This window comes from Trematomus bernacchii, unplaced genomic scaffold, assembly GCF_902827165.1.
Source record: "Trematomus bernacchii unplaced genomic scaffold, fTreBer1.1, whole genome shotgun sequence".
Taxonomy (NCBI): Eukaryota; Metazoa; Chordata; class Actinopteri; order Perciformes; family Nototheniidae; genus Trematomus; species Trematomus bernacchii.
The window spans coordinates 3,625,835-3,747,730 of NW_022987409.1; the positions used below are offsets into that span (position 1 = coordinate 3,625,835).

Genomic DNA, 121,896 nt, shown 5'->3' on the forward strand with positions numbered 1-121,896 from the left:
CCTGAGCCTCCTGGGAGGTCATCTGAAAGCAAAGCATCACCTGTTTCATTTGACCTGGAAGTGAAATGTCACCTCGTAGCGTTTATTTCTCAATCACCAGATACGTTTTTTAATATATGTATTATCTTAAAAATTCAAACTGCGTTGACGCCAAATGACTCTAGATGACTTTATCTTGCTTTTAAGTTAACATATGAGTATTTTGAGCCTAACTGATTTCAAAGTAATTACATATCACAGTGACCTCAACATCTTCTTCCGAAGTGATTTTCTATCATTGATATTGGTGTTTCTTATTTGTTGTTTTTCTGTCTCTGGATAGTTTTGCCAAAGAATATTCTTACAATAATTAGAAAATAATAATTGTCACTTTTGAGCTGAATGCAGAAATCTAATGAGCCTGATATTTGATGCGTTAAAATAACTATAGAAATAAGAAACATTGTAATAGTATTCATTTCAAAAAACATTAAGGGTAATGGCAATATTATGGCCAATTCAGAAAGTTATTCTGATTATACAGAAAATATGTGGGACAACCCGGTGATAATAAACTCGGCAAAAGCTCAATTATCAATGACTGACCCAAAAGGTTTCTGAAAGTCAATCTAAAGTTAAGAGCAGCCACAAATACTGAAATCGTAGGCTAAATGATAACGCATACAGACAGAAAACATGTAAATCACGTGTTGTCGTATGTGATGTGTGATGTGATACTTCTTAATTGTGTTGTTGACTTTAACATGACCCTGACCTGATGCTCTCTGAAGCTGTCGTCAATTTACGTGCTGGGGTTGATTTGAAAAAGTAAAAGGCCATACAGGTTATGAGTATATGATATATAATCACACAGCAGTATGAAGGATGACCTTAACATTTTATAAGGCGGCAGTCACGCTGCCCTCGCCATTTGCAGCTGTCAGACAGAGGTGTGAACGCAGGCAAGTGAGTGTTTGTGTGCATGAAAAGTGTTTTGGTGTCTTGGTTGAAATACAACAAGACAAAGGTTACCATCAACCGTTGATCCATCACAAGTTATGGGAAATAAAAGTAGTTAAATTAAAGATAACGTAGTTGATATTCGATGTTGATTATTTAAAAGCAAAGTTTCTATCAATCAATCTCTGAGTCACTTCTCCTGACAGTCTTGCAGGCAATAAGAGAGAAACAGTGCTATTTCCTTTCATTATTTATATTTCCTTTCATTATTTATATTTCCTTTCATTATTTATATTACTACAAGCCGCTCTCAGCCCTTTCAAAGGTTGTACCTATCTGCTGTTTAGTATATTCGGGTTTCTGTTCTCGTTTCTAGCATTATCAGTCCAGAAAAAAAAAACATTGTTCCTTTTTCCATTCAAGGTTTAAAACACTAAATATTTATCAAAATAAAGTTTGTTTTATCACAACAATAACCATCAGAATTCACATATAAATGTATGAACTTATTAATGCAGATTATTTGAGGGGCTGCTGCACCTGTTGCGTAACAATCCCTGATCCCATGAACAACATGTGGTAAAAGTGAATAACATGGACAGTAGAATGTGATTAACCATTGTCTAGTGTCTTTTTTCAAATTACAACATCTACTGATGACTATAATGGTAACTTTTCATGCACACAAAGCAAAGAAGCCAAGATAACCGACACCACTGCGTCTCCATTCCTGCAGCTTTATGAAATATCTGCTGTTTTTCAGAAAGTGAACTTGCACACATTTGACTGGATTGTATAAAGTCAGGTGAGAGGACAGACCGCAGGTCGTATAAGGACACACACGGACTGTACGAGAAAACAGGCTGCTCGGTGAAAGCTCTGATTTCACAGCGGTGAATCAAAACAATTATCAAACACATGGCTCGTTTTCTACTGACAGGATGAGTCCACCATGCTGCTGTTCTCTGAAGTGAAGTGACTCCTGCTGGAGACACCATTTCACACACAGCTTAAGACTGAAAAAAGAACAGAAGGGAGTGTTTTGGAAATGTACACAACAAGACATGAGTATTTTGAGCACCTTTTGGAGGTGTATCAGTTTTAATTATCTCAGGGAGGAATGAGCGAGACACAGTGAAGTGGTTTTCTAGTTTTATGGAAAACTAATTGTGCTGAGTGCGGCAGGAAGGGTTCAGGAGATGGTGAGTTGAATGCCGATTGGGCAAAGAACAGCGAGTACAACCAGATGGGTGCGCTGCTAAAAAGCTTCCCCAGTAGAGCTGCAGCAGTAGAGAAAGGGTTTGGTCACAGGTAAAAAAAAACAAGCAACACATAATATGTTGCTGTGTAGGGTAAGACATTAGCCTATAGCCGCCGCTGCAGACACCTAATAGCTTTAACTATCAATATCCAGCATGTCCTGGGCCTTCCCTGGAGACACCTCATTGTTGAAACACCAAAAAAAGGGAGGCATGGCACTTGACTGCTCATAATTAGAAAGCTCCAGTGACTTCCAAAATGTACCATCTCCATAGAGAATATCACCCTGGAAAGCCTCATCTTATCAAGGAGCCATAATGATGGTTTCTGGCTCTGCAGTGCTGATCTTCACTACTCTCAGATTGAAATATCAGAGGTCATGGTTGGATGAAACCAAAAGGAAAATATCATCTGCAAATGAGAGAGCTGCCTCTGAATATCACCAGACCTAAAACTGCTAGAGATGTTCATTTCAAATACAAATTATATAATCAGGGGGAAGACTCGAAGACCATCCGTTATACTCTGCTGTGTGGGGGGGGGGTTGGGAGAAAGAGTGGGGAAAAGAAGTGTGTAATTGTGAATAAGAAAGCCTCCAACAGTAAGGGAAAATATAATTTGAAAGGCAAAAGTTGCATAAACAATGGGTATTTTTTTGTTTGTCAGTGTAAATAAGACAATGCATGACTACATAACCCCTTTATGTCATTGTGTGGTAGAGGCAACACCTAAAGCCATATTATGGTAATCTAGTCAGGTCTGCATAACTTTAACACGATCACGAGACTGCACTATTTTCGCCATATTTAAAAACTGCTCCACATCTGTCAAGATGCATAAAGATTATGAATAACACTGGTCTAAAGAGCTCTGGTATCATTTCGGGCTTTACCTATCAAAGACAAACAACAGCACACTACAGGGGTTTAGATGCGGATATTATGTCTCGGAATCACATTCATAAATATATCCAAGTCAATGTGATCATTCAGGGTTGCCAATAAACCAACCCATCATGTGGTTAAATGTACTATATTTCAGGAGAATTGAGTTCTCTGCTGGTGGGTAAATACATACAAACAACACACTTCCTTTTCTGCTTACTGCCTCACTCTCCATAATAACATCCATCCACCAGACTGTGAAATATGGATCCAAATGTCCAATTAATAGACTCTAAATTGGAATTGTGTTTTCCAGCAGTACTCTCTGTAGTGTAGAAATAAACCAAATGTAATTAAAAGTGTGTGTGTGTGTGTGTGTGTGTGTGTGTGTGTGTGTGTGTGTGTGTGTGTGTGTGTGTGTGTGTGTGTGTGTGTGTGTGTGTGTGTGTGTGTGTGTGTGTGTGTGCGTGCGTGCGTGCGTGCGTGTGTGTGTGTGTGCGTGCCTGCGTGCGTGCCTGCGTGCGTGCGTGCGTGCGTAGGAGTGTATGGCGAGTGTAATAATAACTAATATCTTCATCTCCCATGGACGTCCTCATTTAGACTTTATCTTTCACCTGGATTGCCCGCGGCTTCTCGCTGATGCAGATGAGCTCTGTGAGTGAAAACACTCGCACACATACGCTCACAGTTACATGTGAATCTAACCAGACGTGATGCATGCAGTCCCACATGCAGAAACAACACTTTCTCATCTCCAGGGCAGCATAACTCCAGGATTGTCCCTCCGTCTTTCCTATTCTTTGTCTTCTCTTCATGTCTTCTTCTCTCTATTTAGATGATGCACACTCAGGCACAAACTAACCCTTCATCACCGTGATGAAAAAATACCGACTCTCGCCTATTTCTTTAATATGGTCCTGAGAGGAAATTCAAAGACACGCCTAGCCAAATCTCTTGTGTTTTGAATAAAAGCATGAAAGAGTAGAGGGATAAGGACTGCCAGTCTGAGTTCCTGAGATAAGTTTTGATGATAAAGCTGCAAGACACAATCAGAGGACGTAGAAAAGGCGCGAATTGCATGCAGAGCAACGGCAGCCATGACAGATGTAGATAAACAGTGCGGTGCTAAAGAGGTCAGTGTCTTTATATCTCAGCACCTACTTCACTCTGTCATCTATCCATCTGTCTAATCTGCAGCCCTGCACGCTACTCAGCTGATTGAACATGAGTGATTGATCTATGCAGCGATGTAAAGTTCATGTCTGAATCATTTGCATATGGAGATCCGAGAACAAATGACTCTTTGAAGCATTCACTTCCAGTCCATTAGACAGAGAGTTATTACCTAGATTACTTCATTTTAACAAGAATAAGGTTGCAGTTTATCAGCTCACAGAAAAACTAGGGATAACTGCGTGGACATTCAGCATTCTGTTGGGTTTCCTCTCACTGCTACAGTTACTCCCACAAGACGAGATAACTTTCCTTGTACAGCACATTTCATCACAGGGTTATTTAAAGTGCTTAATATAAAACACAGACTAAAAGAACAGAACAAGTGACTGGGGGTTAATTAAAAACATAGAATAAAACGGGATGTCATTACAAAACTAGATTTATAGCCCAGATTAATTAGTAGTTTAATAAAAGCACGTCTGAAAGATGACGGAAAAGCCTTGATATCTTTGATATGTCATTTTTGATTTATAAATGAGAAGCTGCATTATCATTTTTGATTGTCTCACAGAAGAGCAGCGATTTGAGGATTGGAGTAACATTTTTTAGTGATTTAAGCTGCAGTTTTTAAATCGATAGAGAAGTCCATTACAGTAGTTGAACCTACTGAGAACAAATTCACTAAATGTCAATAAAATGAGATTTCTTCTCAAATTATTCTGTAGCTCTTTTGCTTCAAATTATATTTTCTTAATGTATTCCATAATAAAGTTTGATCAAAACAAAACTGCTAAAATAGAATGATTGAAATGTATTTATATGTATATGTCCCTTATGAAAATGTTACTTGTATGTAGATGTTTATTCTGTGTCTAAAAATATAAGTTATTTACCTGAGTGTACTATATTGGTGTATATTTTATGTAATGAAGTACACCGGCACTACAGGCATGTTTTCAGCCACTCGGTTGGTGAGCAACAAATATGCCTTAACTAAAGAAATCAGATGGCACTGCCTGACGCTTGAGTGGGTGTGTGAAGTGTTTAGTGAACATCCTGCTCCAACTCATTTGTGATGCAGAAAGCCAAAGGAAGCCAAATCATTTAGTCCTTATCCAGAGTCACGGCCAGCAATGGCAAAACACAATAAATCAAAGTCGCCACAGAATCCGCCTGCCGGATGTTTACTGGTCAAAGAAACATATTGTATCTTTAGAGAAAAAGAGAGGTTTTAATACCACCAAGCAATATAGTCAGGAGATGAGAGGTTCCTATCACACCATGGGGGTTTGGCAGTGCACATTCATTGGTTTTAACATGACTCACTGCCTCCTCGCTAAGACTGAGCACCAACAGGAGATTGACTCTAAAAATAAAGACCAGGCACCATCAGCATTTCCTCACATAGACCTACTATACATCTTGCCCTGGTACTGACACAGCTGCCAATGGAACGTGCACAAAGAACCAGTCAAAGGCAGAGCTTTGTAAGAGCTCACCGAGGAGAAGCAGGATGATCTCATTGACATGTTCACAAAAAGGTTTTAGGTGCAAATTTGGCGATGCAAACAAGGATCTCCAGAGTGTGAGTCAGGATTTAATATGTTAAGAGGGAAGGCTTAAAGTAACATCTACTGGCACATGGATAGGTTAACATGACTGGAGAGATTCTGAAAGGTCAATACAGTAAAAAATAATCGAACATTTAAAACAGTGTTGTTTGGCTGAGTTTTATTCCGCAGCTCTTGGATCATTGGGAAGGAAGCCACAAGTAAAAAATGCTTAAACTCTCTGCCGCTATATCAGTGACCAGCTGCCCTCTGCGAGAAAGTAGGATTTAACATGAAGAAACGCAGTCAAAGATGATGAGGAGTTCTGCAGTCTTGTAACATTGCACCGACTATTGGATCGGTCTGCATAGCAATAAGTTTGAACTCTTAACACAGCCGTTTCCATAGGAACTAAGTAATGCGGCTATCAGCTCACAAGACAAATTTATGAGAGGCTTTACGGGCTGAAGCAAGAATATTTATGTTCAAAACAGAGCCACAAGGCACATAAAATGATTTGGGCATTAATTAAGAAGGATTATAACCAAGCTTTATGAAACATATTGAAATAACTTCAGGTTTTTCATCATCATGCAGGCTATTTCTACAGCACAAACATCAAACATCAATAAACACTGCCCTTAGGCAAGGCGCCTAATCTAGAATGGAAAGCCTTTGCCTTCAGAAAACTGAACTAGCGAAACAAAAAGAAGCTGAAACAAAAAGAAGCTGAAACAGCACGGCTGTTGTATTTGCTGTGGGGGGAATCCGCAACAAACGGATAATTTACTTGACTTTTGTACGAAGGTTTATTTAAGTCAAGTGATTCTAAAGGGAAACGTTATCCTTAAAGCTATCACTCTTGTTGTCCCAGAACTATTAACATATTGCCATTTTCTGTATTTGTATTAAATGTATTCATTTTGTCTTGAACTGTTAGGCACATGTCTATGCAACTGTATGTATGCATATACAGCTTAGATCCAAACATGTTTTGATGAAACGGGAAACCATAAAACAAAGACGAAAAAATGAAGGCTATGTGTACAAGAACAATGTAGTGTGAATTTCAATAAAACAGGGTGCATGTGTATTATACAATACATACTTAATATAGAAAGATATATCTATCTATCTATCTATCTATCTATCTATCTATCTATCTATCTATCTATCTGTTAATGACAATGCTAACAACCTTCTAGGTGACAGATGTGATCATTAGACTGATTATCCAATATTTTACAGTAGTTAAGCTAGTAGCATTTAGCAACAACAAACCAACTGAAAAACAATCAAATTTAACAAGCAATGCAAAGAATAACTTGCGATGTATACAGAGTATACAATAAATATAAGCTCTACTTACAGTTGGGGTCTTTTGAGTGCTAAAACTGAGAGGATAGCAGTAGATGGTCTTTCCCCTGTGTAGCCACGCTTACATGCAGCTCAACTCCCTGTTTAACAATCAGAGGCAGGTCTATTTTAGTGCAGTATTATAAGTAACAACTAAAGGGTAATTAAAGGCCAAATGACAAAAAATGAATTCAACAAAACAATCTAAGTGAAAAACTGTACACACATTCGCTGTACATGATGAGCACTAGCGTGTTAGCATGCAGACATAGCATTTAACTCAAAGTTGTTAGCCTCTAGCATGTCTGTGGACTGTTGGCTCTTTTCTCCCACTGGCTGGCCTCGGAGGTACTGACAAATGGTCAGATTAAATAAGTAATATGTTATTTAGAGAGCTAGTTATGTTTTAATCTAAGTGTGCTAAAGAATTCACATAGTAATGCAGCCCTCAGCTAACTAACAAACGTCCGATGCAGTAACACAAAATTGATCTGCTTTGGCATGTGGGAGATAAGTTCCCTGCGGCAGGAAAAGCTGCAAAGCGTGAGGTGAGGAAAGAAGGAATACATTACATTTGGATTCATAATTGCAGGCAGTGATGGGTGAGGGTAGGCAGAAGTAATGTTGGTCATTACAGCTGACAGAGGCATAACACGTATTTACAGACCTGTTTATTTTTGCTCCTTTTTTGTCATGTTGTGTTTTTTCTCCAATTTATTTAGGGGGGGGGGGGGGGTAATCAGAATTGGGCTTTCAGTTGCAAAAGGTTTATAACCTCTCTAAAGGCCCTTTCACCCCTTCCATGTTTGAGTTTTCCAGGTTGATCTGAACCAAAATGACAGATGTGCGATATCAATAACCTCCCTCCCTTCCAACGTATTGACCTATGAGGCAAATCTTGGTCTGAAAAAAATGTAGTCATAAGATAGTTTTAAAATTGCATTTAAGTTAGTTTACAAAGTGTTTTTTTTAAAGTTTTAGTTATATATTTGATGTGTTAAGTGTTAGTATAACAGTAGTTTCAGTTTCAGTTGGTCATGTATAATGTCTCAACTGTATACAGCTAGATGCAGGCTACATACAAAATACATAGTTGGAGAGCTGCGTTAGTTTCAGTTTTAGTTAATGGTAAAAACCCCGGAAGAGACCAAATGTTTAATTCAAGTTTTGTCCAAAAAGATCTTTTGGAAAAACACTAACAAGGTGGTAGGTGATGACAACAGGATGCAGGTATGCCATGCATATAGCTTGCATAGTTGCAATTTCATACCAAAACTAACCAAATAAAATCAATGTAACAAAATGGGAACCTTGGTTAGGACTATTAGGTGTGAAAAATATATAGTTTAAGTGACCAAATCCCTTTGTTTCGCAAGTATTTTGTTAGGTTCTTCCTTCCTTTGTCTAGTATTACAAACTGAACTGAATCTCCACATTCAACCTCTTAGCTATCATTGGTATAATAAATAAAATAAGAAAAATATACGCCTTCTACAAGGATCAGCAGCTGCTCTCTAGATAACTGCACTATTTCATAAAGAAATTCCACCTCTTCCTGTGCACCCATCCTGAAGACGTCCCATGTAAGGACATATGTCAGTAATTGAGCGAGCAACTGAGCAGCACCAAATAAAAGCAGACAGAATTAATTGCAGGCTGCCGTAGTGACCTTTTCTGTTTGATAAATCATAAAGCCTAAGAGACTGCCATTAGCCTCGTGGATGGGAAATATACAGCTTTGAGAAATGATCTCGGATCTCAGGGTCTAGAGCTGTATCGACCAGGCTAGTTTATGCTTTTAGTGCACATACAGCACACACACACACACACACACACACACACACACACACACACACACACACACACACACACACACACACACACACACACACACACACACACACACACACACACCACACACACACACACACACACACACACACACACACACACACCCACACACACACACACACACACACACACACACACACACACACACAGAAAAAAATGCAAGATTTGTATCATTCTTCCCCTATCTGCTGGAAATGGGACAGATACACCTGGAGCTTTATGGTCTGAGGAGGAATCAAACTCCTATTTTATCATTCAGTAAAGAGAGGCATTTCCTTGGTGCCTAATTAAGCTTCAACAGGAGGAACCACACTAGCGTCTCTGGACTGTTAATAATGTAGACAGTCATTATGTGCTTTTCTACTTCATTTTAAGAGGAAACCACATATCATTGGCTTCTGAATTACGCAAGTTCTCAATTCTTTATCTCGGCTTATGACTGAATAATTAAAATGTAGAAGAATCAGTAGACAACTTAACATTAAGTTAGGTAGTAATATATGGACAAGAGTAATTATGTCAAGGTGAAATACAAAGTAAGGGAGCCAAGTGTGGGGATTTCCATTTGATTTCATCATAATAAAGCAATGGGGCTTCATCATCAATAAAATACTGCAATATGGGGTCAGGAACTCTGCATGACTGTGTGAATCAGCTATGTCAAATATCTTCAAGGCTTCAAGGTTTTTTCTTAGTCCAACAACTCCAGGTATATCAAGTTAATTATTTTACATTGTATTTAAACATACATATTATTTTTTGGAGGTGAGTTGGAGATTAATTATTGCTGCAATCTGTTAAAGTAAACATAAGACCTGTTTAAAAATGGGATCATGAATAAAGAAAGACATATTCAGCACAGAAAGGCTTCAGCATGGTGAGATGAAACAGAAATGTATTTTCCATGAGGGTTCAGCAACATTAATTCAAATTGGGTTTTCCTTTTTGTCCCTCCTAAGGTTTACACTTGGTCCTTATCAGCACTGCAGAGAGCAAAAATCAAAAGCATGGTTTAAGGCATGAGTTTAGATCATCCTACACTTTACTTTTAAGGGGTTTCTGTGGCGGTGCACACTGAGGAATGAGAGAGGCGCTATAAAACAGAAAATTACACACACACATGATTATGACAATGCACAAAATGTTGAGTTGTTAAAATACCATGGTTAAAGCTTGTGTTGCCTGCATTAATTGGTAAGTTTCTAAATCTGTAATTAGTGGACTCGCCATGTCTGCAATGTGTGCAGTGGTGCATGGGAGTAAAATGCTATTATGGCTAAAAACTGTGAAAATAACACGAAGGCTGAAAACAGAAGAGGACAAAAGTCAAGGTAGACTTTTTCCTGAAACAAAAACAAAGGCATGCATACACACACTTTGTATATTCCAACATTGTACCACTTAGGCAGATTATGATCATATTTATCCATTTAACTAGTAACGCAGACTACAACATCAAACATCTACCGGAAAACGATATGTAGAAAATGTTTGATTAAAAAATACGTGTTTATACATAATATAATATAACATAACACATAATATAAAACCTGCTTTGAAGGCTTGCCAGAATGTATTTTCTTGCAGTGTTTTTTCTCCTTCATAACCTGAAGGTTAAACTGGCAAGGGGGAAGATGGGAAGTCATTTCTAATGAGTTCATCATCTTGTGTACGGCAGGGGGGGATTTCAAATTGCCATAAATACTCAATTTTGTGCCTCAAATGATATAAAACCAGGTGAATTACTGCAATCATTTAAATATGCCCATCCTATTTCTTGAATGTAAAAAAAATTGAGATAAACAAAGAGCAGAGCTCTGTCTGAGGTGTGAGCCCGAGACACGAAACACGCTGCATAATATCAACAATGTGCTCCATGAATTTTAAGAAGCAAGCCAAGGTGGAAAGATGGAGTTGAGTAAGAGAGCAGTGGAGGACACACCCGAGGTCACACTGTCAGAAAGGACACGGCGCTGATCAGAACATCAGAACATGTCAGCTTTAATTGGAGCACGTTAGCACATGTGCAGAAGATGAAGTGTGACCAGAGGAGAGCAGACGACGCGTTGCCCTAACCAGACATGACACACGAGACAAGCTATCGGTTCACTTCACAAAATAAGATTTAGTGGAAACAGAAAGGCAACGCTTATGTGCGGTTTGGAAACAAAGTTGCAAAAAGGGGAAACAAACTCAGCGGCAGCTACAAGATGCATGTTGAACTCAGAGCAGCAGCCATGAACTCCAATTAGTGTGGAGCGGCTGCAGAGGACTGCTGATGGGAGGTTATTGACCAGAGTGCCTTCTACAAACCAACATCTATCCTGAACAGATTAGATGTAGCTTTTTTTGTACTGTAAGTGATACACAATTATCTCAGGCTCCAATGGACCATTAAAGCATTGCAATGATAAGCAATAAAGAATGTTGTAAACAATGGATTTGAGCTTTAAAAACGGCATAAATGAGTTATCACTAACTAATTGTCACATGTTTAATCATTCATCGGCTGTGAGATGCTGCTGTCAGAAGGGGAAATTCAGCGTGCAAACAAAAATGTTCAGGCAGTGAATATTTACTCAAACCCACATGCTGACAAACACAGATAAAAAGGGGAAACAACCAAAGCCAGCATCTCCGGCGCAGAGTATGACAGGATTAAGAAATAACATCACCTTGCTGCTTCCTGATATGATAGTCATACAAAATGTTAAAAATGTTTGATTTATTTTACAGTGTGGACTTTTCCTCTTCCATCAGCAGGAACATATGAAACTAAACCATGTAGTGACACTTTGAGGCTGCACTAAAGAAAGAAAATGTACAGCCGGATATACCAAAGTATTGGACAATCTTTTAAAATGGATAACAAAAGGTAGTGAAAGCTGAAAAGTTATTATGATTCATCCTGAGGTTAACATGAATATCTCTAACAATCCATCCAATAGTTGTGGAGACATTTAACTTAAAACCACAAATATCAGTATGATTCATGTTCTGTGTCACGGGAGTCAACCAAATATTTTTTTAAATCTTTTATTCTGGACCAAAGTGGTGAACTGACCCATTGACCTACATTGCCTTCCTTAAAAAGGTACAGTCAGTGTTAAATTCAGCAAATACCTTCTCACGGTACACTAGCTGTCTTTTCTGGGTGCTTGCTGAAAATAAATGTGGTGTTCATACACAGCCCAGGCTCTGTATATGGGAAACAAAGTTGCTTGGACTAAGTAACACAAACCTATTACAGTGAGTCAGCAACATGGAGCGTTCGTACTTGTGCAGAGAACAGAGGAAAGACCATGGAGGTATAAAGAGAAAGGCAGTGCAAGCAAGAGGGAAGGTACATCTGTTTTGTTCTAGTCTTTTTGCCAAACACAAAGCTGACAAAAGAAGATGTCCATGAAGATTGAGAGAAAACACAGGCAGCACACGCATCTGCACTCAAAAATCCTTCACATACTTGTATGCTTTCTATTTCTGTGTCATGTAATTATACTATTTTTAACACACTTAGATTATTCCTTCTACTCTGCAAAAAATTGATCATCAAGCAACTGGTCTCTGCGCCTCTCCCACTCCCAGCCTACCATATTAAGGACGAGTCGCCACAAGGGGCCACGCTTTGAGCCGGCCCTCAGAGCCGCTCCGAGAGCAAGGCCCTGCAGTGCCGGGCAGTAAATAACCAGCATAAAAGTGTCATGGGAGACAACCCACAGACACCAACCCATTTAATGTTAATAGGAAAGCATCGGTTACCAGATTCTAAATAATAGCTTGCAGTCACAATGGCCAAGGATAGGTACCGCAGGCGCAGGAATTTATGGAGTTAGCAAATTGCTTTTCAATCCCCATTCTTCCCCCATTTGTCGTTTTGCCAGCTCTCAGCGCAGCGTGGATGATTGAGAGATGCAGGAAGATGATGGGCCTGTTGCAGCCCACTTGACTGAGCACACCTGTCCTGCGGCCACAGAGCTCGGGATGACGGTGCTCCGAGGTGTACAACAACTATCTTTCTATCTGGGTCTCAGGAGGGACAGCCACTTGACAGGGCAATGGGAGATGTTTTTATTTCTGCAGGGCCGGGGGTCTTTGGTTGTCACCAGTGGCCCTTTTGTACACAAGAAAGAAACAGTCTGCGGTTTTCCTATAAAAATAACATTCCCATATAATGACACTGCATTTTCAATTATTATGTTTTTATGTATCACAAAAAATATTCTAACTAGTCCAAGGAAGTATCCGTATTGGGAGATGTTGGGGTCATACAAACACACTCACTTACAATTGGGTGATTAGTATTACCTTTATGAAACCAAAAGTCAAAATTAAGTTACTTTAATTTACAACCATAACTTAAAAAAAGTATTTAAAAAACATTTTTTAAGCCAATTCATTATGATTTACTTGATATGTGTTGTTGTACCACAGGTTTCAAACTGTGACTGTTATCTGCCTGATTGAGTATGCAGTTTAGTTGCATGGGAACATAATTCTGAGACATGGTTGTTTTCATACTATCGGTTTACATTTCTTTAAATATGTATTCATGAATTTTAATAGAAAACTCTACAATGTCTAAGCTAGTTAAAACATAAAGGATAAGCCTGTCAAAATAGAAGTGTTGTTGATATCATTAAAACCCTTGAAAAGCCCAATTATGTGTTTTTATGTCTCTTGATCATACTATTTTCAGCCATGGCTTTCATAGATGTTGGGAAAACAGCACAGTACATGGAATGAAAGAATAAATGAGTGTCCATGTTCTTTGTAATGGACACTCATTTAATCATTTTGGACAACAATGGATATCAGGCGCCGTTTACACGAGGAGAAAACGGCTTGTATCTGCATAGTTTCGCGTGCGTATAGCCCTATTATTTACACGAGGCCGATAGAAACTGACCCCACAAACGATAACGGGTCCCAAGGTGGATAGATTTGCAAACGAAACGCTCTGGGGGGTCAACCGAGTCCGTGTAATCACCTCTATACGAATATTTCCTGAAAAAATAACGATAGCTCCACCTCTCCCCACCTCTCCTGCTCACTGCTGTAGCAACTATCAAAAATAGCTGTGTTAATTAAACGCACAAGGGGTTCTTGAATGAAATAATATTATAAAAGGCAAACCAGAATTGTTAACGCCCAATATACTCCTTAAACAAAATAAACAGAGTCAGATTTCATGCATTGATCCATTATATTGACAAAGGAGGATCTCACCCGGTGTTTGTAGAGAATATCTCTCTTTCTGCACTTTTCTGAGCGGGTCCTCTCCACGGAGACGTGCTTCTTGGTCGGTCGATGCAATATCCACAGATTCGGTTTCTTTCAGTTAACTTCCCCATTGCATTTATCCATATGCTGAGGAAATTACTATATCCCGCTGAATACCAGCAATCGCCACACACTTCCTCCTGTCAGTAGCTACTGCTAGTGCTACTGCTACTGACCATGCTACAGATATTAGTGCAAAATATACAGCTCCTCTACCACAACCATCAGCAACAAGTGGACATGGAGAATTACATGAACTACATGTTGCTAAATACACCGCGGGGCTTAAACAGAAGGGTAGCCATGGCAACATTGCGGCGGGGCTGCTGGGCTGCCCTTCTTCGCTGCTTTTGGTGTATTTTGGCAGAAGTTACAGCGCCACTTACAGTCCTGGCATATGTACTACAGCATTTCCAGCGGCCTCGTTTGAACAGACACGTTAAATGAAACGAATGCATGTGAACGGAAGACTTTTTTGAATACGCATACTGTGCATAAACGCAAACGTTCCCGTGTGAGCTGGGCCTCAGAGGCTCAGGGGACAAAGCTATATGAAGCTTTGGGTAAACAGACAACACCTATTAGTAGGATCATTCATTATTGGCTGAGGTCTTGTATTTGTTTTGTTAATCAATTATCCTTTAACTGAGAAAACATGGATGTGAGAATTGAGTTTGTAAAGGGAGGAGATTACCAATAACCCAAGCAATAGTCGGGCTCAACCACAAAAGATAGCAGCACTAATAAAGCATCAAAGACACGTCCTCTGCTCTCTGCATGCATGGTTAGAAATGAAAACATCAAACAAGGCAAGATGAAACGACACAACAGAGAAACTTTGACTCAACCCCATTATAGACTCATAGTGGATTATAAACCCTTTTTAGTTTAGAGAAAGTTGTTTCTGCTGTCGGAGAGTAAGTAGCAACAAATGGCTTTTTCTGAAGAGAGGGAAATGAGTCCTGATATTTCCAGCTATGCCGACTGCAAGCAGACATTAAAAGCAGTCTTGACTCAAGTCACAAACAGAAATCATCCTCCAAATACAGAGACATTTTTAGTTTTAAAAGCTGCATATATTTAGTCTAGCAATTCAAGGAAATATGGAAAAACAAATCGAGGTCTTCAAGCTGCCCCACATTAGAGCATGTTGACATAAGAAATTCAGTTTTTCACTCTGTTAGTATATATATAAATACACAGTACAAATACACACATACACAAATATGCATTTTTGATGGAGAGGTGTCAGAGGGAAGTTTTGCAGTGCCGGGAAGCATTTAGGGGATCGGTGCTTTGCTCAAGGACATAGCTAGAGGATACAATACTCTTTCTCTTGAGGTATTTCAGGTAGCTCACACATTGCTTTAAATAAAATATAAATACATTTAGAGCAGCAAATATAACAGTCCAGCTCAATGGAGGAGGTCAGCGGGTATGGGAGAAGCGAAAGATAAGGTCAAATCTAAGGTCATCTGTAATTAAATTCCTGTAACAGTGTGACCGGTTTCCCTTCACTGAGGTCACGACATGTAAACTCATTAGTGCATTTCTCTGTGTAGCAAGAACATATGACACCAGACTGATTATTCATGATCACGGTGCTTTCGAGAAAATAACAGCATCTGACCTACTATCACCTTTTTGTTGTAAATAAAGAAAACTCTTCTCAGCGAGAATACGTAATGTCACTGAAGCAGTTGGTAGGTTGCTAATTCTTAACGCTCTGATAGAGTTACTGAAGACCCGGGGCAGACTTTAACAGGGGATGACATTTTCAGATCACTCTCCTGAATTAAAAGGGGGAAAAGAAAAACATGCCCGAGACAATCTTTAACACAGATTGCTTCCCCACATAACGCCATAAATAATGCAATCTCAAAATACATGTTTAGGATTCATCAGAGGAGATGAAAACAAACCATGAGAGAAACCGGCTCCTCGCCTTGAAGTTTTGAGTATTAGGGATCAACCTTTCACACTAGCAAAACTATGATAGACCTAAGGCCAGAAAAACACAAATGCCATGAAGATGTTAAATATAAAATGTCTAGAATTGCCTTTTTTTTTATTGTGTAGTTATATTGTCCCAAATGACTCCACTGATTTTCAAACATAAAGACATCCATGTTTTAATGAAGGTAACATTTCCTCGGTTGCATGTAATGGGAATATATTGTAATTGTGCTTTTATAAATGTACTTTTATAAATCCAGATCTTTTCAATACACTTCAGATCTTATTTATTAGAGCTATGTATTTTTACTGGATGAAGGATTTCAGTCATTGTCTTGATTTTATCAGAGAAACAAGTTAGTGGCAGCTCAGAACGTCTGCCAAACTGTGTCAGAGAAACACTGAATTTTAACCTCTATCGGTTCTATTGGTTCAAATAACTTGGTTTGTTCTAGAGATAAAGAGACATCTGAGGATAATTTAACTTCCTTAACATTGAACAATAAAGTAATTCTAATGGGTAATCTGATTGAAATGATGGCAATGGTGGCAAAGACAACAACTCCCACAATCCTGCGCTTGTCCCAATGTCATCAAACTATCTTTTGTTTTGATGTAGAGACCCCTAAGAGGAGAATATGACATACTGTGCATACTTGTATTCCAGACGGATACTAGAAGTACTGGAGCTTAGCAAAGGAAGTAGAGAAGCCTCGTGTTATCTAAAAGCCATGGATAAACCCTTCAAATTGTCAGCAAAAGTGGCTATCTACAGTGCTGAAAGGATTGGATAAATGTTAGCTATGTTCGTAATAAACCGTTGAAAAGGTAATGTTGAATTAAAGAGCTAAAGTATAAAAAGTCTAACTAGTTACTTCAGTATAAATAGCTGAATAAGAAAGCTGAAGTTGAGGATGGGTCAAATGTCCATTATCTGCACAAATGCAAACTTGACCAAACCAGCCTAACCATTAAGAAAATAGTGTAACATTACTCTTTAATAAAATAAAAATACTAATAAATAGTTAAATTAGTTAAATGACACAAACAAAAACAAACAAATCAAACATGTAAAACACGGTTGTTGTGAATAAAGAGGTCATTTTAGTTCATCTGTAAGCTACATAAGATGATAAGGTTAAACAGCCTTTCCATTATCTGATACGAGAGACAGTGCCACTGTCCTCTTAAGGATAAATAAAAGGACATTAAAATTGGATGATGTTTTGAGATTTAATCTGTATTCTCCAAATCATAGCTGGAGGGAGATTGTGGAAAATGCATAACATAAAACATGACCAGGAGGCATGTAGATGGAGAGAGGCAGTGACAATAGAACATCCTTGTAATCCTTTTAGCCTCTTTCACAATTATAGCTCACTACAGTGTGAAGCCCCAAGAAACACAGCGTCCCTCGACCAAAACTAGTCACAAAGAGCAACACATGATATTAGCCATTCTTAAACCCTCTGTCTGGAAAAAATATGCCTATTTTCTCTACATTTTCAGATGTTTTGCAGCGGTCTTTGAGATCAAAAGACATGCAATCCTATCATCACATCAAATTGAATGCCTGAAGAAAATGTGGATATACTGTGCTAGGCTTTTGGATTCTGAGGGAAATTATCTTTCAGCGTAGGTACTGCAGGATAACAGTCCATGAAAATGACTTGGAGCTATTTTAAATAAATGCCGGATGATAACAGTGAAACGTCCTGCAAAATGACAACATGGAATTCGTTTCAGAGGAAAATCTCTGTGAGGCAGGATGTCGCTCCATGCCCATTTGGAAAGGAAAGATATTTCACCTTCTTCCCCTTTAAAAAACAAACAAAATAAACCATTCAAAGCTTCCGGAGACCTTCAAATCCATTCTGAAATGAGCCATGAACACCAAGATTTACAGCTTTTATGATCAAAGATGAAAGAAATACAAAACCAGGCTGGAGACAGAGAAATGCTTTTGATGTCCAATCCCAAGATTATTACCTTTTTTATGAAGGGCATTTCTGTGCATGTGATTGAGTGATTCTTCAAAATGAACATAAAGTCAACGTCGGACAAATGTACAACTCACAAGTACAACTTAAGAATATATTTGTATCCAATGTCAACATGAGGGACATCTACATATTTGTAGTATGATGACAATATGAGCACAATTGCTTTGAATATAGGCAGCCAAGTTTACAAACACTTAAACAAACTTTAATAGGTGTTAACACATGTCAATCACATTAACAGTGCTCACATCATGTGTTTTTTATACTAATGGTTTAAATTTGGATTTCAAATATATGCTACTATTTCTGTCACATCCAGATAAAAAGGATTACTCCGCCCTACAATAACATCCCAAAATTATCCCACACTGTGTTGCTTCGTCCCGGGGCTTTCGTAAAAACAGTCTCGGGGCTTAAGACGCACACCGTGTAATTGTAACCATAATTACTCGCGACATCCAGAGTTCAAATCCGGCTCAACACCTCAGTCTGCCATCACACGTCAGTCTCCACCCACACGAACTAATGAGGCAGAAAATACCTACAAATGTCGCTTTTTCTCCAAAATGTTTTGACTTTGTGGGGGAAACTTGCAGAGAATGATCGGTCAGGCTTTTCTCCCCTCATCTTGGCTCCATAAAACAAGCGCACACAGGGGCGCACACTTAGATAAATCAGTGTCGGTACTCGTACTTCATTTGGTCCGCACTTAGTGGATAGACAAACTGTGTGTCTTGATCACTCAGCCTGAGAGTGGCACGTTGTTCAGAATAAGGAGCAGACAGAAATAAGAAGAGGCTTTCCAACTGCAGCCAAGATGTTCATTTGCGCACCTTAAATTCTGAGCTCCACCAGCCAAAAGCACACACAGGCTGTAGTTATCCCGAAGCTCATCCGGCAAACACCATCCATCACACGGATGCTGCCACCAAACTGTGATCGGGACGATGCACACAGTATCCGAACTACAGCCAATGTGTGCCTCAACATGCACAGGAGTGAGCCAAAGGCGGTTAAAGAAGCACCTTGTTACACTCCATTCCCTGATGGTGAGGGTAACCGGCTCCTATCTAAACATATTTCATGCAGTAAAACACTCACATAAATGAACAATGTTACCTTTCTCTCCCCGGGGCGAGGATTTGGCTCGGGTCGGACTGGCTCAGCTCAGTTGGATGTGCTGGAGCAGAGGCTGAAATAAGCTACTCCCGTGGATGCAGGCACTGGAGAAAGTGAGGAGAGCAGCGGCAGCAGCGCGGTACCGGCGGCTGTCTGACATCAGCGGGCTGCTCACTCACACCAGCCAGCATCAGGGGGGATCATTTGAATCTCAATACATAATCTTCACCCCACAAAGAAAGGGTCGGGATGAAATACTAACCGGAAAACTTCCGAGGCTCCGGTGCGTTATGAGCGCTGCAGGAGGGAGGCTCTGAAGTCACTGCTCAGGGGAGGGAGGGCATCCAAAAAAGAAAATGTGGGGATGAGATTCAGCTCAGGGTTGAGAGCACATTTTGAAACTCATTTTTTTTGACACCTCTGGAAACTTCAAGCCTATAAGGATAAATTAACCTAGAGTGTATTCTTTGGGCATGTTCTTACTGTTGTTATGAAGCATACAAACATAAGAAATATTAACCCTTTCTAGTGTGGAGGATTTCTGTAAGATTATAAACAAGGACATCATTTAACCCTTTTTGAGATACTTTTTACAGGTTTCCTAAGTGAACAGCTGAAATCATGAATGAATGAGTGAGAAAACTCATCAATGTTGATCATGGGTTTATTCGGTTAAATCAAGTTAACCTGTTAAGCACCAAGCCTGTTTTTCATGTTTCAGGCTCGAAAATGACATGCCCAAAACAAATGACTACAACTTAACTTCTAAAAGGGTTATATGAATAATTTATTTTATCAAAGCAAGGTTACATCTGTGAGTTGGATGTAGAAGTGTCAGAATCAATATAAATGTTTTTTATTTTAAAGAAAATTCAGATTTTACATAGTAAAAAAACTGTAAATTATAGTGTCCGTCCAAAAATTATTTTTTACAGATAGTGAAAACTACCCTTGGATGATGGGTTAGTAGACTAAAAGCTTTCGGAATCCAAAGTACAACATATAATAAGTACCCTGTATCAAGATTGATGCAAAACAAGTGACATTTGACCTTTTTAAGAGAGGTTTAGGCAAAACCACCCCACCTCTGAGGTGATTTGGGTGAAAATGTTTTTTTTCCCATATCTCTGGCCCCCCTTGGTCGATTTGGATGGTTGACACCTCTTTCTGACCGTTAGAGCCAATAGAATCGAAGGGGGAGTCCCCCACACACACGTTGTGAAGAGAAAAGGTGGGGGCTGCGCGCATGTAAATGTGCAGCAGAGTGAAGCGATCTCTAGCTCTGACATCTAGAAACGGAAAAGCATGGATTATCCGTTTTATTGCTCATGGATTATCAGAAATAATTTCAAAGGGACACAGACACATTGGATTAACTTCAGCAGCATTTTTATCGTTTTAATGCCATTGAAGACCACTTTGGAGAGACTACAGAGCCAAGGTAAGAATGTTAGCATTTTTAGCTACCTAGCGTCATCTGTTTTGATGTCTGTTTTTGTTTATAACGTCGCGATTTCGTATAATTCAGTGATAATGAGGGTACACTTCGATTCTGTGTCACCTCACGATGTGAATCAATGTCATGCATGTGGAGAAAAGATAAATAAGGTTTTTGAGTGATTTTCGGTGCAGTAATCTGTTAGCATTTTTCGCTCGTTGCTAATTCAGAGGCTCAGTGTTAGCATTGTGGGTTTTCTTTAAAAAAAAAAAGAAAAAAAAATATCAGTTAGATGAATTTCTTCCCGTTACATGGATATAAAACATTCATAGTTTATTAAATGAACATGCCCTCAGACACTGTTTCCTGCAAGATGTTGCGGCAGTGCCCCAGTACCGGGGTCTCTCGGGCTTAGCAGGTTAATTAAAACAAAATGCTGTTTCCAGGTGGCAGCACGTCTGACCGAAGAATACATAAGAATACCTATGTTACACACAATCAAGCAACTGATGCCTTTCAAAAGAGCAACAATTTAGGTTTTACATGAGGACACAAGACCAAGACATTTGTAAACTGTGACATGCTGCAGTGTAATGTTAAGAGATTGTATTAGCTTCTAAAGTAAAAGTCTTACACTTATTTATTTTCAACAAGGTGCAAGAGAGTCAGGTTTAGCATACGACAAGCTGTACAAGAATACAATTTAAAAAAGCAAACAAAAAAAATGTATCCTTTGCTGGTTACAAAGAATGACTGTTTGTAACAAAAAGAAAATGGAAAAATAATAACTTAAATGTTGTGTTACTGTTTAGTATCTTGTCTGCATGTAGATGCATCAGTTGTCCAGTTACAGCAAGTGTGGATATGTACATTACCAATGATCCCCTTTCAGGTTATTTTCTTTGCAACAAACATACCATCTTCCCGGTTTAATGTGTATACACTGACTTCAAACATACTACTGACACTTCATCTGGCTAATGGCCGCCAGGGCTTTGTAGTCTATTATTGCCAACTGGACAGCATTGTCAGTAATAATACAAAACAAACACAGATACATATATGTACATCAAAACTTTGCCAGAAGTAGCTCGCTTGAAGAGAAGATTAAGTATTTACAAGTCTTACAAAAATATGGGTGAGTGGTTGTTCTTCCTCTCCTTTGAGTTGAGCATCTTCCTCTGCTATGTGGGCTGGCTGTCGCCCTGCTGCCTGTCGCCCTGCCCATCGCCCTGCTGCCCGTCGCCCTGCCCTGCCCTGATGTTGCTCTGAACAAAGAGTTTAAGGCCGTCATAACCCTGGCTGAACAAATACTGCAGGTACCAGCTCCATGGCTTCTGATGCTGAAACAGAGAAAGACACACAGTCACAACCGAGACAGCTGATTCTTTCTATGATCAAAGCAACCTCTGTTAACCTGTTAAGCCCTGAGCCTGTTTTTCAGGTTTCAGGCTCGAAAATGACATGCCCAGAACAAATGACTATAGCTTCACTTCTAAAAGGGGTAAATTAATAATCGTTTTTCTCAAAGCAATGATAAACCTGTGAGTTGGATGTAGAAGAGTCAGAATCAATATAGATGTTTTTATTTTAAAGTAAATTCAGATTGAAAATAGTAAAAAAATGTAAATGATAGTTTCCGTCCAAAAAAAAAACATTACTTAAAGTGAAAACCACCCTTGAATGATGGGATAGTAGACTAAAACATTTAGGAATCCAAACTATGACATATAATAAGTACCCTGTATCAAGATTGATGCAAAACAAGTGACATTTGACCTTTTTAGAGAGATCTAGAAAAAAAAAAACACTTCTGGGGTGATTTGGGTGCATTTGCCATATCTCTGGAACCCATCGGTCGATGTTGGTGATTGACACCTATTTTTAACCGTTAGAGCCAATAGAATCGAGGGGGGGTTCCTAAATCCATCCAAACATTACCATTGGTGAATGAGAGTGATGCGCAGCCAGCACGCCCAAAACCGGAAGCTGGGTTACAGCTCTCATACACTCTATATGAAAACTCAGTTTATTGACATACATATGATGATGGATTATCAGTAATCCTTTCAAAGTGACACAGAGACATTGGATTAACCTTCAGCAGCGTTTTTATCGTTTTAATGCCATTGAACACAACTTTTTATCAGAAAACAGCAAAGGTAAGACGTATTTGCCGTTTTGGCTCCGTAAAGTGAAGTTGTGAGTTGTCTTTGCTGGCTTTCGCTGCTGCAAGTTTTGGTCGCACAGTGATGATACTTATACCATTGGAATCTGTGGAATCTCAGCTTTCATATGATATCTAGTTTGTGCAGATCCGATGAAGTATAAAATATTTCTACCGTGAGTTATGTGCCAAGTGTGTTAGCACTCTTTCGCTTAGTGCTAATTCAGAGGCTCGGCGTTAGACTTGTGTTTTGTTTCGGTAAAAATGGTTCATATCGTCAGGTAGCTGAGTTTCTTCCCGTTAAGTGGGTATGACACAATCATAGTTTGTTAAATGTTAAGAAGCCCTCAGACGCTGTTTCTTGCAAGATGTTGCGCGGGGGCTCCCGGGCTTAACAGGTTAATGTCTAACATGAATGATGCAGAGATGAAGAGAAGACCACTCAAACCTTTATGGAATCGAGGTCCATGTCCTTTTTCCCGATCCAACACTGATAAAGAAAGAACATTATTATTCATTGTCAGCTCACCCGGTTAGATCTTAATATCACTGCTGGATGTTGCAACTGGACCAAAAAAAGGTACGTGTATTATTAAACATGATGAAAACCACGTCTCATGCAGATCCCATTAATAATAAAATGTCCTTCTGTATTAATGCATCTTCTATGAAAGATACATTAATACTGCTTTTGTCTCCTTGTCTTGCGTGCAAGTCCATTAACCAAACTGTACAGACGGGCTGCTCGCTGAGTTATCAACTGCCTCTTACCGTTTGAAAATAAGCAAGAGCTACATAGGACACATACAGTAGAAGACATTTAGTGGTGTGCAGCACACGGGATCTTGCTCAAATACATTTGAACCCCCGTCTAGACCAAAATCGATCAGGAGCCATTCACACTTAACATGTCTCACACAACAGGTCAGTGCTCATGCACCAGCTTCCAGACTATTTTTGGAAAATACACTAGTCAACCCGAGTGTTATCCCACTAGAACTTTACTATAGATTATAACATTTTATCATTTTTTTAATCCTTTCAAATGATGGTCTTATCATTTTTATCCTTATTTTCTTATGATGTGAATATTTTGTTTGATTTTGTCCTATATAATAACATGTTTTACCCTATCTTTCTATCTATCTATCTATCTATCTGTTCATTTTTTGATTCTGTAATGATAATCCTTATTTTATTCCTTACATACATTTTCTAAATGTTTTGAAAAGTGGTATACAAATGCAATTTTATTTAAAGTATTTTTTAACCTTTTGGTTCTGTGAGAAATGATGAATGACTTGTGGGTCAATGATGATGGAAATATAACTCAAGAGTTTTCACAAAAACTAAAGGAAAAATGAATAGAAAGTTTGGCTGCTTGTTCTCTCTTTAAAACTAAAAAAACAGGTTCGCGTGAACTCTGTCGTTATGCAAGTGCTATGCTGACGTGCACTTGCGATCTGGACTAGTGGAAAGACACAGGAACTCCCAAACGGCCCACACTCACCTTCTGGTGGAAGTCGACCGCGTAGCTCATGAAGGCGGGGTGGTGGATGAGGTCGAAGCTTGTCCAGTATTGCGGAACGTTGCTCTTGAGCAGCAACTCCTCTCCCAGCTGTACACCCGTGCCTGGTTGGAACATTTTGGAGTTCCACAGGCAGTTGACCATGTAGACTGTGTAGTAGTTGAACTCACGGAAAGTCTGACGGCTGATGTGAAAGGCTTGCTGAAAGAAACAAAAAGGAAACCAATCTCCATATCTGCAAGGTTTCACTTCTGATGTGTGTTGTGCTGATTCATTTGCATGCTATTTACCAAGTCCATTTTGTCCTAATAAAAAGTGCCTCTGACATTTCCACGGGGAGCATGCTGGCTGCCTGACATGTACTAGTAAATTCTCTGCCCGCAGTGGCAAATGTATTAAAATCAACAACTTCTTAAGTCCTCATCTGACAGGGTATTAAAGGTTAGCGGCTGAAGGTGGAGGCATGTGAATGTAGACTGAGGGATGGAAAAATCTATAAAAAGCAAATAGCATGTCACTTCTGAAAGGCACACCAGCTAAATGCCTAAAATGTAAATGCATTCTAGGGCTGCACGATTTGGGGAAATAATCTAATTGCGATTTTTCTGACAGATATTGCGATTCAATTTGCGATATATATATATATATAATCTAAAAGGACATCCACAGGAGTGTTTCCATAGATAAAATACACACACACACACAGAGACACACACACACACACACACTCACGCATCATAATGTTATGGTGGTGCGTTCACTGGTCGTAGGATATAGAAGCAGTTTTTTTTAACTGTAGGATTTAATAAACAGAACTCTGCAGGACGCCTCGCAGACAGTAAGTAATCGATTAGAAACTTAAAGAGCGTGACGAGCCTTTAGAAACTAACCAGGCGAGCAATAAATACAGCGTGTGGACCAGGACAAAGTGCAACAGAAACACATAAAAATACCTTTACATGCATTAAAACAGGTAGTGCGTTATGGAATTGGTTATCTCACGGTGCCTTCGTGAACCCTTTTCATACGGCGTAACAGCCGCAAACGACTAACGTTAGACTGGGCTACGGGACTTTCACTTAACACTTTGTTTCTGACCGTACACTCGTCATAGAGCTGCCTGTGGTGCTTTTTCAAGCGCTGATACAGGTTAGTGGGGCTTTCTCGGGATGTAGCGACTTTTCTACGACAGGTGGTGCTCAACACCTGCTTTTGTTGCACATCTGTCGTCCTAAACCCGAAATATTTCCATACAACCGAAGTGCTGCTTTTCTTCGGGACTAAATTGTCCAACGTTGCTTCTGGCTCGGCTGAAGCCATTTATCTACACCATGAATGTTGCTAGAAACGTCTTCACACATGGGCGTTTCACGTGCAGTGTTGTTGTTGAGCGTATGCGTAGTTACCTTGGGCCACTTCTGATTGGTTAACAATGGCTGGTACATGTGGAGCACAGCACTTCTGATTGGTGTGGATGACTGACCCACAAGAAAAAAATTGAATCCGACGCGCTGTATAATGTGTATCCCATCGATTTGCTAATTGCATCATCTCAAATCGCAATTTCGATATGAAATCGATTAATCGCGCAGCCCTAATGCATTCACAAGAAATGCATTCAAAATCAATAGGTTGAGATAGCAGTTTGAATTAAAACAATGCTAATAGAAAATCAGTTCCCTTCACACTGCTTGGTGCAATGGACCAAAACTTGCTGTACCACTGCAATGCAAACCACATCATGTTTCATTTTCAGACATGCATTGCAAGAAGATAGGAGGTTTTTCTTACCTCTGTGAGTTTTTCTTGACTCTTGGCTGATGTCAAGTTCACCTTGTACCTGAACAAAAAACGGAATCATGAAAAACCAGTGACCTCTGTGATTATTACTGCAACACAGTTTATACAATGCAATACAATTATACTCCAATTTGACTTTGCCATGGCATTTTTTCGCTCAGCTATGACAGAATTACTGAAGCCGCCCTGGGGTGTAGTCAATTAACCGACACTGTAAGGATTTGTGTTATTAAAGCCTGAAGTTACAAATGGTGCTTGAGTTCTACATAAAAAGGGAGAAGAGGGCTTAAGTGCATTGCTTCTTAGACTCTCATTATCATAAATCATGCATGAAGATATACGTACAATTTATCCATTTGATTCCAGCTCTGTTCCGTCATGAAATATGCATCAACATATGACATACTACATTAAGGGGGTTGCTAGTGTATGCATCGGGGCAAGTTGTAGCAGAAGTCTCTTTATCATATGGAGTCAATCCCTGAAATGTTCAGGAACATTTGCTGCGAGGGGTCATGGTTGAATGGGAGCGGGAATTGATGTTTAGGGAAATCTGTACAACCAATTTCCAATCTCAAGGCCAAATAACACTTCAGGGATAACACTGATACATCTGTGAGATTGCAGGGACCGTTTCAAAGAAGACCCTTTTACATGGAGCGAACCAATCAAAAGACTCATGCCCATGTATTAGAATCCACAGGGTATATGCAGGAATCCTGAAGTCAAATGTAATCCCTTTTAAGACCCTTTCCATACATTTTAAGACCTCATCGCCACTTCGAGTTTTAACCGGTTACATTGGCGACACACTTTACCTCACATTTACTATATACAGTATTGATTGTCCTTCCTCCTTATCTTCCAACCATTTGGACGCAAACTTGCATTTCCCCATAACGATGTTGTTTAACAACCGGCGTAAACGGACCTTCGCGCGCTATCAAGCAGTGAGCGCACGATGTCCTGTTCAGATGACGTCAAATCCAACGGGATGCCATAAATAAACTACTAAGAATCACACTACATACCTATGCAATGATTACATTCAGGCAGACTGTAGAATACAACCTCTTAAGACAATTTATATACTTATTGAAAACAAGCTACTAAATGTAATACCTTGGAAAATGCCGTTTAATACTTTTTAAGACCCCGCGGACACTCCGTTACAGTTACGCCAATCAATGCTATTGTGGGTGATTTCTTCCAACATGTTGGAACTGTTTTGTGGATTTTATGGCAGTTGGCCTCCATACGTGTTGCACTACCACCATATGCTGCACTGTCCATTACACAATCTATTCTAACCTTTTTATAGCATGTGTAACAAGACGAAAATGTTCCTCAAGGTTCAAGGTTCTTTATTGTCAATCTGACATAGCTACAGAGTAATTATGCAGTTGAAAATCTTATGTCACAGGCTTCTCCAACAATGCAACATAATAACATAACATAATAACAATAAGAGCATGAGCAATACAAAAATAATAATAGGTATAAAAATGAAATAAAGTTATGATGTGGAATAGTGCAGTATGAGTCTATATACAAGTTATTGGAATGATATATATATATTAGGTATTAGATACATACTACTGAGTAGCAGATGAATGTTTGATGTTGTTTCAACAGTTCAATTTTTTAACAGTCTCACTGCCCGCGGGAAGAAACTGTCTCCGAATCTTCTTGTCCTTGCCAGGATGCTGCGGTAACGTCTGCCAGACGGCAACAGAAAGAACAGTTTGTGGCTGGGGTGATGGGGGTCTTTGATAATCCGTAGTGATTTCTTCCTGAGCCGCTGGGAGTAAAGGTCCTCCATGGATGGCAGCTCCGTCCTGGTGATGTGCTGTGCAGTTTTCACCACCCTCTGTAAAGCCTTACGATCGAGGTCGGTGCAGCTGCCGTACCAGGCCGTCATGCTGCCAGTGAGGATACTCTCTATCGTGCACCTGTAGAAGTTGCAGAGTATCCTGGAATCCATTTTGAACCTCCTCAACCTGCGGAGGAAGAAGAGCCGCTGTCGAGCTTTCTTGGTGATGGTGGTGGTGTGAAGAGACCATGTCAGGTCCTCAGTGATGTGGACCCAAGGAACCTGAAGCTTTTGACTCTCTCCACCGTAGTCCCATTGATGGCGATGGGGGCGTGTCCCTCTCCCTGCTGCTTCCTGTAGTCCACAATCAGCTCCTTTGTTTTGCTGATGTTGAGATGGAGGTTGTTATCCTGGCACCAAGATGTCAGGTTTTCGACCTCCTCTCTGTACGCCGTCTCGTCATCGTCTGTGATCTGGCCGATGACGGTCGTGTCATCAGCAAACTTCACGATGGTGTTGGAGCTGTGTGTGGCCACGCAGTCGTGGGTGAACAGGGAGTAGAGGAGAGGGCTGAGCACGCAGCCTTGAGGGGCACCGGTGTTGAGAATCAGGGTGGAGGATGTGATATTTCCCACCCGCACTGCCTGGGGTCTGCCCGTCAGGAAGTTTAGGATCCAGTCACAGAGGGCGCTGTTGAGCCCGAGGTCTCTGAGCTTGATGGCCAGCTTGGAGGGCACAATGGTATTGAATGCTGAACTGTAGTCAATGAACAGCATTCTCACATATGTGTTCCTGTTCTTCGGGTCCAGGTGTGAGAGGGCAGTGTGGAGGGTGAGGGCTATGGCGTCGTCTGTGGACCTGTTTGCTCTGTAGGCAAACTGCAGGGGGTCCAGAGATTCAGGGAGGGAGGAGGTGATGAATAATTTGACTAACCGCTCAAAGCACTTCATTATGATGGAGGTGAGTGCTACTGGGCGGTAGTCGTTGGGGCAGGTGATGATTGTCTTTTTGGGGACAGGAATGATGGTGGAGTGTTTAAAACATGTGGGGACTACAGACTGCAGCAGGGACCTGTTGAAGATGTCTGTGAACACCTCTGCCAGCTGAACTGCACACACCCTGAGAACACGGCCAGGGATGCCATCAGGTCCAGGAGCCTTGTGTGGGTTAACCCTTTTAAAGGATTTACACACATCTGCCCTATTTAAAACAAAAGGGCAGTGTAGCTCCTGGTCCCTCTGTACCTCCACAGCCTGGCTGCTCTCAAAGCGTGCAAAAAAACTGTTTAGCTCATCTGGGAGAGATGCGCACGCAGACACTCCCGCAGCACCCCCCGCTGCTCCTTTGTAGTCAGTCATTGTCCTTAGTCCCGCCCACATATTCCTAGTGTTACAGCCTTTGAAGTCAGATTCCACCTTGTCTTTGTACTGTCTCTTTGCATTTTTAATTGCTCTCCGGAGATCATACCTAGACTTCCTGTACTCCTCCAAATCTCCCGCTGTGTGCGCGAGAGTGCGCGCTTTCAGTTTGCCGCGCACCTCACCGTTTACCCAGGGCTTTTGATTTGGGAATGTCCGTACAGAAACCTTCGGTACCACGTCATCGATGCATTTCCCAATGTAGCAGATGACAGTGTCCGTGTGTGTGTTGATGTTATTGTCCTCAAACACACTCCAATCCGTGGATGCAAAGCAATCCTGCAGTGCCTCATCTGACTCCACGCTCCATCGTTGTACTGTCCTTGTTACCGGTCTGTCCCTTTTAAGTTTCTGCTTGTACGCAGGCAACAACAGTAGTGAGATATGGTCTGATTTGCCGAAGGGAGGGCGAGGGAGAGCCTTATATCCATTCCGGAAAGGGGAATAAACATGGTCCAGTATGTTTCCCCCGCGCGTCGGGAAGTTGATGTGTTGGTAATATTTTTGGCAAAACCTTCTTCATGTTGGCGGTGTTGAAATCTCCGGCCACAACGAACGCCGCATCTGGCCGTGAAGTCTCGGTTTTATCAATAATCCCAAACAGCTGATCGAGTGCCGTGTTGTTGTCGGCGAGTGGCTGCGGCGGGATATACACTGCTGTTATCACAACAGATGTGAATTCCCTCGGCAGATGGAAGGCCCGACATGAGATCATGAGGTGCTCTAGCTGTGCGGAACAGTCCGATGAAATAATCTTCACATCTGAGCACCAGTTGTTTTTAGTCATTACACACACACCGCCTCCCTTACTTACTTTTCCCCGAGTTAGCAGTCCGGTCCTGACGAAAAATAGAGAATCCATCAGGGACAATAGCGGAGTCCGGGATAGCGGGGTTGAGCCAAGTCTCAGTGAGAATTAACACGTTACAGTTCTTAATGTCCCGTTGAAAAGCAATCCGGCTTCTGAGTTCATCTAGCTTATTTTCAATGGATTGAACATTAGCCAGAAGAATACTCGGAAGAGGGGGCCGATTCTCTCGTTTCCTCAATCTGACCAGCAACCCGGCCCGGGATCCCCGCTTTGTCCTCTTCTTGCGTCTCTCAGGTAGAACAGCAACAGGTAGCCATGGTGAATGTCCATTGTTTGTCGGAGGGTTATTATTGTCCACGAAGTTTCGCAATTGGAGAAGTTCCTCTCTGCTATATTGTATGGCAGAGTAGGTGCGGTCGGCTAGCATGTTGCGAACCATGTTAAAAGTAAAACGGCAAAAGTAAAAGAAATATGTACAAAATACGAAAATGGGCAAAGTTGGAGAGGAGCACATAGACGATGCGGCCATCTTCACCGGCGCATCATATGAATAGGGAGAATTATTAGAGGTGCGTAAGAAGTTATCGTAGTAATGAACCGGAAACTGTGTGTGAAAGAGGCTTATAGCTAAAGAGTCCCCACCTGTACATGATGAAGGCCAGTCTGTCCACGCTAACCGGGTCAGTAGCAAACAGCGCTGGGTAAAAAACTCCAGATGGGGGCATCACCACAAGGGGGAGCCCATACTTCAGAAACATGTCACACACCTGGGGGAGGAGAGAAATATAGATTAAAACACACTCTTGGCACCCTTTTTTCAAATGATTGCTATGTTGGTGTTGCACATAAAGCAGGAACTACAGTTTATTCCCCTGCAACATCTCTGCCCCTTAAAACAGATTAATGTGAAAACGGGCCTCTCGTGTCAAACTCTGCATATACATCTTTCTGGACAGTGAAACTCAAACATCCTAGTTTTAAAATGGTACCACTTAAGCCCAAACACCGGTTGCATTGTGGCTTTAAAAAAGGCACACAGCAGGTAAAAGCATCAGCATCTGTTCATGTACCATGGTATAGAAGTCGAGGATGAAGCTGAGGAGGAGAGAGTGGCATCCTTCTAGCTGCAGGCCAATAGAGGCAAGCCGACCCACAAAGTCAACTAGCTCCATCACTGAATCCTTGAACCCCGACAGAGTCATGTTGCTGTGACAGAGGGCAGAGCAGAGAGTCAGACACGCAATTTAAGCAGAATGAAGTGAAAGCTGTACTGGCAGTCAGCTGATTTACCCTTGGAACTCTACACTTACATCTAATCAGTGACTCAGGTCTCTGTGAGAACAGGAGAAAGCTCCCAAATCAAGTATTACAATACAAAGGACACACTGAATCAAGAGTGATGTTGGGAAAGTGTTCGGATATACACCATTAATTATTCCTACATCTAATCACTGAGTCGTACTCTGGCAAAATACCAGAGGTGAGTTTGGAAATGGCAGTGAATAAAGAATAGATCCCTACACTTATTGGATCATTTGTTGTGGGATTAGACATTTGAGGACTCGATACTGATGCCCAGGTATTTAAACAGAACTGACACCAACTCAGCGCCTTTGTTTGAAAGCTTGAAAATCATTAAACTGGTTATTAGTGCTGTTATTGTCTGAAAACACATTTAAATGAAAGGATTTGGTGGATAAATGAGCTCAAACCCAAAAAAAAAAACATGTTAATACTTCTTTCTGCATATTTTGCTTTTGTTGCTAGTGTATGAGATTGCTCAAATAAAGATAGAAACTGTAAACAGTGTAGAGTTTCAGTTAGGGCTGTGCAATTAATCGTATTTTAATCTCGATTACGATTTTGGCTTGCAACGATTACGAAAACAACGTAATCTAAATAAAACGATTTTTTTTTTTTTTTTTTTTGGGTTTTCAGTTGAATTATACTTAAAGTTCAGGGTAATCAACTGTTAAAAACATACTGTTCACATTTTTGGATGTTTTCAAAGTAAATGGATAATCGCTTTTAATAATCGTGATATCAATTATTGACCAAAGTAATCGTGATTATGATTTTTGCCATGATCGCACAGCCCTAGTTTCAGTCATGATTGTATCTGGTAGAGTAGAAAATGTGACATAATGCTTGCCTAGACAAAAATGGGTACATAGACCTGAACACCTACAAAAAGGAGTGTTTTGCTTTTATTACACTAAACCACAGTAAATAAAACTAAGGCAACACCTCAATAGTTGTATAGCATCTGTGAGGACGGATTAGGTGTGAGAATGCATTTCTTGGCTCTCCAGTAAAGGCTAAACAAGCTATAACCCTAATGCTCTGAAGTAAATACACAAAGTGTTTTATGTCTATTACTTGTTTATGCTTGGGGCATAAACAAGAAGCGGGAAGTAGATATGAGACTCACATGGAGGTGTGGCTGTTGAGGCTGATGTCCAAGTCGTCTTCCAGAGCGTACACCGAGTGCCAGGTCAGCCACTTCAACAGCATGTTGTTCAGACACTCGATCAGTCCACACTGCACACACATGGAGAGGAACAGCATTAAGCTTACAGTTGTTTTACCACAGGCTAATAAAGGACCCATAATGAAAAATACAAGACATCTTTTCCATTTAATTTACAGGTTTAGATATTTCTAGCACAGTAGCAGGAGTATACACTTGTTGTGCCTCAGGGAGGAAAACCCACCTTGAAAAACACAGATGATGTGAAGAAGAGCTGCATGAGGGGCTCGAACAGAAGCCGTCCAATTTCTGAAACAGGGAGACACAAGGTTACAGTTGTACCAGCTGCTATAACTCAATGCAATTCCTAAGAAATGGCACAAATATCATGGCCTTGCCAACGTAGAATATTTTTATTCAAGTGGAGGGCAATGCAGGATTGTGTGCGTACATTGATAGTCACAAAAATAGTTCACCAACACTTCATTTTCACATAGCTAGGTAAGTATGCTGGTCAAAAAGAAGATAAAAACACATTACATCCACTTTTCTCCCATCACTGCACTGAGGTTTCCATTATCCAACTTCCTTGCATTGAACACTAGTTCATGGACTCTGTATTCTAAACATAATTAGGGACAACAAAACAGTGTGGAAACCAGGCAATAATGTGAAGAAGATCACATGGAAAACTCACGAGAACTTGGAACAACCGGAATGTTGCTTAGTAGGCCGAGGATCTGTGGGCGGAGGAGGGAACCGTCCCAAACATTGAGAAATTTGTAGAGAAAAGCCTCGGAACTGGAAAACCCCTCCTGGTGGAAATGTGACGGTAAAACATTGTGAAATCATTGCTTGATGTTTTACAGTGCAGCGTCAGCTTCATGAGGGTGCAGGATAATGAATATTGAATGACAGGTGTGGGGTAACTATCAGGCCCTAAAATGTGAGGCTCACCTGGAGAAAGTGTTGTGTGGACAGCAACTTGTCCAAAAACTGCAGAGATTCTTCTGAATTCTGGGAGGCTCCTCCATCGCCACAGAACAACAATTCTAAACAAAGACAGCAAGATAAAGTGTTTTTAGTAGGGATGCTCCGATCGCCAATTTTGGGGCCGATCGCCGGAATCAGTATCGGCCGATACCAATCACCGATCCGATCGAGTGGGCGGGGCCTATGGCCGCTATTTTATTGTGATTTTCGGACACCTTAAAATACTGCCAGACTGGTGAAGCCATTTTGGCGAGCTTGTTTTGCCGCGCACAGAGAAAAGTGTCATGTATTTTACGTCGTGTGATCGGCTCTCACGATCGGCCTTTATATAGAGCACCGATCGATCGGCAGAGAGTGAATATCGGCCGATATCGATCGGCGGCCGATCGATCAGAGCATCCCTAATTTTTAGTATGGAAAAAGACAAGGGGATTGAAAGAAAACAGCAGAGGAATACATACTTGACGTGCATTCACTTAGTAAAGCACCCCAGTCTCCGTTTAAACTCTTTTAAACCCCTCTCTGACAGAATCCTTTTGTCATCTAGGTAATGCGTTTTGGTTCAACTCGAGGTTAGCTTGGCTTTGGACGAATCTTCCTGATAGAAGATGTCACAACAAGTCTGGTAGTTGCTCGCTAACCCCACCCCGCCCTCCCCGCTCCCCCTTACCTTCGTGGAGAGCGTAGCCGAGCCAGAAGTTGAGGCGTAGCAGAGCAGACTCATCCTGAACACAGTCCAGGTACTGCAGAGCCAGACTGGAGCCCAGCAGAGAGCCCATCTGAGCGGGCAGCTGGTGGGGGGGGAAGTGAAGAAGCAGGAAACATGCAATCAATTATAACTGAGAGTAGGCTGGATCATTTGGAAACATTTCTTACTCCATTTAGTTTTGATTGATTCTTTTTACATTATTCTCATTTTCAGTGAGGAATATCGTAATATGAACATGGTGGGATTTTGCAAAGAAATCTCTAAAGTACTGCAACACTTCATTCAGAATGGTGTTAATACAGATATTTCCCCTTACAAAATATTGCATCTCCTGTTTTGCATTGCATTTGTCCATTTTGCAAGTTCTATATGGGTGAAATGCATGTTTCAGTCCTTATTGAGAGGCTAGAATAATCAAAACATTAAAAACAAAAACAAAAGACATACAAAAAAGATATGAAAAACATAAATCATATTACCAAAACACAATAACTATAAAACCAGCCATTGTATGAAAACAGAAATACATAAAATCTTGCTCCCCGTTATCAGTTCTAATTAATATGTTTACCTTCTTTAAAAAACACTCATGTCCTTGATTTTATTGAGTGGGCCACCTATAAGCTACTGAGCTAATTCTTCAGTATCCAGTAATCCCCATAATGCCAGCACTAGGACGTGTCTGCCATCACACTGGATAGTTGATACAGTCTCTTATTGTGTATGAACAGCTGCCTCAAGATATGGGGGCCCTTATCTGTGTAGTAAATGAATATGAATGGGGAAAGGACAGACTGACGGGACACAGCTCAGCTCTCCAATAACTATGCAGCAACACTAACATTAAACTAAGAAAGCACCATTCTGCTTTTGATAACAAGAGTGCAGGCAGAGAGGAGAATAATCAATGATCCTTTGTCACTGTCTTTGCTCAATAGTTTTACGTGTGTGATTGACTGTGCTTATCTCTCTTTTCTAATGTACGGGGAAAAGTAGAGCTTTCTTAGCGATAAACAAAGTTGATGTTATCACTGTACAAAAGCCTTATTGCTTATTGTTGGCTTTGTGGTCTGTGAAAGCGGTGGATTTATGTAGCATGACGCATAAAAGTCAGCGAGCCATTTCAAATGACTTATATTAGTTTATCAGGTCACTGAATCTGCAGGGCAAATAGACATTTATAGAGGGCCATTTTTAAATGACCAATTGCTATGAAACTTTGTCCAATGCATTACTCAGATCAATCTCATCCCAGTTATGTTGCTTTCATTACTCATATAGGAGAGATAAACCGTCCTATCTGCAAAAAGAACAATGGCCTGTTTAAAAAAATAAATAAAAAAGATAAGCGCTTTGTCTTTTAGGCTATAATCTGATAAACAAATGACAGCCCTAGGCAGCCTCTGCTGTGGTTTCTCTAGGACAAAGATGCTGGTGGTATGCTAGAACAGTTATAACAGTAACACAGCACCACCCTCTGGCTGTGAGGATACATCACAATTTATAAATAGACTGGTTTCACATCCTAAGGACACACTGGCATACGTTGAATTCTGCTGCTTAACTTCTGAACTGTTCCCAGTCCAGAAGTTTTGGGACAGCGAAACCGTGTAAGCCGAGTTAGAAAGGAGCCGAAAGAGTGAAAGACTGAGAAGGAGCAAGACAATAAGGGGCAGAGGTGGAACCCAAAAGAAGCCAGAGATTCTTCGCAGCAGGAGTACCTCTATATGGTCCATATTTTCCAGGAGCTCAGCAACAGATTGGATCTGCACCAGAGGGACCAGCCTCCTGCTCGTCTCCGTTTGAGGTTCTTTATTTACTACAGAACTCAACACCGGCAATTCCAGGTGGTGGTGTTTCTAAAAGAGAAAGCACAGTGAGACAAGAACATAAATAAAGGCAAGCCTGGGATAAAATGATTGTCTTATTTACTCAAATGTATTAATAAAAAGCTTAAGTCAGGATAAGCAAATCAATAAAAAATGTATATCATACACTTTTTACTTTTCAAGTATTTCAATAAGGGGGATTTTTTACGCTTTTCCAAGCTGTGGTACATAACATATTTTGTATACAGTACATACACTCAGGGGCAAAGTTATTAGTTACAATCTAGTAAAATGTACTTTTGCTGATGTCTATAATCAGTTTTCAGTCAGAGGTGTTATTGATATGTTTTGCAATAGCATTAGGGTTGTAGTTAGTGCAATACATATATTCTCTCCCCCTTAAATAAAGACATCTCAATATAAGTAAGTCAAGTTAAACTCAGTAATAAACTGAATTTAAATGTAAAATTAAATGTAAATATTCCCAACAATTCCAACATATACTTAAGCAATAGCTCACGACAGGCCGTGGTATATGCTCATTATATCACAGCCAAGGGGCCGGGGAAACACTGACCACCGCCCCTTAGCTGTGAACCACACCCCTTAGCTGTGATATAATGAGCATATATCACGGCCTGAAGTGAGCTATTGCTTTTATAAAACGGTTACCAAGTGTGGCAATATGAAAGAAAAATACACACTCTAATTTAAATAGTTTTTATTAGTAAATAATGATGTTCAAAATAAAATAGTCCCTCAGTTGACTTCTGCACGAAACATAGTGCGAGGTGGTTGCTATGCAACAACACTAACAGCTAGCGAACATATTAGACAGAGAGCGTTGATAGATTATTTGGCTATTTATTTACATTAATTTGTATGTTGCCGTATATTGTGAACCCACTGAAAAACTGTCCAGCATCAGTAGAATGGCTTACGTGGTTACTTGTATAGGTTGAGGTTGTTCTAGGCTGTTGCTTGGCGTGGCGAGAATATTGCTCCACTTTCTCCGGTCACCGAGATTCGGCTTCCAGTAGCTCTGGAGAGAGCTTTCGCAACTGTGGCCACTAACGGTCATCATTTCTCTGCTTTGTTTCAAGACCCGCATCAGAAAGCTTTTGAATGGTGGTACTTTTCCAGTTGGTCTACTACCTGCTCTTCACGTAGCTCTGCATGTCTTCGTTTAGGTGCTTTTTTTTCTGGAGATAGGCACTGCTCAATCCACTCCTCCATAGTAAGACCACCCCGGAGGTCAAAGTTAACCTTAAATGTTTCCATCTTAAGCTTTGTTAGTTAGTTTCGTAACGGACGTAATGTAACAGCTGTAACGGTTGTAGCTTTTTCTCACACGCGGAGGGATACTGACTTGTGAAAAGTAACTACAATTCTACCCGTGATATACGCTCATTATATCACGGCTAAGAACCAATCAGATTGCTTGATTTGACTTGTCCGTTTTATAATGAACATTATAAACTTTGATGATGTAGAATGTATGGCATTGGGAAGCAGCAGCAGTAACTGTAGTGTAGCAGGAGTGATTGCATCTGACAATGTGAAAAGGCTCCCATACCCGTTTCCTGCGTTTGGTCCTATCTTTCGATGCGGAGGCCAGGCTGATGCTGGAGGCAACCTGGGAACCGTTCCTCTTCTGGACAGTAATCAAAGCTGATTTCCAGGGCATATTGTGGTTCTTAAACACACTCTGTAAGATAACAGAAAACATACAGTTTCATTGGGGCTTTAGAGATGATGGCCACACGTTATTATACGCACATAATGAGCATCACATGCTTGTTCCATGTACAAACCTTAGATCGTGATGGGATGGAGAGTGTCACCAGTTCAGGGCAAAACACCTTGTAAAGGGACAGTAGGTTCAGCAGGAACGGCTGCCTTCCCTGAGGAAACGATATCAACACACTCAATATGGCACATCTTTGTACTCGACATTTTTATATTTGATTGATGGTTCCTGATAATGTAGAATCTAACAATAACCAACTCTATTGAAAGGGTAACTGTTTGTACTGAGCAAAAGACAATTCCTGGGATTTCTTATTATTAACATAGTTTCCTACTTAGTTAGCTAATAAATATGTAGCTTTTTCATAAATAGCTTTAGAGGGCATTAGATCAGCAGGGTGTTTACCAGTTTAGACTGTAGCTCCAGTAGCTTCCTCACTCTGAAGACTCGCACTACAAGAGAAAAAAAACGTTATTTTTTACAATACAGTGATACAGAAAAGAGGAGTACTTTTGAAACAATAGCAGTAACAGACTTTTCAGGTGTGAATATGTGAGACTTACCAATTTGCTTTGTGGTCAAAAGGTACAGCAGATGGCAGATGAAAGGACACTGAAATAATGTGACAAAAGATAAACTTTACATCTTAGAAGTTCTTCAGTGGAAACAGTATCACATTACAGTGCTGCATTCATTTACTTACACTGGTAAGAAGACAGTAGTTCAGTTCTGAACAAACAGGACAATACATTCATCACAAATGATGATTGTAATGTCGGCCTTAGCCAGATAAACGCATTATTTGTCTAGTCAGGCAGAAATGAACCTTTATTTATCTCGCCAGGACTGTTTCCTGAACAAGGAACAGCATTCATAAACAGTGAAGTGCTTGTCATTTCAAATTTGTTTAAAAATCACCATGACAAATAAGATTAGTGAACCTAAATTTGGGGCTCAAAGATGTGTGTGCACGTGTACAATTTCCCTTTGGTGCCATCTGACTATAAAAAGCAAACATAATCATCAGACATACCAGATTTTCCTCTGAGACGAAGCTGAAGATGAAGCCATAGATAGCTCGAAGCTGGTCTTTTGCATCAATCATGTCAAAGACGGTCAACACCCACTTTATGAAAAGAACCTGAAAGTAGTAAATGCAACGTAAACATACAAATGGGTTAACTGGGGTGCAACTCAAGAACGATACATACATTATTAACATACATCAAATGTAACTCTCTTATCTCAAATTATCATTTTCTTTTTAGCAGAACCTCTTTTTTCAATTGACAAAATTGTTATATTGTTAGAAAGACACACGAGAGCAATAGTTTTGAATCACATCCTTTTGATTAAAGATAGTTCATGGCATAACCTTAGTAATTGTAAAATTGATGTTATTCTTTGAGGGTAAAAGTGTGTAATTTCGACCAACATACTTCTAAATTACTCATACAGCAAAATGGTGACAAGAATCTAGACAAATCCAATTGCACTTACTTGTGTGCTGACAGGTATTTTGTCAACTCCGAGCCAGGCCACAGCGCGAACAACAGCCTCCTGTGGCACCACGGTGACGGGTATAAGACACTTCAGCACCCGGGGACAAAGGCTATGTCCTACACAAATAAATTCACAGAAACAAGTCAGTTAAAAGAACCACATCTTAATACTGACAGTAACACTTGTACAATAATCTATTTTGCACAGGTGTACCTATACTTTTGGGAAGATCAAATTGTGTGCCATAACTTCAGGTTATGGTTAACAATTGGTGTTTACAATAAACCTTATCTGCTGCAAAGTGAATGTCTTACCCATGCGGAGGCTCATGGCAAACTCCAGCATAATAGAGATGGCCTCTGGTGAAAGTCCATTTCTGTAGGCCACCTTCTCCACCAGGACCAGGTTCCTCTCCACGTCATCGTTACCAATGACAGGAGTACCTGCTTCAACTACAGGATGGAGGAAAAACATCCCATCAGAGTGTGTGTAAGCATATTTAAAAAATAATCACAACAGTTTCAAACATACAAGAGGTAATGTCAACAAGTATTTACCCGAGAAAATCTGTTATTTTAATTGATTACTATAAAATGAAAACTGCTAGATATAACAGTTTAGCAAAGCATAAAATCCATCACATAATATTTTGGAATGTGATGGTTTCTTAATTGACTGTTGAGCATTACATAAAACTAGGGATGCTCCGATCGATCGGTCACCGATCGAGATCTGCCGATACTCACTCTCTACCGATCGATCGGTGCTCTCTAAACATGCCGATCGCGAGGGCCGATCGCATGACGTAATATACATGACACTTTTCTCTGTACGCGGCAAAACAAGCTCGCCAAAATGGCTTCACCGGTCTGGCATTATTTTAAGGTGTCCGAAAAAGACAGTAAAATAGCGGTATGCAACGTGTGTGTGAAGCAGAAATCCTGCAGCTCCACCCGCTGTGACGGACCGGTGAGCGGAGCAGAACACACACTAAGAGTTAGACCTAACACACTTAGCTATTTTATCTACCTCTGGAACAAGCTAAACTAGTTATAAATATGTTTATTCTTCACTGTCGGCCTCACACATTACTGGATCAGCGAGCTGCATGAGACGATACTGACGGGCTGTCAGGAGAGAGAGAGAGAGGGGGAGGGAGAGAGAGGAAAAGAGAGCGCTTGCTCATTTCTCCCGTGGTATTATCCAAAGTGAATGTAAACTTGAATAATATACATAATTTGAATGTAATAATTAAGTTGATTGTTGTTTGTGGAAGCTCCAGTGAATGAGCCCCATTAACTGAGTTTTAAACATCACTTTAAATGGAAGATTTAAAGTGATGTTTAAATCTTCCATTTAGGCCCCGCCCACTCGATCGGATCGGCGATCGGTATCGGCAGATACTGATTCCGGCGATCGGCGATCGGCCCCAAAATTGGCGATCGGAGCATCCCTACATAAAACAGTCTGCAGTGTTGATGTGAGCTAAGATTTTCAACGACATAATTACTCTGTAGCTATGTTAGTTTGACAATAAAGAACCTTGAACCTTGAACCTTGATGTCATCAAGAAACAAATCCTGGAACTATTTTAACATTAATAATCACAGTGATGTTTTTTAGTGAAAAGGCAGGAAATATTTATTCCAATTATTCCAAACAAATGGGGCAAACTATCTGAAGGCTGTCTTGCACGAACAAATTGTGTAAGCCACTCTGGTATAATGTTACAGAAACAGGAGTCACAAGTAACATTGTGTTTTAATTTCTAGTTGTCTGTTTTGGTTTTAAAAGTACATGCCTAATCAATTCAAAAGTCTAAGTATTAATAATTAAGATACTCCTGTGCATCATTTACACTGTGGATCTGAAGAATATTGTCAATATTCTTATCTCAAGATCTTAGTTATGAATTGCAGTAACATTGTAGAGTGCAATAATAATTAGGTCAGATAAGTCTGATTTGGAAGCAAACCCCTAACAAAAGTTTGGGTCCCATATTAAGTATACAACAGATTACATCACCAAACACCGAGTTTCTCCTCTGCTATCAAGCTTTTAACAGTATTTTCAAGAAGTACTCAGATCTTTTACTTAAATACAAGTACAAATACTATGGTCTTAAAAACAATCCACTACAAGTAAAAGTCCTGATTTCAAAATTGTACTCAAGTAAAAGAACAAGGCAGCAGAGTATAAATATACGTTAGCATAACATTGAAATACTCAAGTAAAGTACAAGTACCTCAAATGAATACTTATGTACAGTACTCAAGTAAATTATATATATTACATTACACCACTGGCTTTTAATAATGATGTTGTTGTCCGTGTCTGTACATAACCAACGTTACCTCCTAAATGCTGAGGCTAACTTTGTTTGGGTTAGCCTCCCAATGTCTTCTCCACTGATACGGGAGCTAATAAGTAGCTAAAGCAACATTAGCAGTCAGTAAAGTTACACCCAATAAGCAACAAGAAAGTAACTTAGCCTAAAGTTATCCTGGACTATTTGTATGCATCATACTAGAACTCAAACGGCAAGGGTTAACGTATTTATCTTGAGTAGATCGGTAACAATAGCAGTTATCTGCTATCGACCGTTGAGTTGACTCCTACCGTCGGAGAAGTACTTCAGGGCCAGAACAGACGGGTCCTCCGCCTCGTTCTTTCTCCTCTCCTTTTCTGCGACTCTGTTGCTGGTCCGGCTGGACACAGACTGGTCGGTTAGAGACGATAGATCCGAATTCCGAGGCCCTGACAAGTTTAACTGTGCTGCCATTTCTACATTGCTAAAATATTAAACACACTCCGTCTTCAGCGAATTCAAACAAAACTCAAATCCTCCGCGCGACCGTTTGGTCTGCGCTTGCGCAGTAGGTTTTTTGTGTCCGGTGCTTCGCGGAAGTTGTAGTCCGTTTGACTTCAACCGCCATCGTTGCCTTTGCAGTCTATGAGCGATATTAGGACTACAATAGCCATGTAGCAGTAGGTCTCGTTGTCCTTATGGTTCTCTTTTGTGGTTCATCTGGGTTCATTTGGTGTCTCATGAGAGGAGGCTAATAAATCCCGTCGAAAACTGGTCAGTATTCAACATTAAAGAACATGATAATTACGCTACGCACCGCTTCACAGAAATGTTTGATAGCCTGATCACATACGGCTTTTATCGAAGAAGTTTGTGACTTGGCGTAGGCGATTTAATGTGTTGTCATAAACTGAAATATGGCATTTAACATATTTAGCAGCAGCACTGCTGTGTAGAAACACTGTCCCATACAAAGAACTCACGGGATCATCTTTGACCCCCTCTCACCATCAGCACTTTTCATAGGTGAGGTGAATTATTTAGTGAATTTAATACTCTCCTCTTGTTTTTGTAAATGTTAATTTTTCTTTGCTGTGCGAGCATCACAACGAACATTAATGTATAGAATGTATTATCAAATGTAAGTATTTCAAGATCATAACATCAAATAATTTCCTTGGTCTATGAAATATCAGAAATAAGTTCCCAGAGAACAGGCTAAAATAATCAAAATTCTTGTTTAACAGTCCAAAACCCAAAATAATAAAATAATAATTTACTATTTCAGAAAACAAAACAAAATAGTCAACAAATATTAACATTTGAGAACCCTGATCCAAATCATTTTCTGTCCATTGACTAACTAATCTTACCTGAAAACCAGGTCCAATTAATTAAAAAAAACAAATTGTATGAAAGACATTCAGGGTACAATCTCTTATAAAATGTGCTCAGTGCTTCATTAAGTTTTATGTTTCTAAAGCTGTTTTGCAAATACCAGAGTGACTTTCCAGGCAAGAGGCATAACAGAAGGACCCCTGTGTCTGAGTTATGCTCTTTGTCCCCTCATCCGGTCGGTCTACCAAGTGCATGGTCCTTTTATGCCCATGTAGGATTAGAATTAAAGAAGAGTTTTCCTGTGTTGAAAATGGCACCGAATGTATCACATTTTCATCTCATTCTTTTCCTTTTTCTTAGCTACATTAGTTTATACAAGTTAAGTTAAGATCATAAAAGTGACAAACCTGTAATGCATTACATACAGTATAATAAGTAACACCTATGATACATGGCAGAGAGACAAGCACTGCACATCTGGCCCGTAAAACGGATGTAGCTTATGTGCTGATTTGATGGCTTTATCTTGACAGGGACAGACTTAAGGTACAGTATATAACATAACTACAAACAAATCATAATTTGTTGCATATGTAAATAACTTGACTAAAACAAATGCAAGGGAGTTTATAAAACAAACACTATTTAGTCAATCTCACCTCCAATTCTTTATTTTAAGTATATCATTTACAGAAATATTGTGAATCTCGAAATTAACTGACAGGATTTTCCATTGAGATTTAATTCCTAAAGCAGATCTGTAATATGAATTTTTGAGTTTATATTTTTGAAACAGAAAAAGTATAGCCAAATTAATCAGAAGTTGTCTTTTAAGAAACAGATAATATGCTTAAGACTTTAACTGTGAATTACAAAAAAGGTAAAATTACATTTTGAACAGGCAACAATACTTTTTTGATTGAGTTATGTTTTGCTGTGCACGCTAGCAGAAGACACCCAAGGCAGCAACTGCTGTACTTTCCAGCTAAACAACTTCACTGTGGTAACTGAACTGAAAGGAGAAAAATAATATTCTGCAATTTTCACTTTAGGAGAAAGGGTGTCATGCGCACTTCTACAAAAATGTACTGAGATGAGATGAACTAGGCTGTATTCATTTTTTCTTTCCAGAATTGTGTTCTGGTAACACTACACCAAAATATTATGTGGATATGTCGTACTAGTTGATGTATAATCAGTACAAAATTGTTTCAAAAGTGCTCATATTGGTTAATGTTTATACTCTTGACCAAATGAAACATGCTTTAGTTTAGACATTATTGAAATTCATAAATGATTAGTCTCTCCTACCTACAGTAAAAAAAGAAGCTACAAAGATTCTTACATGGAAAAACAGCATTCTCAAATCATTTTGACATAACATAAATGAAATCATTTAACAACAAAATACATTTAACACAGTGTAGGACTGAAATAAATAGAGGAAATTGATTCACTATTTAGACAATGAGCTGATCTCATGAGAGTTTCCACAGGTATGATTGTCCACGGTCATGTTGAGGATTAACGGATCAGGAGTTCTCAGTTTCACAGTGAGAGTGCAGAGGAGTAGGTGAGAGTTATCAGTCCGCCAGCTGGATGGGACAGGAGATGATGTGAGGGGATTTATTAGTGGAAGTGACTGATTCCTTCAAAATTTGAATGAATCTCCATCAAACAATAGGGACGCACCAGATTCCCTTTATTGTGGATTTGACGAAGTAGAAGAGCATCTTAAGACTGCTTGACCTTGTTCTTTTCCTGGTCATTTATTTGCTGTTCCTCTCGGCTGTCCTCTCTCTCTGGCCGGTCGTCACTTTGGCGGGCAATAAGAAGTCGGCAGGTGAGCAGAATACCAAAGACTAGAGCGTGGGCGTACCGTTTCAGGGGGTCTCCAACTAGCTGGTGGAAGAACAGGACAGCAAGCATGACCAGCAGCAGCAGGAAGTTGGCCACATCCTTTGGCCGGCCCGGTACGAGGGTAAGCACCACACCACAGCCCACCTCCAGAGAGCCAATGATCTTACGAAGCAGGACCGAGCTGATGCCAATCTTTTTCAAGCCGGGCAATGCCTTGGCATAGCTCTTGTATGCCCTTTTCTTAAAGGATAAAGTACAAAGATACCGTTAAATATCTCTAACATTACACAAAGGTCATACAAATGCACAGGGACTTATTTTAGTGAGGCTATTTAAAAATTATGGTTGCACGATTACTCTTTGACCTATTTCTACCCAGTTAAAGAAAACCAATAAACATATACAATTCAAACTTATCGTATGAGCTTATGAGTTTTGATTTAGCATGACACCTAATGCATGACAGCTAGCATCTTGCACACATTCAACATCAGCACCAGTGGGTGCCTCTCACAGAATTTGCTAGAAATCAGCCGCCATTGCTCTTTAGCTGTTGCTCTTCATATAAAGCGAGAAGCTCAGCAGCCACAACCTATTACTACGCTATAAAGATCAAGGTATACTTCAGAAATGTGTTGATTTTCCTGTATACATGTTTGCATCGTGCAGCTACATTATATCATGTATTAATACGGTGGAGTCTATCGTCCATTATTGATCCCTGTTTTACCATTTACTATCTTATGATAGACACACTTGCTATTGTTTTATTTACCCACACCGATTCAAGGATGCTGTTTGTTTTATTACCAACATACGATACATGAAGGGAACACACAGGCCTAATATAGCCAATGTGCTAACTGTGTTACTGACGTTAAAGACAATACTGTTTCAGCCGGTCTGAACATTTTAAATACAGGATGATCTTTGGGAAAATTGAACAATGGTTCACATAGTCAGATAGAAGAGCCCACCAATACCGAAAAGATTAAGTCCGTATCTTTGATTATTTAGGTCAGCATCTCCTCACATTATTTGAGCCTGACAGCGTTTCGCACAGAACAATAGCCTGAACCCCCACACATCACTGTTTACTCACCATTTCACTGTATGCATCTTTGCTTAGCCTCGGAGTGAGCTTAATGGTTCCCATGAAGACGAAAAATAAACCTAAAGCAAAAGAAAGGGCCACAATAGTAACTGTCCTTGGTGAGGCCATCTTTGCCCACCGTTAGTGCAGCAGGCGCTTCCCACAGTGAAATGAATGATAGTCCGTTTCCCCGTGAAGATGCACCAGGGGGATGGGCTTCTCTGGCTGAACGACAAAGATGGCGTCGCGCTGGTCCCCTTTCTCTGCGTCGCATCCAGGAGCAGGAGAGAACTGACGGGAGCTTGTACAGAGTGATGATAAATAACTAAGTGCATTTACTCTAGTACAATTTTGAGGTACTTGTACTTCATATCTACCATCCAGACATAAGATAGTGTATCTCATCTTGTTCTTGGTTCTCAAAAATAATGTTAAATATCTCTTGTGCCCTCTTGTTTCCATTCAGTATGACAAGGAAACATGTTAGTATGCCTATCTAAGGCTGACAGCTTTAATTTAGAGCATTGGAAAACGCTTATTTGGATACAGTAAATGTCTACCTTGTGAATTATAAGCTATATTATCACCACCTCATGATTTTAATCTCATAAATGATTTGGTATTCAAGTTTTTATACCAAATAGCCTGATTGTGCTCCATGTTCTGAGGTATACAGCCATTTTCTTTTCATACCACATTTAGGGCCCATGCTGATGCTCTGATGGTTTAATAATGTTAGCACAATAGATATGCCACACAGTAGAGACAAAATGTTTATTTTCAAGAATATCCCATACACTGCCCAATCATTTCTAGAAAGTGTTCAAAACCCGTAAAAAAAAAAAAGATACAGTTCAAAAATATATTCCACTAACAATGAAAATTAATAAATGTATACAAACAAAACCTCTATTAACATTTTGGCCAGGTACTCAATTTCATTTTTAAATTGAAAACATTTATACATTGTTATTTATATGTTTTTATCTTACATTTTTTACATTTTATTTTATTTATTATTATTGATGTTTCTATCATGACATAGTTATGCAGACCCACCCTTCACAACACATTTGAATTTTCAGTTTCATTCTCAAGGTTCAGGGATCAGGTCACTTATATCAAAAGTGTTAAAGAAATAACTTCTTCATCTTTGAATTGATGTAGTGTGTCTGTGTCCAACGCCGTGGACAACATCCTCACACTCAGGTCTCAGGACTCAAGCAGGATTCACGCTCTCTGTCCCTGATCCTGACGTTCCTTCAGAGCCATTATTGCTTTTCGGTACAGATCTGTCAGGAGAAAGATGCGTCTTTTTAAATGCAAAGCTTTGATTTCATTCATTTTCAGACTCCAACGTGTAATTGCATTTGATTTGGAGATGGAAGACGTAAATGAGGCTCACCAAATGTTGCAGACAGGTCCACAGGTTGAGAGTAAGTTCCCGACATCTCCTCTGTGTTGATCTTGTTCTTCCTTTTCACTTTGACAACTTTCTTCTTTCTCCTTTTTTCCCCCTTAGCTATACATAAGATAAGGAAATGTTATATTCCCATTCTTAAACAGTTGAAAAGCAAAATATGTATACGCCATTAATAACTGATTTCTACCTTTGAGTGGCTTCTCTCCATTGTTGTTTGATTCTGGCACGTCCAGAGCATCTTCTTTCACCTTTGTTTTGCGTTTCGGTTTGGTTTTCTTCGGGGGAATAAGGGCACTGCTTGCTTTCTCTCTGTGACCAGAGTTTTCATGTTCTCCATTACCGTCACCCTCTTCTTCCTCCTGTTCATTTGCTTTGGCTTGATCTTTTTCAACTTCCTTGACCTTAACCGGCTTCTTCTTCCTCTTTTTCCTCAGCTTTTTTTTCAGAGTGTTCTCCTGTAAAGAATTAAAACAATTGTGAGTTTAATTTGAACTGTACTGTCAATGTATGATTAGTTGTGGGAGTGTAAATATTATTTTTCGAACATTGTTAAGGTAAAATGTATTACATATACATATTACATATACGTATAAAGTCAAGCAAGATACTGACCTTTTGCAGCATGTCTCGTATGGGTTGAAGCTTTCCTTCACCCTTTGTCTTTTTAGCCTTTTCTTTTGGCCGATGAACCTGGCGAAGATCTGACTTACTGGAACGCATCCTGAGGTACGAAAACATTTTTCATAAAAGATAGTCAGAATAAATAATAGCTTATGGGTTAGGTTGACATTGATCTGTACAATATTCATAATGTTGAACCTCTCGTACCGTTCCCCCTTAGTTTTTTTGCGACCTTTCTCTGTTTTCCAGGTCTTTTGCCTCTCTCCTGGTTCCAGAGGTCTCTTGCTGTCCTGTGCTACACGACTGCACAGCTCAGGGTAATCCAGAGCTATGGCCCGCAGCAACCAGCGAAGGCCTCGTAGAGTCTTTCCCTCCGACCAGCGTCGCAGATCAGTTAAGGCTGAACAAGGCTCCTGTGAAGGAAAGAAAAAAAGTTTGGTCTGTTACAATTCCTACAAGAAATGTATGTTTCTAATGATTCATTCTCACACTTTGAATACTTACTATATGGCACAGAGAACGGCTCTGGTTGACCAATTTCTCCAATGAGAGACTCTCAATCAGCTCACTTCCCAGTAAAGCATTCATTTTGTCCTGTTTGTTAGCCAACCTAAGAAGAAAAGGTTTCAGCACAGGCCTAAGTTACGTTTAGCTTCACAGTTATCCAGTCATTAGTTATTTCAGTGTTCCCCCAATCCGCCACTAGGGGGCTCTAGTTTTACTCTACTTTGCAGATGATGTTTGATCACACTTGTAATGCATGTAAGAAGTTGAGTATAATTACACTAATACAGGTTTTCCTGCCACTCTGGGTTGCTTCAGCAGCTCTGCCAGAACCTCCTTGACCTCCTTTATCCTCTGCCTGTCACAGGAGTCCACCACGAAGATGATCCCATGGGCCTCTCCACTGAGCTCCATCCAGGCTCCTCTGGACTCGGCTGACCCCCCAACATCCAGCAAGGTGACCATGTAGTTCTCCACTCTCAGCTCATTTTTCACACAGCCATGAGTGGGTCCTGTTTCTACAGTATGGGGCACTGACAGGACAGGAAGTAAAACATAGGTAGATCTTCAGTCCATTTTCAGATTTAGGAACTTTTAGTTTATTCAGTATTCAATGTACTCTTGAATTACCTTTTAACATTCCTTTAATGGAGGATGTTTTTCCTGCCTTGTCAAGACCAACCACCAAAATGGTAACTTTCCTACAAAGAAGTGCCCACAGTACTTTTGTAAATGACACGTGTCATCAAGATACAATATTATATTGACTCTTTGGACACAAATACGATATCACAAATACTGCCAGGACAAGATTTTTTGATTTCATTGAATTAAAGTGCTGCTTTCAACATGAGACAATATCATGAGACTTCAATCTAAATACTATACGAAAATGTCAAAAGAAAGAAGATTGTTTCAGTTTTTCTTGTACTGAGTGCTTTCTTTTATTTGTATTTAAGGTCAAAGGAGGTTCAACCAAACTGATTACATTTGTGTTCTCTTGAATTTGAAAGATAGGCCATGCCATCCCATCCATCACAGGTCACATTTTCAGATACTCATCATACATTTCACTCTGTCATTTTGCAAGAAATTTCGTTTTTGTTACTTGATTGGCTCCTGTATTTTGGAGAACCAGGCGCAGCAGTTGGTCATGAGGTTGAACATGTTTGCTTGAGGTGAGCACAGCGGCCACCATCTTCTCTGGAACCCGTACCTATGAACAGATGGTCAACCTTAGTATAATCAGGTCCCGCACAAATATCCTCTCCTGTGAATTCAAGATACAGTCAGCAAATGTTCGGACTGCCTCATATCTCAACCTACACATCAACAAAATCAAAAGTCTAAAATTAGCTGTATTCGTATTTCTTAGCTGTGTTTCATTAAAACATGTTGTGCTTTACGTATTTTCTGCAGTGTGGTTTACCATGTGTCAGGATTTATACATGGTCCTCTCATCTTGTAAAACAAATTCAGCAGGTGTGTCTTAGGAAGTCAGACCATGTGCTAAAAAACTTGGCTGATCTTTCGGTCCTTTGTGCAGTGCATCTGTTGAGGCTGTGTAATCTGCTAAAGCCAGTTTAGAACGGCCTGCTTTGTGTTGGCAACAAGCTGGCATATTTGTTTTGGCTGTTACAGACGATGAGAGCGACACCTTGTGTGCTTTAGTGTCAATGATTACGTTTCCATGTTTGAAAATACTTCTTTGTACAAATAAGAACAAAATACAAAAGAAGCTGTATAGAATTAAAATAGTCAATTAGTTTAAGTGAGATGTGAACATTTGAAAAATACTTAATAGACTAATATTTATATATAAATATATTAAAAGTAAGTGGATTACCATAAATCTGATACATGAAGTGTGCACATGAATTCCTGACTTTGATATGTATAATATGCATTTTCTTGTCAACACTGTTTCTATATATTTATGATGGTATCTTAATTTTAGTGATATCAGCGAGCGTAAATAAAAGGAGAAACTGGGATATTAGCCCAACAATAAACAGTAAAGTGCCATAAATAAGCAGTCATATTAGCCATGAGGAACCTGATGTTGATGTAAACAATAAACCTACAGCAGACCTGTACCACTCATGGAAAACTCTCTGTTATCTCTGTTAAATCAGAGTTAATATATCTGTAAAAGCCCAATGCATAACAGTGCTCTGGTTTAAATTCACACAGACAATAAATGAAAAGTCAACATGGGTTGTAAATGCTGAGAATTATTGGATTAAAACAAGCATTTCAAACTCAGTGGACACTAAACTACAACTACCCAACACCACTGAACGACTTAATCACACGTATAACATACCAAATGAACTAAGATATGAGAATATTGAAGGGTACTCACAGAAGTAAGTCTATGTCCATGCATTTGTTTGGATTCTCCTTTCTAACAACATCTTGTACCTACAGTAGGAGCTATATAAATAATCAGGCTCACAGTAAGCCTTTAGTCACCTCATGTGGGAGGTACAGCCTTTGAGTTGTGTTTTGGTATTTCAACCAATCCCAAAGCCCTCTGATCCAATCACTAATCCCATTGGGTGGCGGAGTGCTTCTTTAGTTAGACCAAACAAAGATGCATTTATCCGTCAGGAAAATCTAAATGTGTCTTGTGGTGTGATCTGTGACGTGCTTTGATCTCCTAAAAGTGGAACAATGCTGGTCAGATTTAAGCTGCACCACTTTAGTCACTGTTAGGGATAATGACATCATGTCTATGGTGATGGTGGAGTCGCATCACGGTGTACGTGAGGCAGGTTTACTTGTATATTTGGAACTATCGCTTTTCTTTCTATTTTTTCTAGCGAGGTACATCTTGATCGCTTGAGATGTGGCGTGTTGATCATTCTACAGATAATGTTATCTTATATGTTCCTTCAAAAGGGTTTATAACATTTGTAAGGTTTTATACATTTAGACAATAACATGCAACAAACACAAGCAGATCAAAATAAACTGAACTGCATATTCAGTCCATTATACTTCTTAAAATATCCTAAAGATGACTTCCTGCCTAGTGTCTTTCAAAGCAGTCATACTGGATAAGAGTCATTTGGTTATCATGTGCTTTCCAGTTTCTTTTTAAGTATATGATACTTTAATTATCAATACCCATGTTTCCCCCATTACCCTCACTTATTCTATTCCTATGGTCCGTTTATAACATTAGGCCATGGACAACTGATGAAAATTACCATTTTAGGGTTGGGTTAAATGTACTGATGTTTTCCTATTGATCAATGAAATGTTTTCCTGTCAGATAAAGTTAAAAGACAAAAATATATAAAATGTTATGAAGTGTGGCAAGTAAAGAGAAAAAAAAGACACAATTATAGTTCAGGTTAAAAATGACTTTACAAGGAAAATGTACTTAATGTAACTTAATCACTTGTTAATTGTAAACATTAATGTTCAGGTACACCAGTACACTTACGTTAACAGAGGATCAGCGTACTAATGCAAGCATAAGCAAGTGCATTCTGTAATGCAGCATGCACCACTAGATGGCCTCCCATTCACAGGATATATCTTCACTGCAAGAGGCTGCTGTGCACCTTGTAGTCTCTGTAAATAATATAAATGCTCTATTTTCAAATCCTTGACAAGCTGAGATGAATTGCTGCAGTTGAATGACAGTCTGCTCCAAACTGAAAACAAACATTCATAGTTTAGATTTGCAGCCTCTTCACAAGCCAATCCTCCCTCATTGGATGTTTTCCTTCTTCATGTGTAATGAGGGAAATCAAAACAAAATGGTGAGTAGACTACAGAGTAGAGCTTCTGTAGATATAATGAAATTATAAATATTTAGTTGGAGCTCTCAGAAACCTGTCACAATGGCTTCTGTGCAGGCCTTATCTCATTATGTCATTATCTCAACGTCCAATCAGTCTCTGCCTCCACTGCTGAGTAGACTCATCCCAGACTCTCACCAGAGCCCTGCGTCAGCTGATACACACACACACACACACACACACACACACACACACACACACACACACACACACACACACACACACACACACACACACACACACACACACACACACACACACACACACACACACACACACACACACACACACACACACACACACACACACACACACACACACACACACACACACACACACACACACAAAGCAAAAAAAGCAGCAGCTGAAGACCACACCCCCATACGGCTCCTGTTCACCACATTGCAAACATGTTTAAAAAACCACCAACTGCTGATATTGCAATCTGGGTTAAAACTTCTACTTTAATACTCTTTTTTTATCACAGAAATATGCAAGCCAGCACCACTAGATCAGTCATACTTGATTAATGTAATTTGTACAAAATATTGTGTGAAAAGCATGTTGTGGTTGTACAGATGTTTATGTACTCGACAACCAGGCAGCTGATGTAGAAGCCTGGTTCATAACCCCTATGAAATTGAGAATCATATTTTAAATAGTTATACATACACTTTTGTACAGATTAAACATACAAGATACAACCTGTTGTATAGTGTTCTTTACAGGGGCTGGCAGGTGCATTTTGCTACATTTTGACACACAGGGTGGTATATTGTCATCTAACTTTCGGCATGAAAATACAGTTATATTTCCTAATGTTGAACTATACTTGTTAAGGCCATAAGGAATTGTAGGAAAGCATGTATCTCCTTTGTTTTTGTAAAGGATTGTCTGGTGCACCCTATACTAAATTAGATAACAAACCGTAGCACTTTTTTCTTATCATCTAAAGATTTCAACCAGCTGTTACCATGGCTTTTCAGGTCATTTCACTCTTTTAGGAATCTTCCTATGCGAAAATACTATTTGACTGCAGCTGAAGATTCCTGTAAAGAATTTGAAACATAGACAAGCTGACCTGACCTGATTGGCTGGCTGTGCACATGCTGGTGCTCAGTAATGTCTCCACAGCACACAGCCTCAGCAGTCTGAAGTCACTGACCCAAAGCACTGCTTCACCAAACACATGCATTAGTAATGCCTTCGTAGGTTGTGTCGACCACTGACTTAGATGAGATCTGGTTAGACAGGGAGAGGTCAGCATGTTTGGAATGAGCTGTGTTGAAACTGTACCACAGCTCATAATGAAAACAAAATCAAAACTACTTTTGTTGTTTCATAGTTACAATGAAGGGACAGCAACATGACATCTATCAAACAGGAAGTAAGAGTGATTATTCAGTAAAAAATAACACAATAAGGGTTTACTTTAGGTCATGATGACATCAAGCTAAGCAACACATGATAGTTTTGCAATGGGAATGTGGGGGTTTAACATTTGGTGTCCTTCTCATGCACTTTCCAAACAAATAATCCTTGTTTGAATAAGTAGTATAGTACAAACATGAAACTGATTATGTTCAGGGTCACAAAATGTTATTGTTGTCTAATGAGCATGTGGCCTTATCTGATTGTAATATAATGAGGAAATGTCTGTGTGATAAGCGAATTAAAAGATGGAATGATTTGTTAATTGTTGATTCAGTGTGTGTGTGTGTGTGTGTGTGTGTGTGTGTGTGTGTGTGTGTGTGTGTGTGTGTGTGTGTGTGTGTGTGTGTGTGTGTGTGTGTGTGTGTGTGTGTGTGTGTGTGTGTGTGTGTGTTCTGCACCTGTTTGTGTAGCTGCTTCCCCTCACAGGCTTGCACGTCACCATAACAAGGCCAAGTCCTCACTACTTTTGGAAACTAAAAATGGAAGCGCAGAGAATCTGATCTCTCATTACTCACCCTTCACAGTGCTTCCTTTTGAAAAGGACAGGTACTGTAATAAAACTACAGTGCATGTGCTTACAGTATCGGTGGCATTTAGCTTGGCAAAGGTACTCTAGAGAAAGCGAAATGTCAAATAAGTTGTAGTGTTTCCCTCAATTCAAATGAAATCGTTCTTATCTTTGTAGGCAGCTTTGTTACCCAGTAATCTATACTTTTATAGGCTGCATTTACTATTATTTATTCAACAGTTTGTTCATTGCTTGTAATATGTAAGATTGTAACAGACATCCTGTACTTTTTTCATTATCATGTGAGCTTTTCACCTCCCATTTTTCTTACTTATGGTGTGATTCAAGCAAAACACCCAGGGTTATGAAATTGACAATTAACAATAAATAAAACTCTAAATACAAATCATATTTTTTTTTAAGAAATATTATACCAGAATCATTTAATATATATCAGAGTACAATTATTTTAATAAAACATTGTAATTGAGTTTGAGGGGAAAAAAGAGAAGACATCTTGAATACATGTACGGAATGTGGTTCAAACACCTTTCTAAAGTAGTTAGCGAGATCATATCACAAAAATTTAAAAAAGACACAGCACCTGTGTATTTATAAAGCTGTGTCCCCATAGTTACCAAACTATTTGTGCCAGCCTCTTAATAATGGATTTGTTTTCCTCTTTTATTTTGAAGGCAGCCGCCCGTAATTTCCGGTATCGCCCCCTGAGTTTCTGGCTGACTTGACGCAGTTGTTGCATTGACAGACAGTCAAAAGATTGGAAACACGAGTAGCAGCCAGCAGCCAGCAGCCGCACAAATACACCGACACGGAGACACACGGCCCTCCTACAGCCCGGCATTCACACTACAGCTGGAGTTGTTTTTAACATACAATAACAAACTTTAAGCTACTGACGTCCACCGAGTTTGGACGGTAACCGGCTGGCTGACATTTAGTAGACATCGTCCTGGATGACGAGGCTGAAATGAACTTTCCCTATTCTGCACACACGGTGCAACAACAGCGCTGAAATCCCGACGGGCAGTAAAGTGGTTTCCTCTGGATCTAACGGGGTGGTAACGCGCCACGTCCGACGATAAAACGATACCATTAAACAAACGCTTTTGGTGGGAGTGCATCGGAGCGGTGGCACAGCAGTTGTTGAGTTACACACAATGTGAACCCAGCGATGCTCAACTTTGTGGAAAGTTGGGAGAGACGGCGCATCAAGGGAATTATTTACAAATAGTGATGTTTTTTAGCATAGTTTAGCGTCTTAATCGTGAACTGCATACTGATCAAAGTGGATAACATAATGTGCGAAGTGGCCACGGATGAGCATGAGAGGGAGATCTCCGACATGGAGAGCTCCACGGTGGCGCACAGTGAAGTCATGCTGGTGGTCAATCACAGCCGGATCAAGCCCCCCTTCAGCGTGCTGCTGGCCACCGTGCTGTACTGTGCGGAGTTCATCACGGCCGCCGTGCTCTGCAGCCGGTACCACAAGACCGAGGACGTGATCTGGATGGGCTTCACCCTCACCTTCATGCTGCTGCCTGCCGTGCTCATCCAGCTGGCCCTAACGTTCATCCACAGAGACCTGGGCCGGGACAGGCCGCTCGTGCTGTTCCTGCACCTGCTGCTGCTAGGCCCTGTCATCAGGTAGGGAGGGGTGATGGGATGTTGTTGAAATGTTTATATATTGTTGAATGTAAGAAAACAATACCTTGATATAATCGGAAGAAGTACTCAGATCTTGTACTTAAGTCAAAGTAGAAATACCACAGTGTAGGACTACTGTTGCAAGTAAAAGTCCTGCATTCAAAATGTTACTCAAGTTAAAGTACAGAAATATTAGCATCAGAATATACTTTAAGTACCGAAAATAAAAGTACTCATTATACAGATTGGCCTATTTTGTAAAAATATATATCATGTGTTTTAATTCTAATTATTGATGCATTAATGTGTTTACCACAGCTGGTAAAGGTGGAGCTAAATTAAATTCATTTGTATACTGCAAGGTAGCTGGTGGATTTACTCCAAGTGTTATTTAGATGTTGATTATATTTCATATTAATAAAATCCAAATCTGGAAAGTAACTAAAAGTATACAATAAATAAAAGTACAATATTTACCTCTGAATTGTAGTGGGGTAGAAGTTGCAGTAGCAAAACATTGAAATACTTAAAGTGGACCTATCATGCTATATTTAAATGATATATTGTAGGGCCATACCTATATAAGGTATATTTATACGTTTCTGTTTTCAAAATACCAAACAGATCATGCATTTTAGCCATGCCTCATTTCGCTCTATGTGCTGTTTGCTGTCTACGGGTCTGATTCTGCTGACCACGCCCCCCTGCAGGAGAGGTGAGCCTGCTCTGATCAGCTGCTGGGCTGTCAGAAGAGGGGGAGAAAAAGAGATCTCCGTCCTCCGTGTTTTATTATATAGAGTCGTTATTCATTTGTTTTAAAGCTCAATAAATAACAAAGAAGACCTTTGACCGGCACTTTTCAAATTTTGTCCACATCGCCTCTACTGTGTTATGACGGGAATTTTTCATAGACTACAAAGTTAATCGATTATAAATTGAATTATCGGTTGCAGCCCTGACTGACTTATTCAATCAGTTGGTCAGTTCATCAAATACAATGAATCATCTACATTACATTGTAGATAGACTGTTGCAGCATCATGGATTTAGTACTGAATGAGATCCACAGATTAAGCTCTCTAACTGAATCACACTCCAGATGCCAGCCTCTTCAGTATGAACAACAGGAGGGACGACTGAACAGGACAACCTCCCACAACCTTAGAGCTTCTTTTCATTTGAAAGCCAATTTGTCATATGACTCTGCAGAGCTGGCACCCGCCCTTGTAAAACATCGCTCACATTCATTTACGTCGCTCGGTTGTATGACCTCATCTCAGGATAACGTCCCCCAGAAGCCTTCGGTGCTGCAGACCAGAGATCAGGCCTGGCTGGCTAACAGAGAGAGAGGGACTGATGTTGCCTCTTGAAATAATAGAGCTCGAGTTACTCTTTGAAATCAAAGCATATGTATTGTCTTAAACGTTCTCTTTCTGTGAGGGAGGTGTTTCAGTCTGCACTCCTGTGTCAGTTGTTTTCAGCTGAGAGACCTGTTCGGCGAACCGTGACTCATGTAGGCGGTGACTTAAGCTCTTTGAAATTCAAATATACACATATTCATACTCTCTTTCTTCCCCTCTGGACTTTGATATGTCTACAGTGAGCTGTTAAGGTGTTGGTCTGAATGTACAGTATAATAACAGTTAAATGTAGGGCGTGCTATATTTTACAGGGCAAGAAAATCAACCGAACAAATGTACGTGTAACAGGAAGAACACTTTGCTAGAGAAAGTGTCGCTAAAAGGCTTATAAATAGCTTGATTTGGCTCAGGTTTCTGTGCACCCTAAAATATAACAAGCCAGACAGTTTACAGATATAGGAGAGAAGATATGGATACAAATATGTAAATAAAGATCAAGGACATCTGTAGAAAGAAGAACAACCCTTTGCAATGCCGTTCAGAAGACAGGAAATGATCTTACAATGCTGAGTGACGTGTTTAGTGTATCAAAATAGATAGTATTTTTCCCAGTGGTGATAAATGCCATTTGAGCTAATAGTGCTTCACAAATCAGGACAATGTAACACAGAGTATCTTCCAAGAGAACAGACCTTTTTATTTTAACAATGCTCATAGCAGATTTGCAGTTCTCACAAATAACTTGACCAAGGTCAGGCACAGGTCTATAATTATTAACACACTGGAGATAAAGCCAATCATGTCATTGCAGGCGAAGGATAGACCACCTGCAGCTCTACAGACTATTTCAATCTTGAGTGAGTCAACACTTGGTTTGTGTTGTTGCCTGTTGTTGTAATAGTTACGACATATTTTGGATATGAGGAACTGATCAGAGCTACAGAGCTGGGGAGTTAATTGAAGAATGTCTGAACTTTAAGGACGATGTCTGACTTAATTTTAGAACATACATTTTGACACACTGACTGTTATCTGACTAGGACTAGATGTTGGAAAAACACAACAAATCTTGGGGGTGTGGACATTAGCTTGTAGCACGCTCCCCATTGAGGCTAAATTAGCTTAGTTGGAGTGTTGATAATGTAGGCACCCGGTTTTTGACGAGGAATACAAATGTGTGAAATGAAATGGACCATATCTCTGGTTTTGCTAAAAATAGGGCAAAGAGTCATGCTAAATCTATTAAGGCACAGTCAAAGCTTTGAGCTGACATCAACATGCTCACACTGACAATGCTAACATGGTAATGTAGCAGAATCATGTTTACCATCTTAGTTAAAGTAGCAATCCTTAATATTTTATTCCTGGTTGATTTAGGATTTCTGTGAAATTGAGCTTGTGTTATCTCTTGTCACGATAGATGATGACTTAACAGACCTTTATTTAAATATATATCTCCTGATCAAAATGTCCTACATTTATTTGGTATTGGCTCATGAACCTAAATAAAAGTATTGCACGAATGATACATTTTATATTTTTTATTTAACCTTTATTTAACCAGATAAAAACATTGAGATAAAATCTCATTTTCAATGCTGACCTGGCCAAGAAGGCAGCAACGTTACACATAACACAAACATATAAAATTTGACCCGGTAATGGTGCTGAAGGGAGAAGTCAGGGGATCACCATTGTCAGCACATTTCATTGTCTACCATTAAAAAGTTACTAAATGTTATGATACTCTAATAAATCGACTTATCACCAGACCTACTGCCATACGTATCTGCTAGCATAGCAAAGTATCCACGAGTTTCCAGCTGTAAAAAGAAAGCTGGTTAAAAACCAAAAGCAGCTGTTATCTGTCGGCTACGCTCACTCTTTATGATCCAGTACACGTCTTTCCTCCACCTAAGAATGCTTTGCACACTCCAGTGATTTTAAAACGTCAACAACCATGAATCGGCTTTTAATACCAAAGTAAAGCTGCCTCTCTAATGTCTACTTCCTGAAGAGTTTTTGTAATTTTTATCTGTTACACTAAACTGTGACATCTGATGCTTTTAATGTGGCAGTGTAGAAAAAATAACAAGTAGCAATGCTTGCTTTTACAGAACAGTTTGTTCTGCTCTCTTCTTCTGTTTTATTTCCAATGCTTCTCATTCCCTCACTCTGCTGCTGTAAACAAATCACCTCTGCTCCCCCTCGGATCAGATAGGAGGTTTCCTGTGTGACTCAGGGACGACTCAGTTGCTAATCTTGTGGTCAGACATACTGTGTCTGCTGTCAAAAGCAGAATTCCAAGTCACAATTCTTGACACATGACTTTCTAATAACCTTCACGAGAGCCTTGTTTTAGTTGCTGTGTAGTCTACCAGAAGACACTGTTTCCACAGAGTCAATATTGGCAACTTCAAATAGGTCGGGTTATTTTCAACTTGTCTTGACTCGTCAACAATCCTGCTCCTAAAGCTGGGAAATACAATTACATAACTAAAATGTCAACTTGTGGACCAGTGCAGACTTGCAAAGCTTCTTGTTGTGTGTCTGTTTGTGTTTCGAAAACGCTCCACAGTCTGGCTTGTTAGCATAAACCTGATGAGCCTGATGAGTTAATCCCATGTGACCAAAACAAGGGGATTTTGCAAAAGAGATGTTGATAGAATTTCCTGAATGCTTGTTCCTCCTTGCTTATGTGGTATTTCCACATCATACTGATAGACTGCACGGACATATTGTGCAGTAGCCTGTGTGTTTCCCTTTTATAAATCCATAAGTTTCTGCCGCGGATGTCACTATATTGATTCATTTAGCTAATGCAGCCCTGCTCATTCTTTCCCCCTCCCCTAAGTGAAACACAGCCTGCCTCTCAGTCTGAATCCTAAGTGCTGGCTGGCTCGAGCTCAGTACCCTCACAAAGTGTTGTGACATTGTGCTGCCAGATTTCCATGGCAATTATGTAGATAAATCAGGTTTTGTGACTTTGTTGTTTCCAGATCGTAGACAATGTACAGTAAAGCTAATGTCAGGGAGTTAATAAAGTGAGTGCGCTGGTTTCGAGATGAGAGCGTGCTTCCAAACAACAACAATGATTTTCCCTGCCAGCCTCTAACTGGTGGGTCAAACACAGTTCAGGGGCGAGTGTGGAAGCTTGGCACTGAGCTGCATTTGCAATGTAACTACAGAGTACAGTTTCCCTACAAAGAGCAGCTGAAGCAACATGTCTGACTGCTGACTCTGGATAGTCTGCTGCACAGCAACACAGTGGAACCACAGTTGTGTGGGATTCAAGTCTTATGTCCAAAGTTGGAGTAAAAGCTAACATTCCAGCGCAGTGATGTTAGATTTGGTGCAGCAGTGGGGATCCTCAGGGGGAGAGGTGTGTATGTTGAATACAGATGTCCAGCACTGTACTAGTAAAAAAAAGTCAGGGTGTTTCTAAAGCCTGGATTCATTGTCTCTACCATGAAACATTTGCTAAATGTTATGACAATATTGGTTCAAACATTTAAGTATTGACCATATTACCCAACCAGGCTGACATTGCCATACATGGTTCATATAATTGACAAAAAATATCAAGAATTAGAGTCAGCTGCTACGATAAACATGTGTTTTGTCATGAGTTATATGGCTGACATGTGTTGCTGCAGCTTGAACATTTGGTTTTGATGTTATAAATCATTTATAGTTGTCGATGATTCAAATAGTTTCCTTATAGTTGGTGTTCCACACACAGGGGCGCCACTTGCGAACAGGCAAGGCAGGCAACTGCTTGGGGCCCCGGACCAGAAGGGGGCCCCCAAAAGAAGGTAGATTAAGAAGGTCCACAGCAACGACAACATGAAACACCCTTTAATTTACTGCAACGACATGTCGGGAAACCCCCTCAAGGCGGCCCCATGCATAGCGCGCCGTAAAATGCTGCTTCTTATTTTAAGTTTCGTTGCCTTGCTCCGCTCTGGGGGGGGGAAGAGTGTGTTGGGGTGCCACTGATGATCACCATCAGTTTCAAAATTCACTGGAGGCCCCCACAGACTCTAGAATCACCACTGTCCACACATAGACCTCTGTGGAAAACTTGTTTCTTTCCTCATGAATACAGTTAAACTTGCCCCTTAGGCTAAACACAGAAAGCATTTACCTTTCAAATGTTGAGAGGACCACACCCAGAGAGTTTCAGTTGATCCATTCAGGCCTCTGGAAACTGTTTTCTTTCTCCTGGCTGCCCTCTGCTGGAGTCTCAGTGTTGTGCTTTAGGCGCCGTTTACACGAGGAGAAAACTGCTTGTATCTGCATAGTTTCGCGTGCGTATAGCCCTATTATTTACACGAGGCCGATAGAAACTGACCCCACAAACGATAACGGGTCCCAAGGTGGATAGATTTGCAAACGAAACGCTCTGGGGGGTCAACCGAGTCCGTGTAATCACCTCTATACGAATATTTCCTGAAAAAATAGCGAAAAAAAAAAAAAATAGCACCTCTCCTGCTCACTGCTGTAGCAACCATCAAAAATAGCTGTGTTAATTAAACGCACAAGGGGTTCTTGAATGAAATAATATTATAAAAGGCAAACCAGAATTGTTAACGCCCAATATACTCCTTAAACAAAATAAACAGAGTCAGATTTCATGCATTGATCCATTATATTGACAAAGGTGCATCTCACCCGGTGTTTGTAGAGAATATCTCTCTTTCTGAGCCGTCCTCTCGATGCAATATCCACAGAGACGTGCTTCTTGGTTTCTTTCAGTTAACTTCCCCGTTGCATTTATCCATATGCTGAGGAAATGACTATATCCCGCTGAATACCAGCAATCGCCACACACACTGACTTCCCCCTGTCAGTAGCTACTGCTAGTGGTACTGCTACTGACCATGCTACAGATATTAGTGCAAAAATATACAGCTCCTCTACCACAACCATCAGCAACAACAGATTCGGTTTCTTTCAGTTTCTTTCAGTTTCAGTTTCAGGGCTTAAACAGAAGGGTAGCCATGGCAACATTGCTGCGGGGCTGCTCCAGGCTGCTCTTCTTCGCGGCTTTTGGTGTATTTTGGCGGAAGTTACAGCGCCACTTACAGTCCCAGCATATGTACTACAGCGTTTCCAGCGGCCTCGTTTAAACAGACACGTTAAATGAAACAAATGCATGTGAACGGAAGACTTTTTTGAATACGCATACTGTGCATAAACGCAAACGGTCCCGTGTGAGCGGGGCCTTTGTTTATTTAGCTGTGATTTACAGACAAGACAAGTTTGTTTATGATGGATCCCTTACGAGATAACCGTTCTGAGATCAGTGTATCATGTGTATAATATCTCATTTTAAATTCCTACACTGAAAACAAGCTAAGCTATAGGTGAAGTTCATAATAAGGTTGTCCAAAGGGCATGATTATGCACTTTTTAGTAAATTGACCTACATTTATGTTTATTTATTCAGTCTGGTTGACCTGAGTTGTGATTCAGGAAGGTAGCCTTTTTTGATTGAAGATATTATCTGCCAAGCTTAAGAGAAAAAGCAGAAAAGACCAAGCTGTGAAAAAAATCCTGCAATATGTAATGGAAATAGCTGTTTTTTTTGGTGTCTTACATATTCATTACATCTTCAAAATGTAATGTTGTGTTTAAATGATGTCGATACACGAATCATTGTAACACTACACTGCCCTCTGTTGGTGTAAAAATATCACTCTACTTTCAGTAACTCCATTATCTCATCCTCAGGTGTTTCGAGGCTCTGGTGGTTTATTTCAAGTCGGGTAAAAGGGAGGAGCCTTACGTCACCATCTCCAGGAAGATTAACCTGGAAAAGGGACAGATCCCCATGGAGTGGGAAATCGGCCAATCAGAGCGCAACCTGGCCACTCACAGAAACGCCTTCAAACGCACCGCCGTCATCCAGGCTTTCCTGGGCTCCGCACCTCAGCTGACCCTGCAGCTGTACGCCAGCATCCAGGAGAAATACTTCCTCCCTGCCAGATGTAAGAATGACCGAGGGGATCATGCCTTTGTTCTACTATACAATTAACTTAAACAACCGCTATGAAACAATGCGATTTCTACATCATGCAAGCCTCTTAAAATTACACAATTATTACATTATTTCAGTTTGGCAGCTCTTGACTCCCCCCCCCATAAATGAATTCTGTACACACAGAATTCAAATGTCCCTGCTGTTTTTTAAATGCACTTAGTAATGGTAGAATATTTCAAATCACCTCAGCTAACTTAGTAAATCCTTTCTTTTGTGAATGTCCCACAGTTATTAAGAAGTCAGTGTGTTAATCGGGAGATGTTTTGTTTATTGGAGACTGTTAAGATATAAAATCAAGATAAAGATAAGGGCACATGGAAACACTGAAAGTTAGCATTTGCTTTTGATCAATGAACACACAGAATCTGAGGCAGTCGTGAGGACATTAGTTTGGCAGGTATTCAGTGTAATATAATCAAAGAAATATTCAAATTGACCTGATGATGGCGCTAGATTAAAAGTTAAGGATGATCAAAAGTATACTTTACCTTTCTGAACATGATGGTAATACATTAAATAGTTGCAGATATAATTCAGTGTTTGCCAAAGAGGTGACCTGAAATCTTTACCATATGAGTTCTTGAAAGAAGACGCTTTTGAGCATATATTATTTACTTTGCCTATGTTTAAATTACATTAATTTAGGAATATAACATACATTTTATATTAAATGAAGTGTGAGTTTATAAGAACATTTCTATTGAAATACGATAGCTTTATGTTGATAATATAAGTTCTAATAAGTTAAAGACGAGACATTTTTGGATATGATGATGCTGCTGATTATAATGTAACCGATGACCTGTGTTTGTTTCCTCAGTGACACTGATGATCATCACGCTGATCTCCATCACATACGGGGCTCTGGTGTGCATCGTGCTGGCCATCCAGATCAGATACGACGACTACAAGGTGCGGTTGCGGCCCTTCGCCTACCTGTGCATGATCGTGTGGCGCGGGCTGGAGATCGCCACCCGCATCACCTCTCTGGTCCTCTTCAGCACGGCGCTCACACACTGGGTGATCCTCGTCGGCGCGGGAAACCTGCTCTTCTTCTTCTTTCTCCCCTGGGTCGAGTTCTGGGCCAGGAAAGGCTCGCTGGCCAAGGACGTGGAGAAAAACTTCTCCAAGCTGGGCACCATGGTGGTGCTGTCCATGTTCACGCTGCTGTACGCCTGCATCAACGTCTTCTGCTGGTCGGCGGTGCAGCTGGACCTCACTCACCGAGAGCTCATCGAGAGGAAGCAGCGCTGGGACCGCCTGGCCATGTACTATTGCGGGCGCTTTGTGGAGAACTTTGTCCTCATCACGCTATGGTACTTCTACAAGTCGGACTTCTACGAGTACGTGTGCGCGCCGCTGCTGGCCGCCCAGCTGCTGATCTGCTACAGCCTGGCCGTGCTCTTCATGCTGCTCTTCTACCAGTTCTGCCACCCGTGCAAAAGCCTCTTCAGGTACAACGTGCACGACTGCCTGCACTGCGTCTGCTTCCGTACAGGCCGGAGGGGGGGGAGGGGTCGGAGAGGGAAGCTGCCGCCCTCGTACTCGACGGCTGCCACCATGGTGCTGGTGCCGGAGGAGCCCCTGCAGCTGCTGGACCCCCAAAACTCCCAACCCCTCGACCTGACCAATCAGCTGGGAGAGCAAGAGACGGCTATTCTTGAAGACATTATGCAGGCAGCCTAAGGAGGGCTTAGTGGGGAAATAAATGAACAAGTTATTTAATGAGGATGCACCTCAGCTGCACAAGTCCTAGAGTACTTTTAACACAAAAAACAGACTATACAGCAATTTTACTAGTTTGTGATTGTGAGGTGGATTAAGGTTAACTGCTGTTGTCTTTATCAAGGGTGATTACTTACACTTGGGGCACAGCGAGGCCTCATTGCACCAAAGAATGTAGCACGTCCAGATATGCAGCGATGCACAAAGGCCGCCTTGAGAGAGCAGCAGTGTACAGGAGTGAGCCAGGTGTGTGGGAAACGTGCCAAGAGTGTCAGAAAGAAAGACCGGGACACCCCCAGTTTACTCCCTCTCAGGGTTTTCACTCCTTTGCACACATTTGCATCTGCACTAAAAATACTTTTACAAAAAAAACAGAAGAAGAATGTATCTTCCTCCTACCTTACTACATAAGCCCGCTTTGTTGAATGCCGTTTGGTGTTTACTATTAGAAAAACATTTTAGCTTTACAAAAATTCATCAAAATATGTCACAAAACAATATGCAGTTGAAAAACACCTAAAAAACTTAATGGAATATAAAATGCCTATTTTTTTAAAGTCAACCTTGAAGTTGAATTTACCCAATTTACACTGAATTAACTACTTTTATCAAAGTGCTTTCACAGTATGCTTCTTTTTTATGCTATGTCTTGTTTGTTTGTTCGGTGCCTTGACTACTATTGTTTTACTTGAAACTCAAAATAAAAGATTCTGACACATTCATTCTTGCTCTGAATGAAGTCACAAACACAATAAAAGCTCATTGTTTCCGATAAAGCATTTGCCTCAGCGTCCAGCAGAGTAACATTTCCTCCTTGCTAGGGATGAGTATCGTTAGGATTTTATCGATACCGATACGATACTGCTTATCGATACCGGTATTTTTCGATACTGTTATCAATACTTTTCAATAATTTGGTGCTCAAAGTTATAGACATGCTTACAAGATGTGAAGATTAAACGACAGTCATGTTATTGTAATTTATTTGTATTTATTATTTAATGTAACTTTTTCAATGTCATACCAAGCAGGTATGAGTGTGTTTGACAGTGTGTCTCTGGAAGGGGGGCGGTAATTAGGGGCAGTATATCAATCCATGTAAACATGACCATTATTCAGTTACGCACCTCCTGAACCGGAAGCTCCGGTCGGCTAACCATTATAATCCGTTTATTATTTATAATTGTAATGATGGATTATCAGTAATCATTTTAAAGTTAGACAGAGACATTGGATTAACCGTTTTTATGCCCTTGAACACAACTTTTGATTACAAAACAGCAAAGGTAAGACATTATCATCATGGCTATGTAAAGTGAAGTTGTTTTCTTGTTTGTTTGTAGCCTTTATTTAACCAGGTGAAAGCCCCTTGAGATCAAAATATCTCTTTTTCAAGGGTGACCTGCAGCACATTGGTTACACATGTAACATAAAAACAACAGAACAACAATAAGGACAACATACAACATAAATTACAGGGTACAGTTTACAAACTCTATTTACAGTGACAGGTACCATGAGTATCAAACAGCATGTCACCCAGCCGAGTTTTAAAATGATGCAGGGGAACCAAAGTGCTCAGTTTTAAACAATATTTCTTGCTCTTTCCTGGCTGCTAGTTCAGTGAGTTTTGGTCATACAGTGATGAGATTTATACCAATGGAATCTGTGGAATCTCAGATTTCATGTGATATGTCGTTTGTGCAGTTAACATGACGTAGAGAAGATCGCTTTCCTATCATCTAGAGGAGGGGTGGGGAACCTCCGGCCCTCGGGCCGTATACGGCCCGCGAGACCATTTGGTACGGCCCTCGAGGTAATTTATAAACGCACGCAAAAAAGAAAAAAATTTGAAATCTAGACCGCAAAAAAAACTGCGGTATACTCCTATATATTGTTCTGTGTGCCTCCAGAGCACACTAAAACACGAGGTCTGAAATGAAAGCAAAAAAAACAGCTTATAGTTATTCAGGTACTATTCTGATGCTAATACTTTAGTACTTATACTTGAGTATTTCTACACTCTGGTACTTGTACTTTTACTCAAGTACAAGATCTTATCACTTCTGACACCTCTGGAAAGCACTTTTATGTAAAGGAATACATCTTTTATAAATGTCCCAACATTTCATTTTTACATGGTCTCAAAACGTTAATATGTTATTAATGTAAAATGTTATATATACAAATGTTGTATTATATAACAAAATAGACATTTATAACATATAAATGTCTACCTTTAAATAAAATATTAAATAGATACCTTTACATCCTAAACAGAAGGTCAAAACGTTAATATGTTACATGACAAACTAAAAATATATTATATATATAGGCTATATATACAGATGTTTGCTAATGTATCCCTCTTATATCCATCAGGAATTAATATTAAAGGTGGGGTAGGTAAGTTTGGAAACCAGCTCGAGTGCGCTAGAATTTGAAAATACACAACCGGAAAAAATCTGCCACTTCCTTACAGAGACCCTCCTCCAACACACACGAACGCGCACATGACCAATGAGGGCACGAGATAAGTTTGTGCATAGATGGAAGGCTGACAGGCAGGTAGGCCATCCAGTTATTTTAGCCGGGCCGGCTAAAATGATTGGTCGTGCTTTTTACAGTACTACGGCTTCCACAGATTACATTTTTTTATGGATTTTTTATCAAAGCACTTAAGATATTCATTGCTATCGGGATGTTAAGAGCATTCCATGGAATAACAAAAAGTGTATCTCGAGCCGGTTTCTCAAACTTACCTACCCCACCTTTAAATTATGATTACCTCCTGATTACCTCAGCGCTGCATAAGCGTGGTCGTCAGTCATATTGACAAAGAAGCACTATTATATTGTATATCTACTTTTAATATTGCTGTATGATGCGGCGTTTAAAAGGACGGTATTTCGCTTGTCAGATTTCTCGGGTGTGCCACGTGAGGCAGTGATGTAACGCCAGGTTGATGCTGTGACGTAACGCCGCGTCAATGCTTGCGTAATGCGGAAGTGGGCGTGGTTAAATCTAAACTGGGTTGGAAAAACGATAGACGCGACCCGTACACATGCAGCAGTTTTTGCGTGGCTGTGTCGAAAGCCCAGTGGCGATCTGCTCATCTTTCATACAGTCAATAACTTTGTTGTTATTAGCATCAGGTTAGCTAGCTATGCTAACGAATATAATGCTGCGTTCACACCGGACGCGATGCAATATTCGCTTCGCTCTAATCGCTCCTATCGCATCGCTCTAAATGCTCGAGTTTCACCGCGGCTGCCAGCTGTGTTTACTCGCATCATTCAAACAAGACGCGCTGGCTCGGGAGCTACAACTACAACAAAATGAACATATTTTACCGTGATTAAATTGTAATACACATTTCTAAATGATGCCGAAGTAACAACATACTGATACCGGTCAGTAAAAACCATGAATTAATGCTTGACAAGTCTGCAGACAAAACGGCAGGCGAAAAACCTTTTAAAATGCTTGTTTTCTGAATGAAGATCGGGTCGACCAGGCTAAGCTAACGTTGTATATGCTTATTCCACACTCATAACAACGGCCTACAGACATAAATAAACCAGCGACTGTATTCGCCATGACACAGACAGTCTGTGGTTTGTACTTGTTTAACTTTTGTCCAGTTTCTGAACAGATATGAGGAGCTGTGAGCTCTGTGTGCTAACTGCTAACAGCTAACGGCTGATGTTTTCTGGTTGAACGTCAGTGACGGCAGGCTGAGATCCTCACCGCTGATTGGCTTCCGCGAGAACGCGTCTCGTGAATTTGACGCTCGAGTTTAAAAAATTGAACTCTCGCGTTTGACACGGCACCGTTCAATCGCCTCAATCGCGTGATTCGCGCCGCGTCCACCGCTTCATGCTCGCCGTCGGAGCGAATTCGTGTCTGTCCGCGTCTCTGCATTGACTTTACATGTAATCGCGCCGCCCCCAAACATCGCATCGCGTCCGGTGTGAACGCACCATAAGAAGCTTTTTCTACAACCAGTGAGGTAAAGGCACATCTTTATATGATCATTATAGTTATAAAAAAATAAGAGAATAAAGTAAACGGGTATAAAATACTATATGACAGTAAAACAGTTGTTATTAATAAACAGGAATACAGTTTGAAAGGGGAGTGATTTGTAAAATATCCATAAAGAAAAAGAAATCTGCTTACAGGTCTGTTTCATATGAGTGTTGAGAGATGTATCCATAGATCTCTTAATGTTGCTCTCAAAGTGCACCAGATTGATGCTTTTAACTTCAACATTTAAAAAAAAAGGGCTGCCAAAGTGCTTTGTTTTGAACGTTCATCAGTATTATAATCAAAAAGATTATGCTGTTAACAGCATTCCAACTATCTGCGTAGAAATTTCACCAATATCTACGCACAAAATTCTTTATTCTTATTATTCCGCCCGTTATTTTGCCGGTCTTCTCCTCCCGCATTGAACATCGCAGAAACTCTGTTCAAACATCAAAACTATTCGACTGCAACCCAGGTATACTCGACATTGAGAAACGGCCCTGGCCTGGTATTGCACAACACACGTCACCAACACCAAGATGGCCATCACTACTGTCTTGCCAAAAAAGGGATTGACTCACCCTCACTATCACCACAATGAAACACGTCCAGAAGAATGTCATGCCTTCTTTCGATTATCCCTGAACTGCCTGATCTTTTTAATGTTCAATGTTAACCATTTGTGCAGATAGCATGAAGTAATAAAAGATCACCGATGCTAATGTAGCGTTAGCATGTCTCCCTCGGGGGCATCCGGGCTTAAAGGTGTATTATAGAATGATCACACCGGTGTGACAGTACTCTTCAAAGGGTTCACGAAATATGACTACTACTCTACTGTTTAACACTTTGGTTAACTTAATGTTACTTCATGTTAAAGGTGGGGTAGGTAAGTTTGAGAAACCGGCTCGAGATACACTTTTTGTTATATTCCATATGCTCTTAACATCCCGATAGCAATGAATATCTTAAGTGCTTTGACAAAAAATCCATCAAAAAATGTCATCTGTGGAAGCCATAGTACTGTAAAAAGCACGACCAATCATTTTAGCCGGCCCGGGTAAAATAACTGGATGGTCTACCTGCCTGTCAGCCTTCCATCTGTGCACAAACTTATCTCGTGCCCTCATTGGTCATATGCACGTTCGTGTGTGTTGGAGGAGGGGCTATGTAAGGAAGTGGCAGATTTTCTCCAGTTGTGTATTTTCTAATTCTAGCGCACTCGAGCTGGTTTCTCCGAAATTAGTTATGACATCACTTACGCGACTCTGGGATTTGTAGTCTTTCTAGTTGCATATTTTTCATAGTCTTATATTTCAACAGTTTTACGACAAACTGTGACTTTTTTGACATGGAAATTATTTTTTAAGATTGACAAACATCATATGTGTAATTCATGGCACAATTCAAACGGGATCGAAAGATAAGTTTTCTCTCCCCATTGACTTCAATACATAATTTTTCCGAAATAAGGTCCCATGGGTCGGAAGTAGATGGGCGGGACTTCGCCTCTCGGGCTCTGACGCTACCCATCCCTACTCCTTGCAGCAGACACTTCCTCATTCCTGACGTCAGGACTAGTTTATCCAGCGAGTAGGAATGTGGTCATTCGGCTCACGGAGGGAAACCTCCTCCAAACCTCCTGAACAACGCAGTTTCTCATGCCTTTAGTTGTGCTTCCTGTTGCGACCTTTACACCTGCAGAGGAGGGAGGAGTCCGGGCAGAGGGTGATAGATAAAAGAGAGACGAGCTGAAGATGAAGAAAAGCTTCAGCAGCTGCGGAGACACATGAAGCGCTCAACATGGGCAACTGGATTATCAACCATGGGCTCACGTCCTTCATACTGGTAAGTTATTCTTATTAAGAGTTGTCTTTCATTTTGCATTGTGCAGAGTATCAAATCAAACAGATTCAGTTTAGTTTGAGTTTATTTGTCACATGTAGGTTAACAGCAGTGTTGGCGTACTGAACTAAAGTAATTCATCTAGCAGTTCAACTTCATTTTGTAGTAGCTTTCTGGCACTGAAAGAACAATTATATTTGCACAATATTCGAGTATTCAAGCCTTCAAAGCACTTGTTTTGCAATTTATTTGTAGTTAACTACTGAAACTAGGAAGAATTAAAGTAAAAGGGTGACTTTTTTTAATTTTACATTACATGTCATTTGTTAGACGCTTTTATCCAAAGCGACTTTCATACATTCAGTTCTGTGGACAACCCCCACAGGAGCAATTTGGGGTGAAGTGTCTTGCCCAGGTACACAACGGCATGCTGACTGCAGTGGGACTTGAACTTCCTATCCCCTGATTCGAAGTCCAGCACACTATCCACTGAGCCACAGCCTCCCTCCCTTTACCATTGAATCTTCAGTTATTGAACAACCTATGAGCCATATGTGGCAGATAAACAAGACACTGCTCTTCAAATTCTTTCAAGTAAGATGTCAGAACACATATGAGTAAAACAATTGGCACGAGTCAGAAAACTTTCTCAAAAGGTGAAAGTTGAAGTTTTCTTTTTCTTTTATTTGACTGACCTGTGAACAAGTGGAAAACAAATCATTGAGTGTCATTTCTTGCTTTTCCGCATTATTTTGTAAGACATGTACATGGTCAATTTGATCTATAATTGTTTAGAATGTAGTTAAAGATACATTTTCTAGGTAGCTTTATTGAACCAAAGCAGATGTCTGCTACTTCTTCTAATGTGAAGTAATTGATGGTGTTCAAAGAAGCTCTCCCAGCAATTCGTGAAACCGCTAGTTGCTCAAAGTTAAGAAAAGATGGCATGAGATAAATATAATAAAAATATATAACGCAATGTGTGAGAGTAAGTAGGCATACCTAACAGAAGGCTATTGCACACACATACTGAGAAAAAGGAATAAGATTAATACGAATATATCCCCGAGTTCTTGCACTATTACCAATATTGGACATTCAATATGTGTCCAAACTCCTGGGTCTTCAATGTAAATATAATTTCACATTAATTTTAAATGAAAGACTGCTCTTCATTGATGGAAACATGATCCTGTCGGCAGGTGGTCTGGATGGGCATCAACATCTTCCTTTTCGTCTGGTTTTACCTGTTCTACGATTTGGGGGATGATTATTACTACACACGTCATCTTTTAGGGGTGAGTAAGGAGAACAGGCGTCGGCTCAGCTTCTTTATCCACATAACAGAATCATATTAATACATATATCTTTACTTCAGTCTGCGTTGGCGTGGGCCAGAGCTCCAGCCGCTGTCCTGAACTTTAACTGCATGCTGATCCTGCTGCCGGTGTGCAGGAACCTGCTGTCTCTGCTGAGAGGGTCCTTTATGGTGAGATCATGCTTCATGATTTATTTTATAATGTGTTTCCGCTGCTCTATTTCTTGATTCTCCTAATGTTTTGCCTTGCCTTCATTGTCACAGAAGGGCGTGCTCGCATTGAGTAAACTGTCATTATCTTTCATTCATGCTGTCATACCAACTGTTCTGACTGCTGGTACATATCACTACTGCTCTTTTTATTTCATTCTTTGCCATTCCAAACATATTTTATCATTATGTTTTTTTATAATTTAGTACCCTCCTTTAAAGGTGGGGTAGGTAATTTTGGAGAAACCAGCTCGAGTGTGCTAGAATTTGAAAATACACAGCCGGAAAAAATCTGCCACTTCCTTACAGAGCCCCTCCTCCAACACACACGAACGCGCACATGACCAATGAGGGCACAAGATAAGTTTGTGCACAGATGGAAGGCTGACAGGCAGGTAGGCCATCCAGTTATTTTAGCCGGGCCAGCTAAAATGATTGGTCGTGCTTTTTACAGTACTACGGCTTCCACAGATGACATTTTGTTATGGATTTTTTGTCAAAGCACTTAAGATATTCATTGCTATCGGGATGTTAAGAGCATTCCATGGAATATAACAAAAAGTTTATCTCGAGCCGGTTTCTCAAACTTACCTACCCCACCTTTAATTGATAACGTTCACCAAGAGTTTTAAACTCATTTCAATATTTCTCACAATCAAAAATCCAGTTTTTGCCCCACAGCTGGGAAAATCATAGTACTACTACAGCAAAGACACAGGACGGATGCTAAAATATGTAAGCAGACATGTTAAAATAATGAGGCAAGCACATATGTCATAACAATCAAATAAGACTATGATAAAAAACAAGTAGCGGCAATATAAGAATAAGGAAAGATATACAAGTTTGTGCATTAGCAGTCAGAATAACAATAATAGTTATATGATATTGTGCTATTCAACACATTGTATTAGTCAAACAAAGCAGAGTTTCAGCTTTATAGCATATCTGGCTCAAAATCAAACCAAAACCTAAACACCTACACATGTTTCCGTTACACAACCCCTTCCCTACAGATGAGGACGGTTTCTGTTACTGCTTTGGAAATATGTTCTTTGTCTTTTATTTTTAACCTAACAATGTTATTTGTCATCCTTTTTAGTGTTGCGGAAGAACAATGAGGAAACAGCTGGATAAAAATATAAGTTTTCACAAGCTGGTGGCGTACATGATCGCTCTGATGACAGGTGAACTTGTGCAAGCGTCTATACTTTTCTCCTCTCTGACACATGCTTTGTTTAAAGATGACAGTTACTAATGAGTTTAAGGTTAGATAGCAATAGATACAGCTTTGACAATGGCATAGTGTTCATTTGGGTGAGGTGTAACCATTGTCAAAAGAAAGAGAAACAAAGCATAAATCAAACAAATGTATTCCGGTTCAGACACTTTTTTAAAAGTTGTTTGCCAATATACTTTTTGTGCATAGTTAGTTTGTATACTTTATTCAACTGTTTGCCAGTGTATATCAAATAGTTTGCTCAAGCTCAACATTTCTACTCCTTCCTGATGGTGTAGTGAATCTGAAAAGGGTACAAACAGAAAATAACAAATAGTTTTTACTCAAACAATGACTTCTTTCTTCAAAAACAACACAGATTGTCTACTTCCTCCTCACCACACTCAGACAAATACACACACAGGTCAAAATGTTAAAAAGAGTTGTGGTTACATCTTTGCAAAAGAATTAACAAATAAACAAAGCTAAACTACATATTGACTAAAGGTTTATTTAAGCATACATTTTTCTTCTAAAAGATAAGAAGGCAGCATCTGTAAACCTTTTAAATCCAACATGCACCAGGCTGCTTAAACTGACATCAAAAATATGTAATTCTTCAGCATGTCAACCCAAACAGAAAGCAGATTTCTGTAGATAATCGCAGGTCTCCCTTGAAAAAGAGATCGTTGATCTCAATGGGATTTTTTAACCTGGTTAAATAAAGGCTACAAACAAACAATAATAATAAAGTTATGATAATGAAGTTTATTTGTATAGCACATTTTTCAAGAGGAATGCCGTACCATAGAGAACATAGAAAAACATAAAACAGGGGTTGAATGCCAAGTTAATGGAAAACAGAACAAACTTGATAATAATAGTAAATAAATATATGGAAAATTTAACAGATTCAAAAGTAAGATGAAAAAGGATAAAAAAGAATGCAAAACACAAGATGTAAAATAAAGAACAGACCGAAAAATTGAAGGTAAAATATTTAAAAATAATTTCCCATATTTGCAGCATGAACCTAAAAGCATCATTAACATTACAGCAGCAGCAGCACAATGCCTCTCCATTCCCTTGGTCATCAGTATGGATAATGAAACGGCTTTAACGTGTCTCCTCTCCTACTCTCACAGCCGTCCACCTGATCGCCCACCTGCTGAACGTGGAGTGGTACAACAACAGCAGGCGAGGAGGTTACGACAACCTGAGCATGGCTCTGTCCAACCTGGAGGACACGGAAAACACCACCTACCTGAACCCCATCCGCAAAACTGATGTTGTGAGTTTAGCTAAATAATAATAATAAAATGTATATCGCTAAATACACTATTTTAATATTTCATCTATCATTTTAGAATAATATAATACATCTGAACTATGCTGCAGGGTTTGTAGATACGTGGGGAACTAACTTGACCAAAATTATTTAAATAAAACTAATTATAATCAAAAAATCAACACGTGTAGAGACACAATCTCCCTATATCCCTTTTTGCGTAAGATAAAGGATTGTAGGCTCGTTTGCAAGTTGAGTAACTTTGCTAAAACGTTTTTTTGTATTAATATACTTAATTTTCACCACATACACTTAACAACATACACCAATTTGTCAAAAACTTAGAAGAACATTTCTGAAATGTGTTGTCAAGATGAGACAAGGCTGTTTTTCATAGTCTGTCCATTGAATATAAAACCTCTTTTTTTTTATTAAATCTTCTCCACAATCTTCTCTCTTGAAAACAAAAGCTCACATGTCCGTGTCGTGACTTTCTTCTTCTTCTTCTCGTGTCTCAGGATGCTCAGCAGACTCCGACCTACTTCGTGTTCACCACCATCGCCGGCCTGACGGGGATCATCATCACTCTGGCTCTCATCCTCATCATCACCTCCTCCATGGAGGTCATCAGACGCAGCTACTTCGAGGTCTTCTGGTACACACACCACCTCTTCGTCATCTTCTTCATTGGTCTCGTGTTTCACGGAGCTGGGTAAGGAGAAATGGCTCGACTTTCTTTTCTTTTAATGACCTTATTGTAAAGACTAACAAGCATTTATACAACTCAGCCTGCTTTACGCCAATACAATTATGTTATTGCAGTGGTGCACTAGTCAACGGACAAGACAGATGTTATCAGGCCCTCGCTTAGAAAAGGATAACTTGGACAATAAAGGCATATATCTAGAGAATATTTTGAATATATAAAGGTCCTACATTAATAATGTTAAGGATTAGGATTTCAAATATAATCATTTAGATTTCAAATATGATAAAGCAACTTTTATATGAAATATTTGTTATACTTCATACATAGTCCATTGGTGTATAAAACCATCTATTACAGGATTGGGCATTATTTGTTATCAACATGCAACACGGTGTTACACAACTCATGCAGGTGTAGCTCATTCCTTTATGCCACACAAGAGAAAACAGATAAAATAAAACCGGATAAAGGCAGTAGTGCATGCCTGTTGTGCATATTTTGAATCGCACTTGAAAGAACAACAACACCTAAAACAATGGTGAATTCATGGGAAAGATTAAACGACCACATCATCTAGATAAGAATGCTCTTCTTCATAGTTGTGTGCCAATGAAGAAGTGTAATGTCACGTAGTATATACAAGTGTAAGGCTGTTTGGCACGGTGTGAACATTTGGATTATAATATTCTGGGTGGATAATCTTTTTAATTATTGCAATTAAGTTTCATTTGTGTTTCCCGTCTGCAGGTTCATAGTGAGGAAACAGCGGACCACCATTCCACCATACAACTACACCTTATGTAAAGACCGCATTGAGGAGTGGGGACAGATTCCTCAGTGTCCCCTCCCCCAGTTCGAAGGAGGGCCCGCCCAGGTACATCCTTTTATATCTTTCTTTAAAATACCAGAAAATAAGGGGGGGGACTCCAAATTCAACCAAATTAAACAAAAAAAGGTATTAAACAGGAGGTGTGGGGTGGTGTAGGAGAGGGGGGTGGGCATGGGCAATTACCTCCTACTTATTGCAGATCTTGGGGTATATTGTCTTTGGGGAAATCTTATTAAAACATTTGTGATTACTGATTTTAAAGGTTAATTTTTCCATGTCCAAAATGTGTGCTATTGTTGATAGCCATACATTTTGTTTTGGTCAAGTTGGCTGTTTCCATGTCCTCGTAACCTGCTTATAACCATCCCATGCAACATGTTAAAGAGATGCAAGTTGTTTCTGTTTAATAGAATAAACTAGTCACTTATGTTACAGTTTCACTTCACGAGGCATAATAGAATTATCTAGGCAAGGCAAGGCAAGTTTATTTATATAGCACCTTTCAACACAAGGCAAATCAAAGTGCCTTACAAAAAATGAAAGACATTAAGAAAATAACACTCACTTTCTGAGCAGATCCTCCCTAGTATTTATATTGTGATGCCTGCTCTATAGTCTGTACTTATCATTGAAACTACTACTTATATCCTCAATCAATAACTTCAACTACTTTTGCAAATAAAAACATAATTTGTGATTTGTAAATGCTTTTTCTCTTGCGTTTTTAGACCTGGTGGTGGGTGATTGGTCCGATGATTCTGTACCTGTGTGAACGTCTGCTGCGTTTCATTCGCAACATGCAGACAGTCCAGTACAGGAAGGTATGTCATGATTCACATCTTCATTCTGGGTCGTTTAGGTTTATAATGTGACAGCATTTCACCAGTTCATTCTTTTTTCAGATCGTGATGCATCCATCCAAGGTGCTGGAGCTGCAGCTGGTGAGGGACGGGTTTAAGATGGATGTGGGTCAGTACATCTTCCTCAACTGCCCGGCCATCTCTCCGCTGGAGTGGCACCCGTTCACCATGACCTCCGCCCCCGAGGAGGACTTCTTCAGCGTCCACATCCGCTCAGCCGGGGACTGGACCGACCGACTCATAGACATCATGCAGCACCTTCCAGAGGGGGCACAGGGGCCCAAGTGAGTGTTTCCCCCAATGCAACATTTATTCTTCTGGATTTTCAACAACATACAAATATATGTCAGTTGTCTGGTTTCAATATTGAGTATGTATGTACAGTATAAATGACTGAAACGTGCAAAGAATGCAGAAGTAATACCTACAAAATGCAGTGAAAAAACACAATACTAACACAAAAAGCAACACAAAGTGTAAAATAGTAAAAAGTTCTGATGGACAAAAATAAATGCATAGGCAACATTCCATACCCACTAAAAGTGTATTAAAGACATCTGAAATACTCCATTTAAGCCGTTATTCTGGAAAAATCAGCAAAGACCAACACCTGAGCATGAACAAAATAAATGGGTCCCTATTTTGTATATAATATGGATAGAGAACCATTCAGAGTACAGCTTAAAAACATTGTGACTACCCACAATGATAGTGATATTTAATGCCAGCACCATCATCGGAAAAGGACAGTTTTTAACCCATGGGTCTGATGTTTCTGGCATTTGGCTCCTTATTTTAATGTTTAAGTGAAAAAACGACCACATTTTTCAGTTTATAGCACCTCCTCTTAGGGTTTGAGATTGATTTTGATTCGGTGCTGTGTTGCACAATATCTTCTGGGTCTGAGACAATTTCATGTCAAATCACTTCAAAACAAATCTAGAAACCGGCACCACAATGAACTCACGTTTAATGTTGTGGTTTGTGGCAGTGATCCATTGTTGCATAACTGTCCCTTGTAAACATAAACATTGAATAAACATGTATTATATTATCAGCTGTTGAGTTGTATTGTTATAAGCCACACGGAAGCCAGTACAAACCACATTTGTTCCTGTGTGTGTGTGTTATACATTTTTTTTTTTAACACTTTTGAAATGTTCTTGCTGTCATCTGAAACATTATTTTCTCCCAATGAATGTGTGGAAAAACTTGTGTTTACCAAGTCACTTTACATTTCATTCTGAACAACTTATAAGCCAAAAATATAATGATTCTGAATTAGGCTTTTTCGTTCTTTCTTACTTAGGTTAACTTTTTACATAAGCGTGATTGTACATTACTTTGACTTTATTAAAGATCTGAGTATTTCTCCCTGGCTGATTCCTTGTTGTTTCTCAGGATGGGGGTGGACGGGCCCTTTGGGACAGCCAGTGAAGACGTGTTCGACTACGAGGTCAGCATGCTGGTCGGGGCCGGCATCGGCATCACTCCATTTGCCTCCATCCTCAAATCCATCTGGTACAAATTCAAAACCTCCAACCCTAAACTACGCACGAGAAAGGTATGAACCAAAACGAGCCACTCAATATGCTTCTGGCATTTGAACCTGTCGGTCCTGTTATTGTTATGTGTGTTTCATAAGTCATTAACAGGATCATTGTGTGTGTGTCTTCTTCCTGCTCACAGATCTACTTTTACTGGCTCTGCCGGGAAACACACGCCTTTGAGTGGTTTGCCGACCTGCTGCAGGTGCTGGAGAGAGAGATGGAGGAGAGAGGAATGGGGGATTTCCTCACCTACAAACTCTACCTGACCGGCTGGGATCAAAGCCATGTGAGTGTGTGAATCAGTTACAGAGCAAAGTCCAGATAAACAATGTGACCTTAGAGCTCATCTTTTTTTTCCCCTTTCACATTTGAACACAGGCGACTCATGCCTGTGTTCACTTTGACGAGGAAACAGACGTGGTCACTGGCCTCAAACAGAAAACTCATTATGGCCGACCCGTGTGGGATAAGGAGTTCGAAGAAGTCCGCAAAGAAAACCCTTCGTAAGGAAAAACACTCTTTTCAGATATTGTAAAATATAGGTCTTAACTATCCTACTCGGGTAGAAGCAACAAATATTCCTAGCAAAATGTAGTTTAGAAAAACTCCTAAAAAAAAAAAACCTCAATGATCATTTGTGTATCAGTTAGTCACCTTGAAAGAATACTTAGTTTTTCTTACAGTAAAAAGGAAACTACCAAGAAACCTATTGATGACTTTAAATACATGGGGTCTGCATTGAACAGCAACACTTTATAAAAACATCCAATTAAACGTACACAACTTGTGCAATATAATATAAGTCTCATTTATCCAGACATATGCACGCTGCTTCCCTAACACATGCATTTTTGCTAAAACCTCACTATTTAAAACACTTCAGACTTCAATTAAAAAAGGTTGGAGTTGTTTTTTGGATACTTGCGTGAAGGCATACAAGAAAAACTAATTTAGAATTACACTAGGTGAGATGTTAATATACAAATCATATGTTTGGTTGTTAATGGATCAATTTGGCAGCTTATTACCGTGCTGATAGTAAAGGTGGTGTTGGTTATGACTTTACATACACAGTGATGGTGCTTAAGTGAATATATATTTCTGCTGCTTTATACTCCTACATTTTAAAGGTTGTAGTTTCTACATGTATGAATACAGCAAGGGATTTGCTCGTCTACCCTCCAATGCTTCTTATGCAGGCTTCACTTTTAAACATGAACCTCCGACAGCTAACCCTTCATCTTGTTTCCAGATCTGTGGTGGGAACTTTCTTGTGTGGCCCTGCAGTTCTGGGAAAGGTCCTGGAGAAGAAATGTGCCAAATTCTCCGATGTGGATCCCCGAAAGACCAGATTTTACTTCAACAAGGAGAACTTCTGAGTGAAGAAACAACAAAGGACTTTGGCTTTTTGAAGGTTAACAGATACTTTCACCGAGGATATTTGTGAGGAAGTTATTGACTATGCAGCCTGAAAACCTGCAGCACTAACTGGGTGTGTTTCGGCACTTCTGGTCTGACTGCACGTCGACCACAAGGCAGGGCATGTTGTTTTGCACTACTCAGGGACAGAGTTCTCAGCCATGAGTAATAGCCTCTTGATTACTATGACTCAAGGTTTAAACGTCAGTTACACTCATTAATACATTGCAAGGAATTATTTTACTGTTACAAGACATCAGGACCACCAAGGTTTAGTCCCTATAGTTGTTTGTTGTGTCTCTGTCTCTTCATGTTCGTTTGTCTGTATGTGTGATTTACATTATGTATTATTTCAAAAAAAAATGTAAGATGGTCTGCAACTTTTTTTTTTTTTTTTTTTTATGCAAATAAAAAATTAATATAAAAGGAAAAAGACATTTGACCAATTCTTTCCCTGTATAATACCCATCTTGTGAATTATCAAAACATGTGGGTTGATTTGTTTTAAGCACTAATCAGCATTTTTCTTAAGTGTATATTTTAGCCAACAATTAAATTCCCTGTAAATATCACGCTGTGTTGAGTTCATGACCTTTATCAAAAGCTTTTTTTTAAATAAAATTCTTGGAAGGAAAGACTGTTATGTCGTCAACTTCACCTGATTTCCTCGTTACAGTGATAAGATAAAATAGGAGGAAGTCTTCCTGTCACGTATCATCCGGGTTAATCATTTTCTAACAAAGTGGAAGATTATTTTTCACGATTTGCTACCCAACCCTCTCTTCTTGGATATTCTGGCTCGTTTTAAATGAATAAAACAATGTATTTTTTTTTGTTGGTTTTATTGACAAAACAAAATCAAGACAAACATTTTCCAGAGCTGATAACAGCTGGCTTTGGGATGAAACATCATGACACTCCTGTCTCTGTTCCACATCCACTCAAATGTGTAACCGGACTCTTCATACAGAAAACAGACTATATGATTTAAAAAAATATATACAAAAGTCCAAACTAAAGTGAGACGTCTTCAGGGTCAGCGGGGTGGAGCAGTTTGGGAATCCTATAATAAAAATGAGGAATGAAATCAGAAAAATGTCTCATCACAGATTTTCTGAGTGACAATACAAGCCTGCTTCAAAGTTAGTGAGGAATGTGCAATTACTGAGAAACCTAATCTTGGCCTACCTGAACCCTTTTGTATTTTTCTCCATGAGCCTGTTAAGGCCCCCCCCCCTGCAGTCTTCTGAATCTGCTCTTTGAGGATCAGGATGCTCTGCCGCTGCTCCGGGGGCAGCATGGCGATCTGTTCTGGGGTCAGCTGCAGCACCTGCATGATGAGGGCAGCCTAGAGGGACAAATAATGCCATTTAGGAGTTATACATGAGCTCTAGTGTCCTCAAAATGGGCCAAACATGACTATCACTTCATATTGGGAAGCCATTGGTTAAGTCCCAATTGCTGCTTGTTTACATTCCCTCCTCAGTGATAGAACAACTCTGAATGACTTGCAAACAGTGAATGAGAATGCAAGATACGACATAAGCATTTGGCAGAGGAGCCCTTCATCAAGCTGCTGACAGAGCGAGAACCCACCTTCTCCTGGTCCTGTGTGGAGACCTGGCTCTGCCCTGGACTGAAGCCCCCTCCCGACGGAGGACCAGAGTTTCCAGGACCCTGCAGCACAAACGTACGGAAAACAGCAGGTAATGATTATCCAACACAGATAGCACTGATTTCATACTCGTATATCTAACCTTAAGTCAAATTCACATGTTTAGAATAATTGATCAATAGTTTGATCTATATAATGCCAGAAAATAGTATAAATAGTTTTCCTTAGTTAAAAGGTGATTTCGTCAGACTTAAATCCAAAGATATTCAATCCTATAGGTTATAAAACAGTATAAGAAATCTCCATATTTATGCTGCTAAAAACTGCTTTTTCTTTCAGTTTTTGCATAAAACAATTGAAAGAAGGAGATCCTAACTCATTGTGAAATGTATAGACTGTATTTTAAAAGATGCAGTTACCGGTCTTGCAGGTGGAGGAGCGTTCGGAGCCATGCTATGAGGAGCGGGGCCCGGCATTCCTGTCGCCATGGGAACCCTCTGAGCCGCCACCGGACCTCGAGTGTCCATCGCCCTCGGGTCACGGCCTGCAGGGGAAAACAAAAAACCTTAAGGTTCACATCTCGCTGAATTTTGAGCGAAATCTTCTTTCCTTCTTATGAAATTACTCCGAGGTGAAAAGAAAGTTTACAAAACATAAAACACTTTAAAAAGATATGTTTGTAGTTCGACCATTTGTGTTGGCTTCTAGGAACATTGATGACCTCAAACAAATGAATGAAAGAGGTATTGAATTACAAGCGTAACACGCAAGAAAAAAGTGTTCCGTCATATGAAACCATTTTCAATCCGGTAAAAAACATTTTGCTTGGACAAAAGACTTCTGTTTGGTTAAGTGGCACTTGGTCCCTCTGCCAGCTGAGACAAGAATTTGTGTTTTATAAATATTGTTATTTCCTGGTTTTTCTTTTACCTTTCTTATAAATGTTTGCATTGTACAGCTTCTTGAAACTCTTGGACTAAAAAGGCGTTTCGTAAATAAAGTTGACTCCATTACAACTAGTGTGACTAACAAAGAGTTAGGTCATCATAGGTTGTAAAGGCATGAAGCCTCATCAGAACAGCTACCTCTGGTTTCCATCGGGGGTCCGCGTTGCTCCATCATCGGGGGACCTCTGGGGTCGCCCATCATGTTGCGTGGTTCACCCATGGGTGGGCCTCTCATGTCCATTGGAGGGCCTCTCATATCCGGGGGGGGGTCCTCCTGCCATGTGTACAGGTGGGGCTCCTGCCATGTGTACAGGTGGGGCTTGGTGGGGTGGGGGGGCTGCCATGTAAGGCCGGCTGAATACAAAACACAGAGAGCCATTCAATAAAACACAAATACATAAAGAGTTGTCATAACTTATATCCACTAGATCAAAGCCTTTGTGATGCGTGTGGACGTCTTACCCGGGCTCGATGACCTCTCCAGTGACGGACAGCAGAGTTCCTCCTCTGGGGTCATTAGGACCATCTCCCAGCAGCCCTCTGGGGGGGATACCGCCGGGTCCTAACGGGAGACAAGGCATACATTACTTAATATTCACCAACCAGAAAATGTTTCATGACAAATCTATTAGGAAAAGGTGGAAATTCCAGGTAAGGGAAAGCACACACGACTATAAAGAGGTGTTGGCTTAGGTTAGACATCTGAGGTAGGGACACAGGGAGGGACACATCACACTGAGTCATCAGGAACACAAAGAATGAAGGAAAACAATTCTATCAGGATGGATATTATAGGTTCAACACGTCTGAAAATACATTCAAAATGTATTTTCTCACACCGATACACAAGTCCTCACTTGATATTTCCCTACTTGTGTCCTGTAACTCTGGTGTGTGTTGGCCAAGGGAACATCACAACAGGAGGCATGCAGAGTGGAGACGGATGTGTCACAATTCAGTTGCGTAAATAGCATGAAGGACTACACAATACAACAAGGCTCTCCAGAGATAACAATAGGACACAATGTTTTGGTGAAGGTGACTAAAACAAGCGTCTAATCTCCAGTCAGGTGAACTCATTCACCGTGTTAGAACGATGCAATGTTTATTTAAGCTGGCAAATATTCATTGAAAAATCAAACTGGTTTAGTTGAGGGAGGAAAGCATAAGGCTGCTTTAAAAAAAAAGCAGCTAAAAGAAATAGAAATGGTATAGGACGTGTGAGCTGCTGCTGCCAGTGGAACTGTAGTGTGGAGAAATGGCAAGAAATTAAATAAACACGAACAAGGGCACAATAAGAGAGGAGCAGAGAAGCTTGATTTTCTGAGATACTTTGAAGGTAAACTCATCATTCCTGCCATTGTGAACAGAGTTAAACAGAAAAGCAAGCCGCTCCTTTAAATTCTATGAATGAAATGATACAACTTATGACTGCCATTAACACCAACAAAGCTATAACAACAGACTCATTAAACCTCCACCCATATATCAGCATTGGTGCTTGAACTTAAAAAGGCCATGGACAATAGCGAATACATTCTTAAAATATAAATAAAAATGTTGGCTCTGCTTCAACACTTAATCAACCATGCACCCTGGCAAACCTGTATCTGTTCACATGCACCGCCATGAGAGGCACATTCTGCATTAGTTATGATAATGCTATGATAAGGCTTAACTGCTTTAATATGCGTTCATATTTGATTCAGAGTGGACATGCAGTCTAACTCTGAACCCCAGCAGTGCAGTGTATCGTCCTCTCAATGACAGCGCTCTGACCTGACTGAACCGAGCAGCACAGTGATACCTTGAGGCCGCTCGATAGCAGCATGCCCAGACGATCCTGTGGGAGAATGCTGAAGGTTTCCTGAGCCAGCATTAAAGTGAAAGAACAGGAGACACAAGACTCAAGAGAGCAAAGCAAACTTTAAGAGCATGTAGACGCGTGAATATGGCAATGTGGTATGCAAACACAGAGGTGAGGATGGAACTTTAAATGACTAATTATATGTTGAATGCAGGCTAAACAGATGGAGACAAGTGATACCAAACATTTAGGAAGAATGATATAAGTGAGTATGTGCTACAGAGGAGAAGTTTAAGCTGATTATAATCTTATGAATAAAGCAACTCCACTACTAAGAAGGCTCTGATGACACCTAGTGATCCCAGTGAGCCATGACATGTGCAAAGATTTAACATAAATACATGTTTTGGGAAATATTACACATGTGACGACTCAATCAACTTGGAAGAAAAGCTTAAATCATTGCATTAGAATGATATCAATTTACTGATATAAATGTACGACTTGTAGCTTTGTAGGCTACCAGTGCGATGAATGGGCAGGTTGCTCGCACTGCTGCATGAAGGTACAATGATACTTTTCATCATTTCAGTTGGATGATTACCTGGAGGTCCGACTGCTCCCGGTCCTTGAGCTGGTCCTGGTCCTGGTCCCGGTCCCGGTCCGGGTCCTGGTCCTGGTCCTGGCATTTGGCCAGGAACAACACCCATGTTGGGAGGCTGCATCATCTGAGGGGCTCCGTTGACATGCATTCCAGGCTGATCACGTGACAAAATGAAAATAAATGAGAAACAAGTCATTTAAACTAAATATTAATCTTAAATTATTCTGTACAGGATGAATCGTATGTGTATGAGTCATGAAACAGGGGTGAGGATATAATACAATTCTGTATTATATATCCAAACCAAACATTTCGAGACCCTTAAGCCTTTATTATTTCATCAGAAATTGTTACTGTAAATGCAAATTTAAAAATTAAGATTACAAGAACACTTAAAGCCTACAACAATCACAGTATATTGTCACCTTGTTTTTTTCTTACTAGCTGTTTTATATGAACTGATTATTTAAAATCTAAGCCAGATCTGGTGGTTGCCACTGGTGTTAAAGGGCCAGGAGACAACAAACAAAAGTTGTTTTACTCTAAAAAAAAAAAAAAAAAAGTGAGTGACAATATAACTGAAAATAAAGCATTATCAAATTATATTCAAATTCAAGCATATGTCAAACCTTGAAATATAACGGTTAAAAAGCATTTTCCAAAACCAGATTATTTATTTGTTGCGACCAATAGTTTAGAAAGTGAAAGACTGTCGTACTCACCACAGGCTGCTGCGGCTGAGGCACTTGCATGTTGGGTGGAGCTGAGGGGGGGTTGAGGGGCGGCGCTCCACCCCCCTGCCCGCTGGGAATGAGCGGCTGGACTGGTGTCTGACGGTGGAGCATTTTCTAAATGTGGAGAATATGGAAAAGCATGTCAGCATTGGGAGCAACTCTCAAAAATATGCACTGGTTCAAAATCGCAGACTAGAACCTTGCTTCAAACACTAAGATTATGCAGGATTTGGCTAATCTCTTCCTTCTCATTGTAGTCTCCACTCACCAAGGCTATCTCAGGGTCAACGATCCTCATCACCACTTGGGCCTGCAGCAAGGCGTAGGCCAGCTGAGGGTTCTGCAGCAGCATGTTCCTCGCCTCCTGGGGACTGTTCTGCACACACAGCTGGAGAGAGAAATCACAAAACAGAACCTTGAAATGGGATCTGTAGACTGTGAAAAATCCCAATTCGGCAGACATAAAAGGGAATATGTTATTTTCTTCCTCCCAGGTTAGACAACCCCCTGTAGTTCTTACTAACCACTTAGGATTCAGATACATGTCAACCGAAGTGGCTGCATCAGCAAAACAAAGACGTGCAACGAGATCTGTGCCATCAAGATCGGAGCCTGAACACCCACACCCTGCTCAGCATATGGAGCAACTGACACAAGCTTTGGTGCAACAAAAACGTTTCCAGTTGAAGGGGGAAATGTCTGCAGTGTGATGTTGTTTTAGCCTAATGAAGCACACTGCCAGATGTGCAAAGATAAGGCTTCTCCACAGAGCTGAGAGACGGCCTCTACAGCACAGCCTGATAATGAGAGGGAATCCTGAGAGGATTCCAACTGAGGAAACCTTTGTTACCATCTTTTGTGGGTATAAAGACACTAAGCAGCATTAAATACTAGGGTTGGGAACCGAAACTCGGTTCCAGATGAGAACCGATAAGAAAATGCCGGGTACCGGGTACCCATACAAAATACACAATTTCGGTTCTGCTTAACGGTTCCTAAACGCGGTAGACCCTGTATTCCACCGGGTCCGTCTGCGCCGCGGTGACCCGGTGGAATACAGGGTAACCAGGGGCTGACTGGCCATCTGTGTGTTCTGGAGAATCACAGAATGGCCGTCAGCGGGCCGTTGACGGCCGGCTCGGTTCGCTGACGGCCGGCACCGCCCTTATTTTTTTTAAACGGCATCATGTAAGTTGCACTGACAGGCGACAGAGGTCCACAGTTGCCCCGCAGCGAGGCTCCCCCCGCCCTCCCGTAGACAGTTCACGAGCTCAGTCACTTCATAACACCAAAGATGGATCGCGGTAAACGCTCTAAAGTGAGGCTCCACTACACTAAAAAAGAAAAAGACAAGGCACAGTGTAATGCCTGTGGCAAGTTAATAGCTGGCCACAGGCATAGCTCAGTTAAAATAAAGCACAGCTATTGTGCAATACATTTGTATTGCATGTATATTTTTTTATTTGTAAAAATGTCAGTTAAAGCTTAAAAGAATAAAGATATTTTTGTTATCTAAACGTTTGACCTCTTTCTTTTACAATTTTGGAATCGAAATGGGGAATCGATAAGAACCGGAATCGATAAGCAGAACCGGAATCGATACATTTCAAACGATACCCATCCATTACATTACATTTAGCTGACGCTTTTATCAAAAGCGACTTACAATAAGTGCATTCGACCAAGAAGATACAAACTTGATCCCATCCCTATTAAATACACAGTTTAGTAACATGAATCTCCAATATCAAATACTTTCAATATATTATATTCCTAATTATAGGTTTTCTAGTTCATTTAAATTGTCTTCGATATATTAGAATACCATTGAAACATTCAGTTGTTCAATATCATATTGTTTTATACTTTTGACATTGGAAATGTTAACAAGCCAGCCCCATACAAGAAAGAGCTGGAATACTTTGGGGGGAAAAAAAACAAGGCAGCATACCTTCATCTGTTTCATAAGTTCAAACATCTGTTCGGGGGGCAGACTGGCCACAGCTCTGCTGATGGACTCCGGGGCTTCCTGTGGCTGGATGGTGTCTCCATAAGGAGACTCGATAATTGGGGCTCCAGTTCCCAAACCTGCAATGACTTCGCGTGAACGACTTTGAATTAAATCTTAAATCAACATACTCGTTTTTAAATATTCCCCAAACAATATGTAATCTTACTTTTCAGCTCTTCCTTGTTTTTTTCACTGGCTGCGTTGTCAACCCTCAGAGCCCGACCACTGAACTCCCTCCCGTTCAGGTTCCGCATGGCACTGAGGGCCGTCTCCTGGTCTTGGTATTCACAGAAGCCATATCCCTTTGGCTTTCCTGTCTCCCTGTCATATACCAACCTGAGAGCAAGAAAACACATATCATTATGTCCCCTTTCAACTTATATTCCATGTTAAAAGCCGGTTTTTGTTTCAAGAGTTTTCCTTTTTTTGAAACCAGGGTCAACAAAGGGGCATCATGTGTGTTATAGATTGAATTGAATTGTGTGATAGTTGACATAGTTAAAGCCGATCATTAAAAAATTGGAAAAGAAGAGTATTTAAAAGAGGAGAGTAGGTGTAACCATGTGCGTGAGTAAAATGTGTAGTTTTAAGCAACTTTAAAGGTAGGGTAGGTAAGAATGTAGAAACCAGCTCGAGTGCGCTAGAATTTGAAAGTACGCAGCCGAAAACAATCTGCCACTTCCTTCAGACTTCCTTACAGAGCCCCTCCTCCAACACACACGAACGCGCACATGACCAATGAGGGCACGAGATAAGTTTGTGCACAGATGGAAGGCTGACAGGCAGGTAGGCCATCCAGTTATTTTAACCGGGCCGGCTCAAATAATAGGTTGTGCTTTTTACAGTACTACGGCTTCCACAGATGAAATTTTGTAATGTATTTATTGTCAAAGCATTTAATGTATTCATTGCTATCGGGATGTTAAGAGCATTCCATGGAATATAACAAAAAGTGTTTCTGAAGTGAATTACCTACCCCACCTTTAACTCCAATGATAGCCCTTACCAATGACTTACAATGCCACATGTTTACATGAGGAGACACACATGCAGTGAAAACACAGGTTTGATCTCTATTGAAGAAACCTCTTTCACTCACCTGAAGCTGACAACAAGTCCCACTTCAGAAAAGATGTCTTTCAGCTGTTCCTCTGTAGCCTCATATGGAATGTTCCCCACTGAAATAATAAATAAATGAGAAACATGACATTAAAACAAATTCACTTTTTAGCAGTGGTGTAAAGAAACTAAGTAGATTTACTCACGTACTGTACTTAAGTACAATTTTGAGATACTTTACATGAGTATCTCCATTTTCTGCTACTTTGTACTTCTACAATTCAGAGGTAAATATTTTTACTTTACTCCACTACATTTATGTAATACCTTAAATTACTTTGCATATTGGGATTAATGATATAAAACATAAATCAACACATAAAGAAAACGTTGGTTACTGGATTTAGTTTACAAGTTACCAACAGTAAATATAGTAATTCAAATTAGGTCCACCTTTACCAGCTTTGATAAACATATTAATGCATCAATAATTATAATCAAAACATATAATATATATATATATATATATATATATCATGTGGATATGGGCCATTCTGCATAATGAGTGCTTTTACTTTTGGTACTTTAAGTATATTTTGATGCTAAGCTTTGACTTGAGCAAGATTTTGAATACAGGACTTTTACTTGTTACAGAATATTCCTTCTCTCTGATATTTTAATTCCACTAAAGCAGAACATTGGACTACTTCTTCGCACCTCTGCTTTTTAGTTTTGAAGATTTGTTTTCTCTTTATGTAGCCTACCTAAAGTTAAGTCTGTTCCCTCGTTGCCATGCTAACAGCAACATTAGCCGGCCATGTTTAGCTAGCTCTCATTCATTATCCATTAGAACACTGCTTTAGAAACAAACGGGAATATAGCTGAAAGTAACTGTCGCAGACTTACCAAATACTGATCGTAATGAACGGTCAACAGCTGGGTCTCTATTAGCGGCGATAGCAGCCGCAGCAGCAGCAGCCGCAGCAGCAGCAGCTAAGTTCGCCATTTTGGGGACACAAATTCATGTGACACCGGGAAATAACATGGAGCCAATATCCGTTTGTGTGGGAAAATTAAAAGGGGTACATATAAAAGGAACAGTGCGACCTTTTTCTAACATTTTGATAAATTAAACTATCCGCTGGCAACGTTTTTCTTATTTAATATATAATTTGTATTTACAATATTTATTTAAATGTAGCTGAAGAGAAGACAAGTAATTAGAAGCTATTGGTAGGTGTAACAGATGGCGCTGTTGTCCGTGGTTACATTAGCTTATTGATTGCACCGCCACCCACCACTCAGAATATGAAATGCTGATAATTCCTCGGCTAAAAGTGAAACAATGGATTTACATTTCCCCCCGAGAATACACTTTTCGACGACAGAATATTAGGTGAGTAAAGTGAATTAGCGTTGGGAACAGCAAGATAGTTAAATGTATCAAAGTGTTGGTAATGTTAACATTTGAATCCTGCAAAGCATGATAATATAAACACGTGTGGCTCTGCAGTGATGGGAGAGGGGTAAACATGTATACAAACAAAAAGTTAACTTATTTACTGGTTATCCACACACTGTCTTGAGTAAATTGGTCTACTAAACCCATGTAAACCTGTTGTAAAGTATGAGATATGATGGCTGGTGCACCTGCATAATCACACACCTGTTTTCATTTGAATGTATAATTACCTACTTTATTCATACATTGAGAATATGGTTTATACAATGTAAATGCTAAAATGTAAAAAAGTTGTTAAATCTTTACTTTGTGCTCTGCAAGACATAAATACTGGTTCACTCCCAAAGTAAAGTAACTAAGAACATTTACTCAAGTCCTTTGCTAGGACTCGAGTAAATGTCCTAGTACAGAACATGTTTTGCTACTTTCTACTTCTACCCCATTACAATTCCTTTACTACGCAGGTATGGATACATTAATCAAATATATGTGTGATCAATACTTAAAAAAGACTTTGGTCACTCGATTAAAATACACAAGCGGGAGTACCAGGAGTACATAAAGTAATTAGTTCCACCTTTACCAGCTGTGATAGTCATATTAATACATCAATAATTATAATCTTTATTCTTAACATATACTATTTATTATTCTGAAGTTGGCCAATCTTTATAATGAGTACTTTTACTTTTGGGACTTTAAGTACATTTTGATGCTAATACTTTTGTACTTTTACTTGAGTCGCATTTTGAATCCAGGCCCAGGACTTGTAACACAGCCTACACTCTTGTAGTTCTGCTTTTGCAAGATCTCAGTACTTCTTCCACCTCTGTTTAAGACACATCTCCCTAACTTAAAGTAATCTGCTTAATATACAGTATCTCCCTATAAAATATTCAGAGAAAAAGAACACAAGCTTTTTTTAGTGGCCCGCTGAGGTAACAGGCTCTATTTGCTCAAAGCAATAACCCAAGAAAGCCCATGTAACCTCTACATTTTATTTCGCTAATTTGGCTGCATATAAGAGGTGTCTTTAACATATGAAAGAAAATGGGACCATTATGGCAGGAGACAAATTCATTGAGATATTTATGTATTCATTTTAAAATTGTATTATAATGTTGTGAATTATAGTTTCAGGAATATTGAATTATCATTTAAGTCTAATATTCCAGAGGCACACCCTGCCAACATAAATGTCTAATAAAACACTATGGACATTGAGTTTTTGGTGACAAAATTGCTCTTCTGTCTTAACATCCAAAAACTCATTAATTAATTCCTAGAGATGTGCCAGTATCTCGACAAATGGTACTATCAGCATTTTCCAATGTCTTTAATTAGAATTTAGTATTTTTTGTCTTATTCCCCTTTTGCAAACTGCATTCTTTACATGTATGAACAGCAGACATCAGTATGGATTTGCTATGATGTTCGGCTTTGGGCTGTATCTCTGATCTTGAATGTAATTGTCTCTTCTGCAGTGTTTAGTTATTTGGCTTTATCTGATTGATTCTTTATGAAAGTTGGTGGGTACTGAAGGCCTTGGGTCATGACATTTTTTTTCAAACTTTGGTAGTATGAAAAAAAAAAGATATATAAAATAAGATTTGAATACTATGACTATGGTTGAAGAATCTTGAAGTTCATATACAGTACCAACATATTTGATACAGTGATATTCAAATATGGATTTCATATGTGCAGGACAGGCTACTTGATAGGTTGATATTTAAGTCCAACAACTTAAAATATGACATACTTAAAATGTTATGGATCCCATTAATCCAGTTCTTAATGTAAACTGTAGAAACACCAGTGGCATGGAGAGAGCAAACAGCAGCTTAAGTTGGCAGATTTCACTTTAACACACGCAGTCCTAATGTATAACTTCACATCTGAGAAGCAGAGAATGTTTGTGTTTATGATTGAAAAATGACTCTATTTTGTGTTTACAATTTCCAAACCTAAAGCAGTCCACTTCAACATAACTGCAAACTGCAACCTAAATAATAAACATATATTAAATAAAGTATTCTTTGACAGTGTTAATCACAACTGACATTATCAATATCATTTTTCATTTCATTGTGCCTTTTTTGCACAAGTTAAGATGATATATTTCCTAAGTATAGAGTTATAATGACATTGAAAACAAAAAGAAAGAGATACACTTACTGTTATTAAGAAAATAGCAAAAAACATAAATAATTTGCTCTGAAAAACGAGAAATGTGTTGAAGCTTTGTGAAGGTAGAGTTTATGGCTGAGCTGTTGTTTTGCATCATATTCTACAGATCTACCTGGGGAAGTGAGTTTTAGCTACAGTTTATAATGTTGTCCAATTAATTGTTAATCGTCATTTAATTCAATTCTAATGAATTTAGTAGACAGTGATCATTAAGTTGCTTATTAAAGGATTATCCGGACAGAAAAGATCATGGTTCCACTGGGGCTCGAACCCAGGACCTTCTGCGTGTAAAGCAGACGTGATAACCACTACACTATGGAACCGACTCACCATGTACTTTTGCAGATACACTTATATATTTATATTTAGGTCTAGTCTGCTAACATGTATTGCACTTTCTTGTAACGAAAAGATCTAGCTCTCTTCTTCGGAAATGCAGTTTAGCGAAATAAATCTGTCAGCTAGCGTCACCCCACAGCGCCTGGTGTTCCGCGAGTGGAGCCCTCTTGGGACGTTTTGCTTCTGTGGCCGATCACACAATAGCTAACATCAAGCGACCGAGCCACAGCAAGTCGATCGCATTTGTCCGTGTCTTCAGCCTGCCGCCTGCATGCACTGGAGCAGACATATTGAGGCAAAAGGATTTGCGTTGTAGTTTAAAAAGCTGCCTTGGCTTATCCACGCAGGAACGACGAAGTGCGTGTAATTACAAACTAGGGGATGAAATGTCGATTTCCATGATGCATGACACTGTCTGATGCATCGTACAAGCTTTGGTTACGTTCTGCAAATGTTTTATCAAAAAGACAGAGATGTCATGACGCTATCTGACAGTGCGAGCACACACAATGTACCTTCAGGGTAAGACATTGTTGTATATGACACTCACATTTGAAAAGATACAGGCCCATAGCCTACACTAACTGCACTGAAATAACCAAGAGGCTATTTGTGTTTTGTTTAAGTTTATATTTTAAAAGGATGAATAACCCATCTCAAAGGTTTAAAATGTATACATCACTGGTTGTGTGTGTCAAATAGTAAGACTGTCTAGAGTACAAACATGAACAAAATGTATATATTTAACACATTTCCAAAGTTGAGCAACTGATCAACATTAAATTGTTTTTAATTTAGTGCCCCAGCCACTCGAGCCATTTTTTTAGTGCAAGGTCATTAGCCAGGCAGATTGAGTGCTATCAACTGGAAAAAATAAATAAAGTGGGTGATTGTTTCAAGACCTGCATCACCGTCTTCTCATACAGATTTTCCTTTTCAATCTGCTGTCCTCTATGCATATGCTTTTTCTCAGAGTTACAGAGTTACCTTTGTCAGTTACATCGTGTTGCTGCCTTTGTTTCTGCACAAAATTGAATTGATCAGCCTCAGTGACAATTCTCAACAGCTGCTCTGGTGTTCAGGCTGTTAATAATGTGGGTCTGAAATTGGTGATAGCCTATTCTGTCCTACAATTTCTAAACTTCTACTTCCTCTCCTAAAATTGCATTCTTTCTGCATTGTCCTTCCATTTTTAGCCACTCCATCTTCCCCATAGGTGCCAGGAAGAGAGGGCAGTAAGGCTGCAATGGTAAAAGGTGGGGGTGACAGCTGATCTGTTTATCATGAGGGGCACACCTTGAGAGACAGCCAGGGCTTTTATTCTCACTGATCCTGGCTCCAACACAGCGGGCCAGAATTAATAGAGAACGCAGATTCATATTTGGGCAGGATCAAAATTCAATGATGAGATAGCTCTGAATTTGACTGAGATGCGATATGTGCAGGTGATACTAGAAAGAAAAGAATATTATTATCCAAGTCATAATTGGGATTGAAAATAATTTCTTCTGCAGTAGTTGTCCATCTATCTTTTATATTCCTGGCTTGAAAAGTTCATCATTTGGTCTTCAACATTTTAAACCAATAGTAAAATATGCTCATCACAATGAGACATCTTCAAATATCTTATTTTGTTCGTCCAACAGACCAATCCTAAATATATTGTATTCAAAAACAATATTAAAAGTAACAAGTACATTGGAGAACTGGCATTGCAGGTTGATATTAATGACCACAAATTATTATTTGATTAAAATGTTGTTGCTGTTTCATTTTCTGTCAATTAACTTATAGATCATTTCACTTTTCACAATTTTTAAATGTGTACAATTAGTTCATAATTGTGTGTGAAGTGTTCGCATAACCTAGGCTTGTTAATAGAAACATAGCCACTACTTCAGTTGAAGCAGTCTCAAGATAGTTATTTATGACTCAATTTAATTAAATCAATGTCCACGTGGTGTGATAAACATGACAAACTAAATGTGATATTCAAGTCATTTCATATGTTTGGCTACATATTTGTTGCCAGGGTCCAGCTTCACCTAATTCTTACAATTGCGTATTTAAACTAAATGTTCAGTTTGTGCTAGGAAATCTGGTTGCCCATCCTGCCCTGCTAAAGAAACTCATCCAATGGCCACGTAAGTGTCCTGTAGAGCTTTCTATTAAAAAATAAAAATAAGATTAGATTCAGTGCTTCTTAACATAATTCCTTATATAACTTTTGTAATGCTCCCTTGCTAAGATTGTTGGCGCGTCTCCTCCCTCAGCTGCCAATCAACTTATCAGGATGTTAAAGGTTCCCAGAAGAGTCTTTGACCTCTGGTGCCACGGAGCTGTTGTTTTATGAATGTGTCCCTATTTCTTCAAGTTTGTCTAGTGCATCTGCAAGAGTAAGTATGTGCGCAGGTGACGCAGTCCAGATCGCTGCCAGTGGTTTCATACTATTCCACTGATTTATGTGGCACTAATGCCCCGAGAAACACAGCAAACGAAACGTTTAGCAGGTTAATAAGCAAATGATTTATGAGGAAGAACAACACATTTGTTAAAAGTTTCACGCATGTTTCGAAGGGTAACTCTAAATGTAAACATCATTTAATGTAGCACCTTTATTTAACCTTTCCTGCTCACACTCATGCCTCTCTGAATTCTTCTTACCAGGAATTGGCCCAGGTAGGAGGCTGCTCGGCTTTGGTGAAATGGCGTTGCTACCAAGAACGGAAATGAAGTCAGTGATACCAACATTTAAAGGTAATTTAACTTAAGAATGTGAAAACAGAAGGCATACACAAGAAGATGTTTGGACAGTCAACGTGTATAAGCACAGCAAATTTAGATTTTGGCGTGTAAAAAAAAGTCTAGTGTGATTGAATTTATCGTGGCTGCTTGTAATAATTTGAGTTCCAACCGGCATGTGAAAGATGTCTCTTCGAATCTCCTACACTTTGTGACAAGATAAGGTGTGCCCACTGTGAGAGGTAGTCCTGTTTGGTGCAGAACAGTGCAAACTCTCAAATCTTAAAAATATGTCATTGGGACTAAATTAGTCTAAAGGCCCTGACACACCAAGCAGTCACCAGAGAACTCGCCGACGCCGACTGTTGCGTCGCCGTGTTCTCCTGCGTCTTGGCCATGTGTCGCACTGGAACACACCGCAAAGACTTCAGCCGAGCACGTACGAACTGCGCATGCGTGAGTGGCAATAACTCTCCTTACCAGCAGGCGGCGGTAGTGTGTATTCGTCATTCAAAAGAGGCAACAACCGGAAGACAGAGAAGAAGAACAGACTGCGTGATCTAAACAAACAACAAATAGCGTGTGCGTTCCATTTTCACTCTCGTCCATCGAAAACATGTTTTGTGCGGTACTGGAGCTATCAGCCATTGGAGTGTTGCTTGTGGAAGACATTCTCAAGCAACCGTTTCGCTTCTCATGCACTGATTCGCTAGCGGAACAGCCAATCAGAGTGATTTCTTGGTCCGACTGCCTGTGTCCGACGCACGGCCGATTCAACATGTTGAATCGGCCATGCGTCGGCCGTGAAAGGCCAAATAAGGCGTGTCACGGCCGACGGTTCGGGACACACCAAATTGAGTTTGGGCGACAGGGCACGCTTCGTCGTCCGACTAACGAAGACGGACGATTTCGGCCTGGTGTGTCTGGGCCTTAACAGCGAGATTTTCCAATGCGCAGTTTGTTCCCAGTTTTAAAAGGGTACACCATTTCCTGTTACGCACCTGTGGTCATTGTGATGTCCCTTCTTGCACACACTTGTGATTCCAGCTACGCTGTAGACCCTGCAGTGAAGCTGGCCTGCAGAGACTATCTCAGTCCACACAGACAGTGCATGCCATATCTATCAGTGGCATCTACAGCCTGCACCTCGTGAGCGTCCACCTTATTATTACTGGTCCATTCTGACTCTTATCCTAAGAAACAACCCAAGAGTAATCACCTGTCTTTCGGTTTCACAACAAGTGTCAGAGTCAATTCTTAAGAATTACAAAGAAACAGTTCATCAATCAATGCTAGTGGTCTCTGGCCATGAAGTTTAATGAGCCAGTTTCTTCAAATACCCACCTCCTTAACTTCTAAATACATTTTAATTTGTGCAAGTTAGAAAGTTAAGTTTGAAAAACTCAGCTGCGGTGTTCCAGTTACTCAGGATTATTCACATCACAGTCAACTGTTTCCACAGGGTCTGATTCTTCTGCATAGAGCACAGTTTTTCAAATGAAAGTTGCTCACAGTAAGGTTGATATGTTACCCAGGGTATTTTGCTTTTGAGTTCTTCATGATAATTACCATAACTGAAATGCATCTCATTGTATTTGGATGAAAGTTGAAATCTGAAAGAAACAAATATCTCAAAACCTTGGCACATAAAATCTAACTAATTGCTTGGCTTAATACCAGTAGTGTTAAACAGATAATGACGTGTTTTTCTGTATTTTTTGTTAAATGACTAACAAGTTGAGTGACTGGTGGTGTGCCATACCCAGCCTTGCACTCTCCTTAATGGAAACATTTTCCATTTATGGCAGAGCAAGCTATCCTTCTTAATGTTTTGTATCTGTATCTGTTGTCTGCAGAGGCCTTAAGATTGCTGCGATGCTTGTGACAGTGTGTCAGGACATTTAGGGAACATTAGTGTTGTGTCTTGAGGAACATGACCTAACAATGCAGATTAGCTTCAAATGGCTAAGTGAGACCATGTGCACTGTTTCATAAAGTTGTTGCACTGAGACATGGCCTACCTGAGCTCAGACCATTGCTTGCTCACACACCGGTTAAGTCTTGACCCTTTTAACGGGGCCTTTAACTGACTAACAGCAGCCCTGATTTGTTCACTGACTTAAGCCACTCTCACAAGCCTCTAATAAGTTGCCAGGATGTCCTGACCTGGTATCGCTGTAAGAGGTCTGTGTGTAATTATGGCTGAAGAATTAAACATGAAATCCAACGTATCATCATTCTGAACTTGGCAGTTTTGTGCCTATATGTCACTGGTGATTATTACACTTATGTGTGCTCTGGTGTGCCACATTTCTAAAGTTGTACTTTCCAGACGTCTGGTTTTTCTTGCAGTGTGTACAGTATGTGTATAACCTGTCAAGAAAAACAGAAACACACATCCAGCACCAGAACCTTTTCTACTACGCTGCTATGTAGTCATTTGCACTACTGTACATATTTGATCTAGTTTTAAGTGACTGTTATTTTGTTATTTTGTATTGACTGTTGTGCCTTTTATTTATGCCTCTTAATGTGTGCATATGTATATATATATATATGTCCATGTTTGATTATGTATGTGTGTATATATATATATATATATATATATATACATGTTTATAAGTGGGTGTACAGGTGTGTACGTATGTATATATTTTCTATATATTTGTATTTTATTCCTAGGGATTGTGAGAAACAGCATTTTGATCTCCCTGTCTGTATCACACCAACAGAAGATAAAGTTGACTTTTGACTTTGACTGATCTTTATATATACATGGGCTTCTTCAATCAGTGATCCACTACTAAAATAACAATCCATAGACCCATTATGAGACAACTGTCCACTAGGTACAACGTCCCCCCTGATGCAGCAACAGACCCCACGCTGCTTGTTACTATTGTGAGAGACATTTGCAGGCTTGCTGTTGGTTGGAAACAGCAGTAGTTATATCCTTATATCCACATATTGAATTAAGAGAAACTGTCCAACACCTTTGCAGCTTCCTGTCACAAATTCATACTGACAGCCTTCTCCAAAAATATTATACTGCACCTAACACAATACTATAAAAACTCAACCCCAAACTCTAGGATTGCGTGAAAACAAAAGCAGTTGATGTGATTGTTCCCAAAATAAAATATTATTATAAATAACACAATTGACTGTACAGGATGGTGTGAAGTCTTAAAGAAAAAATAAGTGTGTTGTTAAAAACATTTCTTTTAGTGTGACAGGTAAGCAGACTATATTGTTAAAGTAAACGCAGTCAGTGTAATTAGACTTGAAGACAATGTTACATTTTTTTAAGAGACCTCAACGCAGATCTTTGTTGAATCTGTTGCTGGGATACTAAACTCTGCCCCATAAGGACTATTTATGTGACTCCAGCGAAGTCCTCTGCAATTAAAGATTAAAACCCAGCGAGCACCAGTCTGTTTGTTATTCACCTGTAGGGCTTTACCCGGCGCTAGGACCCAGGGTGCGCGATTTTCATCTCCAGCTGCTGCAGACCGAAAACTGGCAATAAGGGAAGATCGCGAGGACAAGCCGAAATTGCATACTGTATTCCTTCTACTTCAAAATCACATCCCTGGCCCCACTCGGAAGCCTCTGTAGACAACAATAGCTTGTTGCTTGGTGTGCAGGCTGTGTGGCTGTACACGGCTCGGAGCGCAAGGTAAGACGGTGCAATACCATGCGATTACTAATAACAAAGGCGTTACGGGCGAGCAGGGGGCATTAAAGGGGGCATTGCACAACGCTATTGAGGGCGAGTTAAACTCTGCCAAACTTTGACCTGGATATGTGTATTTTCTTGTTGTCGCTGTCTTGCAGGAGCCACAGTAGTTGCGGTGATGTATCGCTGATATCCCACGGCATTATGTAGGATCGTGTCACATGTAGCCTATGGACAGCCAAGTTGTGTATCGAGATGACATACTTGAGTCTGCTGTCCATGCGTATCGGCTGTCCAAACGCCGACACGGAAACTGTATGAAGTGATGCGATTCATTTTCAGATATTTAACATCATCTGGACGGCACATCGGGCCATCCATTAACCTGGCAAACAAGCACATCACCCTTCAGTGTTTCTGTGATCAGCTGCCACCCTCCCTTCGTTTATTGTAGAATAATTCATTACTTATGCCAAGATGGAAGAATAATACGTTTGCTTTTTACTGAGCGTCCACCCCCCGCCTGACGAGCCTCGGGATTCATTGACCAGGTGAACCACGAACTTATACGGGACATCCTTGTCTCTGTAAACCATGGCGGCCTAAATAGGGTCGATAATCTCCAATATGACTCACAGATAAATGACCATGTATGCCCACTTTGAAGACGACAATCTTCAAAAATCCGGCCTGCGAAACAAACAACGTGCCTTCATCTGTGCTATCGCAGTTGTCATACTGCATGTGCGGAATACCACATCCCTGCTCGAGAGATTTATAAATGCATGCATAATAAGTTGTTTTAACCCCATTGCTTCAGACATCCTATGTCCTGTGAAACCAAAGTCGTCTGTAATTGGTGAAAGCCCCGAGCAGCCGGTCACTACCGGGATAGCTGCTGCGCGGTCGTTGAGGTCTCCGGGTTACCCCGGCTCAGACACAATGCGAGGTGTCAGCTGCCGACTTTGTGAGACTCCCGCTTTCTGCCGACCCCGTGCTGTACATCCGCGTTTCCCCTTTTACCAATCGGCGTTTTTTGGTTTCCCAATTTCACGTTTGGCCATCTGTCAACGACTTGTCTGCCTGCACGCAGCCATTACTGAGCGAATGGCGAAGGGCACACCGATCCACTCCGCGATAGGAAGGCAGCGAAATAGTTTCCGCTTGTAGGTTACTGCTCTCGGCGGATGGACAGGTTTGTTGTCCTACATCGCTTTCGTGGTGGGCAACAACACACAGATCGTGCATGGTAGTAAACAAACTCTCTGAGTCAGCCTCGCTGTGTGTGCACGGTTATTTCCTCACCACCCCAAGTGTTGAGAAAAGTAGGAAATGTGTTGGCCTAAAGGAGTGGACAGTGGACACATTGTAGACAGTATGGCCAACACTGCTTTCATGATTCAGGTAAGACAAGTAGCCTAATTACAGCAGAGTAACCTGTACTGCTAAACTGTGCCCAAATGTGATAGTTGCATATAGAGCTAAATATCTCGTGGATGTGAGTCAGAAAATGACACTTGAAACTTGCTATGACTGGAAGTTGCAGATGTGCTGTCATTCACATGCTGTCAAATATTAGCTGTTGGTCATCAGATATTATTTTACCTCTTTTGTCTTTGTTTAATATAACTTGTGTTATAGTCTGACTTCAATTAAATAAAGCTGGTTAAAGCTGTTCTCAAACGTGCACTTGTTAAAAGTAAAAAATATAGAAACAGTTGTAAACAGAAGTATTTTCAGTATAGGTTGAAGGCTATTGTTTTTATTAATAGGAGCAGATTATCTTGATATTGTGTACAGTCTGGTGGAGAACTAAAGACAATTCAAGTAGCTTTATACAGAGAAGTATTTTTGCTTTTAACTTAACTCCAGCCCACTTATGTGTAGAAAACTGTACATGAATCCAGTTAAAATCTGACCTGGTGATAACAGGAAATGTGATTTTGACACGCTGCACTGCAAGATGTAAATGACAGTAAACTGAGGATCCAGCACAGAGTTAGTGGCACTCTTTGTCAAAATGTGTGATTATCAGTGTTCTTGACAACAAAATGGCTTCACACCATCAAAACCTTGACTCGAACAAACCAAGGAAATCATAAAAAATCATATGGTTTGATTGGGCTCAGCACAGCTGGTCATAATCAATCATAATTAATGAGGGAAAAGTACCTTAATCAAGGGAGCAAAGCTGTCATGTCACTGCATGGTATGTCTTTTTATATATTTTCCAAGATAATTGTAGGTTTTTCGTTTTTTTTGTGAAAGAAAGTATATTTGAGGAGTTTGAAGATGAGAATCATAATATTGACTCTACAAATTCCTAATATCACTTTTGCTCTGCAAAAGAATGTGTAAATATCTTGTAAGCCAGTCTAGTAAAGGGAAAACACCAAAGATATTTTACAAAACAGCCTGCATGATTTCTGCTTCCAGGGCTTTGTTTATTTATTTATGTTTACAACTGAAGCTATATGGTGTAAGTTAAGTCAGATACATTGTATCACCACAAAAGGACCCACACTTAATGTTTGATGACAAGTCTCATGTAGTTATGGGTTTTGACATCCTACTCAGTAGAATCAGTAGAAGAGGCTTTACTGCTCCCCCATCTTCTCCAGGCTGCATCAGGCTGCAGCTTACAGCATGCAACTGGAGAGCCTCCAGCACCCGGAGTCTTGCTTCCTCGTGTTAATTCCCCTGCAACAGAAACCAAACCTCTCCCACCTTTTTTTGTATTTTAGCAATTCCGTTCAGCAACCATCACCCTCTGCTGTGACTCTGTTAATTGACCTGCCACTGAAACGCAAACATCCGAGCAGTAACACTCGGAGTCTGCTTTCGTTACCAGAAATACAGTTTATTACTTCGTTACCCCGAGAAGCCACTTCAGTTTTAGCGCACCGTTACACTCTTTGGTCGCGATCCCCCATTCCCCTTGAGCAGGCAGAAGCTCGCATTGCATGCCGGTACCTGCAGTCCTCACCCCTCCCAGCCTCTCCAGCGTCTAATCCTGGGCGTGGATAGCCCAGCACTACATCTCCCATGCTGTCACCGAGCACCCTCCTGCCCCTCTCTCCCTCCCACCAGACTGGAGATACGAACGGACTGTCTTGACTACCCCCCCCCTCCCCTCCCCTCCCCTCCCCTCCTCCTCTCTCCCTCCCGCCCCCCGGACTTTGAGAACCGAAAACCGTCGAGATTAGTGAGCAGCCGCGGACGGCAGAGGCGATAGGCTGGACCCGGCCGTATCCGAGTGGTGCCTGTAGCGTCGTCCACATGCCATCTGCACGAGCGGGTTGGTAACTGTTTGTGTCATTAGACATCTTTTATCTCGCCCGCTGATTAGCTCGGGAATTATTCAATATTTTGGACAGAGAGAGTCTTACAGGGGGGGACGGAGAGGAGAGGCTCGGTGGGTCGGGGGGCTCGGTGAATGCTTTTCAACGCCGAAGTGGTTCCGTCTGTCCACCGAAAGGGCCGATAGGAGAGACTGGAGCACTTCACATTAGGTCGGCCGGGGATAAATAACAGTAGCCTGCCTCAACATGTAAGCCGACGGAGTGAGAGGAGACTCCGCTGCGCAGGGAGCTTGAAACATACCCGTGGTGGTCAGTGGAGTTAAATATACTGTTTTCCCTCATTTTCGGTGACCACTCCAGCAGAACGATCCTGTACAATAAGTTGTGTCACCCCTGTGTTTTTGTTGTCCAGTTGGATACTTTGTTTCTTCCTATTTGCGTGTTACTCAGTGCATGGAATTGATTATTTGTTTGTTAAAACTGGCAGACTGTTACTTTGTCGCTGATGAAACAGCGTGATGGTGGTCAGGAGTTTTGTTTGTTTGGCTCTGCCTTGTGTTTTCTGTGTGGCTTTGCATTGATGTTGACTTACCTTATCGGACGGAGATGTGACACATTGCCACATTGTGTTGCTCCGAAGCAGCTGCCACTCGATGTGTGGAGAAACCTCCCATGGCTGTCACTTACTATAATATGCCCAAAACATCTATCTTTCATTTCCAAACAGTATCATCCATGTTGTCTGCGTTATTTAGGGTAATGTTTTAGAGGAAGTCAGGCTCCATGTGCAGTTTGTTCTCGTATTTGTTAGCGGATGCAGCGATGATCACCTGAGAGCCGCGGTTGCCATTCTCTCATTGTAGTCCCTCTCGCCATCTCCAGTGACAGAGAGCGACCCGGAGCTCTCCAGAGTTTTTTCGTGCTGATATTTACAACGGAGGATAGCAAAGTGTTACGCCACAACATGCATTGTGCACTTTCCCCCCCACACATGACATCGGGGTGTGTGTCTTTTGTGTCATGGGGCTGTAGAGGGATCTGCCCGGGCTGAAGTGAGCTACAACAGAACCGTTTGGTCCGGGCTGTTTTTCTCAGATGAAATGTCAGGCTTGACTTTGTTTTGTCTGAGCGGTGTTGCCCACGGCGCGTGTGCCGGACTACTGCATACATTTTAGTGGCCTACATCAGAGCTGATGAATGCAAATGTTGTGGCGGAGTAGACCGCGTATGATCGCAGCACAAAGACAAACTAGCTGTAAGCAACTGTTGTGCGGTAATGAATGCAGAGCCTCCTTGCACTGAGCGGTATCTGCATCGCTGGATCCCTTTCAGTCCGTGCTCGCAGATTCCAGCAGAGATTGGTGTGTCAGTCATTATGTGCATCATAGTCGTTATGTTTCACTGACTCCCGGATGAAACATTTTCCATTCCCCCAAAGCTTTGACATACATTTTTGCCTGTAGTCCCTTTTTGTAGTCGTCTAATTTACTTGCAGATGCGCTCGCCTGCGCTCACCTCTACCTATACTGTACGAGGGGCTCTGCTAGCGTGTGTATGAGAGTAGCCTACAGTAAATCCCATTTTTCAGATGATATCAGGATAGATTAAATGTTTTTGTATTGTTATTCACAAGCTAACCTGGTTAGAGTTCGTTGGGAAATAAATGATGTTGTGAGCATTAGGGAAGCAGTAGGTGAAACTTCATGTTTGATTGTTGATCACTCGGCTATTCAAACTGAATTCAACACAGGAACAAAAATCCAGTGATGGATAAGAAACACAACTTTTTCTCCATTGTCAAACTTTAAGTCTGTCGCTCACTATTAAAAGATAATTTTAACAGAAATACACTCGATTGCTTCATACTTACTGAGTGGGCCTATAGGGCCAGAGGGCACAAACTGGACTCTCCTCCTCTTTTGACTGTCATGAAGTCATAGGGCTTAATCAAATTGTTCTTTCCGGATGCTTTAATCTTGATTTATTTCTGATACAGAGTCTTTTCTAGTATTGATTTGTATATGTAATGTTACTCTCTCCTAAAACAACACAAGGTACTCATAGGCTGCAGTAAGATGCATAAAGTATCCACAATATTTTGTGGTAGAAAGGTTTGAAGTGATGTAGACAGCCCACATCATCTTCAGTGTGAATGAAATAGCTTAAACAAACGGCAAACCTTTGAGAGTTAAAGTTACCCTACAACATGCAGCGGAAAACACATGCAGATGGGGAGTGTGAAAGAGGTGATTTATTTGGGAATGTTGGACTTTTACGTGTCAGTGCCCGGCTCCTAATCTGTCTCTGTTTCAACTGATGCATTAGGTCTCATTTCACTTACGGATCAGACTATTTTTAGTCAAGATAATTCACACTCCAGATCGATCAAGTCTGACAAATTGTTAGTATTGTCTGCATGCAAACAAATGAAACCAAAGGGATCAAGGAACAAATATATTGTTCAGTTTATCACGCTTCTCTTTGCTACCCTAAATGGTTTTTATGCTCTGAGGAAATTGTAACATATCTTGCCTGGAAGCCTGTCGTAAAGAAGGGAACTTTTGTATTGCTACATTTGAGTTACTCTGAAACATTGAATGTTGCATAGAGTAGGCCGTGTTCATTCATGAAGGATCGAATGAAAGAATTTTCTGTAATTGTTATGAAAACGACACCAACGTGTATCACACTAAGTGTTCTTCTTTTTGTGTATTCTGCAGCTTATCACTGTATTTCAAGAAAAACTCTCACCTGACTGACTCCGCTACCCCTGAGGCATGTTGTGTTAAAGAAACACCTATGCAGGTAATTGTTTTTTCATTACAGTAAGATTACTAGATTAGATTATTATTTTCTCTTATCTAATCAACATTGGCCTCATGATCTTCTCTTATTACTCAGGTGGATCCTACACTAATGAATGTAGGGGATGGAGGCACGGTGAGCAGAGAGATCAGTGCTCCTAATAAAGCGTCTGCTAGTATGGTGGGAAATCCCCCCCAGACGCTACCCCCTGAGTTCAGAGGAGATGTTACCCTCAGTCAGCAAAACAAGACGACTCCAACAACAGACTGTAAGACAGCGAAAGCCTGCCTGGACACTAGCAATTACAACCACAGCCCTGAGCTTTCTCCGCCTCAACAGCCCAACAATGCACCAACGTCCGGCTCTGAGAAGAAAGCAGACAAAAGGGCAGAGGCTCCTAAACTCAAGGCTGATGGTGCTGGGGTCTTCCCCTCTCCTCATAGGTTAAGTGGCGTAAAACTCGGCCGGGAGGACTCACTCAACCCCTGTCACAGCAATGTGACATCCAGTAAGAAATCTCACCCGCAAACACAATCTGTTCAAAGTGTTCCCCCTGGGTTTCAGTGCTCCACCATGTTTAAACAGGTCCAGCCTGTTGCCTTCCTTCCCTCGACTAATTTTCCCTCCCCACTTTGTAAAATTACTCTTCCACCAGCATTGGGTCAGATAGCAGCATTGAGAGAAGCCACATCAAACCAGTTTCAGAAAGAAATTCAGCCTCAAAGCTCAGGTGTTGCAGGGACACCTCTCATGCGGACCTATCCCTTTCCGTTCTCGGTGGGCCGGACTCCAGCTGCAGAGAAAAAAGTCGGAACATTGTCATCCAAACTTAAATCTAACCATTCATCCACTAAAAACGCCAAATCTGTGGGAGAGCATAAGTCTTTAGCCTCAGTGGTGGCCTCACCAGCTATTGCCCTACCCTTGCAGCACCCATCATTAACTCCTGCAGCACCCACCCTCTACACACTGTCTCCCACTGCTGCCATTTGCTGTGGCTCTGCACTGGCCAGCATCACCTCTCAGAGCAGACTGCTCAACCATGTGGAGAAAGGCAACAGCATAGACAAGACTACCATGGGCTCTCTTAAAACGACGCCTCCCTCTGCTTCGGAGGACCACACAGCTTGTTCTGTTGAACCAAGGGATGTACCTCTTGATCTATCTGCTAAATCAAAACGTCCAAAATGCATAAATGACCCTCCAGTCACTATGATTGAGCCTCATAATAATGAATCAAATCAGAGAGATTTTCTAAACTCAAATAGGACTCATTCTACAAATTATAGCTCAGCTGTGCAATACCCTATCTTACCCAACACCCACAGAAATGGATCTCATCAAAAGCAAATAAGTAGGCCTCCGAATCACCAGGTCCCAGAGCCCAAACCAACCTGGAGTAAAGGATCTTCACAAGACTCCATCAAAAACATCCCCGGGACTTATGTAGGTGTGGCCAGCCCCATACTGGCTTCTACTCTACGGGGCAAAGACGGAAAGGGGGCTTTTGCTGATGAATTTCCGTCTTTTGCAAAGCAGGAGTTTATATCTATAATTGACCAAGGAGAGCATCTGGCCTCAGTAGGAAAGAAGCCATCCTGTATGATGAAGGGCAACCAACATGCGCACAGCACCAAGCATGTTAAAAACACCAGCACAGCCATAACTAAGAACTGTCCCTCTAAAGGAGCCCTCACCACTGCCCTGTCCAGCTCTACCAGTGCTCAGACTCCTCAGAAAGCTGGCAAAACAGCGGTGCCATTCTCCAACACTGTCGTCAGCCCGGCTTGGCAGCAGCCAACTCCTCTTCCACACCAACCCTCGTCTGCTCAGAGAAAGATCACACAAGGATCTCCGAAAACAAAAGGCACCGCAGCTTCGGAAAGATCCAAATTTCAGAGTGCCCATCACAGCCCGTCCAAACCTGAGGATGATAAGTGGGAGAGAATGAAGTCTCCCCTGTCTAACCTCGTGTCCATCGTAAAGCAGCAAACTCTCGAAACAACGGCACCAACAGGTGAGGGTGTTACTCAACTCTCACCTGTTGCATCAAGAAAGGCTGATGTTTTGAATCCACTCTCTGGGAGCCATGACACCCAATCTAAACACACTTTTGAATACCCACCATACTGGTCTGCTGAAGAGTGGACTGGTGTGCCATCTCAAGGGGATTCAACTCAAGCTATAAAGAGGCACGAGAAGGCAAATGCCACTGAGTGTTTGGACAATAATACGGAGTTAAACAGCAGCAAAGGAGAACATGTGGGACTGCAAGCGAAGCAAAGCCCCTCAAAGCCTGCTGGCAAGTCTCATCTCTTTGGGAGCAAAGCATCGACAAATGGGAACAGGATGGAGAGCAAACTGGCCCAGGTGTTAGAGGGGGAAATGTTGAAGAGAGAAAGTGGGGCGTCGGACAGTCCTCCCAGAGCAAAATTGGAGGGCATGGTTGCATCTATTCTTACAGGCCAGTGTGCGGCGGGAGGCGACAAGTTTGAGAAGAAAACAAACGGAACCAAAGAGGAGTCGCCAACCAAAGCAAAATCTTCTGCGGCCAAACAAAAGAAAACCAGTCCTAAGAAGCCAGAAAAAGAGAAGGCGGCAACGGACTCATCGAAAAAGGCTGCAGCAAAGAAAAAGCAAGACGCAAAAATCACTCCATCCAAAGTGTCTTGTCAAAAAAAGGTAAATTATCTCAAATGCATTTGGATTATTTCTTTATATCTCCCTTTGATTGCGTTTTAGGTAGATATTTTAGGTAGCAATCATGTTAATCTCGCCAAGATTTCATCTATTAATTTTGAGATACAGAGCTGCCTTTCTATGACTAATGATTTAACTCTAAAGGGCTTATTGTGAGTGTGTTACAAAGCTTTCTGTCACCATGAAAGCTTTGTGATCAATAGCATCCAATACAGCGTGCTCACTTTGTCCCCTGTGTATTCCAGCAGAAGAAACAATGTGCACCTGCGCTGGAGCAGAGTCCTTCGGCGGGGAAACTTTCTCCACCGAGTAAAGAGCCGACTCCGAGGGACAAGGCCGATCCACCAGCACGCAACAAACCAGGTACCATCTTTTGTTTTCTTATATATATGTGACATGAACAGCCCTGAAACGTTATTGCATTGTGGACTCATTGCTGATAAATGTCACATTTATAATGATACTTCAGTTGAATCCCACATTTGGCATTTCATTAAGCTTAAAAGTAGATCTCATAGTTCTCATTCTGGAAATAAATAGCCTGCAGTCAGCCTCAGAAGCAGACAGAAATTGTCGCACATATTGTCTGGATGGTGTTTTTTGATATGTCAGTCATACTTCTATGCATAGACACTTGTGAATGTATAACAATTCAATTTGATTAAATCAGTTACAGATAGCGGCGGCGGTGTTCAGAGTGCGGAGACTCCGGTGTCTCTCAATCGCTCGGCTGTATCCAGTAAAGAGTCCGACTCTACTGGAAGCTCCTTCACAAGACTGAGGAGAGGACGACGGCGAGCTGATGAGGCTCGACTCGACCTCTGGGGCTTTGCTACGCCTTCCCCTCCCCCCCCACAAATGCCTCCTCCCCCGAGTTCCCCGTCACCACCTGTGACTCCCGTGCAACCCGCCCGCCGTCCGAGAGGAAGGCCCCGCTCCAACCCCCTGCCTGAGAGAGTGTGTCAGAGCAAGGGGAAGACGGCCAGTGCAGAGTGTGACACGCCTGCTTCTAAGAAACGCCGGCGATGTCGTAGCAAAAAGTATCAGACTGGGGATTACATCACTGACAAAGACAAGCTGGAAGACGGAGAGCACCTTGAGGAATCTGACAGCGGGTTCCCAGCAGGTACGCACTTTCTCTCCGGAGATTAGTCGTTTTTAATTAACTGTTTCCAGCACAAGTGTTAATCACAAGTGCAGCTGTGAGTGACAGATGTGATCAAAATAATTTATAAAGTTTGTAGGATGCTTTTCTCTCTTTGCACTGTTGTTCAGGTAAACATGTAAAGACGTCTATTCAGAGCACCTAAAATAGAAATGGGCCTTTTGAACTATTGTTTGACACTTTTTAAAGACCAGATCACTAATCGATTGATTGTTATAACAATATAATACATATCAAGGCAGATAAATGATATTCCAAATGTTATGGTTAACGGCAGCTCATAGTGAGTTGCTGACCGTAACAAAACATCTGGTTGTGCTGGCCTCTAATGGGTTTTTGTCATTGTTTCTGACTTTATTCATAATATTATTTTATCTGATGCTATGAATTAGGGATGGGAACGATTAATCGAATATTCGAATATTCAAAATTATTCAGGTATTCGAATATGAGAATATGAGTTATGAATATCTTTATTGTCATTTTCTTTTTTGGGAGGGGTGCCTAAGTTGATTACATATGATCAAATGGAATAATTCAATGTATACGACAGTGCCATAGCTAAATGTGTCAGGTCTAAAGGTGTGTTTTGCTCCGCTCACCGGTCCCTCACAGCGGGCAGAGCTGCAGGTGCTGATCTCTCTCTCTCTCGCGTCCGGTTATACTTCACTTGCGGTTATGTCCAAATCCATCAGATCTAGCTAGTTCTAGCTAATGATATGGCTGCTGCCCCTCCCTACACGCAGATCACGCAGACTCAAACCTCATCTTATGCCCAAATTCCAGCTGAGAGGGTCTTCTCTACAGCTGGCCTGATTGTGAATCGCCTCCACACCCGCCTCTCCCCTGAGCATGTAGACATGCTCATATTCTTAAACAAGAATGAGTATTGAATAGCTGCATTCTGTGCATAGGCCCTGTTATAGGTTGTTGATCTCTGTTGTAAAAGGGTTACGTTACCCTAACCGGTTATGTTGTTCGTGTATGATCCCTCTTTAATAATCTTTTTTTTTTTTTTTTGTAAAACATTTTCCCACATTTTTTTTTTTTTATAGGATATGTACATTTCGGTTAATCGGTTAACCGTTTTTTTGGGGGTCGAATATTCGAATATACATTTGCTTTCAAATTCCCATCCCTACTATGAATCTGTACTGATGGTGGCAGCTCTGTCCTTGTCTGTGACACCGATTTCTGTCTACAGTTTCTCTTTAGAAATGTCTGTACAGAAAATACAATTTTTAATGTTTTTTGTAGATTCCCTTTTCAAGCATTTTTAATATGAAATAACATTATGGCCAGCTGACAAAGTTAAACATCGTGGATGCTCGTAACTTCCAAAAAAATTGAATAAATAAATATCATCTCAAAAACATTCATGCCTTTGTTTTTACCCTCAAAACCTTATCTAAATATATTGTTTTGATCAGCTTCTGATCAACAAAGGGGGGCAAAGATGGCAAGACCAGGAAAGAATTAAAGATAATACATTTAGAACTGAGGTTTCTATAATCCAAATTATTATAAAATGTTAAATAGACAATTAATATAGAAACAGAAAATTAATTTGTAAAAGGCTGTCAAATAGAAACCTTCTAGATTCTGTGTAAAGCTATTGAAAATGTTTGTCTTATTTGAATCCAATAAACTAGCAATTAAAACGGTTTGTTCAAAAGCAGATGTCCTTGCTGTTTTGAGTATCTATATTCAGGGTTGATTGCTCTAATTGTAAGTCGCTTTGTATAAAAGTATCAGCTAAATGAAATCTAATGAAGTGTAAAAATGGTACAAGGGTAAAGCATTATGAATAAAAAATAAATACATTCTGCGATACATTTACCATAATACAAATACCCAAGATAATGAAGACAGCATATGTACGCATATCTGTGTATATCCTTGAGGTGCCACCTGTGTGAGATGTGCACATCAGATACCTGTTACATCATCAGGTCTATATGTGAAGAATATGCAGAAATATGGCAAACATGAGTACAATATTGCAGAAAGCAGAGCAGAGTATCTCGCAGACAGCAGTCACCCTATTTCAGCCGATATGATGGCTAAGCTAAGGGCCATTGGTTCAGGAAGCACCATGCTGTCTGATGTCGCCACAAAACGGCCCCTAAAATATTCCGTTCTCCATGTTCGGCTTGGTAGATGAGCAAGAGCGAGAAGCTGCTCCATAACAGATCCACTATATGAAAGATAACATTTGAGATGATGAGATATTACGATTGTTTGTGGATTTTCAGTGTGTTTATATGTTTGGTACCTCTCAGCATAACCTCCAATCCAGAGGTGGAATTAACTAAGTATATTTACTCTAGTATTGCACTTGAGTACGCATTTGAGGAAATTGCACTTTACCTAACTACCCAACAGTTTATAGGTATATAGGATTTGTTCATTTACATTAAAGGACTTTAAACTTGTAGTCAAGTATTTTCACAGTGTGTAAATATTACCTTACTAAGTAAAAAATCTGAATACTTCTGTTAACACTGATCTAATTTCTAATTCCAGATCCACAGGCAGATCTGTGTCCGAGTCCCACAGCTAACAGTCCCGAGCCCCCTCCAAGGAAACCCTCGTTCACTCGCTCGGGCTCGATCCGCTACCAGGAGAGCGAGGTCTCACCGGAGGGCAATGACAAGCCTGCAGGGAAGAGGAAGTTCAAAAGCAAGCACTTGGGTGATGATGAGCAAAAGGTAAGTCCTTTGCTGAGGTTGCTTGTTAGATTACAGTTCATTTTAAACCATACAGGGGTGATAGGAATAAACTACAATGTGCCATGAATATATTAGCTTACAGTGCCCCCCTGTGGCTAGATAACTGCCATGTGTGTCACATTTATGATGGCAGCTGGCTTTAAAGAAGAGTGGAAGTCATTGCCTTAACTGTCACACACTCTAATCAATACATCTATATTTCAGATTAAGACCAAACGCAGCAGCTTGGGCAAGCGTGCAGCATCACTTCCCCTGGAGGATGATGGTGCGGATGTCAAAAGAACAGAAAGCCCCCCACCAACTCCAAAAAGTTTGCCATTATCTCCATCAACTAAGAAAGGCTCGTCGGGCAGAATCAGCGGCTCTGAGTCTCCGCCCAAAAAACCTGTTCCTCCAGAGGTCCGTCGGCTGATTGTCAATAAAAATGCCGGGGAGACTTTGCTGCAGCGGGCCGCACGCTTGGGCTATCAGGTAAAACCCACTTGTTTAGTATTGCTAACATAAATGTTACTCCAGCAAACTGCATACCTTTTTGAATCATAATGTGCTTCCTCTGCTCTACAGGATGTGGTTCAGTACTGTCTTGAAAAGGACATCAGGGAGGTAAACCGGCGCGATAATGCCGGTTACACGGCTCTCCATGAGGCGTCCTCCAGAGGCTGGACTCAGATCGTCCAGATGCTGCTGAAACACGGCGCGGACGTCAACTGTAGCGCTCAGGACGGGACACGGTGAGGCTTCATGGGCACGGTCCACAGTGTTAGTTTTAGTTAGTTGAATCCAAGTTGAATTTAAATATATATATTTAGTTTATTAGCATAATATGCTTATAATGAAACCTCCTTCCTAGGATTTACAATCATAATAAAATGATGAATGAATATTTGTTGAGAAAGTTAAAGTGAGTTTTATCATGGGTGTGTATGTGTTCACCTTGGAAACCGCATGTGTAACTAAACAATCAGCATCTGTCATATCTTACAGTCTTTGTTGAGCTTTCTAAAATATGAAGTGGTTGTATATTGCACATATATGTAGTTGACCTTAATACATGTAATGTTAATATCTTTTTAAAGGAGTTGTGCACATTTTTTATTTAAACATCCTCAAAATGTGTCTTGTTATGAAACTCACTCTCCTGAAAAGATACACTCTCTACAGGTGGTGGGAGCAGTAATGAGCAAAGTGACTGACTCACTGTGCTCCTTAAACAGAGAACACTGATTGTCCAAAAGAGGTTTTTTTGTAATGCCATTTGACAGCTAACATTTACTCGGGTCCTTGTGTTGATTCTAGTGGTGTGCTGCTGGTCTATTCTAATGAATTCATTAAGCAGGGAAGGAGTATGACCATGCAGGCATATAGAAATAATCTTTAAGTTGTGGTGAACATATTGTATTTTTCCAAGATGTGACCATGTTGAGGATTATATAGTGGTTGCATATCTTGGTCCGATGATTTTAAAGTGGTAATACTTCACATACAATCTGATATGCCGAGTGCTCTGAAGTTTTATAATTGCTGAAAGACATTTTGTGTGTTCCTCCTTCAGGCCGCTTCATGATGCCGTAGCGAGTGATAACCTCCCCATCGTCTGGCTGCTCCTGAACCACGGTGCAGACCCCACTCTGGCCACCTACTCTGGACACACTCCCGTCATACTGGCTCACAGCCCCAGCATGAAGACCTTCCTCACAGGTAGTTCACCTTTTTTTATTAACCTCCTTCTCAATCAGTAACTATGTGGATAAATAAACATATTTTTAAATGGTTAGATACCTCATTTTTCACATTAGCCTCAAACACTTCCGACACAATGACACCACAGCAGTAAAGCTGCATTAGGGATAATTGAAACGATACATGAAAATAAATAATAAAACGGAGTATTTGCCAACATTACAGTCACTCATCAAACAACAACACATTAATAAGCTCTGCGCCAACTCCCACTACACATCACATTTTGGCACAGTCAGCAATAAACAGCTTGCATGCAGCATACATGAGAATACTAAATGTTATATCCACACAGAGATGTCTGAGCCACAGATTGTTTTTGTTGTCTCATATCGGAGTTTGGTTGTTCAAAATGCTGTCCTACTGAAAGAAACAGGAGCTTTAGCCGCCGGACTCGAGTTAAATGTCACCGTAGAGCTGCCTTCCACTGGTTTTACGTTCAGAGCAGCACAGTTAATATTATCTCTCCCTGAAGACTTGTTAATGGATTGAGTTGAGAATGCTCTTCATCAAACCACTTTACTGTGACTTATTTGACCCTTTCTCACCTACAGTGTTATCCCTACTTTAAACTTAGCTGCTGAACATGTTACAATTGATAATTATTGGGGTGTAACAAAAAACAATCTGAGTTGTATTCAATCATCTACAAGAGCACTTTAAGAACACTGAAGAAAATGTACTTTATACATTATTATCAAATAATTTAACAACAAAAAAGACCAGCCTACACTGTGATCGGATTTTTTGCATTCTCATGTTTGTTAGCAGCCGTCCTCAGAGCGCTGCAGGCTGGGGGTTTCAGAACAAACACACCCCTCATCATCAAGACAGGCAAAGTGATTCATTACACATCCGGCCTCCTGGAACATTTCCTCGATATTGGACCCTTTAGAAAATCTTCAACCCAGCTTATTCTTGGATAGTTTTTAGCTCTTATGTTGCCGCCATTGTTGCTAGTGCTGCACAGTTTTAGGGATCTTTCCAGGTTGTGTTGAGTGTTTCTGTCTCTATTAACTTGACTGTTGCATCAGTCTTTAGTGGAGTATGTCAGTCACATCATGGATCTCAGGTAAATACAGAGATGAAGGCTCGGGAACTAACGCAGTAATGGTATTTGTAGGGATTTATCATTTGTATTTACATTTAAAGCTTTTTTGGTTTTCAATGAATGTCTCTCCTTTTGAATGGCATCATCAGTCATCAAAATAAATCTTACTGTTAATAGTGGGGATATTTGAGTGCTGCTATCTTTGAATGCTTCAGACGTGTGCCTCCTTTTTCTGTGAGGAAAGCAGGAGAGCCATCAGGGTTTTTACTGCAATGACACTTTTGAAAGGCTAAACGCTTACAATTATGGATTCAGGCAGAACATGTCATTGGATAAAAACATGTTTCGGAAATGTTCAGTAAATGTTTCCTTTTGGATTTAATTACACTGTTATTAGAGTTACTTGAAATGTTTGGATCGCACAAGTTGGAAAGAATCAAACGCAGACAACACTGTAATCTAATTCTAACAAATAGAATAATACAAATTAAATTATTGTAGCCTAATCGTTGAGCTTTGAACTATTCATTACAACCCTGGCTTTTTGTATTGTCTATTGTTTTCAGACAACCATCCCAGTTATCCAAACAGTCAGACAAGTTGACACATATTAATGTGAAGCCTTGTCTTTGTTTCTTTAAGATTTAAACATGATGCAGATCCAAAAGTGTTGACATGTACACTTTTTTATTTTTTCCCCACAGAATATTTCACAGATCTGGAAGGCCGCAAAGAACCAGATTCCAGTTTACCCTGGGATTTCTTCAGTAGCTCCCTGTTCGGTAAGAAACTTTGAAATCAGGATCTGTTCTCGATCAAAGAAATATTCTGATTCCTCCGCTGGCCATGAGGAAGTCGAGATGAGGCTTGTTGCAGCGATGACCGCTGCAGGAAAATTATTATATATTATTATTATTCTAGCTTGTAGGCCGGGCTGAGGCTCGGCACCGTGATATGGAGAGATGTTGGTTAGCGTTGTGAGCCGGCATCAGAGTTAAGGGCCACAGGGAGCCAGTTCTCCAGGGGAGGATAAGGCGGATTAGAGCTGCATGGAAGAGAGAGAAAGTAAACTGCAACTTTCTGGATTAATTGTAGAGGCAAAAACATGTTGGTATTGTGTAATTAAACTTTGATGTCACCCACAATAAGGATAAATATGTTATTTTTCTTCAATATATTAATTCTAAAAAATGTTTAATGTTCTCCGGCTAGTGGTGATACAATGCAATTTATTTTATAACTGTCAATTAAAACTGTCAACTAAACAACTAATTTATTCTCCATAATTAAATGATTTTAATCTCCAAAATCAGTTGCGTGTACTGAGCAATAAGTTGTTACAGTAGATTCAGCTACAATACTTCCCTTGGCAGATTTCTTTGGACACAAAGTGATTAACCTATCTTTCAAATTATCCACTTCTCTAATACTTGATCATTTGAGACGTCAATATTACATGTAGGCCTGTGTTGCTGACACAATTAGGCAGAAACTACATATTGAGAAATTAATCCTCCAAACATGTGGCTTTTAGCGTAATTTCCATATCCCTATGTCTATGTAGAGTGTAATCCACTTCAAGCTGCGACTGACACCATAAAGTTCTGTTCCTTTAAATGATCACAGCTCAACCAGATGTAATGTGGTTGTTGTGAGCAGACTGTCCACTAGAGGGCGTCTGAACCCTGAGTATCAATGCAGCTCAGGGTCAAACCTCCAGGGTGTCTGCTGCTCTGTGCCTCACCTCCCTCACCCCCTCCCTCCCTTCTCCTCACAGAGACGGAGCAGGAGCCGTGCTGGGACTTCCTGTTGTCTGAGGAGCATCAGGATCTGGAGGAGGAGGCACCAGGAAAAACTGATCCCGACTCGGACAAAGACTGCCTGGTGTTTGAGTTCTCCTCCGAGCCTCTCTTACCCTGCTATCATGTGCAGGTGTCACTAACCCAAGGGTGAGTTTCCAAAAATATAATCTGTAAAAATGCCATCAGTTTTTAATCTGGATGCAAAAAGACACCAACCCCCAATACCCCAACATGGTCATCATATTTAGCTTTCAAACAAGGATGATTTGTGGGTTGCAAACCTCCCTTCTGAGATGCAACTGTTAAAATGCCATCCATTTAAAAAAAATCAACTCAAATACATTTTCACTGTGCACTCAATGTTTATGTGAATTCAGCTGAATGAAGCTCTGATGGTAGCAGGTAGTGATAGCTCTGACTCATGACTGCAATACATCAACAGTTTCATAGAGGCGTGTTTTCTCAGCTTCCAGTGAAAAGAGAATCACACACAGTGGAGTGCTGTTTATACTTACACCTTGTCTCCTGATAATATACCAACATCTTCACCGGCGCAGTTTGTTAGTACACATATACTCGTGCACAAGTGTGGGACGATGAACATTAGACAAATATCGACAACAGTCGGTTAAGAAGTTCTGCACTGTTTAGCATTGGTGTTTCATCACAACAGTCATAAGTTAATTAGGGTACATCAAAGACTTTCTAACTTCTAACAAGCCCCCGCTGTGTCCCGATTTCAAGTGATACTTCAGTGATTTATCGTGGTACTTTTATAATGTTGGAGAACTTGCAAGTTCAGAGGCCAAGATAGCATGGTCTTTTTATCATGGCGTTTGTATCGTGGCATTAATATTATGGCGTTTATATCATGGTGTTCTCTTTTTGGTGTGGGTCAAGCTCCAACACTGCTGGGTTCTACAATTCTCGTAATGTAACCGAATATTGAATTAAAGGAGAGGTGTCATGCTTTTCCGGTTATTACCCGTCCCCTTGTGTGTTATGAAGATTTTTATGCATGTAAACGGTCTGCAGATTCACAAACCCTCTAAGTACACCCTGTAGCGAGTAAAACTCTAACACAGAAAATACCTCCCCAAAACGCCTCGTTGGAGATACGTCATTGTCCATTTGATTTTTCCGGGTACGGCATGATGTCATGCCGTACCCGGAACGAAATGGACCAATCCGTGGAGCCGTTACGTTACGTCCGCGGAGCCGTTACGTTAAGCCCCCGCTGATTGGTCTAAATTGACCAATCCACGGACTTCCTCACACACAGGCAGCTCTGCTGATTTCTCCTCCCTGGCTGCAGGCTGATAACAGACAAATTCTCTCTGCAGACCCATTCTCACAGCGTTTATCAACCTTTTTCTTACTCAATATCAAGCCACACTTATTGTTTTTACTTCGGCAGTGACTTTGTGTGTGCTCAGGATGAGTTTGGCTGTGTTTCGCTATGTATCCTAAACAAGGAAACAACACCTCCACGGAGCTCAGCGCGATTCACAACGTCCCGACCAATCAGAGCACACTGTGCTCACAGGGAGGGTGGGGGCTGGAGCTATTGGAGCTACAACGAGCCGTTAAAGGCAGAGAGTGAAATTCAGTGAATACATGTAGTTTACAGAGATGCTGTATGAGAAACCAATGTGAGTTTGGAAAAATGCACAATATAAATCTATTCTAGTATACCTCAACAATGGAATTATGATCAGTGGAAATGGCCATGACACCTCTCCTTTAAAGGTTCTCACTGCCAGTTTATATTGAATAACTTTGTTTAAAATGGGCCTGTAAATGAATCAGTCCTGAACTTTGAGAGGAGATCATCAGTCTGTGGCTTTCATTAATGTGTGGGAGGAAATGTGCTAATTAGAGTATACTACTAATATTGACTAACTTATATTTCCTTATTTCTCTCTTGCAGCTTTTGCAACTGGTTCCTCCTGACGGACGTCCTGAAGCGTCTGAAGATGTCGGCACGGATCTTCCGGGCGCGCTACCCGCAGCTGGAGGTGGTGAACCTGTCTCGCACTGAGCTCTCAAAGCAGGTCTCGATCAGCCAGGTGAGCGCCGCCTTGGCTTCGCCTCAAAAAGGCAAAAACAAGGACAAGGAGGAGGAAGAGAAGGAAGAGGAAGATGAGGGACTTGTAGATCTGGTGCGATGTGTACCAGAGCTCCAGAGACTCCTGGGCTCCTCCCTCCACATCCTGACGGAGGATGAGGAGCAGGAGACGCTGATAGACACGGGGAAGCATGGCAGCCGATAGCCTCCCTATCACAGCACTCTTCAACGTGTCAACTGTTGTCAACCCGAGTCCTTCCTGCCAGCAGCAGCCAGAGGAAACCTCTCCGTCCGATGTCACATGGGTCAAGGGTTTTAACTCCAGTCACGACACTCCACCTCTAACCTTTGACCTCAGACAGAAGGTGATTAAGTGATCACAAAGACCTGCACATGGGAGTGGTCGGTGCTGGAAAGCAGCTTTCAGGTTCCTATCTATAGGTATATTTGAATACACAAACTATTGAGCAGACCTTTTGTATTGATCATGTATGTACATGGTAGTGTATATGTATATCTTGCCATCAGGGTTAAAACATTTGGTTATATAAATGTATTCTAGTGGCAAAGGACGAATTATGTTTAGGTTTTTTTTTGTTCCTGAGGAAAAGTATTGTTTTTCTTCGATGGGATACAAACCAAGGCTTTTATCTTGGTGAACTCTTGGAGCTAAGACTTTAAAGTCAGGGAGGCCTCTGGCCCGGATGGTCCTCTGTCAACCTGGGAGACCTGGAGACCTGCAGAGAGAGACTACGGCACATAATACTCAGACACAATCATTTCCATTGTTACCCTCTGTTTCATTTTTCACTTTGTGAGATCATTACCGGACAGACCTAAGTAGCTTATGATGTTTCTTTTTCCTTGACATTTCACAAAGTCAACGCAGGCAGCGCTGAGCCGTCCCTGCTCGCAGTATGAAATCATGTTTTTTTGGACCTTGAGATTAAGAGTTTGTTTACAGAGTTGGACAGATGGCAGGGCTCTCCGGTCCCCAGGTTGCACTCCTCATGAACTCATACAGAATCCTGTGGATCTCTCTCAGAGGAAAAGTAGTCCCATCTCTGCGTCCAGAGCCCTCTCAACTGCAGCCACATCCTGATATGGTGTCCCCAGATCCCAGAGTGCTTTGTGTTGCAGTGTTTTATTTACACTGTTTGTTGTGCTTAATTTAATAGTCATTAATATATTTGACCTCTTGTGTATCGGACGAGCCTGTCTATGAAAGGAGTTGCTTTGTATGGTCGGTGCTTCATTTTGAAATGTACTTATTATTAGGATCCCTTTATTCTGAGATTTTCCTCCCTCATTTAAGAACAGTATTTCTCAACAAAAAAAGCTAAAGTACAGTTTTATTGTACTGGTGCTAAGACAGATTTTGTGTTGACAATCAATGATGTTTTGGTTTGAAGTCACAAACTAATAAAAGATATTTAAGATGAAGAGACTTAAGGTGTAAAGAAAAGTATAGTTTAGTTACAGAAAACGGGATACAGCACGACTGAAAGACTGAGCAGTGTGTGAAGAGCCTTTTATTTGATTCTTTTTTTAAGAAATCAACAAGAATAAAGCATGATTGTAAATCATCGTTATTATCTCTTTGTTCTGTCAATTGGATTATTATAATGATTGCTGAATTGAATATTTGCGGGAATCTCCCTCAGGCGTCTTTCAAATGATTGCTTATGCCACAGACATTTCACTGAATACATCTTAAATCAGAGATCATTTGCCCCTCAGAGAAAATCGAACAAAGAACCACGAGATTAATCTTTGCTGTATCTGAAGGAAACCTTTTATATTTAAATCAAATACGCTTTATCGCACAGTAGGGTTTGGCAATATGATGAGTAAATACCGCTATTGTTCGTCTCAGTGGAGTGATGATCTGTACGTTATCAAAGGTTCAATTATAGCCTGGTACCTCTGTTGTACACCATCCTTCTTATTACTCTAATGCCATGGAACCACACTTTCTCCACTGCGGAGTCACGTCAAAAGGAAAAAAATATAGGACAAGTACGTTAAAACAACTTCATTTTATAATTGCCTTATGGGAAAACATAGAATTAGCACTGTGTTCCCTGCTCCCACATTTATTTTTCATATATTGTAACATTTTGAACAATCAGATGTCATATAAAGGGTTTAATGTTGACTTCATTAAGGTTGGGAATATGCTTGAATTAGAATATAATCTTCTTTAAAAAAGTAGTTAAAGTTGATTTGAAAATAATCTAGTGTTTATCTCATTTGCAAAAGGAATTTTCTTGTGATTGTCCTTCACAGCTGTGTAAATCCTCTGTAACGCTCAACATTAGGAAGCATTACATTGTCATGATTAAAGTTAATATGGACAGCTTATTACACTAACAATCTGACAATATACTCTGATTGCTGTGGCCATGAAAACATTTGATTTTCACAACTAAATTGCATTTAGTAACAACGAAGATGTGATGATGGCGGTTGTGAGAGTCTGGGAAATGTGGTAATTGCCTTTAATGTAGAATTAATGAGAATTTCCTGATAATGAGAAGAGTGATATAAAATATTGTGCAACAGGTAAATAACATACTTCTATTTATTCATTTAAATGTCTCTAGGGTATGGTGTGAGCGTCATGTGATGTTTATGCCTGAAAAATACCGGATTATTCACAGCATTTTGAAAACCCTCACGAAGCAGAGAAAAGTGTCTGCTCCTGTCGTGATGTAACCGGTTTGGGCCAGCAGAGTTTTCTCTTGTTTTTTGGATGT

At 40.4% G+C, this 121,896-nt stretch overlaps 7 protein-coding genes and 1 non-coding gene across 11 annotated transcripts; 3 read left to right on the plus strand and 5 right to left on the minus strand.

Moving 5' to 3' along the window:
- Positions 1 to 21,234: 21,234 nt before the first annotated feature.
- cenpi (centromere protein I) lies at positions 21,235 to 42,471 on the minus strand. Its single transcript, XM_034138600.1, has 20 exons — positions 42,223 to 42,471; positions 39,918 to 40,055; positions 39,601 to 39,719; positions 39,134 to 39,241; positions 38,664 to 38,712; positions 38,506 to 38,552; positions 38,165 to 38,254; positions 37,927 to 38,058; positions 36,243 to 36,380; positions 34,483 to 34,603; positions 33,777 to 33,871; positions 33,517 to 33,634; positions 33,064 to 33,128; positions 32,781 to 32,890; positions 31,420 to 31,555; positions 30,992 to 31,116; positions 26,299 to 26,347; positions 24,490 to 24,708; positions 23,428 to 23,469; positions 21,235 to 22,155 (listed from the first exon to the last, which is right to left on the minus strand). The coding sequence occupies exons 1-20, from the start codon at positions 42,383 to 42,385 to the stop codon at positions 21,997 to 21,999; spliced, it is 2,223 nt and encodes a 740-aa protein (XP_033994491.1). The 5' UTR covers positions 42,386 to 42,471; the 3' UTR covers positions 21,235 to 21,996.
- A 1,278-nt stretch (positions 42,472 to 43,749) lies between these two features.
- Positions 43,750 to 46,419, minus strand: tmem35 (transmembrane protein 35). Its single transcript, XM_034136011.1, has 2 exons — positions 46,212 to 46,419; positions 43,750 to 45,349 (listed from the first exon to the last, which is right to left on the minus strand). The coding sequence occupies exons 1-2, from the start codon at positions 46,329 to 46,331 to the stop codon at positions 44,984 to 44,986; spliced, it is 486 nt and encodes a 161-aa protein (XP_033991902.1). The 5' UTR covers positions 46,332 to 46,419; the 3' UTR covers positions 43,750 to 44,983.
- A 427-nt stretch (positions 46,420 to 46,846) lies between these two features.
- On the minus strand, positions 46,847 to 52,012 carry arl13a (ADP-ribosylation factor-like 13A). Its single transcript, XM_034137980.1, has 10 exons — positions 51,966 to 52,012; positions 49,859 to 49,966; positions 49,381 to 49,451; positions 49,031 to 49,283; positions 48,751 to 48,856; positions 48,454 to 48,659; positions 48,238 to 48,346; positions 47,813 to 48,080; positions 47,608 to 47,724; positions 46,847 to 47,494 (listed from the first exon to the last, which is right to left on the minus strand). The coding sequence occupies exons 2-10, from the start codon at positions 49,915 to 49,917 to the stop codon at positions 47,433 to 47,435; spliced, it is 1,251 nt and encodes a 416-aa protein (XP_033993871.1). The 5' UTR covers positions 49,918 to 49,966; positions 51,966 to 52,012; the 3' UTR covers positions 46,847 to 47,432.
- A 3,250-nt stretch (positions 52,013 to 55,262) lies between these two features.
- xkrx (XK related X-linked) lies at positions 55,263 to 66,081 on the plus strand. Its single transcript, XM_034137576.1, has 3 exons — positions 55,263 to 56,172; positions 63,270 to 63,526; positions 64,400 to 66,081. The coding sequence occupies exons 1-3, from the start codon at positions 55,826 to 55,828 to the stop codon at positions 65,263 to 65,265; spliced, it is 1,470 nt and encodes a 489-aa protein (XP_033993467.1). The 5' UTR covers positions 55,263 to 55,825; the 3' UTR covers positions 65,266 to 66,081.
- Positions 66,082 to 70,957: 4,876 nt separating this feature from the next.
- nox1 (NADPH oxidase 1) lies at positions 70,958 to 81,413 on the plus strand. Its single transcript, XM_034137164.1, has 13 exons — positions 70,958 to 71,184; positions 72,384 to 72,479; positions 72,560 to 72,670; positions 73,812 to 73,896; positions 75,074 to 75,219; positions 75,735 to 75,928; positions 76,673 to 76,799; positions 77,483 to 77,575; positions 77,657 to 77,898; positions 79,016 to 79,178; positions 79,304 to 79,450; positions 79,543 to 79,667; positions 80,417 to 81,413. The coding sequence occupies exons 1-13, from the start codon at positions 71,140 to 71,142 to the stop codon at positions 80,541 to 80,543; spliced, it is 1,701 nt and encodes a 566-aa protein (XP_033993055.1). The 5' UTR covers positions 70,958 to 71,139; the 3' UTR covers positions 80,544 to 81,413.
- On the minus strand, positions 81,410 to 90,410 carry cstf2 (cleavage stimulation factor, 3' pre-RNA, subunit 2). The gene is given in 14 exon segments (XM_034137175.1): positions 81,410 to 81,646; positions 81,772 to 81,931; positions 82,180 to 82,260; positions 82,618 to 82,742; positions 83,284 to 83,413; positions 83,415 to 83,499; positions 83,608 to 83,707; positions 85,557 to 85,710; positions 86,279 to 86,404; positions 86,559 to 86,678; positions 88,242 to 88,387; positions 88,468 to 88,637; positions 89,401 to 89,479; positions 90,267 to 90,410. Coding segments are annotated over 14 exon segments (1,677 nt in total). The 5' UTR covers positions 90,367 to 90,410; the 3' UTR covers positions 81,410 to 81,545.
- Positions 90,411 to 93,262: 2,852 nt separating this feature from the next.
- On the minus strand, positions 93,263 to 93,335 carry trnav-uac. The gene has a single exon. It is a non-coding gene; the product is annotated as a tRNA-Val (tRNA).
- Positions 93,336 to 99,605: 6,270 nt separating this feature from the next.
- On the plus strand, positions 99,606 to 120,732 carry bcorl1 (BCL6 corepressor-like 1). Of its 4 annotated transcripts, none has more exons than XM_034138423.1 (12): positions 99,606 to 99,772; positions 105,795 to 105,879; positions 105,976 to 108,561; positions 108,825 to 108,942; positions 109,250 to 109,705; positions 112,271 to 112,455; positions 112,681 to 112,947; positions 113,041 to 113,207; positions 114,029 to 114,174; positions 115,972 to 116,049; positions 117,045 to 117,216; positions 119,000 to 120,732. In XM_034138423.1, exons 2-12 carry the CDS (start codon positions 105,874 to 105,876, stop codon positions 119,340 to 119,342), a joined length of 4,524 nt encoding a protein of 1,507 aa, XP_033994314.1. In that variant the 5' UTR covers positions 99,606 to 99,772; positions 105,795 to 105,873; the 3' UTR covers positions 119,343 to 120,732. The 4 variants fall into 4 exon arrangements, with proteins under 4 accessions (XP_033994314.1, XP_033994337.1, XP_033994323.1 ...); XM_034138446.1 differs by having other exon boundaries at positions 108,828 to 108,942; XM_034138432.1 differs by lacking the exon at positions 99,606 to 99,772 and adding an exon at positions 100,656 to 101,176.
- The last annotated feature ends 1,164 nt before the right edge of the window (positions 120,733 to 121,896 follow it).

Excerpts from the sequence above, each read along its gene's own strand:
- xkrx (XM_034137576.1), top strand. The coding sequence starts at position 55,826 with ATGTGCGAAGTGGCCACGGATGAGCATGAGAGGGAGATCTCCGACATG. Across the intron at positions 56,173-63,269 it reads CTGCTAGGCCCTGTCATCAG|GTGTTTCGAGGCTCTGGTGG; the intron begins GTAGGGAGGGGT and ends TCTCATCCTCAG. Across the intron at positions 63,527-64,399 it reads ATACTTCCTCCCTGCCAGAT|TGACACTGATGATCATCACG; the intron begins GTAAGAATGACC and ends TTGTTTCCTCAG.
- nox1 (XM_034137164.1), top strand. The coding sequence starts at position 71,140 with ATGGGCAACTGGATTATCAACCATGGGCTCACGTCCTTCATACTG. Across the intron at positions 79,451-79,542 it reads CCGGCTGGGATCAAAGCCAT|GCGACTCATGCCTGTGTTCA; the intron begins GTGAGTGTGTGA and ends ATTTGAACACAG. Across the intron at positions 79,668-80,416 it reads GTCCGCAAAGAAAACCCTTC|ATCTGTGGTGGGAACTTTCT; the intron begins GTAAGGAAAAAC and ends TCTTGTTTCCAG.
- cenpi (XM_034138600.1), bottom strand. The coding sequence starts at position 42,385 with ATGGCAGCACAGTTAAACTTGTCAGGGCCTCGGAATTCGGATCTATCG. Across the intron at positions 38,553-38,663 it reads TTTGACCACAAAGCAAATTG|TGCGAGTCTTCAGAGTGAGG; the intron begins GTAAGTCTCACA and ends TTTCTCTTGTAG. Across the intron at positions 26,348-30,991 it reads CTGGCCTTCATCATGTACAG|GTACAAGGTGAACTTGACAT; the intron begins GTGGGGACTCTT and ends TTTTTTGTTCAG.
- tmem35 (XM_034136011.1), bottom strand. The coding sequence starts at position 46,331 with ATGGCCTCACCAAGGACAGTTACTATTGTGGCCCTTTCTTTTGCTTTA. Across the intron at positions 45,350-46,211 it reads AAGATGCATACAGTGAAATG|AAAAGGGCATACAAGAGCTA; the intron begins GTGAGTAAACAG and ends TTATCCTTTAAG.
- arl13a (XM_034137980.1), bottom strand. The coding sequence starts at position 49,917 with ATGTTCAACCTCATGACCAACTGCTGCGCCTGGTTCTCCAAAATACAG. Across the intron at positions 48,857-49,030 it reads GCAGGAAAACCTGTATTAGT|GTTGGCTAACAAACAGGACA; the intron begins GTAATTATACTC and ends TTTTCTTCTTAG. Across the intron at positions 47,495-47,607 it reads GGACCTGTCTGCAACATTTG|ATCTGTACCGAAAAGCAATA; the intron begins GTGAGCCTCATT and ends TTCTCCTGACAG.
- bcorl1 (XM_034138423.1), top strand. Across the intron at positions 112,456-112,680 it reads TGGGTGATGATGAGCAAAAG|ATTAAGACCAAACGCAGCAG; the intron begins GTAAGTCCTTTG and ends TCTATATTTCAG. Across the intron at positions 113,208-114,028 it reads AGCGCTCAGGACGGGACACG|GCCGCTTCATGATGCCGTAG; the intron begins GTGAGGCTTCAT and ends TTCCTCCTTCAG.